Below are 106,909 nucleotides of genomic sequence, written 5' to 3' on the forward strand. Positions count from 1 at the left end.
TAAAAACAGGCTTTCTAAAATTGTACTCGCCGCTCAGATCTGGCAGCTTCAGGCTAATAAAGGCCGGGGAAAGCGAAGCAGACTGCAGCGAACCGTGCTTTTTTTCGGATGAGGGGGAAGCAAGGACGCAAACGCTGCCGCTGTGAGTCAGGCTCCCTCGTGCGAGCGAGACGGGAACACACCGCACATCCCGCAGCCTCTGGGGCCACGCTCCGAAATCGCCATCGCGGGCGAAACGTCGGCAACGCCTGAAAAGGGGCTTTTCGGCTCCGAAGGTGGCTGCCTGAAGCACACGCCACGCGGGCAGGAGCGCGGGGGCCGGGGGCGCCCGGCCGGGCAGGGGCACGGCGGCGGGTGTCAGTGCCATCTCCCGTTCGGCGTGCCGCACTGCACAGCGCGCCCGGAGCCGCGGGAAAGGCCCTATTGCATCACCCAGCCGGACTGGCCCGACCCCGCTCCCTCGCTGCGGAAAAAGCTGTAGTAACGGAGCTGCCACCCCTTCCCTGGGGAGTCTGCTCCGTATCCGGAATAGCTCTTGCCACAGCGAAGTTTTCCTCCGCTGTCGTGTTTGTGCCCACCTTTCAGATCGGACAGCACACAGAGCACGTTTATAATCCTCCGTCATTACAGAATATACTTTATTTATGGAATTTTACAAATAACTTTACACCTCACATGACATAAGTTATGTTCTTTGTTTCAACAAGTATTTCTTACAACACCTGAGTTATTAAAATACTGAGATGGAACTTGAGCTTCTAACCAGACACAGAAAAGGGAAACACAGATAAAAACCCCATACAAGCTCAATTGCTGTCACCTTCCCTTCTCATTCTCCCACCTGCTCCATCCCTTCCCCAAAGGCTGTTATGACCTGCCCGAGCTAGAGACAGGCGCTCTCTCCCGCACAGCCCTTTGGCGGAGGAAGGGTCCCCTATCCCACGAAACTCCCCTAGCAGCTGGGAGAATCCCTTCCGAGAGCTTTTGGGTATCTCTCAGCAAGGAGCCTTGTTTCTCCAAGGGACTTTGCACCCCATGAATCTCTGGGTCACAAATTTCTCAAAGTTGACTCAGTTGGCAAGAAACAGGGTTAAACTTGAAACGAGAAGAACATGGACTCACGATCTCCATGGCGTATCGAGTGGCCTGTACCAGCTCCGAGGAAGCTAGGTGTCAGTTCTTGTCACATTTTCAGCGCTCTGAAACACAGATGACCTCCCAGCCATACTCTGCAACCATGACATAGTCCCCAGGGGACAACATCAAAAGATTTCCCCCCTCGCCTCCAGTGCAAAGGTCTTCCCATCTGTGCACAGCACTGAACTGCTCCTGCCAGACATGACTTAGCCCTGGCAGTGCTAAAGCTGCCCTCTGCCCTGTGGAAAGCCGCCAGTGATACGGTGCTTTCCAAATACTTCCTTGAGAGAGAACAGGCAACACATATGCCACCCTTCAAAGGATCTAATTTTTCCACATCAAGTTAGTCAGACAGGGCTGTAGCTCTCAGCAGGGAAAGGTAGCAGCTCTCCCTTCAAACACCAGTATAGGAGGCTTGTCATCTCCTAACTCCAACCCAGAACTTGTCCTGGGAAGCTGTTGCAAAGGATGCAGCTCCTCCTGATCGATGCCTTGCCTGCATGTCTCAGCACCACAGGCCTGCAGCACCTCAAGATACTTGGCAGTCGTTTGGGAGATGCCATCAGATGATGATCCCAGCTATCTAGCTGTGAGCCTGGACACAGCAAAGAAACCCCAGGAGGGGCCAAAGGTAGAGGATTTTCTCCTGACTACCGAGGAAAACAGCATAGCAGCAACCTAAAGCGTGGGCAATGACCGTGAGGTGCTGCAGATGTGGCCGGGGTGCCCTACCAGAACAGACCACGCTGCTTTGAAGCGGACCAGCCGCACAGGGAGAAGAGTGACTTACAATAACTGTCCACATGAACAAGAGACACCACTGCACAGGATAAAGCAGAGCGCATCTCTCCTCAGAGGCGCCACGGCAGCCACGGGAGGGCAAGGGGAGGGAACGAGGCCGACTGCACCCTCCGCCGCGAGCAGGCACCTGTAGGCCATCTCTTCCCAGCAGCACCGATGGCCAGCTTGATCAGCAGAGCTACCTGAAGCTGGCATCTGCATGAGAAAGCAACTGAGTGCCTCCCTACGGAGTAGCAAGTGGTCCAAGGGCAATGCATTTCCAACTGCACCTCTGGATTGAAGGGTGCTCCCAAGAAGGCTCTAGTATTTTACCTTCTGGGTGCAGTACAAAGCCAACAGCCTCTGGGATGCCAATGGCACAAAGTCGATTACTGACCTAGCCAAAGCCACTGAGACCAGAGCTGCTGATCCCCTCCGGACTACGAGGATACTGGCAGTGCCACACTTCAACAGGCAGAGACCTAGGGACTCGGTGATGACTGTTAGGAGCACGAGAGGAACATAATCCAGCTTTTACCTAAGGCAAATTGGGAACTAAAACGAGGCACCAGCAGCCAGTGATCAAACCAGGTTACAACGCTGCTGGATGGTGCCAAGCCTGCCACGGGATATGCCTGCAGCCTCGAAGGCCGAGGTGGCTCATCTCTGCGGATACACTGGCACCTCTTCCATTTCGTCTTCCAACAAGGGTGGAAGGGAAGGTGCGGAGGGCCCCAGCCCCAACCCCTGCTCCCGCTGCAGAGCGGCACAGAGCCGAGGTGGCAGGACAGCCGTAAGCCCGTCACCTTGCAGCCACCCGCGCGGGCAGGGAACCAAGGATGACACCCAGCGATAAGCCACCCCGGACACCTCAGTAGCTCTGATCTGCAGAACTCAAAGCATTTTTCAAAGCAAGGTCAGCACCATTCCTTCATCCTAATCCGGTGCTACACCCACTAGGTTAAGCTGCCTAAGTCAGCTCCTGTTTGTCAACACAGCCACAAACTCGCCACTGCTGGGTGCAGGATAAGGTTTGGGGCAGGCAGCGGGGAAAAGGGGTGCAAGGTAACCTCAAGCGACACGGGTGGGATGGGCAACGTTATCAATATGATAATAAGTCAATTCACCTAGTGAATCTGGGGAAAGCCAGCCCAGAAGCAGAGCAGTGAAGTGCCTGTAACACCCTTCTCTAGCTACTCCCTAAGGCTGGAAACACACAACCTAAAGAGGTTCACAGTCTCTTAAAAAAAAAAAAAAAAAAAAGAAAATGAAACACACCTCCCCACCCGAACCTCTGCAACTCAGCAGCATTAGTATTTAAAAACAGATGTCTGATTGCAGGTGTCATCGTGAACTTGGTCACAGTGTAAAGATCACTTCCCTAGCTAGGGAGCCCGTGGCCGGGGCTTGCCGGCCCAGCTCTGCCCTTGCCTAGCACCGCTCTCGTGCCCTCCTCTGCAGCGGTGCCGCACGGCTGCCCCTGCGGAAGGGAGGGAAGGATTTTCTTCCTTACGGCAGCAGGGAGCCCGAGGGAGGGAACGGCATCCTGCTAGCCTTCCCCGGCAGCTGCCCGTGCCCGTCAGCCCGACCTGCTCGGGATGCAGTTTGGTCTCCTCTGCTCTGAGCGCTGCTACCCAGAACATGCTTAAAAACTCTAGGCCCAGTTCTCCCAGGGCATCGTCCAGGCCGCCAAGGCGGGGAAGAGCAGGGCAGAACCAGGGCGGTAGCAGCCGCAGCTGTGGAGACTGGTTTCTGAAGACAGCAAGGATGACGCTCAAATCACGAGCCATCTTCCCCGAGCCTCCGTCGGCTCCTCCTGCCCTGGGCCATCTGTGCTTTGAGCAGAGGTCCAAGGACCTGGCTGGGACATAGCTCTCCAAGAGGAAGGAGAGTCTGTCCTGGTCTCTGTGCTCCCGAAGGAATGATACCACCTCCCCACACAGGAGAGAAACACCAGCTCCCTGCGTGACGCCTGGGAACGCGGCAGCTCCCCGTCCCCCTTCTTTGCGGTGGTACTTTTCATGCCCTGTGCATCCACTCCGTGGTGGATGCGCAGGCAGAGGCAGCTCGCGTCCAGTGCTAGCCCTGCACCTCGCAGCCCTCGTCCTCCTCACCCTCCGCAAAGAGCCCAGGAGGACGTTGTGTCCCATCAGACCACTCCAAAAATAAGGCTAGAGGAGCTCCTATATCCCAACTCCATCCTTCCCAGGAGATGTGAGGAGAGGAGGGAAAGGATATGACACTGGAAAGAGATCCTCTGGTCAGTTCGGTCCTAGGGCAAAGGGGACTAAGCCCCCCCTCACCCTTGAATCAAGATAATATTAAGTCTATGGAATAGTTTTAAAAGCAATGCCTCTTCTGTAGTGCTTTGTGCTGTCAGTGCTTGCACAGGTACCGTCGTATGCTTGCAGCAGGAAAAGAAAAAAGAAAATCCCCCCCACCCCCCCCCAAAATGAAAAACTGGTAGAGGTCTCCGAGGCAGGCTGGTCCTACCCTATCTGGATCTGGCCAGAGTACATGGTGAGCAGCACCATGATGGTGAACCCCGTCAGCAGCCCCGCGTTCTGGATGGCGAAGGTGATCAACGCGCTGCCGTTCTGCTCGTCCTCCCGGCTGACCTCATTCATTTCGGGGAACTGGGGGAAGAGAGCAACAGCAGGGCTCAGCGGCAGCAGCAGCCTCCGTCCTCCCACCCCTGCACACCGCTTCCCGCCTGGCACCACGGCCTAGGGGGGTATCCACCACCCAGCCTGGGGTTCTCGGCCCAAACCACCGCGCTCCCAGTCCAGAAGGCAAAGCCCTGAGGCCGTTCAGCCCTTCCTCAAGTCACGAGAGACCAACGTGGCAAGGCCCCCACCGCGGGCGTGCCCAGCAGCCTCCGCCTTTGGCATTTACCATATCAGCCAGTGCAATGTACAGAAACATCCCTCCGGCCAGAGCGAAGATCCAGTTGGCAGAGAAGTGGCTGCCGGCCACGATCCCGAAGGCCAGCCCCACGTAGCAGCAGCAGGCTGAGATGAAGTTGAAGAAGAGCGCCTGGCGGATGGTCATCCCGGCATTGAGCAGGATGACAAAGTCCCCTGCATGGGTGAGAGCAGGACAGGGAAGATGAGGAGGGAGGGCACCATCACCAGGCACGCAGGGGGTTGGCAGCAACTGCTGGCAGTTGCTTCAGGACAACACCAAGGCGGTCACATTCAGCGCTTGCTTCTGCCTGAGATCAAGTTGCCCTGAGTTTTCCTGGAGACCTGGCTTGTATGTGCTGCCTTCCTCATTTAGCTTGGCGAGCATTTTAACAAGGTTAGCATGTCTGCTCTTGTTTTAAGAGGCCCGCCCCAAAACGCTGGGGTCCTAAGGAAGGAAGAGGATTCCCCATTGTCCAGCCCTGCTTATCCGCAGAGATGACCGGGGCCGTCCAGCGTGGGCTCACCTGGCCAGCGGTGCCAAGTGTTGACCGCATCGACAGCACTGCTGCCTGCCAGCAAACCGCCGGCCGTGTGTGCACCACCCTTGGCGTTCAAGCCCAAACCACCGCCCGCCTCCCCCCGCCCAAGCAGAGGAGGTGTTGGGTTTTTTTTTTTTTTTCAGATGTCTCAATCTAAATTTAAATCTCAGACATCATATTACCTCGTTATTTTTAGAGCTAAGATTACTCAGTGTAGTTTACTGCCTTGCCTTCCCCACACCACTACTCTGTTTATTCCATCTCACATTCCTCTGTCTCTCGAGAAACAACGGGTAAGTGTCAACTTTTGACACCCCGTTAGACAGGGAAAGCGGCAGAGTTAGTGTTAAGAAGGGCAGGACTGAGAACCCTTGCAGCACCAAGGGCACGTTGAAGCCTCACGTACCCAGCTCATGCGGGAACTCCTCACAGAGGATGGCCACGGAGGTGCTGATCCCTTGGAAGACAGAGACAGTGAAGGATGCCCCAATCGCGAGCCCGTCGATGAAGTTGTGGAGGCCGTCGCTCAGGGTGATCATCCACGCCAGCGTGCCGATGTCGGAGTACCGCACCTCCTTCAGCCAGTAGCACGCGCTCTGGGAGGCCTGCAGGTCCTGCCAAGGCAGCCAGACACGCGGGCGATGGGAGCTCAGCACCGTACCACTCCAGTGAGGACTATCGCTCAGCACCAGCCCAGGAACCGCTACAACTTTGCCTGCCCTTCCCAGCTCTGCCAAAAACCTTCAAGGCCCTGGGGTGCCTGGACGAGGAGGCAGAGAGCTGCTGGACCCGCGCCTTTGCTGCAAACACAGGCCTTTTTGGATTAAATCTGCACCAGGCTTGAACTGAGGGGTTTGCTGAACCAACCGGACATAATTTGCACTGCCCAAGGTGTTATTTGTCAGGCACATGCAATATAGTTTAAATCGCTGTTTCTCATTTACGGGCAGTTTTTCCATTTGCTCGGCTGTGGGTGGCCACAGAGATCTCCGACCTGCAGCCCCACAGGGCCACGCACTAACCTGGACAGACAGAGAGCCCACGACAACCTTCTCGTCCCCCGAGGGGCTCTTGCACTCCATCTCGCTGGTTACGTGAGGGATCATGCGGTCCAGGTCCCCGTTCTGCAGCTTCTCAGTGACGCCCTCCTCCTGGTCCTTCTTGGAGGGCAGGGCCTCGGGGCTGTAGTGGCTGTGCCCGTGGTGATGCTGGGGGACAGGGGGTTCACAGGGGTCAGCCGCGGGGGCAGGTGTTGCTCTTTCCCATTCAGATGCCTAGGGCACGCAGGACATGGGTACAGCGCCCCAAGCAGCCCCTCCTCGCCCCGGCTCAGCCTCACCTGGTCCTTCTGTTTCAGGAGCATCTTCAGGATCTTCTCTGTGAAAAAGAACAGGTAGAAGCCCCCAAACACCACGGCGGACTTGGAGACATAATAGTCTTCTTGGGGGTTGAATCCAAAGGCCTGCAGACAAGAGGACCAAGTGAGGGGCTCGAGAAACACACTGCAGCAGCATCCTTCCTCTGCCTTTGCCGTGGCACCTAAGGGGCGATACTGCTGCTTTCTGGCCTCCCTCTGAGCAGTGGCTGCTCCAGGGGAAGGTGCAGAAAGTACCTTCATGCACCTAATCTTCCATACTCCCCCAGGCAAGCAGCCTGTGCCCCAAGGCAACAAATCCATCGATCCGTAACGGGGCAGGGATGCTACAAACGGGCTTAAAAAGCCTCCGCTGTCTCAACACAAAGGCTACCTGCCTGCAGGGTTAAAAACGACATAAAATAGCACTTCTGTGCTTGAAGCAGACCTGAGGTCTCCCTGGTGCAAGGGAGCGATTCCCTCTGGAAGCAGGGCTCAAGGGCTGCGAAATTCCAGCTCCGATGACAGTCCCGAGGGGCTTCCAGCCACCGTACCTCACTCTCCATGCAACTGTCGCTTGCGGTTCCCCTCCGACTCCGCTGGCTCCCCCTTCTCCAGCCAGCGAGCGCCCAGAGAGAGAAACAGCCCCAGAGAGAGAAAAGGACCGACCCGCAGGTCCTCGCCATACCTCGGGAATGAGCTGGAAGAGGGCGTTGGAGTAGAGAGTTCCAATCGCCAGAGCTATGAAGTAGAGGAGCAGCCGCTTGTAAAAGGTCTTCTTCATGAAGGGCACCACGCTGGCCCCCACCAGGGAGCAGAGGGAGATGACGGTCACGCAGAGGAAACCGTAACCCCAGACTGCGGCGTGCGTGCCAAACCCACCCCGGGAAATCGGACGAGGGAGGTTGTCAGAGTGGGGAAAAAAAAGATCAACGTGGGGAAGGGGTGGGAGGGGAAGAAACGAGTCCATGCCGAAAGGAAAGAGAGAGGAGGAGGGAAGGAGGGGGGAGAGAAGAGGACATTCATTAGTGATTGCTCATTCATCTGGAATTGGTTCAAGAGGGGCAAACCTGGTGCAAAGTGGCTCTGGAACAAACTCTGCAGCCCTTTGGGAAGGGTCTGGGGGGAAACCCCACTGCCCAGCTCCCACTGAGCAAGACGCTCCCCTTTGGCACCGGCCCGGAGCCGAGCTGCGGCACCCCGGCCCCGCTCCCCGAGCCCCCAGCCGCTCCAGCAGCAGACGCCCCGCGGGGCATCGCCTTGCTGTTCCAGTGCCACAGAGCCCCGAGGTCCCCAAGCGTCCTGCACGCTCCATCCTCATCCCCCAGCGGGCCCAGAGCAGAAAGCCACGGGGAGGAACCGGCTCCGCGAGCCCTGCCGGGGCGCGCTGGTTCGGAGCGGTTCGTTTTGAGGGTGGAGCGTACATGCATCATTTCAGCTCCTGGCAGACCAGGAAATATAAGTGCTTGGTTTTTATGCTCAGTAAATAAAAGTTGCAGTTCTGGAGTTGAAAAGGAGCCTTGAAAAACATCGCCTTGTCTGGCGGGCAGGCGGCCAGAGGAGGCAAGGGGCTCTGCCCAAGAGAGAGACTCGCAGCAGGTAACGCCGTGGGGCAGGACCCGGCAGCAGCGAGGGACGTGCTGCTCAGAGGCAAGATTGCACCTTAACCGCACGGATTTGGGGCTGGCTGCTCGACAGCACGGATCCGCGCAGCTCCTCCGCCCACAGCAGCCGCAAGGGCTCTGCCCGGCCACCTGGACCGGCGGCTGGGAAGCACATGCGTTTCCACGGCGTCCAATGTGAGAGCGTGTGGATGCATTTATTCAACTCCAGAACTGTACAATTACAACACAATTAATTTGCAATGTATCTGTCAGGCCCATCAGAGCACCAGGAAACCTCACGTAAGCACAAATCCTTCTGGGAACATCGGTCTTGCAAATCAGCAAAAAAAAAAAAAAAAAAAAAAAAAAAAAAAAAAAGAGCAATCACAAACTTTAGAGAAGCCTGCTGATTCAGGAGGAAGCTGGTGTTTCTGCAGGGTGTTCTCTGCACTTCCACACTCTGACCCTTCCTCTTTCACACAGGCCTTTCCGCGCCGCTCGCACCACCGGCACCGCTGTGTCTCGGCGGCCAAGCGCCGGGCGGCTCTCTGTGCGGAGCAGAGCTCAGCGCGTCCCTCGGAGGGAGGGCGGCGAGAGGGAAAAGCTCCTTTTCGAAGCAGGGCCCACTCAAGAGCGTTTCCTGGTGCTCGGAGGGGCGCGAAAGCCCTGCGGAGCCCCTGCGCAGGGAGCCAGCATGGAGAGAGACATCCCCTCAGCCTCGGGTCCCGGAGAGAGCGGTTGGATTCGGCAGGGTGGAGGCAGAGAAGGCGCTCGGAGAGCCGCCCCCGGGGCGGGAGGGAGGCAGGGACGGTCTACCGCACCTCTGGGATGAGCTGGAAGAGCGCGTTAGAGAGCAGCGTGCCGATGGACAGCGCGATGAAAAACGTGAGGACCCGGCTGAAAAAGGCCTTCTCGGTACACGGTATGATGAAGACTCCGAGCAGGGAGGCTACGTTAATCATCGACACACTGAGAAAACCAAAGCCCCACACTGCGGAACGAGAAGAAACGAGGGCCAGACATTACCGAGGCTCTCGGCGCGGGGAGGCGGAAGGGAGACCGCTCCGGAGACCGCCAGCACGGCCTCGGCAGGCGGAAAGGGCTTGCTCCGGCACTAAGCCCCGCTGCGGAGCCGGCCATGCTGCACCAGAGCATCTCTGCCTTTGCTCTGGACACTTCATCTGCGACATAAACCAGCATTTTTGGTGCAGGGGCAGGGAGAGGGGAGGAAGTAAATCCACTGAACAGGCCTCTGAGTTACTTGAGAAAGGCTTTCGTGAGCCCACCCCGGCCTCAGGGGGTGGGAAAAGCAGATGCCGTGCTCAGGGCGGCTGATCCAAGACCTTGGGCAGCATCAGGACCTGCCTGGACACACGGAAGCTCATGTAGCATCAGCTGGTGGCCAGAGGCTGGTGGGACAGGGCCCAGTTTGCCCCGCAGGCTCCTAAACATGCCACACCACCCCCTCCCACCCAGGGGGGCTTGCAGCAAGCCCGTCATCCGGCCACCCATGGGCTACGGGAACAGCTCGGACCTTGCGCACATGCAACCAGGGCACAAACCAAGCTCCGGAGCTAGAAGCCCCGAGCCAACAGTACCTCACTGGTACGGCAACATAAACGCGCTGAGGAAAACCCGTAAGGGCTCCCAGCTGTCGTCAGAAAGCTGCCCTCTGGCAGCAGCCACGATGGCTCTCGTCTCCTTCCAGCTGCCAGACTTGGCCTGTGCCCCGGCGCCTGGAACAGGACCCAGGTGTCCTGCAGGTCCCAGGGCATTTCACATCCTCGAGCTCCGCGTCCAGGGTCCGGCAGCGCTCGCGCACCCCGGCTCGCCACTCACCTTCGGCCGAGCTGGGCCTGCTCTCCTCCGTCTGCTCGTTCTCCTCGTTTTCCAGGTTCTCCGAGGCGCACGCCCCCGACTCCAGCTGCTGCAGGATGGTGGGGCAAAACTCCCGGAACTCGCTGTGCCCCACCACGGAGCCCTCGCTCAGGTTGTGGATGGCAAAAAGCTCCACGGAGCTGAAGCACTGCGGGGGGAAGAGACGCACGGCCTGAGATTCCCAAGCGGCGCGGGACAGCCGCCGACACCGGTCCGCAAGCCAGCGCCAAGCTTTACCCGCGAGAGGTTGGCACGCTGCTGCGGCGGCTGGGAGACGTTGGCGTGTCCCACTCCCACGTCGAGGCGGTTCAGCAGGGCCTTGAGCTGCTTCAGGCTCAGGGCTTCGCTCTCGCCGTAGCGCTGCAGGAGGTCCTGCAGGAAGGAGGCTGCGGAGAGCGCCGGCGGGGCCGCGGCATCCCTGCCAGCCCACGCCCGCGGGGACGGGACGAGGCAGAGCAGCGTCAGCAGGCAGCAGCCCCGGAGGCCGGCCTTTGAGAGCATGGTGTCTCGGGGATGCTGCAAGGGAAGACACACGTTGCGGCGAGCCTCAGCATCCCAGCAGCTCCGATCGCTGCGCCACCGAAGAGCTCCTGCAGCAAAGCCCCGGCCCCACGCTTCTCCCCTTGCCCAGGACGGGTTTCCGAACGCCGAGGGCTACGGAAGGGAGGGCGGCAGGGCTCTTCTGCCCCGTGGCTCCATCAGGAGATGGCAGCAGAGGACAGCGGATTTCCTCGCCAGGGAGCCCCGGGCCAGAGGGAGGAAGCTTCCCACCGTCGGTGCCCAACGCAGCCCAGCCCCAGGGACGGACCAGCTTCCGCTCTGCGCCAGCGGGTCAAGCCCGAAGGAGCTGCGTCGCCCGCCTTCGAGGCAGGGCCGTCGCCCGCCGGCGGGTACCGAGCTGGAAGCAGCATCTCCGCACCGAGCGGGGCGAGAAGCATCGGCCGCCCTGGGCAGAGGCGGGAAGGCTGCCGCAGCGAACGGGAGCCCTGGCACACCAGCGCTGGCTGCAAAACACACGCAAGGCGTGACACAGCCCCCGGAGCAGCTCGGCCAGCCACTCTGTGCCGCTTCTCCTCCGCCCCGAGCCGAACCCCGGGCAGCACCTCCCCGCGCGTCCCCGCTCCCCTTCCCCGCCGTGGGGACTCACCGCGGCCGCGTGCCAAGGCGCGGGGAGCTGCTCGTACGCGGCTCCTGGGGGCTCCCCGGCTCCGCAGCGTCCCTGGAGGAGAGAGGCCGGTGGTTGGAAAGCAGGCAGGAGCGAGCAGCAAGCCCTGCTCCCGCCGCAGCCCCTCGCAGAGGCAGAGGGAGAGCTCTGCCCACCCGCGTGCACTGCAGAGGACGCAGGAGCCCAGGGGCCAGAGGTGGCTCGTTGAGTTACATTTTAACTATGCTAATTACAATGAACCGTGTCCTTCCAGGGCAGGACAGCAGATGCCTTTATAATATTTGCCTAGAATCAATCCTTGCCCTCTCTGCTCCTCTCATATACGCCAGGGATCAATAAAAGTGAAGCGGCAGAGATGTGGGGCGAGCGCCGGGTGCACCCGCCAACGCGCGCTGGGTGCAAAGGAAGAGGCCGCGGGAGGCCGCTCACGTCTGGCACGGAACGTTTTCCTGGAAAAACTTCCCTGGCAGGTGAACGGCAGATTCGGGATTCGCAAGGACACATGGCCTGCTGCGCAGAAAAACAGCTCTGCCCTCCCTGCTCTGCAGCGGCACTCGGCTAACCCGCCGGCGGAGCGCTCCCGACGTGGGGTCCCGGTGATCCGTGCATCTACCACGATCCCCCCGCGCTGCCGCGGCGAGCGGGAATGGCACCGGCCATGCAGAGAGGGCACAGGCTGGGGTGCAAAGCGCCCCGTGCGCACATTGCCCGGGCAGACGGGATCCTCGCTGCCCGCTGGGGTCAGGGTGCGTTGAGCGAGTTGCCAGCAAAGCCCTGGACGTGTGACGGATCCGGGGACGGCAGCACGGCTCGCACACTGCCTGGACACCGCGAACTTGGAGGCTTTCCATAGGAGGGAAAGGTTACGGCTCCGGCCTGGCGAAAACATTGCCGCGAGGCCTTATCGGGCAAATGCAGCGCGCCAGGAAAGGCGTCCGTCTCCCGGGAAGGTCAGCTGCGCCCCCGGGGCGTGTGTTTAGCCGGAGTCCAAAGCGGGTTTTGATCTGGGAGGCAGCACGTCTCGCGCCTCCAGCCGTCCCTCCTCCCACCCCGGGGCACTTCTGTGAGCAGCAGCCGAGCCCAACCGCACGCCGGCCCCCGGGGCCAGGACTGCTCGCTCCCGCGGCGGCGGAGGAGCCAGGGCCCAAACGGCACTTCCCGGCTTGCAGGAGATGGGCTTCGAGCCCCCGCTCCAGCGCAGAGCCTTTGCCGAGGAAATGGGGGGATCCCCGCCGGTGACGGAGCGGGAGCGTCAAGGAGGAGGAGGGATGCTCAGGTAGACTCAGGCACCGGGATGCACGCTGGCTCCTCGAGGGAAGCGGTTTGCAGGGGGACATCCCGGGGGGTTTCCACGCTCCGTGCCGATTGCACGGCTCCGCGGGACCAGCCCTGCCTCCAGTGCCGGGCAAATCTCAGCTCCCTGCCGCTGCGTCGGCGCCCCACCGTGCTAACAAGCCGCCCGCGCTGACGGGTTGCAGATTTCGGTCTCCTCCAAAAACAGACTCGAGACATTTTTGAACGCCAGCCAACCAATTGTTCCAAAAATAGAGCTGGCTGGTTGGCAGCACAGTCCTGCCCGGGGTGGCGAGCCCGAGCCCGAGCCCGGCAGGGCTCCTCCGTGCCCATGGCAGCAACCCCCTCCCTGGGGCCGGGGCCGGCTCCCTCCAGCAACCGCTACGGCCCCTCCGGAGGGAGCCACATTCCCGCGGGTTTTAGGAGCTTACTGCCACTTTGCCAGCTTTGTTCTCCAGGAGAGCGCCAGCCCGGGAGGGTTTAGCCTCCCCTCGCCAGGGCTTAGCCCAGATGCTTGGACTTAACCCCTCTCCTCCCAAAACGGGGGAACAAGCCCCTCTGCAGCGGGCCAGCCCGGCACACTTGGGCTCACACCCTCGCCCTGGCGCCCGCGCCCACCGGCTCTGCGCGGGTCCCCGAGGCACCTCCGCAGCATCCCCCAGCGACACCAAACACCCTCCTCCGAGGGCCTCCGAGGTCGGGAGCCCCGGGGATGCAGCACCAAACATTGCCAGGCCGGCGCAAGCGGTGCAGGAGCGTCCTGCAGCATCCGAGTTTCGCTGGCTCCGGCTCAGCCCCTCGTACTGCAAGGAAGGGACGAGCTGGAAGAGCCGCCCCTGGGGAAGGGGAGCGCGAGGCGGGAGGCACGGACGAGCTGGGACGACGCGTTTGACCTACTTTATGGCTCGCTCATCTTCCTGGCGGCGGGATGGGGCAGAGAAAACCTGCCCGGGCCCCTGGAGCGCCGTCGGACACGGGGGATCGATGCCCCAAGGAGACGCGGGGCAGTGAGAGCGCGAAGGAGGAAGAGCGAGAGCCTCCAGCTCAGCCACCGATCCACGGCTCATTTCCCCAAATTAAACCCTCCTCCCCCACCGAAGCTTCCCAAGAGCTATCGATCCCGATTGCAAAATCCTCCCGGCCGGGAAGGGGACGACGCCGGGAACAACTTGTGCAAAGGAAAAACACCAGCGAACACGCACACCGACACCTCCCTAGGCGCTTCCCGAAATCCCGCCAGCCGCCAGGGGAAGCGCGGTGGCAGCGGGACGGCCAGCGCGGCGGCATGCGCCTTCGCACCTGGAAGAGCCGGTGACGTCAGGGAACGATTCCCGTCGGGTCCGAGCGCTGTTTGCGGAGCGCCGCACGCTTTCCTCCCCAAACCGTCAGCCCGGCATCCCTCCTCCGGCCCCCTGTGTCCCGAGCAGCCGTTTGCAGCTGCTTTCACCACCGGCAGCTTGGAAAAGGCCGGGCTGAGCCTGCCTTGCAGTTCCCTTCCCCTCCTGTTTGGCCGAGGCCGTTGGCGGTCCCGGCCTCCTTCCGGAGCGGAGACGCGAAAACCTCCCCCTCCAACGGCCCGGATCCGCCGCCGGCGGGGAGGTTTCCCGTGCCCTGGGGCACGTCCGCTGCCCTGCCCCGCGCTCGCCTCCGCTCCCCCGGGCACTGCCTGGCCAACGTTACGCTTCTTTTCCTGTAGTTTTCCCAGAAAGTCTCTGGCAGGCGCCGGTCCAGCCCCCAGCGGGCAGGTGTCCAGGCGGCCAAGCGGAGGGCTGGCGGCAGCGCTGCTCTGCGCGAGCGGGACGCGGAGCGGCCGCCCGCTCTCTCCCGCGGCACTTTTCCCCTGGGAATCCCCCGGCAGCCCAGGGAGGGAGCGCAGGGAGTCCCCCCACGGCCCCCGGGGTGCTCCGGCGTCCCCCCACTCACTTTGCACCCACGGGGGGGGATCAGCTTCTCCGCCAGCCGCTCTCCCGTGCCTGGTCCCCAGCCCGGGCTGCCGGGACGTCTCCAAGCGGAGCTGCGGCACGGCTCCCGCCCGTCGGCTCCTGCTCCGCGGCTCTACGGTGGGAAGCGCCCGGGTGTCGAAGCTGGGGAGAGGGTCCCGGCGTCCTGCCGGCCCCCATGGCTCTGCCCGTCTCGGGCAACGCGGCACCCATTGCAGTGACCCCAAAGCCTGGCCCCACGGCTCCTCCATCGCCCGTCCCGGTCCTCTATGGCCAAGATCGGTCCCCATCGCCCGTCCTGGTCCCCTATGGCCAGGACTGGACCACCCTGGCCAGGACTGGACCCCATAGCTAGTACCCGACCTCATAGCTCATCCCAGTCCCCTATGGCCAGGACCAGACCCCTATAGCCAGTGCCAGACCCCATCGCCCATCCCAGTCCCCTATGGCCAGGACTGGTCCCCATAACTAATACCCAACCTTGTAACTCATCCCGGTCCCCTATGGCCAGGACCAGATCCCATAGCCCATCCCAGTCCCCTATAACTAGTACCAGACCCCATAGCCTGTCCCAGTCCCCTATAGCCTGTCCTGGTGCCCTATAACCAGTGCCAGACCCCCTAGTCCGTCCCGGTCCCCTATAGCCAGTGCCAGACTCCTATAGCCTGTCCCAGTCCCCTATAGCCAATGTCAGACTCCTATAGCCTGTCCCAGTCCCCTATAGCCAATGTCAGACTCCTATAGCCTGTCCCAGTCCCCTATAGCCAGTGCCAGACCTCATCGCTGTCCCGGTCCCCTATGGCCAGGACCAGACCCCATAGCCCATCCTAGACCCCTATAGCCAGTGCCAGACCCCCTAGCCCGTCCCGGTCCCCTGCAGCCCGTCCCGGTCCCCTGCAGCCAGCACCAACCCCTGTAGCTAGCACCAGACCCCCTCGCCGGTCCCATAGCCGGTGCCGGCCCCAGGCGCGGGCCCCGCTCCTCCATCCTTTACCCAGAGCGGCCCCACGGCCGCCGCCTCCATCCCGCTCCGGGCCCCCGCCCCGCTCCGGGCCGTACCTGCCGCTGACCGCCGCCGCCCCGGGCCCCGCTCCGGCCCCGCTCCGGGCCGTACCTGCTGCCGCCGCCGCCGCTCCCGGCCCTGCGCCCGCCGCCTCCCGGCCGCGCCAGCGCGCATGCTCAGTCGCCGGCCCGGGGAGCGCCCCATTGGCCCGCGTCACCGCCGCGCCCCGCCCCCGCCCCGCCCCCGCGGGCTGTGCAGCGCCGAGCACGTGGCGCCGGGCGGGCAGCGACCCCCCCCGAACCGGGTGCCCGGCCGGGCCCGGGCCCGCACGGAGCTCGGCACCCGGGGGCACCGCGCAGCCCCCGCACTCACCCCCCCGGGCACCCCGCAGACCCCGTACTGGCCCCCCCAGGCACCCCTCGGGGGCACAGGGTGCCCCACAGACCCCGTACTGACCCCCCCAGGCACCCCTCGGGGGCACAGGGTGCCCCACAGACCCCGTACTGACCCCCCCAGGCACCCCTCGGGGGCATGAGGCACCCTACAGCCCCCATACTGACCCCCTCGGGGGCATGAGGCACCCCACAGCCCCCATATTGACCCCCCCGGGCACCCCTCGGGGGCACAGGGTGCCCCACAGACCCCGTACTGACCCCCCCAGGCCCCGCTCGGGGGCATGAGGCACCCCACAGACCCCATACTGACCCCCTCGGGGGCATGAGGCACCCCACAGCCCCCATATTGACCCCCCCCGGGCACCCCTCAGGGGCATGGGGTGCCCCACAGACCCCATACTGGCCCCCCCAGGCACTCCTCGGGGGCACAGGGCACCCCGCAGCCCCCCGGGCACCCCCCGCCTGCGCCAGCCCGGCGCCAGTGCCGTGCGGGACATGGAGCCCGGCTCCGGTGCCGGCTGCACATCACGGCACCGCGGCGGCAGCGGCGGCTTTTGTAGCTCGCGGCCCCACTGATACCTGTCTGCGGCAAATTACAGAGCAGGGCCGGGGCCAGTGAGACAGAGTTAACTGGGGGCGCCGAGGACAAGCAGCCCTTTCTGCCCCGGCAGCGATCGCGGCGCTCTATAAAAAGCCGGCTGTTATCAGGCCGGGAGCCTCGGGAGCCGGGATAATTACAGGCGCCGGCACAGCCAGCGCAGGAACGGGCCGGGGGGACCGCAGCAGCCCCACAGCCAGCCCTCCGCCTGGCCGGGCTCCGCAGCGGCTGCCAAAGTCCATGGGGATGCAAATAAAAGGGAATAAAAGGCGCTATCGGGCGCTGACGCAGCCAGGGCGCAGCGCGAGCAATGATTAACCCGGGAGGAGGAATGCAGCAGGCGGGGGGCGAGGAGGGGTGCTCCGGCACTGAGGCCCCCATGGCCGAAGCCCCCCATCAGGTACCTGCCCGGCCCTTTCCTGGGAGCTATTGGCCTCCGACGTGGATAGGCAGCACCCCCGGGCCGCCTCTGTCTCCCTCTGAGCCCCCAAACCCATCCCCAGAGAACGGAGACGGAGAAGCTGCGGGAACAGGTTTATTAAAGTTAACGGGTGTCTGCAGTGACACCAAGAAAAAAAAAAGTGGTTTTCAACAGTTTTGCTCCAAAATGGAGCGGAGAGGCTACAGGCACAGCCCGCCCGGGAGGCTCCCGGCTGCGGTGAGTGCTGCCCGCTCGCACAAGCGGCCAGACACGCGGGGGCTTCCCCGATGCTGCTCCACTGCAAGAGCCGGGGGTTTGGGGCGCTTTGGGCAGAGCTCCGCCAGCAGCTCCCCTTTGCTCGCTGACAGTTTTCAATGCCAAGTCCTTAAACTCATCTCCTGCTGCAGAGAGGGACAAGAAAGCACACGAAACAGCCGAACCATTCGCAGAGGGCTTTTCCCTGGGGATGTTTAGTGCTGTCCTAAAATAAATAAAATAAAGACTTCTCCTTACGAAACAAGTGACTTCTTTGACTCCTCCGTGCAAGCGCCAGAGCGATCTCCGAGCAAAACAGCGGCGGGCAGAGGGAGGGCCCAGCGGCAGCGGGCCGGGGAGAGCGGCTTGCGGCGCGGCGCCGGCGGGGCGTCGCGTTTGGCGAGGGAGAAGGCGGCTGTGATTACAGGGGCCGCTTTTGTTCCCGCGCACGGAGCAGGGACGAGCGGCACCAGGCAGGAGGCAGAGCACCTCCCTCCGCCCGGAGCCCAGCGCCGCTCGCGGGCTCCTTCCCGAGCCAGCTCGCGCCTCGCGTGCCCTTTTAAAGCAACAGGGAGAGTGAACTGAAGAAACCATACGTATGCATTCATAAAAACAAACCCAAGGGAGAACAGTGCCCTTGCAGGAGACGTAACGGGGGGGCTCGGGACGCCCCTGCGCCGCTGCCCCCGGCTATAGGAAGAAGAGCTTGTCGCAGAGCTGGACGGCGGGCTCGTGGTGCAGCACCTGCCCCGCGAGGAAGGCCAGCTTGTGGGCGTACTTGCAGGGCGCCGGCGCCCGGATGGTGCCCGGCCAGTTCCAGTACAAGTGGCAGAGCTTGAAAGTCAACCTGCGAATGGCAGAAGCAGAGCGCGTTAGTGCGGCCGCCCCCCCGGGGAGCCCGGTCCCGCGCCGGCACCAGCCCCAACGCTTGGTTCTCCTGCAGCGACACCCAGCAGCGCTGGGCGATGCAGATTTTTGTTTACCAGCCTTGCAGCTATTTCTTGCCCAGAGATGAGCAAGAGGGATGCAATCCACCTCGCCTCCCTCTCCATCCACGTCAAGTCCTCCCAGATGAAGCTAACACCCCGCAGGAGCAGCACAGGCCTGCTGCAATGCTCCCTCCCAGCTCGCCTTCGAGGGAGCCGCTTTGCGATAAAACCAGCGCTGCACGACGTCGGGGAGCGCCGGGTACCCGCCGGGGCGGGGTGCTGCGGAGGGCCGGCTCTCACCTCTGCAGGTGCTCGGAGCTGAGGTTGGCCGTGTTCAGCACGCAGATGTAGCGCGTGGGGACGCTGCAGCCCTGGCGGGAGCAATGGGCCAACAAGAAGAAGTCTTTCCTGGGAGGGAGGAGAGGAAAAGGTTCGCTCGAGCTGCCCCAACGCCGACCCGGGGTCCGGCACGCGGCCGGGTGCCACTCACCACTCCAAGCTGGTGACCGTGTGGTCGATGACCGTCCCCGGCGGAGGGGCCACTAAGTTCTCCGCCACGGTCGAGTAGAAGTTGGTGCTGATCTGCTTCTGCACCACGACCACCACCACGCTGGGCTTGTAGTCCGCAAAGGTCTCGAAGCACTTCTGCAGCTGCGGGATCTCGTACTTCACCACCGTGTCGAGCTGGGTGTCGGACACGCCGTCTCTGTAAATCACGATCTTCTTGGGCAAGCAGTGATTCATCTGGGGAAGCAGAGACAGGAGGTGGCCGCTGGTTCTTCCCCGAGCCCGAGAGGATCGAGGCAGGGCACAGCCTCACTCCCCGACCGCGCTGGCAAGAGATCGGGCACGAAACGCCTGCGCCAACACCTCCTGGCTTAACTCTGCAGTACGTTGCCCGGGATGCAGAGCCAGCCAGGGCCCCGATTGCTGCTGGACCGCAAACAACGGCTGGCCTCAGGGGTGCCGAATATTTCTGGCAACATTCAGCCTGAGCAAACGCATTTCAAAGCGGGTTTCAGAGACTTTGGCAGGACAGAGAGAAGTATTTGCTCTAATCCTGCCCATGGGGGACCCAGCATAGCAAACTTCCATTTTCCAGGGTGTTTCCCTAGCATTTGCCCAGGAATAGGGAAAAATTGCAAGAGGCGACAGCATCCGTGAGCTGGCAGTGCCCGAGCAGAGCCCTGCTGCTGGCGGGTCCCAGACAAACGGAGGGGCCTGCGCGAGCCGCACGCCTACGGCCCCCACCCTGTCACACAGGCCCTGGCGTTGCTTTTCTCACGCTGGGGACGTGGGACGACAGCCCAAGGCTTAATGGCTCAAGTGGTGATACGAGCAAAGGAGTGAAGTGGCACTTGCCCCAGTGCAAACTAATTCTCAGGGCAGGTTAGCAGGTTCCCGAGATAAGAGGGAGCCTCCTGGGTCACGCTTGGGTCACTTCAGATTTTGCATCAAGTCCAAAGTCTGCAGAGTCTGTTTGCTCACTTGCACGAATTTAGGCTTTTTTTTTTTAAAGAAACGCTGAACCCCCTCAGCCTGGAGGGCTGTCGGGCAGCCGGCACCCGGCCCGCTCAGGGCTCCGCGGCTCCCGCTCCGCGGCCTCACCTCGTGGAAGCGCTGCAGGGCTTCGGCCAGGCAGAGCCGCAGGCTGTCGGCGATCTCCTGGTGCGGCATCTGGAAGACCACCCTCGAGTACCACTTGGTGAGCACCCTCGGGGCAGAGAGAGCCGGCGTTAGGCACCCGCGCTCGGGAATCAAAGTCCGGAGCGGCTGTGCAAGCGGGAACAAATTCCAGCTCGGCCTTTGCAGCCGTCTTTCCCAGCACTGCGGCACAAAGGGCGCAGCAAAGACGACGCTCGGTGCTAGCGGCAGGCAGTGCAAACATGTTTGCAGACCTTGCTGAGCGCAGCAGCCAAGGGGAAGTCACAGCCTTCTCCCCTTTCTAGGAAATGCGAGGCAGTGCCGCGCGGGGACACGGCGGCATTAGCGCAGGGAAAAGGCAGGCAAACGGCGAGGCGGGGAGAAGCGGGGCGCTCCCAGGCGGGAGCAACGTACTGGTTGGTGCTGGCGACGAAGCCGATCACGGAGCGCGCGGCCCTGCTGTGGTTGTGGTACACGTCCATGCCGATGACCATCAGGTGTTTCTGCGGCGGAGAAAGGGAGGTGGGAACACCGAGCGGGGGTTAGGCACGAGCGCAGCTCCTCGTTTCTCCGGGAGCCGCGGCCGAGGGCCCGTGGCCTGCCCAGCCCTGCTCTCCAGCTGCACGCAGAGCAGAGCCACCGTTCCCCGGCTTTGCAGACGGTTTATCTGCACTCCCCGGGGGAAGCCTGTGATCACAACACTGCATCACTCGAGGCGAGCAACCGCTCTTGCAGCCACCAGAAAGTCTAGCGCCTAACAACTGGATTTGGCCCTGCCAGCACAGAGCGGCCCGACAGCGAGGCAGGACGTTCCCCGCCGCCCTGGCCAGCATGCTAATCACTGCGCCCTCCCTTCCCCGCGCTCGCGGCCCTGCAAGGGAACAGCAGGAACCTTCCCCTGCCGGAGACTGAAGGGGAGGTTTCGGGGAGAGACTCAATGCCGCTTTCATCCGGCAAGCCTTCCCCTAACAGGGTCAGGGAACAGCCAAGCGTCTGTGCGAGCGCGTGCCAGGCAGGAGAGAGAAATGCAAGCTCAGTTTGCAGCGCACAGCTTGCAAACCCGGCATGCACGCACGCACACAAGCCCGCGCGCGCGCAGAGGCTCCCGCGGCAGGGTTCTGCACGCCTTACCAAGGGGACGTCGATCCCCCAGAGCTCCCCGCCCAGCTTGCAGTTCATCTGCAGCAGGACCTTCTGGGCGAGGCTCCTCATCTTGCTGGCGTTGCCCATGAGGGACTGCGCGTTGATGACCTGCGGCGGTGAGGGAAGAGGAAAGCGAGGGCAGGGGAGCGCGCTCGGCCTCCCCGCACCCTCCCCGGCTCCGCAGGCTGCCGCTTCCGCGGGGGAAAGCTCCCAGGCCTGGAGGGCCGGGCAAGCGCAGCGCTCACCTGCGACGGCACCGGGGACTGCACGCAGCACAGCTTCTTGATGGCTCCGTACAAGTCCTCCCTGTTGCCCGTGGTAATGCAGAGCACCATCTGCACCCGCTGCTGCAAGGAAGCGGAGCCGGGAGGGGGGTACGTGCAGGGCCGGCCTTTGCCGCAGTCCACGCGCGGGCAGAGGCTGCTCTGGCCACGGTGCAACCCGGCCCCAGCCGGAGACACCCTGCAAACTGCAGCTCGACAACCTGCCCCAGGAGATGCACCGCTGCAAGCAGCAAGCCGGCCCAGACGGGTCCCTGGGGCGCAGGGAAACCCCAGGCTCGGATAATCCGGCTACTCGAGTACAGCTTGCCCTCTGCTCAGCGAGGGCCCCGGGAGAAGCGCAGCCGCCCCGCAGCCACCCGCGTACACCCGGTACCTCGCTGGCCAGCACGCATTTGATGGTCTTGGCGTAGGTCTCGACACGGTCGTCCTTCAGCTCCACCCAGGCAGGCAGGTTCACCTGCATGCCGATGGGGCCGCACACCTTCTCCATCGTGGCCACCAGCTCTTTCGCCAGGCCCTGCAGGCGCTTTGGGTAAACCAGCACCCAGTAGCTCAGGGCGATCTAGGAGGGAGGCGAGGACAGGCCCTCGTGTTCGGAGGGAGGACCGGGCAGCGCATCCAGCACCGTCTCCTGCCTCCACCCCTGCAGCCTCCCGGCTCTCACACCGCGTTTTTACACAGCAGGAAACAGAAACGGAGACATCTAAGTGGCTCCCCAGGAGCAAAGAGCAAGCCAGCAGCCTGGGCGCGCGGATGCCCATGTACAGCACTCAGCTCCCAGCCGCAGCCTCTCCCCAGGCAGCAGAGAAGGGAAATTTGGGACAGGGAAAGCACAGGGAACCTGCTGGGCACACAGGAATATCCAACTCCTTCAGTCCAACACAGCTGAAAACCTACGGCGACTTCAGGAGGAGGTGGGAAAGCAGACGCCATGCTCGCATACCTCTAACCTCCTCAGGAGGAACAGGCCAAAACGTAAGGCCAATGTAAATAAATTGACGGTTTTAGTTAAAACACAGCTCCGTGTCCAGACAGGAACGGAGCAGTCTGGATTCCAGCACTGAGAAAACCCATCCCACTTCCAAAACAAAGGGATGTTGTTTTAACGAGTGAGCCGCGAGGGCTGCTCGCTTGCAAGGCGGCTCCTCCCGCGGCGACGGCTCACCGTGGAGATGCAGACCTCCCGCACCACCTCTTTGTTCCAGTTCAGGTCCTCAGAGGGCGTGAAGGTGCTGTGCCGCAGGTTGATTCTTTCCACGGGCAGGATTCGGCCCTGGGTCTGAACAGAGCCGAAGCTGAAAGCAATCCTGGAGCCCCCCCACGCTGCAGCGCTGCTCCCCCCGGGTGCCCCAGCCCCGCGCTCGCAGCCCAGCGGTGCAACCCACCGGCCGGCCGCTGGCACCAAGGCCGGGGGCAAGAACCGGCCACCTTTGCTCCCCCAGCAGCACCATGCAACCAACATCTGCCAGGCTTGGACAGCCGCTGAGCCCAAACGCCTTTTCTTGCGCTGAAAAGCCAGCGCTCACCCTGCAGATGTCCTTGTCCAGGCGCAGGCCCCAGCGCACCAGCTCCCGCGCGGCGTCCGGGTTCTCCTCGATCCTGCGCAGGAGGCTGCACAGGCGCGTGTAGTGCTGCTTGGGGCTGTGCGACATCTCGTACATCAGGTCCTGCGCGGCACGCAGGGGAGGAGGTGCGTTTGGGGACCCTGTATCCCCCCCGTGCCGCACCCAAAACCCTGCGTAAAGCCACAGCCCGACCTCCAGCGCCGGCTCCCTGGGACGGGAGGCGCCGGGCTGCACGTCCCGCTAGGCGAACGCAAGGGCGAAGGTTTAGCAGAGCCCGGCGCAGGCAGGCACAGCCCGAGGCCCGGCCTGGCACCAGGCCCTCTCCCAGGACTGTCTGATGCAAGCGTGCTCTGACCTTCATCGCCCGATTGTCCTTCCTCATCTTCTCAGGGATCCCCGTCATAAAAGAGAGCTCCGGCACGAGCAGTATCATGTTGAGCTGACGCTGCAGGGAAAGAGAGGCCGGTCCTGTTAGCAGCTGCAAGCCCCTGCTCTCCCAGGGACGGGCAAAATGGGGCTGGAGCTGCTGGGGGAGGGAAGACCGCGGGTTTGACCTCCCCCCTTCAGCCGCCAGCCCCCTCCTGCCTCGGCAGAGCAGGGCTCCAGAGCAGAGACCACGGGGGGGCCGGGACGCGCGGGGCTCTGCTGCGGTCCCCCTGCGGCAGGCCCTCACCTTCCCCTCCGGCGTCAGCCCCTCCTTGCGCCTGTGAACCAGCAGCGGCTGGTCCAGCTCTCTGACCGTGATCCCGTAGGTTTTGCTGGAGAAAAAGGGCAGGGAGAGGAAACTCCTTTACAAGCTTCCTGCTCCCTCACTAAAACACACAGCTCGTCAACCTCGGAAAAGGCTGCTGCACATCCGAGCCGGGTGCCAGACCCTTCCCGAAGCCAACGAAGCACGGAGGCTACCTGTAGTAGTCCACGAAGGTGATCTCCTCGCCGCTGGCCAGGGTGAAGCTGTCCTTGGGGGTCTTGTTCCAGTCGATGTCGTCGATCTGGTACGTATGGTTGTTGTAGCGGGTGAGGACCACGCTGCCGACCAGCTGCTTGGTGCACTCGTCCTGGAAGCCGCTGACGCTCTGCTGGTAGATCGCGTGCCTGCGGCGCGGAGAAGGCGAGCGGGATTTCAGCTTCCTCCTCGGACGGGAGGCACCCTCAGCCCTGCCCTCGCCACCCCACGGCGGGTTGTTCTCCTCTTACATGAAATTCAGGACAGAATCGCTGCGGATGACTTTGTGGATGACATCCACCGAGAGGAAGAGACCTCCGTCCTTCTTCCGGATGCTGACGGCGTACCCCGGCCAAACCTGCAGCCTTCGCCGAGGGAACAACCACAACAGAGCTCGCGTTAACGCCAGAGCCGGGCAGCCGTCCCACTCGCCAAAGAGCATTCAAAACACGCAGGATTCATTTCCCACCTCGCTGCCAGCTTTCAGCTAATAACCCCCGAACTGCATTGCAGAAAACAGGCACTGGGGTCACGCTAACCAGAGCTGGCCGACAGCAGGGCGAGAGCTAACCAGGCAAAGACGTCCGAGTCTCCAGCCTCAAGCTGCCGAGCTGCGACGGCAACAGAGCCGCGCGGGACAGCCCTGCTCCGTCACACAGATTGTGTGCACCGCCCAAAAAATTCATCGCGCCTGCTGCAGCCACGACTCGAGGATGCTCCTTCGGAGCCCCCCGGCCGTGCAGCCTGGCCGCGTTTCTTTAGCGGGACCTGCTGAAGGCCAGCCATGTCCCCATCCCACGCACAGCGTCGGCACACCTGCACAGCAACCGCGTCCAGCGCCCACCTGTACTGCTGCAGCACGGCGGCCCTGGTCGGGTCGAAGAAGTTTCTCCCAACAAGTTTCATGTCTAAAATCCGCATCACTCTAGAAAAGAAAAGCCAGGATTGTTTCAGGGCTCAGAAAGGCTAAAGCGGATCTCAAAGGGGCCTGCGCCTTCCCTCACCTCCTGAAAACCACGTTGTAAAACGGGATGCACAGGTCCGAACTGGGCTCCAGGACCTTGGTCAGCTGGACGGTCATACTGACCTCCCCCCCGTCCGTCCTCCTCTGGCACTTCAGAGCAACCGGCTGCGGGGAGAGGACGCTCAGCCGGGGCAGGGGGGACGCTCCCCCCCGCGCCGCCGCGCCTCACCTGCGGGAGCAGGACGGGCAGGTAGAGGATGGAGCCGTCGAAGGCGGTGACGTCCCCCGTCACCTCCTGGTGCTCCTTGAGCATGGCGAAGCGCATGCTCCGGCACTCCACGTTGGGGCTGCGGGCACGAGGCAGAACCGCTGCGATTGCAAACCCTCTGTGCTGTAACCGTCCTCCGCCCCCCGCTACAGGGCTCGGGAACCCCGGGAGGAGAAGAGCTGGGGCTGACCCGCTTACGGCAGCGGAGGGGAGGCAGGAGGGAGGCTGCTTCGCCCGCAGCAGCGCTCCGCGTCCGCGCTGCCCGCTCCATCTAGCGGCTGCTCCGACGGGCGCCGCGAGCACCGGACCCCCGGGATGCAGGTCTGCAGCCTGCCCAGGACCAACGCTCCCTTCTCGCGGGGGAAAGCTCGGCCCCCCGTCCCCCCCGCCGTGCCGCTACCTGAAGGACACGTGGTACTGGTACACGGCTTCGTTCTGGCAGTGGATCCTCACCACGTTCAGCCCCAGCGGCAGAGCGGCTCCCTTCGCTGCCGGCTTCGCCGCCGGCGCCCTGCGGGGAGACGGGCAGGGGCAGGCGGGCGCCTGGCCGGGGGCAACGCCGGGGTGGGGACAGGAGCGGCGCGGGCGCCGGGGCTGCACTTACTGCCTGCCGGGGGCCGGGGGGACGTCGGGCACGGGGGTGAGCGGCGGCGGTGGTGGTGGCAGCGAGGGCCGCGGGGTGGGCAGCAGCGGTGGTGGCATGCCCTGGGCGGGCAGGCGCGGGGCCGGGCTGCCGAGCCGGGCGCCGAACGGCACTGCTCCTCTGCCGGGGAGGCTGGGCAGCGCTTCCCTGCCGCCTCGCTGGAGGATCCTGCGTGGGAAGCGTCGCGCTGCGGCCGTGCGATGCTGCGGCCGTGCAAGAAGCCTCGCGCTGCGGCCGTGCGATGCTGCGGCCGTGCGATGCTGCGGCAAAGCCCTTCCAGGGCACCGCCAAGGGCGTGAAACCCGGCCCGACGCCGACCCGGCCTTCGGTCACCCGATCCCCGCGGCAGCCCGGCTCGGCCCCGCTCACCTGGCCCTGGCGCCGGGTGCCGCGTCCTGCTCGCCGCCCTCCGCGGCGGTGCCGGCGCGGCCGCGTGCCGTGGGCAGGGCGCGGGCCCGGGGGCCGAGGCCGGGCGTGGGCGCGTCACCGCGCTCCAGCGGGGGGCACGGGCCGAAGCCCAGGTCCCACAGCAGGGCGGACAGGGAGGCCGGGGAGGCGAGCGGCTCCTGCGGAGAGAAAGCGTCAGGGAGGCTCCGGGCCACGCACACCCTCCTCCCCTCCGGCCTCGACGCCTCCGCCCAGGATCGCGCCGGATTCCCCCCGGCCCCGGAGGAGGCACCGCGGCAGCTACCTCACGCCCAGGCTCCGGCAGGTGCTGGGCAGCGCCCGGGACCCCCGACACCCTCCCCGGGGCAGCGGCTCCGCGGGCCGGCCGGGGCCCTGGAGCAGGGCAGGGCAGGCGGAAGGGCCTGGGGCCCCGGCATAGGGGCCGCAGGGGGTCCATGGCCCGGCTGCGGAGGGCTCCACCGGCGCCCAGAGCGGGCGAGGCCTCGGCGAGGCCTACAGACAGCGCTGGGCCCGGCCCGGCCCGGGGGCGCCGGCGCTCGGCACGAGGAGGCGCTGCCGCTCCCGTGTGCAGCGCCGAGCACCCCGCGCCGCGCATGCGCGCCCGCCCCGCCCCGCCAGTGGCCGGGCGCGCCGGGAGGTACCACCGCAGGGGGCGCGGGGGGGGGCTGCCCCTGCCGGCGTGCTGCCCCCACGGAATCGCTCCTCCCGCGGGACACTCGCCCCCGTGTCCCCCCCCCCCCCCGGCCGGGAATGGCCGCGCCCGCGGCGCGCCCCCACGTGCCGCGCATCGGCGCGCCCGCGCCCCGCCGGGGCCGCTAATTGCGGCGCTCTAATTAAAAGCAGCCGTCACGTGCGCGCCGCGGCCGGGCCGTCACACCCCCGTGCAGCGCCGAGCACAGCGGGGCGCGGGGGCTGCGGGCGGGCCGGGGCCGGGGCCGGGGCCGGGGCCGGGCACAGCGGGGCCGTCAGCACCGCGGACAGCGGCGGCGGCGGGGCAGGTGCGGGGGGGCAGGTGCGAGGGTGCAATGCAACGGGGCAATTGCAGAGGGGCAATTGCAGAGGGGCAGTTGCAGAGGGGCAGTTGCAGAGGCACAAGGCAAAGGGGCAAGTTTAGAGAGGCAAGGAGGGAGCTGTGGCCTCCCTCGCCAGGCTTCCGGGCGGTCAGGGTCCTCCCCAGCCTCGCTCCGCAAGGGCAAACGGTGTTTCCCCGCCCGGCTTTCCCTCCCTGCTCCCCCAGCACCGCGGGCCTGCGGAGGCTGGGAGCAGGGGGGCTCGCAAGCAAGGCAGGGCCCGGCCCGGCTGGCTGGGTTTGCTCGGGCACGGCTGTACAACGAGACGGCACTATATTGGTGCGTATTTGCGAAGCTTGTTCAGAGATTTCAGTGTTACATCACCGCACGAGAAAATGGGGCCTGGCACATTTCTCAGTAACCACATGATGACAGATTCTCCTCTCCCTCCCCCTGCTTTAGTCAAGGTGAATTTGCAGGAGTGAAATTAAAAAGGCGTGAGACAAGATCTTTTCCCTTCACTCCCATTTAACGCGCACAGCAGAAGAGGACCCATGTTTTCTGCTTTTCAGCCCTTGAGCTCTTCCTCCCATCGGTGGTATCCAGGCCCTGAGCTATCCCTAGGGAATAAGCTGAAGGACAGGCAGTGCCTGCTGCAAGCCCTGGCCCTAGCACCGAGCCCAGCCACGAGGCATTCGGGGGGGGGGGGGGGGGCGGGGCAGCCCCAGCTCCCCGGACGTGATCGTCCTTCCTTTTTTAGGGCCCGCCGGGCTGCGGGAACGCTCTGCCAGCCAAGGTGACTGCCTGAGCCTCGGGCTGCCGCTCCATAAACCTGTCACCCGCGACAAGCTCATAAAAACAACTCGCGGCTGCTGTCTTCTCGCTGGCCACCGAGATCCAGCCCTGCATCATCCTCATCGACGGGGCAGCTCGGGGCGTCCGGGGTGACACAGCGGGTTCGGCAAAAAGCACGGGCATCGCCGAGGCTGGTGCTAGAACAGCTGCCTGCCGTGGGTTTGTGTGCCGGGGCCGGAGGAAGGGGGATGCGGGTGGGGAAACTGAGGCAGAGAGCGGGGTGCTCTGCCCCGAGGGCTGCCCAGAGGAAGAGCTCTCGCAAGCGCGCTGGGAGCGGCGGGTGAGTAAGCGGCCGAGGATTCAGCCCGCGGCTGCCGTCGTGCCAGAACAGAGCGTGCCGCGGGCAGGGGCGAGGGGACGGAGTGAAACCGGATCTCCGCGACCGGTCGGGCAGGCGGGCGCGCAGGGTGCCGGTGCCCGGCGTGGGGAGCGCGTGGAGCAGGGAGCAGCCCCAAGCGGGGGGAAGGAGACTTTTATTCTTGCTTTTCTCACCGTCCGTGAGCACGGGTGGGTGCACGGCGCAGGGCGCTGCCGGAGAGCCCAGGGGGGCCCCTGAGGGTCCCACGCGGCCCCTGAGCTAGAAATTGGTGAAAGAGGCCCTGTGCACGCAGCCACGTCACTTGTCCCACCTGCAACGGGGGCAGCGGGTCCGGGGGAGGCAGCTGGAGCCCCCGGCCCTGGCGCGGCTCCCCCCGAGGAGCAGAGGAGATGCCGGTGTCGGCGCCGCACGTCTGAGCTTGCAAAAGACGCTGCTCCGCATCCCGAAGGCACCCGGAGGGTCGGGGCACCGCACGGCCTCCCGGACGGGGAGGGCCGGCACGAAGGGCCGCTGGCGCGGGGCCGGGGACCTGCCGCTACCGGTGCCGGTGCTCCAGCAGGGCCTCGAAGTCCGGGGAGCAGACCAGCTTGTGCTTCACGTGGCCCAGCACGATCATCTCGCCCGTGCGGCTGTCGCCGATGCCGACGGACACCAGCTCCTTCGGAGAGGGGACGGAGAAGGGTCGGGGGGACAGAAAGCACAACCGTGACGGTCCCTGCAGGACCCGCCGCCCCCGTCCGAGCACCGGGGACCCCCAAACCGGACCCCGGCTCGTACCTGCAGGAAGGAGCAGGCCGTCCCCATGGTCACGTCCAGGGTCACCTTGCCCAGCACCAGCTGCACCTTTCCCGACTTGCGGATGAGCAGTTTCCCCACCTGCCCCTCCGGCAGGTCGGCCAGGGTGCAGGTGTTCTCCGCCTGCCTCGCCTCCTGCGAGCGAGGCACCGGCGTCACCGCGCTGCCGCCCCGCTGGCCCCGGCCCCGGCCCCGGCCCCCCCGCGGCCCCCGGCCCCCACCTGGCTCTTCTCCTGCTTCACCACGACCACTTGGCCCTCCTCGTTCTGCAGCTCCGTCTTGACGGGCTTGGTGTCCTGCGTGGGCGGCTGCCCGGGCAGCGTGTCGGGCAGCTGCAGGAAGAGCAGCTCCTCCTCCTGCGACAGGCTCAGCCGCTGCAGCAGCTCCGCCACCGCCACGTCCCGCGGGTACCCGGGGGGGCCCTTGGCTTGCGCCGGCCTGGCCGCCGGCAGGGCCTCCTTGGGCTCCTCGCCGTCGCACGGCTCTTCTTTCACTGGCACCGGGGCGAGAAGGTGGGCACGGGGCCGTGGCCCGGCTCCCGGCGCGAGCACCCCCGGGGGACACCCCGGCACCCCCACGCACCTTTCACCGCCGGCAAGTCCACCTCCATCTTCTCCTCCTTGGGGCCGGGGGGCCAGGGCTGGGCGTCCTCCTGCTCGGCGGCCTCCTCCTTGAAGAGCCAGCCCGAGTGGGCCAGCGGCAGCTGCACCGGCTTGTTCCGCATGTCGTTCTTCAGCCCGGGGTCGTCGAGGAACTGCGGGGCGAGGAGATGCCACATCCATCGGTGCTGCCATGGGGACATCCACCGAGGTGCCACCACCGCCGCCGCCACTCACGTCGTCCTTCTGCAGCATGCGCAGGATCTGCTTCGTCTCCTCGTCCGTCTCCCTCTTCTCCTTCTTGATGTTGATGATGTGGGAAGGGCCGAAGTCCGACATGTCCACGGTCTTGTCCCAGGAGCCGGCTGGGGGGAGGCAGCCCCGGGTGAGGACGTCGCCGGGCAGGGCAGAGCGCCGGGACGGCCGCCGCGACCCCCCCGGCTCTACCTTTCTTCTTCATCATTTCGGCCGGGCCCTGCTCGAAGATGGAGTGGGACTGGATGACCTCCGGCCTGCCCCTGCCGCGGCCGTGCCCGTCGCGCTGCCGGTCCCGCTCCCGCTCCTTCTTCTCCTTCTTGACGGAGACATCCTCGCGGGGCCTGGGGGGAGGCGGCGAGGGAGCCCGGCACCCCCAGCGCCCCTTCGGCCCCCCCCAGCCCCCCCGACCCCAAACCTTGGCGCCGCCAAGCCAAGCCCCCTCCCGACACCTCTGGAGACCGCCCGGCCCAGGGCCACGGTGATGGGCTGCTCCGGCCCCGGCGCGGACTCCCAGCTCAGCCCGACGCCCGTGAGGCCACTTACTCCTCCTTGATCTTCCTGCTAATTATGTTGGGGGTGAAGGTTTTCTGCGAGCAAGAACAGAGGGACAAGTCACCGCACGAGGCGGGAGCAAAGACGAGCAACCGAAAGCACGCGGGCAGCGCCGCAGGACACAGGACGCCGGGCGAGGGGGCTCCCGCCGTGTCCCCGTGCGGGGGACAGCCCCCGGCCCCCCCCCCGCAGGCCCTGGCTGCAATCCTGCCCCGGGGCGGCCGCGCGTACGTGTGCGCCCGGCGGAGCGGCGTGCCCGGGCATGGGACGCCGGCGCAGAACCAGTTGGGCCGCGTTGCCGTCCGCGCCCCGGCGTGTCCCACGCGGATGCGGCCGCGGAGCTGCGCCAGGGACGCCCCCGCCGCGGTGCAGCCCGGCCTCCGGGGCGGACCAGGGACCCCAGCGCGGGCTCGGCGGTGCCGGGGGCCTCCTTGCACCCCGGGGAGTGGGTGTCCGCACCACGCGGCTGCAGCGGGGGCCCTGAGGCCCTCCGAGCACCTGCCCCCCAAGCGGGGCCATGCAATGGGGCGGGACGCTGCAAAGCCCCCCGGGCACCCCCGAGGGCTGCGGCCCCCCCAGGGGCACTTGCCTTCTTGACGCCTCCCAGGGTGAGGTCGCGGGAGCGGATGGAGGGCAGGCGCCCAGGGCTGAGGGGGGCCGGCGGGCGCCTCCCGAGCAGCCCCCGCGCCCCGGGCAGACCCGGGCGGGGGCCGCCCCCCGCGCTGCCGTCGCCGCCCGAGCTCCCCTCCGCCATCCCAGTGCTCACCTGCAAGGGGGAAGGGTCGGGGCACCTGGCTCACTGCCCTGACCCCCTACCTGGGGGCTTCGGGCACCTGGGTACCCCCCACACAGCGCCCCAGGGCTCTCTGCACCCATGCACCCTCCCCAGGGTGCCCGGCACCCTGTAGCCCCCCCTCTTGGGGTCCATTTGCACCCCTCCAACAGGGGTGCTCACTCCCCCCTGCCCATGCCTGTTCACACCCCCCCCAGCCCAGGGTGCTCCGCCCCCACGCACCCCCCAGCCCAGGGTGCTCCCCCACATGCACCCCTTTCCCCAGGGTGCTCCCCCCCCATGCACCCCCCAGCCCAGGGTGCTCCCCCACATGCACCCCTTTCCCCAGGGTGCTCCCCCCCCCATGCACCCCCCAGCCCAGGGTGCTCCCCACCATGCACCTCTTTCCCCAGCCCAGGGTGCTCCCCCCCCATGCACCCCTTTCCCCAGGGTGCTCCCCCCATGCACTCCCCAGACATGCCCATCCACCCCCCCACCCCACGGTGCTCCCCCCCCAATGCATCCCTTACACCATGGTGCTCCCCCCTCCATGCACCGCCCACCCTAGGGTGCTCCCGCCCCCAAGCACCCCTTTCCCCAGGGTGCTCCCCCCCACACACCCCCCAGCCATGCCCCCCCCTCCCCCGGGTGCTCACCCCCCCGGCGCCCCCCGGCCGTGCCCTCCGCACCGCGCCGCCCCGGCCCCTTACCCAACCCGGGCACGGCCCGCGCGGCCCCTACTGCGCGTGCGTGCCGCGCGGCCCGGGCTTTCCGGAAGGACGCCGCTGCCGCCATGTTTGCTCCGGGCCCGCCGAAGCAGTGCCTAGGCGGGGCCGCCATCTTTGAGTAGGGCAGCGCCCGGCCCCATGCTGAAGGCGGCGGCGCCATCTTGGTGCCGGGCAGTGCCCGGCCAGTGCGACTGTGAGCAGTGGGACAGTGCGGGGTCAGCCACCCACCAGTGCTCCCAGTGCCCCCCCAGAGCAGCAGGGCGCCCGGCGTCCTGCCACCCCCCGCCAGCAGTGGGTCCATGCCCAGAGCAGGAAGCTGCTCTGATTCCCAGTTGCATGTTGAGGGGACATGAGTCCGCGTGTGCATGCACGCACATGCATGTGTGTGTATGCACATGTGTGTGTGTGCATGCACATGCATGTGTCTGCATGACCACGCATGTGCATGTGCATGACCACGCATGTGCGTGCATGACCATGCATGTGTGTGCGCAAACATGCACGTGTATGTGCGTGTGCATGCACACACATGCATGCCCACGAGCGGTGGGGTCGGGTGGGAGGCAGCAGGCTCTGCCGCCCACCTCCTCGCAGGCCCAGGGCCAGGCCTGCCTCCCCCGGGGCACCGGGCACCCGCGCGTCCCTCCTCCCCGCCCCGCGCGCACCCGTGGCCGCCCCCGCGGCCTCGCCTCCCGCTCCCACGGCTGTCCCCGCTCCGCTCGCAGGCAGGCGACGTGTTTGCTCATCACCTGATGCTTTGCAGCCTGACACCCGATTGGCAGAGCAGGGTTTTCCCCCCTCTCCTCCACGCTGCTTGGATTTTTTTTCCTTTTTTTTTACCCTCCTCTTTAGGGTGTTTGCTATTTCCGAGCTGGCTGGGAGGATCTGAGCAGCAGCAGTCGCAGCAGCAGCCGGCGGCAGGAGGACGAGCATCCACCGGGAATCGTGCGAGCCGCCGCGGCCCGTCGCAGCCCCCGCGGCCGAGTTCGGCCCCGGCAGCGCAGCCTGCCCTGCCGTGCCCCGCCGGCTCCCTTCGCCCCCGGCAGCCCTCCCGTGCCGCCAGGTAAGGCCGCTCGCCCGCGCCTTGCTGCCGTGCGGCTCCGGCTGCGCCCGGGGCTGCACGGACGCCCCTGCCCCTTGGCCCTGCCGGGGCTCCCTCCAAGGATGCTCGGTGGCACGAGGGAGGACGGTGCACGGGAACCGCGATCCGGCTGCAAAACCGGCGAGGGCGGCCGAGCCCCGCTTGTGGTCCCCGTGGGAACGACCGTCTCCGGCGGGAGCCTGCGGGACTGGGCTGTGCCGGGCTGCGGGAGCAGGCGCGTGCCCGGCGTGGGAGCGCGGAGACGTACACACGGGGGGGTGTGCGGGGGCACCCGTGGGCGCCCGGGTGCGGGGGACCCGTCGGCCACGGGCGTGGGTGCACACGCAGATGCCGCGTTGCGTTTGCAATGCCGCGTGGGGCTGGGGGGGGCTGCATGCCTGAACCGGCACGCGTGGGCGGCCGTGTGCACGCGTGTGCACGCGTGAGCGGCAGCGCGTGCACCCCGGCGAGGGCCGTGCGCCAGCGGGAGTGTGCCGGGGGGCTGCGGGGTGGGGGGGCAGAGCCGGGCGCTGCTCTGCTGCGGCGCATCCCCTGCTCCGTCCTCCCGGGCGCTGCCAAGGTGCCCCGAGAGACCAGACGGTCTCCCTGCACCCGCCTCCGCTGCACCCGTGCATGTGCCGGCAGGGCCCTGTCCTCCCCAGGCGCAGCCGGGTGCAACCCCCCTGTGCACGGCGGGGCTCGGTCCCTGCACCCGGGCTGCGGGTGCCCCCCCCCGCCGCCCGCCCCTGCGCGTGGGGGAGCTGCAGGCAAGTCGTGACGAAGTTGGCGCCGCGCTCCTCGGCCGCCGCGTGCTCCACGGAGCTAAAAATGGCCCGGAGCAGCCTGCGGAGCGGCGCCGGCCCGGTCAGAGCCCGCTGTGCCGCTCGGGGAGACCTTGGCGGCGCGGGAAGGACGCGGGTGCACGGGCGGCGGCTCAAAATAAAAGCAGAATTGCAGATGCACCGTTGCAGCGGGCGGGGGGGGGGGACATGCACACGAAGCCAGGGGCTGGCAGAGCTGGCTGGAGCGAACGGGGAAACTGAGGCAGGGAGCGGCGGCCGGCCCTTTGCACGCCCTCGCCCCGGCTCCCAGCGCTCCCGCCGCTCCTCCTGTTTTCCTTTCCCCACCCGGTGTTGAGCAAACCCGGGGCGGCCGCGAGAACCGCCCGCTGGCAGCGTGCCGGGGCTCCCGGCGGGGCCGAGGCGGCTCGGGGGGCTCCGGCTGCGCCCGCCGCAGCGCCTCTCTCCGCGCACGCGCCTCTCCTGGCTGCCGGCCCCTTCCCTCCCCGGTGCCATCTGCTCAGCAGCGGGGCGCGCGCGAGGGCTGGCGCCGGGCTCGCGGGGGTGGTTGCCCGCCCGCAGCCGCCGCCGCGCCGCGCTGATCCCCGCGCCCGCAGGAGCCCCGCGGCCCCGGCCATGGAGCTGCTCTCCACCCCCAAAAACATCGAGATCAACAACATCACCTGCGACTCCTTCCGCATCTCCTGGGCCATGGACAAGGGCGACCTGGAGAGGGTCACCCACTACTTCATCGACCTCAACAAGAAGGAGAACAAGAACTCCAACAAGTTCAAGCACCGGGTGAGCCGGGGACCGAGCGGTCCCCCGCGGACGCTCGGGAGGGGAGGGATGGGGAGAGCGGCGGGAGCCCGGCGGGAGCCCCGAAGGCTGGAGCCGCCGCGCGGAACCGGGACCCCGCGAGCCGGCACGCCGGAGACGCAGCCGGCCGCTTGCACTGCTATCGCTCTGGAACGGAGTCGCTAATTTGGGACTCTTTTAGCAGCATGGTTGCCACGGTGATGCTATTTAATGTTTAACATTATTTTTTTCCCCTCCCCGATAATAAGCGGGTTTTTTTCCTTCCCCGTGTCTCCCGACTTCGGCATTCGCCGTTGCCACAGAAACGGCTCTGCACTGCGGAGCTGCGCGGCGGCCTCTTGACACGGCCGCTGGCTCCGTGCGGAGGCTCGGGGAGCCCTTCGCCCCCGGTGTCGGGGCAGAGGTGCCCGGGGCCGACGCCGAGGCGTCGTTGCACGGGGCCGGCATGCAAACTGCAGTGACGGGCTGCAGAAATGCATCCTCGCTGGGGCCCAGCGCGGCCCCCGTGCCCTGCAGAGGGGAAGTGCTGGCTAGCAAAGCGTCCTGCCCACCCTGGGACACGCCGTGCCCCGTCCCTGCAGCGCCGGTGGCAGATACCGCGGTGTTTTGCGGTATTTACCCAGCGGCGTCGCAGGGATGGGCGCTGCGCGGGGGGATGCGGCGGCACCGGCCCGGCGCCGCTCCGCGCGTGCCGTGACTCTCTCCCGCTCCGAGCAGGACGTGCCCACCAAGCTGGTGGCCAAGGCGGTGCCGCTGCCCATGACGGTGCGGGGCCACTGGTTCCTGAGCCCGCGCACCGAGTACAGCGTGGCGGTGCAGACGGCCGTGAAGCAGAGCGACGGCGAGTACCTGGTGTCCGGCTGGAGCGAGACGGTGGAGTTCTGCACCGGGGGTGAGCGCTGCCAGCCGCCCCGCGCCACCGGGAAGGGGGGGGAAGGCAGGGAGCTGCCGGCGGGGGACCGGGAAGGCAGAGCGGAGCCTGCCAGCACGGGGGCCGCGGGAGGACGGGGGCGAAGCCGAGAGCTGGCGCAACCCGGTCCGGTTGGAGCGGCAGCTGGAGAGTGGGAGGCGAGAGGGGTGGGAACGGGAGCGCCGGCGGGGAAGGGCCGGGCCGCGGAGGGGAGCCAGCGTGGGAGGGAGCCGGCTGCAGCCCGGTGCCCGGGAGGCATCCGGGGGGCTCGGGAGCGGCGGGGCGCTGCCGGCCTGACCCCCCCCGTGCCCGTCCCGCGGCTGCCCAGACTACGCCAAGGAGCACCTGGCCCAGCTGCAGGAGAAGGCCGAGCTCATCGCCGGGCGCATGCTGCGCTTCTCCGTCTTCTACCGTAACCAGCACAAGGAGTATTTCCAGCACGTCAGGTACCCCCCACCCCGCTCCCCGTGGTGCCGAGCCGGCGCGGTCCTCGCCGGGCCCCCGCCGACGCGGCCCCTCTGCTCCGCGCGCGCAGGATGCACTGCGGGAACGTGATGAAGCCGTCGCTGAAGGACAACAGCGGCAGCCACGGCTCGCCCACCAGCGGCATGCTGCACGGCATCTTCTTCAGCTGCAACACCGAGTTCAACACCGGGCAGCCCCCCCAGGACTCGCCCTACGGCCGCTACCGCTTCCAGATCCCGGCGCAGCGCCTCTTCAACCCCAACACCAACCTCTACTTCGCGGACTTCTACTGCATGTACACCGCCTACCACTACGTCGTGCTGGTGCTGGCGCCCCAGGGCTCCTCGGGGGACCACTTCTGCCGGGAGCGCCTGCCCCAGCTGGACATTGCCTGCAACAAGTTCCTGACGTGCTGCGTGGAGGACGGGGAGCTGGTGTACCGCCACGCGCAGGACAGCATCCTGGAGGTCATATACACCGAGCCCGTGGACCTCGGCCTCGGCGTGCTGGGCGAGATCAGCGGCCACCAGCTCATGAGCCTCTCCACCGCCAACGCCAAAAAGGACCCGAGCTGCAAGACGTGCAACATCAGCGTGGGGCGCTAGGCGCCCAGGCCGGGGGGGACGGGGAGGGAGGCCCCCACCGCGGGCGCTTCTGCAACGGACGCGGCCGGACGCAGGACGGGGCCGGCGGGTGTAAATAGCATGTTGACTGCTCGGAGAAGGACCCCGCGGGATGCTCAGAGCAGGGACGCTAAGCCAGCAGCGCTCTGGGCCCCCGGAGAGGAAGCCTTCACCTCCTGGACTGGCTGACCAGCATCTTCCTCGCTCGTGCCCCACGTCGGCGCTGACCCCCGGGCCCCTTGCATCGCCCCGTCCCTCGCTGCGGGGCCCCCCCAGCCTCGCCCACGCCCCGCCGCAAAGCTCAGCTCCGGGGACCGAGCACCGCCGCCGGCCCTGCTCTCGTCCCCGGGCTGCGCGCTGCCCCCGGGGGGGACGGCGGAGAGGCTCCCATGCCCCCGGCCTGCCTCCGGGCCCCAGCAAAGCACAAGGGACTGCAGCCGCGCTCGACCCCGGACTCAGCCGCAGCCCGGCGATGCCGAGCGCCCCGACGCCTGCATCTCCGCGCCTCGTCCCCGGGGACCCCCGAGGATGTTGCCGCCGCCTTCGCCTGCAGAAATAGGAGCGTGCGCGTGTGCTGCTGCTCGGGCTGGGGAGCGTGGGCAGGGCCCCCCCGCGCCCTGCCGCCGGCGGTGCTTTCGGGCCGCAGCCGTGGCAGCCTCGTCCGCAGCGCGGGGGACCGCCAGCGCCCCGCCGCGTCGTGCAGCCAGCCGTGCCGTGTCCGCTGTGTGCTCTAGCCGTCGTTGTGCCGTGAGTGCCGCCGCCAGGGCTCGCTTACCACTTCCCCAGCCCCCCCGGGCACCCGGGGAGCGAGCGGGGGGCCGCGCCGGCCCCGTCCCCCCCGCATGAGCCCCGGGCGCTGCGTATCCCCTGCACGCTGTAACGCTGGAACAGAGCATCCCCGTCCCCGAGCCTCCCCGTGCTGTGCTGTGCTGGCGGTGTGTCAATAAACTGTGTGCAGTCGCCGCGGGCCATGTCGCGCTGGTCTTTGCCCCGGGGGCCCCTGCTTCGGCTGGGGGGGGGGGGGGACGGGGTGGGTGCAGACGGTGGGGCTGGGGGGGACACGCAGGGACCATCGGCTGCCAGCTGCCCTCGCCCAGCCCTGGGGCAGCCGGCAAGCCCTGAGCAGCTGGGGAGGGGGGGCTGCAAACTCCCTGGACGGAGAGCCCTCGCGTGCATTGCTCTCCAGCCTGGGCGGGCAACTCCGGGGGGTCCCTGACACCCAAAAACCTCCCCCAGCTCCAGCCAAGACAGCACTCTGCACACAGAGACCGTTGCACGCTGAAGATTTCAGAGAGCGGCTTTGAAAAGCAGCCCCCCCCGCAGCTGCGGGACCCCAGGTGCCACCAGCCCGCGAGCGGAGCGGCCGGCCGCCCTCCTCCCTCCCCGCGGGGCTCAGGCTCCCGCTGCAAGTCGGGCGAACGCAGAGCAGAGCTGCCACGCCGGAGCCCTCGTGCTGGCGTTATCCCATTATCCCCAGAACATTGCAGGAAACACGAGGAAAAGGAAACCTGGTGCCTGGGCTCTCCCTGCCAGGCAACGCGCACAGGCCACTGGGTGTGAAGCCCCCGCCACCAGCTTTGCCGGGGGGCTCGAGACACGAGGCAAAGCAGAGGGGCGCAGGGGCGAGCACCCCCTCCGTCGCGCTTACCTGCGGTGCTCAGCATCGCCCGGCGGGCTGAGCGCCTTAGCCGGAAGCTACCGCCTGCCGCGGGGCCGGGGGACCAGGGCTGCGCGGGAGCAGCCGGCTCGCTGCAGGGCAGAGCCAAGCAATGCTGCCTGCCTCCAGGAGAGGGGGCCCGGCCTCCCCCTCCTTAAGGGCCGGCGAGCGCTGCAATTAGCTGATTGCGCTGCTGCTTCAGCTGCGCCTGGGGATTGACTGACAGGTCCCGGGGGAGGCCGGCCGGCTGCGGCGTGGGCATGCTGCCGCGTGCATCCCGGGCGGCATCCCCCTCCCTGGGCTGCATCCCACCCCCTGGGCTGCATCCCACCCCCTGGGCTGCATCCCCCCAGATTGCATCCCCCAGGGACCCGAAGCGCAGGGCGAGGCCGGAGGGAGCCGGCGTGCCGTGGGCGAGCACCGCGCCGCGGGCGTGCGGAGCGGAGCAGCGCCTTGGCGGCTCCCGGCTCTGGCAGATGGCTGGCACAGGGCCGCCCGCGCGTGCCAGGGCTGACGACGCACTCGAGCCAGCGCAGGGTCCGGCCGCCACGGCCAGGCTTTGATTGCATTTCACGGATAGGTTTCGCGGGACAGCAGCCAGCTCTGCAGGCCGTCCCACCACCCGGCACCCCCCGCTTTGCGCTTGCCCTGCGTCTCCTCTCCCCCGGCGCCGGCTCCGCGCTGGCACGCGACGCCCTTGGGGAGCCGCCGGCCGCCGTGCGCTGTCCCCTTCTGCCCGGCGCCGGGCTGCTCCCCGCCGGGCCCCTTCCGTCCGCCGGACGCCTCCACCGCGGCCCCATCTGCCGCCGGCACCGCGGGGCTCGGGCAGGGCTCCCGCATGGCCCCCCCGCCCCGGCCAGGCACAGCGTCGCTGGCACCTGCAGCAGCAGGGTGATGGGCACGGCCCGCGGCCAAGCCTGGCACCGCGCGCCCTTCCTCTTCCTCCCGCGCCATCCCGGCCTTCTGCTAGGAAAGGTGCCGCGGTGCCGGCGGGCAGCACGGCGTTTCCCGCGCCGGAGGGCAGCGCGGGACGGCCATGGGGCTCTGCGCCGGGGCCCGGTGGCGGATGGGGCCGCGCGGTGCTCGCGGGGGCCGGCGCCGCGGGGGCTCTGCACAACGACCCGGCCCGTGGAGAAGGCGGCGCCGATCCGGCCGGGGAGCTGCCTCGGGGTGCGCGGCGCCTGCTGCCATCTCTCCTCGGCCGGGCTCATGGCGCCCACCGGGCCCCCGCCGGCCCCATCTCCCCGCGGGGGCCCTGTGACGTCACCGCCTGCGGGGATGATGTCATAAGTTCGCTTGCATCTTCCTCCCGGGAAGACCCAGTGCATGCGGCGGCTGGAGGGGGGGCAGCGCGGGGGGCCCTGCTGCCACCCCCCCGGCTCCGGAGCGAAGCGATCCCACGCAAGGAGGCTTCCCCGTCCAAGTACAAGGGTATTTATTACACCGTTACAAGAGAGAGACAGCACCTTCCGTGTGTGGGGCTCTTCCCGGTTACTGGTTTGTACATTCAGAGAGCTGCGACCGGCCCGGCCGGGTCGGCGAGGGAGAGCGGGGGCCGGCCGCGGCGGGGAGTGCCCGGCGGCGGAGCCCCCCTCACCCGCCCCGCTCCCGCCCGCCTGCCCGCCGGTGCCCGAGCCCCGGGGCCCCGCGCGAGCGTGTCTGAGTGCTGAGGTTGGCTGTGTGCTCCTCCGTGCAGTCCGTGCGGGGAAGCGCTCCCCGTCTTCCTCCCGGCCCTGCTCCTCCTCCTCCTCCTCCTCCTCCTCCTCCTCCTCCCGGGGCTCGGCTGCCGCGCGGGGCCGGCCGGCCGTCATTTCCTCGTGTGCAGCGTGTCCTGGAACTTGGTGCTGGTGTAGCGAAGGTGGAAACCCTTCTTGTTGATGGTGTCGTCCGAGTGGAAGCGGATCATCACCGAATCGCCGGCCGAGTAGACTTCCTCCGGCGGCTGGCGAGGGGGGGAAGCGGTCAGGGCCATGCGCCGGCCCCCTCCCGGGATGCTCGAGCGGCGGCGCCCCGCTTGCTCTGTCGCCCCACGGGGATTCGCTCCCGGGAGGGTGCAAAAGGTGCAAAATCATTGCAATACTTGCAATGCTGGGCCCCGCTTGGGGGAATTGCACCACTGCTCAGAGCCCCCCAAAACCCCCGGGGCACGCTCCCGGGTGCAGGGCTGAGCCGGCCAGGCTGCTGCGGGCAGCACCTCTTTGCACCGCTCCGGCACAACCCTGTCCAGCCCTTCCAGGCTGCAGCCGAGCTAATACGGCCCCCCCGGACCACCCCCCACCCAGGACCGGGCTGCCCCGGCCTCGGCGCTCACCCCGGACCCGCAGTATCGGCCGAGGCGGGGGGCCGTGCCGTCGTAGCCGTCGAAGAGCTCCATGTAGTCGTAGCCGCAGTCGGCCTCCTCCTCGATCTCGAAGGTCTGGAAGATGAGCTCCACGCCGTAGCCCTCCTCGGCCATGATCACCCACTCGCAGTCCGAGCCGCCCGGGTAGTTGTTGTCCCCGAACTGCGCGTGCGAATACAAGTCCTTGGTCTTCACCTCGGCGCGCATCTGGCCCCCGCACACTTGGGGAGAAGCCGACAGCGGGGCGGTTAGGAGACGCGGCGGCAGTGCCGGCTCCGCGGCCGTGCCCCAGCGCCCCGGCGGTACCTGTGGTGTGCGCGGCCTCGAAGCCCTTCTTCTGCACCGAGTTGTCCGAGACGAACCGCAGGAACATCGCGTTGCCGGAGGAGACGAGGGGCTCGGGCTCCTTGGCGCCGCAGAACCTGCCCAGCGCGGGGGCTTTGGCGTCCCGCCCGTCGTAGACCTCCAGGTGGTCGTAGGTGCACTCCTGCTGCGCCTCGATGTCCAGCTCGGCGAAGGTCTGCGGCGGCGAGAGGGGCCGGCGGGCTCAGCGGGGCGGCACGGCCGGACCCCCCCCAGCCCCTCCGCGCCGCCCCGCCGGAGGTTACCAGCTTGACGCGGTGCCCCGCGGTGGTGGCGATGGCCCAGGTGCACTCCTTCTTGCTGGGGTACTTGTCGGGCCAGTTGGGGCTGGTGATGGTGCCCGAGATGGATGTCACCTTGTGGTCGCAGCCGGCTGCGGGGACAGCGGGGTCAGGGCCGGCACGGCGGCACGGCGCGGCATGCACGGCACGGCACGGGGGGCCGGCACCCACCTTCCTTGCAGTCGTGCTTGTTGTCGTGCAGCACGAAGCCGCTGCGGCACTGGCACTCGTAGCTGCCGAAGGAGTTGAGGCACTCGTGCTGGCAGCCGCCGTTGTTCTTGGAGCACTCGTCCTTGTCTAGGAGAGAAGGGACGGGGCGCCGGTGAGCGGGGCGGCCGCGCGGGACCCCCGGGGCCGTGCCGGGTCCCCGCTCGGGCTCGATGCACCGCCGCCTCCGCCGGCCCCGGCGCGCGTCCGAGCGCAGCGACCAGCCAAGCAAGCGCCTGCGGCCAGCAGCAAGCAGCCGCGCGTCCTCGCGCCGGGGCAGCCACCGCGGCCGCGGGAGCAGGGTGGTCCTCGCCCCGGCTCGGCGCCTGCGGCCGTGACCGTCACCTGCTCGCGGCACAGACGGGGAGGCAGAGAAACACACAGTGACAACCAAAGATGCACAAGAAAGACCAGGACGCGGGAGTCCCTCTTTACTCATCGACAGGAAATGTCACAGACACGGTAAAAATCGGAAACAAGGTCAACTGGTCAAGGACAACCCGGAGAGGGCTAAAAACGACGGGAAACGGGGCGGGGGGCTTAAAACCACCCCCCCCCAAAAAAATGGCCAACAACCAGTTCTGTCAAGCAAGGGGCCGCGGGGCCGGGCGCGCGGCGGGCGCGGGGCTCCGTCCCCCGGCCGTGCTCCCGCGGCGGCGGCCAGGGCCGGGGCGTTCCTGAGAAAGAAAGAGCGGGCGGCGCGGCTCAGGAGGGGCTTCGCAGCCGCTTCTGCAGGCGGAACTTCAGGCCGGGCAGGCGGGATTTCGGGGGCTGCGGCTGCTGCTTCTTCTCTGCAACGAGACACAGAGAGGGGGGAGAGGGGGAGCGGGGTGAGCGGGGGGCCCGGCGGGGCCGGCGGCGGCGGCGCGGCGGCGGGCGAGCGCGGCGGCGGGGCATGCACAGCGGCCAGGCGCGAGCGCGGGCGCCGGGGAAGCAGGCAGGCGAGGGCCGGCGCCGCGGAGCACCCCGGGGCCCCGCGCGGTGCAGCTCTGCAGCGAGGAGGAGGAGGAGGAGGAAGGTGCGGGCGGCTCGGTGGGCTTCAAGCCTTGCCGGCGGCTCGCAGCTGCCCTGCCGGCGGCTCTGCCCAGCCCGGCTGCAGCGCGAGACCCGCCGGGGCACTGATGCTGCAGGGGCAGCCAGGGTGGAGGAGGCGTGCGGAGGCCGTCGGAGCGGGGTCCGGGCTCGCCTCGAGCGAGGAGGCCGCCCGGGTCGCCCTTACTTACCTCCGAGGTGCCGCAACCTGCCCCAGGTCGCTATCGCCGTGCCGGGGCCGCGCACCGTCGTCACGCGGGGCGGGAGCGCGCGGGAGCCCCCGCTCCGGGCCGGGCCGGGCGCGATGCTCCGGGGCCCCGGCCGGGCAGGCAGCCTGCTGCGGCCGTCTCGCCGGGCTCGGGAGCCCGCTGCCCGTCCTCGCCCGCCCGCCGGAGCGCTCGGCGCCGCCTCTCCGTCCCGGCCGGTGCGGGGAAGCCAGCGGGAAGCGCGGGGAGCAGCCCCGGCCCCTCTCCGTGCCAAGCTCGCCGCCCCCGTGCCCAGCGCCCCGCGGTGCCAAGCGGCAAGGAGGGGGCGAGGAGCAAGGAAGGGGCGATGGAGGGAGCGCCGCCTCCGGAGCCGGCGGCACGAGGCGGGAGCGGGAGTGGGCTCCGGCCGCGGCCCGGCCCCGGGGACGCGCAGGTGCCCAAGCCCCTGCTCTGAACACGCCTCTCAACCCGAGGCTGTAACCTGCTGTCTCCTAGGTCTGAGTGAGGACGCGAGGCGGAAAGGCCTGTTTTGGGATGGGAAGGGGCTTCTCGCGGGCCGGGCCGGGCCGGGCGGGATGAGAGCGGCTCCAGCAAAGGGGGAGCGAGCGCGGCATTGCCCTGCAGGAAGGACCGCGGGAGCCTGGGCGGGCGAGACAAGAGCGAGAGTTGGCAGAGGAAAGAAGCCCACGGGCATGGTGTCTTTAGCAATCCTTTATTCTATCAGCTCGTTTGTCGACCGTGCGCTTACAGTCACCCCAGCGTGCAAACTAGGGGGCTGCTCCTGCCCCGGGCCCCGCAGCCCCCGCGGCGGCACGCGACGGCCGGGGCCGCGGCGGGCTCCCGCACCCGCGCCGCACGCCGCCACGCCGCAGCCCCGCCGCCCCCCGAAAGCCCCCGCGCGCGGCGCTGCCCAAAGGCATCCGGCCGGCTCCGGGGCGCGACACGCCCGGCCGGGAAGCGGCGCTCCGGGGCCCGACGGGGAGAGCGGGCGACGTACCTGGGTGCGGGCGCCGTGGCGGGCTCCCGGGCGAACACTTCCTCGCGCGCCGGCCGAGCGCCTCCGGGCTCGCAAAGCGGCAAGCCGGCTCCTGCTGCGCTGCCGGGCGCCGCTCTCCTGCACGCCTCCGAGGAGGAGGAGGGCCAGCCCCTCTTCGCTTCGGCATCGGCGCCCCAGCAGCGGGGCCGTGCGCTTTCCCATCGCCGTGCGGATCCGAAGCGCTCGGGGCGGCGGGGAGCGAGAGCCCGGCGGCGGCGCGGAGACCCTCCGCGGCTAAAAAGGAGCCGCGCGGGCGATGCTTGGCGCGGGGCTGGCCGGGAACCGCCAGCCGGGGCCGGCGCCCCGGGGGACGGGGAGCCCCTGGTCCGGCCGAGTGCTCCGGGGCGGTGCTGCCGCCGGGAAAGCCCGGAGACCTGCGCGGAGAGAGGCAGAGGGGAGCGTGTGGCGGCCTCGGGAGCATCCCCGGCCGGGGGTCCCGGGAGAGCGGCGAGGGGGCCTGGGGAGCCGCGCGTGCCGGCGGAGGAGAGCGCAGGAGGGAGGCGCCGGGAGCGCCCTGAGCAGCCGGCGAGGAGGCACCGAGGGGGAGACTCACCCGGACGCCCCGTGGTGCCGCTGCCGCTCGGCCGCCGGGCTTTCCCCAGGTCTCTCTTTGCTGGAGGGTGCCGACTCCTGATGGCTGGGCTGGGCCAGGCTACCTTACTTGCCTTGGTTTTAATTAAAAAATAAAGCACAGATACTATACCCCCGGGGCGGCAGCCGGCTGCCCTCGGGTCTCTGCTGCTCCAGCCGGCTGCAGGGGACGGCCGGCCGGCGCCCGGGGCCGGAGCAGACCCCGAGGGCTCGCTGGGACGCCAGCTCGGGTGGCCCGTCGCAGCCTAGGGCGAGTGTCCGTGCTGCCTTCAACAGGCCTCGATGGGGGGGAAAAAACCCCGCGGGCGACGCGAGGCGCTCCGTCCTCCCGGGCCCCGCTCCGGGGCGCTTTGGAGCGCGTGAATCCATCCAGCCCGGTGCAGGCAGTGCTGTTCGTAGCTCGAAGCCGGGGGGACGGGGCTGCGGAGACCCTCTCCCACGCGCGGGTCCGGCGCCGGCCCCCGCCGCAGCCGCCCAGTCCCACGTTGGGCTCTGCCATTGCCGGCGGCGGGTTTTGCATCATATCCCCATCCCTCCCCCCTGCAAAGACCGGGCAGAAGGCGACACCATCTCCTGGCGGGGCGGCCCGGGAGGGCGGAGAGGGGCACAGAACAGACAGGAACAAGCAGGTAACGGTTTTGGGGAGCGCCGGCCGCTCTCCGCACACCTGAGACGATGCTGCGCCCCCGGTGCTCCCCCCGAGGCTCTGCCACCCCGCTCCGGCCGCGATGCCGAGCGCCCCGGGGCGAGGAGCGCGCGGTGCTTGCTGCGGACGCGGCCCGTCCCGGCGAGCGGAGGCGGCGTGGCCGTGCGGTGCGTGCCGCCGGGCCCGTGCAGCGTAGCGGGGTCGTGCAGCGCAGCCACCGGCGCAGCGAGGCAGGCACAGCGGGGACCGGCGGCGGGACGGGGCGGCGGGCACGGGGAGGCCCTCGCGAGCCGCGGGAGTGCAGTGCCCGGTCCGGGGCAGGGCTTTGGGGGTGGCAGAGCTGCTGCCCGGGGGGGCCAAGCCCGTCCCTGGCCCCGGCCCTGCTGCAAACGAGGTTTTCCTCGTGCTGAACCCGGCTGCTGCCGATGCAAGGAGCCCACACTCCCGGTTCCCACGGCCCGGGGGCGGCTCACGGGAGCATCTCAGCACCCAAAGCGGGACCCAGGTGCCCCCCGGGAAGGGGAAAAGCCTGGAGAGGCAGCAAAAAGCGGCGGAGCCAGGCCATCACCTCCGTGCAGCCTGGGGCTGGTCCGGCCGCTCAGAGACCGGGGACTGCACCCCCGGGCGCGGGCGGGCGTTAGCGGCAGGTCGGGGGTGCGGGGAGGGACGGCCATGCCACGCGGCTCTACCTGAGAAGAAATGGGCTTTGAAGCCCTTCTTGGAGACGGTGTTGTCGGACTTGAACTCGATCCGCATGTTGTTGTACTGGGAGGTGATGACGTCGGGCTTCTCGGCGCCGCAGAACTTGCCGTGCAGCTTGGAGTCGGCGGTCAGCCCGCTGCGCACCTCCACGAAGTCGTACTTGCAAACCTGCCGGGGACACGGGCAGGGCTGGGGTGGCCACCGCGGGACCCCCGGGCGCCAGCGAGCCCCCGGCCCCCCCCGCCGACAGCACTCACGTCGTTGCCCTCGGTCTCGAAGAAGTCGAACTGCAGGGAGATGCGGTACTGCGTGGGGGCCACCAGCTGCCAGATGCAGTTCTTGTTGGGGGGGTACTCCTTGGGCCACCCGGGGCTGGTGATGGAGCCGTTGAGCTTGGTGAGGAAACCTCCGCAGGCGGCTGGGGGCCGGGGGGCACAGAGCGGCGTGAGCGGCCTCCCGGGGGCACGGCACGGTGGGGGGGGTCCTGGCAGCGCCCGCGGGAGCAGCCGCTCCGGCACTCACCCTCGCAGCGGCGCTTGTCGGAGGCCAGCTCGTAGCCCGGGTCGCAGGCGCACTTGTAGCTGCCCAAGGTGTTCACGCAGCGCTGCTCGCAGCCGCCGTTGTTGGGCCGCGAGCACTCGTCCACCTCTGGGCGCGGGACGGAGAGGGCGGCGGGCTCAGCGCCACGGTGACGGCCGCCCGTCCTTCACTGCGGGACCTAGCGCGGCGGGGCCATGCGGACCCCCGCGAGGGATGCCCCCCCGTACCTTTAAAGAAGTTGACGGCGAAGCCGGCTTTGTTGATGGAGCCGTCGGAGACGAACTTCATCCAGAGCTTGTTGGAGGTGCTCTTGATGTCGTCGGGCTTGTCGTAGCCGCAGTAGCGCCCGATGAGGCTGCTCGACTCGCTGCTGCCGTCCCGGATCTCCAGGTAGTCGTAGGCGCAGCTGTCGTGGCGCTCGATCTGCGCGGGCGGTGGGGCATCAGTGGGGCGCCCCACGCCGTGCCGTGCCCGCCGGCATGCCGGTGCACGGTGTCCCCCGCGCCGCCGCTCCTCCACCCGGCCCCAGAGCCGCGCAGCGACCGCGAAGGGGTGACGTTGGCTGCTGCTGTTGCACGGGGGAAACTGAGGCACGGAGGGGGGCTCTGCGGGTGAGCGGTGCAGCCGCTGCCTTGCACGAAATGGTGCAGTCTCACTTTTAGGTAATTTTAGCTTTCTGCCCCCAGGGGGCTGGATGGGGACCGGGATGGGGATGGGGACGGGGATGGGGAATTCCCAGCCGCAGCAGAGCTGCCGCCTGCCCAGCTCCAGCCGGCAGCGCTCCAGCCTCCCCCGGCTCCGACACCGCGAGCCGCCGGCAGCCCCGGCCGGTGACTCAGGTCCCTCAGCCCAGGGATCTCCGTGGCTTTGCTGACGAAGCCCGGAGGCACGTGGCGTCCCGCGGGAGCGTGCCTCTGGCCGCGCCGTTGTGCAAGAGCGGGGATGAGCCCAGCCCCGCGCACGCACCTCGAAGGACTGGAAGGTCAGGCCCACGTGGAAGCCCTCGGAGACGGTGATCTTCCAGACGCACACCTTGCTGGGCCGGTAGTCGTCGGGGTAGTTGGGAGACTGGATGTGCCCGTTGTCCTTCTTCACTTCCCCGCCGCAGATGGCTGGAGCGGAGGCGAGGCCGGGGCAGCCTGAGCGGCCCCCAAGGAGCCGAGCCCCCAGCGCCGAGCCCCCCCGCGCTGAGCCCCCCCGCGGTACCTTCGTAGACGGCGAAGAACCCTTTGCCCACCCAGTTGCTGCTGCTGCGAAACTCGACCCAGAGGCGGCTGTCGGTGGAGACGATGGGCTCCGGCAGCTTGCTCCCGCAGAACCTGCCTGGGGACCAAGGCGCGCTCGGCTGCCCACGGGGCCGCGGCGCCGCTTGCCCGCACGCCCCGGGGACCCCCGCTCTGCCGGCCCCGCGCCCCCCACCCGGCCGAGCCCCCGCGGGGAAGCGGTGCTCCTCCCCCCCCCCCGACACTTTTCCGGCCGTTTCAGGGAAAGCGGGGGCCTCTCGGTGTGGGAGCGGCGCCAGCGCTGCTGCCGGGACCGCGGGAACGCTCAGCCCGGGGAGCGGGAATGGGACGGGAGGGAGTTCCCGGCAGGGCCCTCCCCGGGGAGCCGCTACGCGCTGGCCGGCTGAATCAGCCCCGCCGGCTTTCGTCAGGGCCGGCGAGCCGGGAGGCAGCAGCCGCCCCCGGGGCACCGCCGCGACCCACTTCCCCCCCCGGGGCCGGTGGAATGATGCAGAGCCGCGAGCCGGCGGCCGGGAGCGCCGCGGCGGGACGGGCCGTGCCGGGGGGAGCAGGGGCAGGGCCGGGGCCGGGGCGCGCCGGCCGGGCTAGGCGATGCCGGTTGGTTACCTCGCAGCGTGGCCTTTCTCCAGAACCCGTCTCTCACCTCCACGTAATCGTACCAGCACAGCCGGCTTCGGTAGAGGTCCAGGGTGGTGAAGTTCAGGATGATCTGGGAGGGCGGGCGGGAGCCTGGCGTTAGCCAGACGGCGCCGGGATGCAACGCCCCGGGATGCACCGGGGATGGGGGCACCCGCCCGGGGCGAAAGCTGGGAGCAGGGAGGGAGATGATGGGAGAGCCGGGGGCGAAGAGGAAGGCTGGAGGGCGCTGGCGCCGGCACGCGGTACCTTTTCTCCGGGGGTGACGGAGATCCTCCAGACGCAGTGCATGTGGGCAGAGTATCCGTTGGGGAACTCGGGCGAGGAGAAGTTGCCCTGGCTGTCCTGGAGCGTCTCGCCGCAGGCTGGGGACAGAGCGGGGAGGCGGGCGTCAGACCTCGCACCGAGAGACCCCCGGAGCGCGCCGGCACCGGCACCGCGCAGGACCCGCTTTGCACCCCGAGACCTTCCCGCGGCGGAGCCCCGCCAGCACCACGCGGCCCCGGCAGCCCCGGGCCCCGCTGCAGCACGGGAAAAGCCCCAAACCTCGCAAGACCCCCCGGGCCCCCCCGGCACCAGTGGCCAGCAACGCTCCCGGCCGCGTCCCCGTGCCGCGGCTCTGCCACCCCCCACGCCGGCGAGCCCGGCCAGCCTGGAGTGAGCCCAGCGCTGCCATCTGGAAGCCACATGATGCCGTGGCGAGCGGCACTCGGCTGTGCTGCGGCCAAGCGGCCCCCTGATGAAAGGTGGAACGGAGAAAGACAGAAAACCTGGGCTCGGTGCTGGCTTTCCCCCCCCTCGTTTTACAGTGGAAACAAAGGGAAAGCAGGGCTGCAGAGGAGCTTTTTTCCTTTTTTTCCCCTTTCCCGCTTGCAGCCCCGTTCCCCTGCGGCCCCCGGGGCGGCGAGTGCGAGCGCGGCACTCACCCGGGCAGCGGTAGAGCTTGCGGGCCTGGGCGATGTCCCCTTTGCTGAGACGCGTGCGCTGGCCGATGGCCGGCCGGACCCCGTTCACGTCATACTTGGGCAGGATGGTGTCGAGGAAAATGCCCCTGGGACGAGAGCAGGGAGAGGCTGAGCGGGGGCCAGGGCGAGAGACACCAGGTCCGGGACGGCCGCGTGCACCGGGGAGGGGGGAGGATGCTAAAAACGGCCCGTGTAATTAGAGTGCAGCGCCCGTGAGTCAGCCGGGCCGCAGGGCGCGGGACGCCGACGGGCCGTGTCCTCATCCCAGCCGCGGAGGTCACCGCGGGGAGAGCGTCTGCCCTGGGAAAGGGTCCCCTCCCTCCTGCCTCCTCCTCCTCCTCCTCTTCCTCCTCCTCCTCGCCCCCCCCCGGCTGTCTGGAGAGGTGATGCATGCGCCGAGGGAGAGGGCGCAGAGTTCAGCACCGGGGCTGGGTGTATCAACGCCTTGCAGAGCTGCCGCAAGGCACTTCTGCAGAGCCTTTGCCCGGGTGGGAACCAGGCTCTAAGCTGAATAAAACGGCTGAGCTGGACTGCAGGAAGCCCCTGCAGCTGAGCCTGGGCTAGAGATGGGCATCGCCTTCCCGCTGGTGACGGATGGGCACAGGGACGCCAGGGCTTGCTGGTGAAACGCGCCGGAGCATCGCCCGCGGGGAAGGACGGGAGCATCGGCGGGAGCAGAGCGGCAGGGCGCATGCGATGCCGCGGGGCTGGGTCGCTCAGAGGGCGGTGGTCCAAAGCGATCCAGGGAAGAGCACAGGGACCAGGCCCGCAGCATGAAACCGCGGCTGCCGCGACCCTCCCGGGGCGGCTGGGGCAAGGGGCAGCCCCGCTTGCGGGGACCATCCCGGCACCGCATTTGGGGCCGGGCTGCAGCGGGGATGATGCGCGGGAACCCGTTCCCTGGGGCTTCTCCTCCCTCCTGGCATCCCGCCTGGCCAAACCAGTCCTCCTGCCCGCGGCCCCACTGCCGGGAGGAGGGCGGGCGGCGCAGCGGGCGCGCACCTGGAGAAGGTGTTCCTGGCGTAGTGCATGATGCTGTCGAAATCGTACGTCTCGCCCAGCGACTCCACCTCCTCCGGCTCCATCTTCAAGAAGTTGTACTCCTGCCCTGCGGAGGCGGGCGGCGCGAGGCCGCGGTGAGGGGCTGCGGCGAGGCTCCCGGGGCCGCGGCACGGGGGAGCGGGCCGGGGCCGGCGCCCTACCTGGCTGGATGTTCTCCCGGATGATGGAGACGTGGTCGTCCCGGTCGGGGCGCGTGTGCTCGTGCCAGAAGCCGATGACGTGGCCCAGCTCGTGCACCACGATGCCGAATTTGTCGCAGTTTTTGCCGATGGAGATGGCCTGGGGCCCCCCTCCTCTGCGGCCCACGTAGGAGCAGCACCTGGGGGGGGGCACAGCGGGGTGGCACTGGCTTCGCCCCGGCACTGGGGAATTCCCGGCCCTTCCCCAGGCACCGGCGTGACTCAGGCCGCGCGCAGCAGCCTCCCTGCTCGGAGCCGACCATCTGGAAAGCATTCCCGCAGCCGCAGCGCTCGGGAAACTTGAGCCTGCCCACGTTCGGGGACCGGGCCGTACCTCGGACGGGGGCTCTGCCTGGGAACCGGGGCGGCTCGGCCCCACGCCGCAGCCCACCGCAGCTCGGGGGGGGCCGAGCAGCCAGCCCCGCCGCCGGGCAGCCCGATCCCTTCCCGGGGAAAGCCTCCCGCTGACCGCCGTCTGCTTGGCATGCTTGTGCCCCGTAGCGCGAAGGAGCCGATCCCTTCCAAACCCCTGTTTCCTTTGGCACGACCCGCGCGAGCCTCCGCCGGTGCAGAGCGGCCGCCCTCGGCCCCGAGCGCCCCGGGGGGGAGATGCGTCCCGACGCTCCGCGCACACCCGGGCCAACCTCCCTCCCCTCTCAGCGCAGAGCAAACTGCTACGTGGGCGTTTCGGTGCCAAGGCACATCAGCGGGGCTCTAACTGGCCCTAATTAGCGCTCCCACAAGCCACAGCGCTGCTTAATTGCAGCGGAGCATCTTTTGCAAGGGGAGGGCTTTGGCTCTACCGCCAGCGGCGGGATCCCGGTCTCGGCCCCGGGGGCGGCTCGCCCCGATCCGCGGGAGCCCCGCGGCACCCGCTGCAACCCGGCGTGCCGCCGCCGAGCCCCGGGCTTACCCGCAGGGCCGGTAGGTGAAGACGATGTAGCTGTCCTCGTCGTTGCGCTCCAGGAAGGTGACGCAGGTGTGCTTCTCCCAGTGCCGCATGGCCTGCCGGAAGATGGCCCGCTGGCTGCCTGCGAGGGCCGCGGGGGCCGTCAGCCGGGGAAACCGAGGCACGCCGCCGCCCGCCCGCCCCGGCGCTCACCGCTGAAGTTGCCGCTGATCACGTAGGGGATGACGCCGTCGGGCCACACGCGCTCGGGGCGGGACGTGGCGGCGCGGCGGCTCCGTGCCCGCCGGCCCCGTGTGCCGCGGCCGCTCTGCGGGGTGGCACTGCCTGCGCGGAGGAGAGCGGGTGAGGCCGGGTGCCGACCCGCCGCGGTGCCCGCGGGCAGCACCCGGTGCCGGTACCTGAGGAGTTGGCGGGCAGCCGCCGGACGGTGTGGTGCGACAGGTCCACGACGCGGTCCACCTGGAAGAGCCGCAGGTCCTCCTCGTCCAGGGCGATGTCTCCCAGGAAGGCAGCTGGGGACCGCGGGGCACAGGGTTACGGAGGATGCAGCGGTGCAACCCGCGAATTAAGCCCGACCCTCATTTCTTGCCCAAAATGAGTTGGGGGGGTGCACTGATTTTACAGCTCGGGTTTTGAACCCACGGGAGCAGAGTCGCGATGGGGAAACGCTCCGGGCTGCTGCTGCTGCAAAGGGATGTCGCTTGCAAAGCGGGTCTGCTCACTGCAGAGCTCAGCCGGAGGGACAGCGGATGGAGCCGGGACACACGGACCCCCTTGGCCTCCCCCCAGGGCAGAGCCCGCGCCAGAGCCTCGCTGTCTCCCCGTGCGCTCAGCCTCTCCCTGACCCAATGTGCACCCGAGGATGAAGGCAGGCCCTTCCTCTTCCTCCCTCGCAGCCAGGGACAGCAAGTGTGGCGCTGGCTGGAGCTGCCCCCATGCTTCCCGGCCCGCTGGAGCGTCAGCTCTCCCAGCAGCTGGGGCCAGCGCGGCGCGCACATCTGGTTCGCATAAAGCCAGGTCCGTGTCTTTTTAGGGTTTCTATTATTATTTGTATTGCAAAATTGTTTTAACCCAAAGCTGCATTTGGGAGTCCCTTCCTGCCTCCTCCCGCCACACACACCTCCCGGCGTGAACTCTGACAGCCCGCGACGCTCCAACAACCTCCGATGCATCCGCCACTGGGAATCGGAGCCATATGGGCCGGCCGCGCGCTGGCACGGAGCCGGCCCCGAGGCCACGGGGTGTCCGTCCGTCCGTCCGCCCGTCCGTGGGGCTGGGGCCGGGTGCGGGACGCTCCCCCCGGCACCACTCCACCGCGGCGGGGGGGCCCCTGGCTGCACAACCCGCCTGCTGCGGGGCTTTCGGGGCGGCGTGTTATAACGATTAGCGGCCCAAGCGCACGCTGCGGCGCTGGGACGGCATCCAGGGCCGGTCCGCGTGCTGGCAGAGAGCCGCGAGCCCCCCTGGAGCCCCTTCAAGCCAAACTCCTCATGGGCGTCTTCCCGGGGCTGCGCATGCCTGGAGGATGCGGCCCTCGGCGGGTACCACTGCGGCCGAGGCCCTTCCTCCTCCTCCTCTTCCTCCCCCCTGGTCCCTACCCATCCCGGCTCCCTGGAACCCTCCTCTGCCTCGCCGTGAGTCAATGCGTGGCCATCGGGTTTCGGGACGTGGCCGGCGGCGAGGCTCCGGGGCCGCGGCTCCCGTGGGAAGGGGATGCCGGCTGGCGCGGGGTGCAGCCGGGCTCCTCGCCGGCGTTTCGGGGCACTGGCGGCGGGCGGCTGGGTTAACGTGCAAGGGGGGGGAGCGGCGCCAAGGCCGTGCTCCGAGGCGATTAACACATGCATCCCAAAAGAGCTGCTAATTACGAAAACGCAGCAGGACAACGAGGATAACCCGGGAAATGAGAGCCGGGGGCTGGTGGGAGAGGAGCAGCCTGGCCGGGAGAGGGACGCGCAGCGGCGTGGCGAGGCCGTGCCAAGAGCCGCACGGAAAGACAAGGGAAAGTAAGCTCGCTTACAGCGGAGCAAGCGCCGCCCGAGCCAAGTGATATAGAAACCATATGTGAGGGATTTCGGAGACGTGAGAGACCCGAGCAAGCGAGCGCGGGGACGTGGGGCCGCATTCGCAGCCGGCGCGGAGCAGCCCGGCTCCCCCGTCCCACCGAGCGGCTCGGCAGCGGCCGCAAAAGCCCCCCAAAACGCCCCCGGGTGCCCCCGGGGAGGGAAGCGGCTTTCCGCCCGCGGAGGGGCCGGGGGGGAGGAGAGGAGCCGTCCTGGCAGCCGTCCCGGTAAGGACACGTTAGGGACAGCCCAAAGCGTTGCATTTAGAAACGTCCACGTCGGTTGGGGTTTCGGCTGTTTCCTCCCCTCCGCGCGGCAGCGGAGGCGGCGCGGGCCGGCGGCCGGCAGCCAGCGGCTGCCTCGCGCCCCAGGGCAGGAGCAGCGCTCGCCCCTGGCTCCTTCCTTTTCCCAAAAGCAACACTCGCACCCCCAGCTCCTTTTTTTCCAAGGGCAGCGGCAACGTCCCGGCAGCTATAGCACCGGGGGGGCACCGGGCTCCACGTGCGCGAGCACGACGGTGACGGCTCCGGCTGCTCCGGTGATAGGAGGTGAAGCGGGGCGGAGGGTGGGAATCCGCTTGCCAAAATTCCCGAGACACTGCGAATTTCCCTGAGGATACTGGCGGTAGCTGCTCCCGCGCTGCCGGGACTTGCTCATCTCCCGCGAGCGTCGGGGCTGGCGGCGGCGGTGCTCCATAGCAGCCGAGCGCATCCCGCGACCCCGCGGGCACTGGGGCCCCGACGGTGCCAGCTCCGGAATTGCAACGCCGGCTGCCACGACGGCGCAGGGCCGCAGGGAACTGGGGCGAGCGGGTTTCTCACGGCGGGGCCAGGCGCCCCCCTCCCCCTGCCACAGCGGCTTAATGAAGCTTTCTAATGAGGGGAGCGGGCAGTGGGCGGGCGGGCGGGCAGGGGCGGGCAGAGCCGCCGGTCGCCCCGCGCTCCGCAAACACGGCGCCGGCCCCGGCGGCCAATGTCAGCGTGTCCCGGCCAGCGCCAGGCTGGCCCAGGTGGGATGCAAAAGCGAAGAGCAAAAGCAAACAGAAAACACCCTGCGCAGGGTCCCCCGAGCATCCCCGTCCCAGTTTTGCCCCCCCCGAGCCGCGGTCTCCCCACCCGACGTCCCGCAGCCATCCCGAGCCGGGGGAGGTGGCATTTGCCCCCGTGCCACAGCCAGCTGGCCCCCAGACCCCGCGTGCGGGCCCGAGGTCGGTGCCGGGTGCCTGCAGGGACGGGGACGGGTGCTGCCACCGGTGATGCCGCGAGCACCCCGCGCACCCCGGGTCCAGCTGGGTGGCCAGGAGAGAGCTCAGCCCTCCGCTGTTGTTTGACTTTTTCTGCTCTGTTTTTTCTTGCGGGTTCTCGGAACAATGATGTAATCCCGGGGCTGAATATTTAGACAAACAAGGTTTTTATTCGGACGCAGGCCAGCCCCTGAAGCACCTCGTCCCGGCGCTGCAGGCACGCTCCCAGGCTCGGCTGCTGTCCTGCCATCTCACGGGTCCCCCCGTGTCCCCGGCCCCGGGCCCCAGCCTTGGCCTGCCGGGATGCGGGAGGTGCTCAGCATCCCTCACAGACCCAGCCAGGGCAAGCGGAGGAGAGGAACGTCTGCCGAAGGCCCGGCTTCTCCCGCACCACCGAGATTTCCGGCTGAGCCTGACCTCAGAGCCCGTCAAGGTTGGGAACCGCGTTGCAGGAAAACAACGGGAGGGAAAGGGCCCGGAGCCCACGGCCGAACGCGATGTTCCGGCGAGCGGGCGAAAGCAAACAGATCGCCGGGAGAAGCCTTGGCAGAGGAGGGCGGCAGATAACCGGGAGGGATCAGGTTTCAGGTCAGTCTGGGCCAGAGGAACCTCGGTGCCGGAGGAGGACGGACCGCGCCTGCCCGGCTCCCCGCGCGCCCGGAGCAGGAGCAGGAGCAGGGCTGGGGAGCCGGTGCCTCGGGTGCCGAGCGGGAGCGTGGGAGCGGGACGGGGAGCCGGGGTGCACGCTCGCCCGTTCCAGCACCTCCTGAACTGGGATTTGCACCTGGGGCTGGGTTTAACGGCCCTCGGTGGGGCTTTTCTGCATGAATTCATCCAACCTGAAACCACGCAGACGCTCGGCCCGTGGGGTCCTGTGGCACCCAGGTGCTGCGTGGGAAGCCCCCCCTGCCCTCGCTGCTTTGCAGCTCCTGCCCGGCACCGGCATCGCCGAGCCCTCGAGTGATCCCCAGCCATGTGCATCGCTCCCCGTGTGAGCTGGGGCCGGTTTCGAGGCGTGCAGGAGGAAAGGGAAGGAGCTGCTCTGCCCGGGCCGGAGGTGCAGCCAGGCAGGACGGAGCAGAGCCGGTTCGAAGGTGCATCCAGGCCTCGGCCGAGCTGCCGGGTAATAAAGCCCCGGAGTCAACAGGGCAGCATCCTACTGGCTTCGGCGAGCCGTTAGCTATGCGAGGAATGCTCCTCGCGCCTCCCCCTCGCCGCACGCGCCAGCCCAGCTGCGCCCGCAACAGGCCGCGGGAGAGGAGCCGGTGCAACGCCGCGGCCGGAGCCAGGGCCGGAGCCGGAGTGTGCCCGGGAAGCGCCCGCTGCGGGAACGGGAAAAGCCGCCGAGGGCTGCCGCCTCCTGCCAAGGCTCCTGCACCGGCCTCGTCCTGCTCCCGCAGCCCGCGGACAAGCCAGCTCCCTTCCCCGGGATGCCGGCGCGGCGCTGCGGAGACCCCCGGGCCGGGGGGGACGGGACGCGGAGGCGAAGCAGCGGCGAGCCCGGCCCTCTGCTCCCCGCGCGGCCGCGTCGCGCAGCCCCTCTCCCGGTGCCCCTCGCCGGCAGCCGCAGCGAGGGAGCAGATGGCCTGTAAACGCCAGGCGAGGAATATTTGCTTTCCCAGAGCACCTTCCGACGAGCGTGGCCGACACAATACCGGAATTCAGGCGCAGCGGCCGCGCCGGGAGGCAGACCAGCTCGCGGCCCTGCGGGAAACTGAGGCACGGGAGGGACGATGCCAGGCAGCACTGGGGAAACCCCCCACAAGCCCTTTCCTGGGGCTCCCGCGTGCAAACACCCAGCCCTGTGCCGGCCTCAGCCGATGCCACCGGCCTGGGAGCGGGTTGGGCCGGGGGGGCGCGGGACGGGGCCCCGAGCACGGTGCTCCCGCAGAGGCACCGGTGCCCGGCTGCAGCCCGCTCCGGGCCGCGCGCCCCCTTTCATTCCTGAGCCGGCTTCGGCCTTTAAATAGTCCCATTTTGCTCCCCGCCGCCTGCTCCCTGCAGCGCATTCCCGGCGTGCCGGCACAGCCCCGGCCCGGCCTCCTTGCCCCCCGGCACGGCGAGCGCGCCAGCCTGCTCCCCGGCCCCGGGACCCCCTGCATTGGCCGGGCATCTGCTCAGTGTCCGGCGCAGCGACGGCTCCCGGGGCTCGGGCTGACGCCTGGCACGGCGTCGCCGCTCGGCATTTCCAGCCGCTCACCACCTTCGGCCTCTTGGCTCGCTCGGGCAGCCGGTAATTAGCGATTCGCGTGCTCCGGCCGCTGCTGATCGCAGCGCGGGGCCCTGCCGCGCCGGAGCGCTCTGTCGGCGCAGGATGCGGCCCCGGCGGGACGGCTCGGCGGCAGGGCCCCGGCACCAGCCCCCACGCGCGTCCTTGGCGCTCGGTGCTGCACCCGCTCCAAGGCCTCCCGGGAGCTCTGCACATCTGCTCCGCCGCCCGGCATCCCCCCCGCGCGCCCTCCGTGCTCAGTCCGCTCACCGCCACCCCGTGCCCAGGCCCCCGCGCGAACCAGCGGCCGGAGGATTTCCCAGGCTGCCGGGAGACGCGCGGAGACGCCCGGGCAGGGCAGGCGGCCCCGCAGCCCCCCGGCACGCCGCCGCGCCGAACGGCTGACTACACAAAGATAAAGCAGGGCCCGGGCCCCGGCGGGACTTTACGAGCTCTCCGCGCCGCCCCGAGCCCCGAACCGCAGCCTCCTGCCGGCCCCGGCTCTGCGGGCGGATTTTACCCGGCATGAATAAGTGACATATAACGGCTGGAAAATATTTTTGGGCAGCTTGACAAGTGTGACTGCAAGCAGTAGCCTCCGCTGACTACGCCTGGAAAGTGTAATCTAGGTGAAACCCGGGCGGCCGGAGCCAAAGCGCTCCGGGCACGGCTGGGAAGCGGGGCCGGCCGGCGGGGGGGTCGGGCCCCCCGGACGAGGAGCAGCGCGGCGGCCTCTGGCTCGCCCCTGCCCCGTTTGCTGCATCCCGCAGGGCCGGGGGGCTGCGGGGGTCCGGGCAGCCCGGGCGGTGGAGCTCGGGGGCAGCCGGCAGCTCCCGCTGCTCTCCCAGGACAAGGCAAGTGCAAACACTCCGGCTGGACGTGTTTGGTTAGGGCTTGCGCAGGCTCCGCAAACAGAAAGCGCTGTGCAAACGCTCTCGGGGCTGTTTTCCCACTGCAGCGCGCGGGGCGGATGGGAACGGCGCTGGCTGCCTTTCCCAGCCCGGCGCCCCGGGGAGCGGCGCGGGGAGGGCTGCGGTGGGACCTGGCCTGCCCGCCGCTCCGCTCGCCGCCGGGCACGGGGACTGGGATATCCCGCTGGCCTAGCGAGGGCAAACGAGGGCCACGGCGGATTCCTGCCTCCCCGACGCCTGGGGACCGATCCAGAGGCCGGAGCTCCAGCCAGGTCCCGCGGGGGCCCTTTAGGTGCCGGGGCAGCTGCCCGGGATGGACGGGGAGGCCGAGCCGATTGCACGGCCGGCTCTTTCCGTCCCGGCCGCTGGCACCGGAGCAGGGCTGGCGGCATCGCCCGGGGCAGCCGGCAGCGCTCGCGGCCCGCGGGCAGCCGTCCTGCCTGGGCGGGCGGCCTCAGGATACCTCTGGCATGAGCTGTGCAGAGAAAACCAAATTCCCTCCCCGGCTCGTCCCCTCCCGCCGCCTCCTCTCCCCGCAGCCTTGATGGGAGCCGCGGCGGCGAGGCCTCAGCGCTCAGCTGTTTCCGGCGCTGCCCGAGTCCCAGGGAACCTCGCTGCCCCGCTCGCCTCCAAACAAAAACAACTCCCCGCGCGGGCGAAGGGAGAGCCCGGCGGGCGCCGTCGCTGCCAAGACGAGCCGTGCCACGCCGTGCCGTGCCGTGCCGTGCCGGCCCCCGCCGCGCCGCCCCCGCCGTGCCCCTCGCGCGTGGCGTCCCGGCTCCTCCCCGGCACCCCGGTGCCACGCGGGGAACCCGGCCAGGGGCAAATCCCCTGCTCGTGCGGCATTGCACAGGGCCTGATCCCCCACCGGGGCCTCCGGGCATAAGTACAGTAATTGAGTTAGTCACATAAGGATCTGGTAAAGGCAGGCGGGAGAAGGAGGGGAAAGCAGCCGCCTCGCCGGTCCCGGGAGCAGGAATCGACAGGATCTTGGCTCGCGCGGGACCGGGGAGATAAGGGGGCCTTCCCCTTCTGGCAGTGTCATCCCCAATTAGTTCAGCTCATCAACAAGCAACGTCCCAGCTCTGCCGTGCGACTTGATGAAGCACAAGCGGAGCCGAGCCTCCAGCCGGCTCTGCCCGGACAGTTTTGCAAGCCTAGCTGTTTCAGCCCGGGAGGGCAGGAAGGGGAGGATTTTTGGCCAGAAAAAACCCTCATGTAGACAGAGTTATATCAACAGACACCTTCCAGCGCAGACAATGCCATTAAAGAGAAACGTGATCCTCCAGCCAGGACGCAAGACCATCCTGCGAGACCCGAGCCCTCGCCTCTGCTCTCCGCCCCGGGCGCTCTCCCGTGCCTCAGTTTCCCCTCCTGCCCTTCCATCCCCTTTATCCTGCTCGCGGGCTCTCGGAGATAGGGGCTGTCTCCCCGGCGCCTAGCCCGCTCTCAGCTGGGGCCTCCGGACGCGTCCAAAACATGAATAACAGCTCAGCAATCCCCTGCCCCGGCTCGCCCGGCAGCCCGCAGATAAACTCGGCACAGCCGGACCGGCGGCGCCCGGCCACAGCAAACGCCGCCCGAAGCCCGGCTCCGTGCCGTCCCGGCGGCCCCGGACGGGACGAGCTTTCCCTCGCTGCGGTTTGCAAGCGAACAAAAACGCCGAGCGCCCGGGCAGCTCCGGCACCGATCCGGCCCGTGCCGCGCTGGCCCCGCCGCTGACAGCGCCCGGCCGGCAGCATCCCGGGGGCGGCATCCCCCGGGGGCGGCGCGGGGGTGGGGGCGGCGGGGCCGGGCGGGCCCCCGCGGCCGGGGGGCAGCGGCGCGCAGCCCGCGGGCACCCGCACCGGCGCGCGCCCCCGCCGCCCCCCCCCGCGCGCGCTCCCGCCGCCCCAGCGCTCCCCTTTGTCTGCGCATCGCCGCCGCGGGGCCCGGCCCGGCCCTACCGGCTTTGCAGGGGTCCTTGTAGTCCAGGGGCTCGGCGTCCTCCTCCTCCTCCAGCACGTAGGAGTAGTCGGGGAAGTGCACGGCGCGGGCCAGCAGCAGGCACAGGAGCAGCCCGCAGCTCCGCAGCCCGGCCATGGCTCTGCGGGCAGGCGGGCAGCAGCGAGGCCGGGAGGGCGGGCGGCTTTTTTTTTTCTTCCCCTCTTTCCTTCCCTTCTTCGCTCCCTCTTTTTTTTTTTTTTTTTTTTTTTTTTTTTTTTTTAGGGAAATGAGATCTGGCGGGGGCGGGTTCAAGCGCGGAGCTCGGCCCCTGCAGCCCGCCGGGCCCGGGCGCAGGGCTGGGAGCGGGGCCAGCGCCGGGGGGGGCGGCGGGGCCGCTCCGGGCTCCGGGGCACTGCGGCCCGCAGCCCCCGGCCCGGCCCGCAGCCCCGGTCCCGCACCCCGCAACCCCTGGTCCTGCACATTGCAACCGCCAGCTCCGGTCCCGCACCCCGAAACCCCCAGTTCTGCACCCTGTGACCCCCAGTCCCCTGTCCCGCAACCCCCCAGTCCTGCACTGCAACCGCCAGCCCCCGTCCTGCACCCCACAACCCCCAGTTCTGCACCCTGCAACCCCCAGTTCTGCACCCTGCGACCCCGAGTCCCATGTCCCTCAATGCCCGGTCCTGCACCCTGCAACCCCCAGTTCTGCACCCTGCAACCCCCAGTCCACACCCTGCAGCCCCCGGGTCCATCCCTGCACCCCCTTCTGCAGCCGCTTCCCGCAGCCGGGCACCCCAGTCTGCACCCCCCAGCCCCAGGTCCTGCGCCCTGCTCTGCGCTGCACAGCCCTTGGCCTGCAGCCCCGGTCCCACACCCCGCACCCCCCGGCCAAGCCTGCAGCCCCCAGGCCCAGCCTCGCACCCCTTTCTGCACCCCGCTTCCCTGATTGCGCCTCCCCCAGTGCCCCTCCTGCATGCCCGGTCCCACATCCCTGGCTCCGCACCCCGTATCTCCCACTCTGTGCCCACGTCTCCCCAGTCCCGCACCCCCGTCCTGCCTCCCGCATCCCGCATCCCTCATCCCTGCTCCAGCACCCCATATTCCCTGCTCCTGCGTCCTGCATCCCCCGCGTCCTGCAGCCCACAAGCGCCTGCCTCGTCCCAGGGTGCTCAGCCTGCCGGGGGGGCAGCCCAGGCCCCCCGAGGTCTGGGTGCAGCTAGGAGCCTCCCGTCACCCAGGGGCGCCGCGGGAGCGTGGGGACCATGTCCCAGCTGCCTGCCCTCCCGTCTCCCCGGGACAGCCCTGCGCGCGGAGGTGCCAGCCCACGCGCCGGTCTCAGGGGTGCCGAGAGCAGGGAGAGCGCCCTGGGGGGGGCAAGGCCGGGGCGCCCGCCGGGCCGCGTGGGCCTGCGCGTGTGCATGCGTGTGCATGCGTGTGCATGCGTGTGCACGCGTGTGCGCCGAGGTCTGTGAGTGACACCTGCCGTCAGGGCTCTGCCACTTCAGCCTGCAGCAGCCACGCGAGGTCCGCAAGGCCACCCGGCCCGGCACGGCCCTGGCTCCCCGGGCACCGGGGGCTGGCGGGGGCTGTGTCGGGCAAGGGATCCGCCGAGGCCGAGCGCGGCGAGGTCGGACGGTGCTGGGGGACTTTGGGGAACGGTGTCATGGTCCGTGTCGCTGCCGTGTCCCGGAGCAAGGGCACGCTTCCCGGGAGCACCTGCGCCTCGGCCCTGTGCGGCAAGGGCGAGCGAGGCTGGTGGCTGGCGGGCGAGGACGGGGGGCACCGGGGCGAGGACGTGCCCGGGGGCAGGAGGAGGAGGACGGACGCCCGGCGGTGGGGAAGGCTGGTCTCGCCGATGCTGCGGGCGGGAGCTCATGGCGTCCCGGAGGTTGCAGGCTGCCCGCTCCGGGGAGCGGCACGGGGGCTCAGGGCTGCTGCATCCCACCCGGGCCGGGGGGCAGGTGCCCCCAGCCCCAGGGAGGGACGCGAGGTCCAGCCGCCCGCTCGCCACTAGATAGAGCTCCAAGTTCAGCGTTGCCGGCCCGGCCGCTCCGGGCAGCGGGACCCCGGTGCCCCGGCCTCCCTCCTGCCTTAGTCACAAAGCCGCCTTGTCCTCCGCCTGTCCCCGCGCGGGACAGCCGCAGCGCAAAGCGTGCCAGAGCGGGGGCGAAGGGCCGAGCAGAGCCCAGCCCCAAGGCGGGCACGTTTGGGGAGCGATGGGGACAACCCCTCAGCTGCCCTGGTGCCATGAGCCGGAGGGGGGGTGGCCCTGGGGACGGTGGCGAGGGAGGCCCGGCAGGTCGGTGGCGGGAGCAGGAGGGACGCCAGGGCTCCGGCATCCCGCCCAGCACCATATGGCGGAGCCGGAGCTGGCTGAACAGATGCGAGGGAAATTAATGGCTTTGCTGCTCGAATGCAGCTGCCGGTGCACGAATGCGCGCGGCTTCCCAAGGTGACCCGGGGGGAAGAGCCCAGGCGAGGTAGCGAGGGCCGGCGTCCCCAGGCTGTCCCGGCCGCTGCTGACCTCCCCGGCAGCGACACTGCCTGCGTGCCGTTCATCTCGCTGCTTCGTCCCCCAAATCCCCAAATCTTTCCCTTTTGCTTGCAGGGACCTCCTGCATTCAGGCCTGACTCATCCCAGTCCCAGTCATGGCTGCTCATGGGGAAAGTCTCTGCTTCATTCCTTATCTCAAGCTGTTATTTTGCTTTCCCAACAGCAGATAATCTTGGGATATGTTTTGCTAGTTAGCCTGATATTGCAAAACGTACACTGCAACGCCATGACATCCAATAAACTTTTCCCCTTAAAGCAAATAAATAAATCTCTGAAAACTGGTCTTGCTCTACTTCCCCACGCCGTCCTCAGCCCACACATCGCTGCGTACAGTCAGGCGATGGGAACTTGCGGAGCACTGCCTGACTCCTCTCCAATGTCTATCTATCTCCTGAGTAAACAAACAGATCCCCCGTGAAAAACAAGCCGGGCTTTAACATACTTTCCGTTTCCATCGCTGCGTTTTGCCAGTGCTGGGAAGGATGGTCGATGGCTGAATCCCCGGATGATGTAAAGCCGCTATGTCAGGACCTGGCTGCCGTTTCCTACTGGGTTGCTGCCCCTTTCCGGAGCAGTTTTCCTGGCAACCTGGGGCCCTCGGTGGATATTTCCCCCACCTCCCTCCACACAAGCTCGTGTTTCTCACGCTGGCTTTGTTTCCTGGGAGCTGGCTCCCCGGGCAGGCACACTTTTCCAAGGCCCATGGAGGTCTTCCTTGGCCATGGATGGTCTCGTCCCGCAGATCGCCCCGCACGGAGCGTCCCATGCCTTTCCCGGGAATGGGGAAAGCAGGGGCGACGCGGCCGGAGCCCGTGGGACGTCAGCCCGCTCCTGCGTGGGCTCAGCCCGGGGAGGCCAGGAGCCCCGGCCCTGCTGCGGCGCAGCTCCCCCTGACGTATCTGACATATGATGTTTTTTTGAGCTGTGGAATAAATAAACCTCCAAACGCACATCCTCCCAAGCAGGCAGCCAACTCCTCCAGCCTGCGGTCAGCTGCACCGGCCAGCATTCATCTGCCTCTGTGCATCTTGGATGCGGCTCCCGGGACCCCCCTCACCGGCGCCGGGACGGGAGAGGTAGGAGCGTGGGTTCCTCGTGCCGGAGAGCCCCCGCCCTGGGGAGGCTGCAGGTGGCTTGTCGCCGTGCCGCGGGCTCGGCTCCGTCCCAGGGTCCTGCCGTTGCTTTTCGTTCATCGCTTTGCTAATTCCGAAAGGCGTCGGGGCTTCGAGCACCTTCTCCCCTCCCTTGCTCCTGCCACGCAGCCGGGGCACGGCGCAGGCTGCGTCCAGGCCAGGTCGGCAGGTAGCCTGGCCCGGCGGCTGCGGGCGGCAGGACTCCCGGGTCCCGTCCCCGGCACGCTCCGGTCGCTCCGTGCCGCTCCCCCAGCTCCCGAATGGCAGGAGCGAGCGCTGCGGAGCATTTTGAGAGCCCTTGAAAAATATCCGCAGCTAGTAAAGCTGCAGCCCTGAAGGCAGAGCTGGGTGGGCAGTGGGCTGCGTTGGCGTCTTCACAGCTCCGGTGATGAGCGCAAAACACATCCCAAAGACCAGCCAGGAGAGGTTTTGCTCCCCTATGGATTCAGCACCCATGTGTCCTTACTCGTGCTGTCCCCGAGTCCCTCCCCAGCCAGATTGCAGATCATTGCATAAGGCGCAGCAGCGCGGGGAGCTAAAGGCACCCAGCGGCGTCTGCAAACAGCCCCACGGCCAGGCAGGATGAGGCCAGCCCTGGCTGGGCTCGGACGGCCGCCCCGGCCCCTCGGCTGGGCTGCGCTCCAGGTGTTACCGTCAGCGGTGATGGACGGGGAGCCGGAGCTAGCTCCAGCCCTGCGCTCACACCTCGCACCCGCCGGCTCAGGGCGCAGAGGAGCTGCTTGCCCGCCCGGCCGCGCACCGGGGCCATGGGGCTGCGCAGAGCCTGGATCCCCGCGGCTCTGCTCCTCCTCGGAGCCGCAGCGGCCCGGAGCCAGGAGGCGGGTGAGTGAGGACGTCCCCGCGTGCAGCCATCCCGGGGGGCCGTGATGCCGCGGAGGGGTCCTGCCGTGGGGTATACCGTCCCCATGGGGCTGGGGGAGCAGGTCCGTGCCCGCGGAAGGGCATGGGGACTCACTGGCAGAGAAGCTGCGGGGCCGCGCTGGGTCCCAGCCCCTGGGTGCAGCAGCGACTGTGTGGATGCAGTGCCCTGAACTTGCATCGCCCCGAGGGATCGCGGCGCATCCCAAAGCCGCGCTGCACCGCGGGATCCTCGCGGGAGCCCTGCAGGGATCCCTGCTCGGGGGCCGGGCGGAGGCGGGGGCAGGCAGGGGCCGGCTGGGTCTCCACGCTTTGCCCGGCAGGCCCGTGCGCCCTCCACGTGCTGGCGGCCCTGGACGTCACCGACTACCAGCAGTCCAACCTGCACGGCTACCTGGAGCGCCTGCTGCGGGCCGTGGCCTCGCTGGAGCGCCTCTCCTGCGGCCCGCTGAGCCCCGGCCTCAGCCTGCAGAGCGCCCGGCCGGACGGCGAGACCCTCTTCCAGGACTGGCTGCACGAGCCCTGGGCAGAGACGCTGCGGGCGCTGGCGCAGGCTCACGCCTTCCAGCGCACCTACCTCACCCAGCCCGCCCTGCAGAGCTTCCTGGGTGCCCTGGCGCGCCGGGCGGCCGACGCCAAGGTAGGACCCCCCCCCCGCGCCGCTCCGGGGGTGCCCGGCATCCCGGGCGGCTGCAGAGCGCCGGACCCTCCTCGCCCAGGTGCTGCTGGTCTTCACGGACGGGCTGGACGACGACGCGGGGAAGCTGAGGGAGACGGCGATGTCCGCCGCGCTGCAAGGTGCGGCACGGGGCGCCCGGCGGGGCGAGCGCCGTGGTTGCACCCCCGGGCCGTCGCCGGAGCGGGTTTGCATGCGACGGGGTGACCACGCGCTGTGCCAGCCCCGCTCCTGGCGAGCGGGGAAACCGAGGCGGGAGGCCCACGGCATCCTGCCCCCGCCCAGGCCAGGCTGACATGCTGCTGACGGTGGCGGTGAACAACGCCAGCGGGCTGCAGGACCTGCAGCTGGTGGAGTTCGGGCGCCCGCCGGGGCAGGGCCCGCAGCTCGCCGTGGACATGCCCGAGGTCGGCGGGCACCTGGCGCAGGAGCTGGTGAGGCCATGCCGGGGCCGGGCCGGGTGGTGGGGCGCCCGGGCGGGCTCGGCGCCGCTGCATCGCCCTCTCCCCGCAGCTGGCCCTGGCCGAGCGGACGTGCTGCCGCCCCTGTCCCTGCACCTGCGTGGGGCTGCCGGGCCCGCGGGGCCCCGGGGGCCGCCGGGGCACCAAGGTAACGCGGCCGGGGCGGCGGGGCTGCGCGGGCGCGATGCCTCGGGCCGTGCCGGCACGTGGGGCCGCGGCCGAGCCGCATGCCTGACGCGCTAAGTCAGCGGTGCGGGAGGCTGGGGCCCGTCCAGCTGTGCGCACATCTGGCTCCGCACTGCTCCAAATGGGCACCGGGGGATTCGCTTTCTCTGTTTGTTTTCCTTGTGTCTGAGCACAGTTTAGACCCTTCCCTTCCCAGCCGGGTGGGACAGGTCTCCCCGGGCCCCCGGGCTGTGTCTGCAGGAGGAGAGTGGTCCCCAGTCTGGCCCGGTGCGGGGCCATCCCTCCTGCCCCCTCCGCCGCGCGCAGGGGCTGTGCACCACCGACCTGGTCCCAGTCTTGAGACTGAGTCGGGTCTGCCCTGCCTGGACCCCGGTATCCCGGCAGCTGCTTCTGTCCGCGAGTGTCCAAGCTCTGAGCAAAGCGGGGCTTTGGCCTGGGGAAAAGCGAGGCTGGGGGGCTGGCGGGCTTCGGGGAGCTCGCCCGGGGGAATTGCACCCCGTGCTGCGTACGTGGAGCCCCACACCCCCTTCCCAGGGCAAAGCGGGGCCCTGGGAGCTTGGATTAGCTCCATCCCTCGCCCCAAGCTGGGGTGAGGGAAAGGCCATGCTGTCCCAAGGCGAGAGCTCCTCGCTCCGTCCGCGGTCCTCTCCCTTTCCTCCCCCGGCTGGGCATGGAGCCCAGCTGCCTGGCTCCCGGCCCGGGGGTCCGTCCCCGGGCCGGGGGTCGCGGCTGCCTCTCCCAGGGCCGGTCTCTGTCCTAGGGGCTGAGAGGCAGCAAGGGACGCGCCGGAGACGAGGGCGACCACGGGCACGGCGTGAGTTGGCGGTGGGACCCCGTGGGCGGGGGAGAGGGTGGTCCCGGGGCATGCGGCACGGGAAATCGGAGCCCGGCAAGGCCGGAGAGCCGGTGTCTCTGACGGCCTCCCCTTTCCTCCGCACCAGGGGGAGCAGGGCCCGCGCGGCCTCCCGGGAAGCCGCGGGATGCAGGGATGCCCGGGCCAGTGGGGACCGAAGGTGAGAGGCCAGCGCGGCCTGACGTGTGCCGGGTGCGGTGCCCGCGGCTGCCCCTCTCTCACCCTCCGTCTCGTTGCAGGGCCTGATGGGTCACCCCGGGGACCAGGTACGTCCCTTCGGCGATGGCAGCCACGGCCACGGCAACCTGGCAGCACCGGGGACGCCTCGAGGAGGAGGATGGGCAGGGAAGAGACGGGGCAGGGCAGGGAAGGATGCTGGGGCATGACGGACCGCGGTGCCAGGGGAAACGGGACAAACCCGAGAGGCGGCTCTCCGATACCGTGCTTTCTGGTGTCGGACGGTGCTGCTCGCCTTGCAGGGATCGCCTGGAGAAGCCGGCGACGACGGCGTGGACGGGGAGCAGGTGAGCTGCCGCCCTCTCCGCTCCTCACCCCCAATCCACCCCGTGGCCGCCCTGGCAAGCCGGGACCTGCCGGCCGTGCGGGCTCAGCTGCCGGAGCTTTCTCCTTCCCAGGGTGAAGCCGGAGCCCTCGGCCGCCCCGGCGGGAAGGGAGCCCGGGGCAGGCAGGTGAGAGGCTGCGAGCGCTGAGCCCCGGGCGAGCGCCGCCCCCTTGGCCGGTTGCTAAATCCCTTCCTGCTGCCTTCCCTAGGGACGGAAAGGCTCCCGGGGCGCGCGGGGGGAGCCGGGGCTCCCAGGCCCTCCCGGCGAGGCGGTGAGTAGGGGCCGGCGGGCGCGAGCGGGGCACCGCGGGTGCGACACGGGCTCGCTGACCCCCCTCTCTGCTCCCCAGGGACCGCCCGGGAGGAGCAGCCCCCAGCCCGGCATCCCGGGGTGGAGAGGAGACGGGGGCCCCCAGGTAAGGGTGCCTGGGGCCCAGGACCCCGTGGGGGGATGCTGGGTGGCAGCAGTGCAGGGAGCGCAGGCGGCCAGCGGGACCGTTTCGGGGACAAGAAACGCGGGATGGGCAGCCAGAAGCTCTGCTTCTCCCTGAGTTGTTGGTGCTTTCCAGGGAGACCCCGGTAAGGACGGGCCCCCCGGGCCACCGGGGCCACCGGGCCCCACGGCACATCCAGTAGGTACCGCGAGAAGGGCAGCCGGCTCCTGTGCCTTCCCGGGCCGTGGACGGGCGTTGCAAGCCGGCTCGGTGCCCCCGCGCTGCGCATCCCCACGTGCTGGTGCAGGCGGCTGCCGTGCGGGTCGGGGGGTCCTCTCCCCCCGCGGCATGGGGTCTGTGTTGGACGTGGTGACCAGCGGCGTTTCCCTCCGCAGAGCTCGTGCCAGAAGGGGCAGAAGGGCGTGCAGGTAAGGCAGCATCGCTGCCCCCCGACCGGCTCCGTCCCAGGTCCCGGCTCCAGCCCGGCAAACGGCGCTTTGGTCCCGGCTCGCACGCGGCAGCTCGGCTCCCGCCTCGCCTCTCCGGGACGGGGCAGAGGACCCGGCACCCGCTTCCCGCCCCACCGGCTCTCCTGCCCGGCGGGAGCAAGCCGGGAGCCTGAGCCGTGCGTGTTCCGCAGGGCAGGAAGGGGAACCGCGGCAGCCCGGGCCCCCAGGGCGAGGAGGGCTACGGCGGCGCCCAGGTGAGGCCGTAGCCCCGCGGCCCCGCGGCCCCGGCCGGGCGGCCCCGCTGCCTCCGCCGCTCTCCCTTTGCAGGGGCTGCCGGGGCTGCGAGGGCCGGCGGGTGTCACCGGCCACCCGGGGAGCAGAGGACTTCAGGTGCCGTCCCCACGCCCTGCGCCGGGACCCCCGCTTCCCTCCCCGAGCCAGCGGCCGTGCCGGGGGCGGCAAGTGCCATCCCACGGGCATCCTTAATGCACCTTTGCCTTTCGCTCAGGGCCCCCCCGGAGCTGCCGGCTCCCCAGGAGCAGCTGGACCAGCTGGGCCCAAAGGGGAGAAGGTGGGCGGCGGCACGGGCGGCGTGGCGCGGCCCCCCCGGTGCACCCCAGCCAGCAGCCCCTCTCTCCTCCAGGGCCAGGCGGGAGCCGGAGGCAGGAAGGGGAGCGCGGGACCGCGGGGCCCCAAGGGAGCCCTGGTAAGGCCGGGCAGGGAGCACCCAGCCGGGCTCGAAGCAGCCCCCGGCCCCGTTTGGGAATGCAGCATCCTCCGCGGAAGCTGCCCTGCGCCTGGGCAAGGAGGTGCTCGGACAAGGAGAGGGTCTGCGTGGGTCCTGCAGGCTGCTTTGGGATTTTGTACCCTCTTAGGGCGAGAACGGCTGCGACACGAGAGGAGCTCCCGGGAGGAAGGGTGCCAAGGTGACGAGAGCCGCTCGCTACCGCAGCCGGGCAGTCGCCACCCCGGGTCTCCTCCCCTCTCCCAGCTGCGCTGCTGCCCGCCAAGCCTCGCCGGCTCTGCCCTGAGCCCCCGGGGCATACGAGCCGCGCGGCACCCCCAGCCGCTTGCCCCCGGCCGGCTGCGTTTTGGTGCTGGGGGCCCCACGGCGCGGGGGGCTGCGCTTGCGGCGGGTGCATGGGGCTGGGCTCGCGCCGTGCTCACCTGCGCTGCTCCCCCAGGGCTCGCCGGGAGTGCCGGGACACCCCGGGGCTCAGGTGAGTTTGGGGGCTGGCGGGGGGAGAGGGGTCCGTGTGGCAGTGGGGGGGGGGACGGGGGCACCCAGGATTGCCCCGTGCAGGGGGGTGCTGGGGCTGCTGGCGAGGACGGGGCCGGCTCCCACTGAGTTTCCCTCCCAGGGTGAACGGGGCGAGAGAGGCGAAGAGGGGGACAAGGGCGCCCGAGGACTGCCCGGGCGCAGGGTGAGTACGGCACGGCTACCCCGTCCTGGCAGCGCCCTGCTTGTCCCCCCATCCCCTGCCCCCCTCACCCGGGCGTCTGGGCGCTCATCTTTTCCATCAGGGCATCCCTGGCAGCAGAGGCGAAACGGGCATCCGCGGCAGCATGGGGCCTCCAGGAGAGATGGTGATTCCCTGCAAATTCCCTGCTTCCTGCAAAGATCCCCGTTTCCCGCAGAGACCCGGGAAACCTCCGTGCGGGGGGATTTGTTCCTCCTGCCCGACCGCAGCACTAACGTTGCCTCTCCTTGTCTCTCCCCTCCGGCTGCCCCCAGGGCCCCCAGGGCTTGCCGGGCGTCCCCACTGCCACGGTAAGGGCTGGCTGGGGACCGCACCGCGCTGGGGATGGGGACCCGGCCTCGCTGCGAGGCAGGTCACAGCCGGGGGGCTCTCGGGGGGCCGGGGCCCTGCTGGGAATAGCTGGGATATAGGAGACGGGCGGGAGAGCTGGAACTGACCCTGCTTTGTGCTTCGCTCCAGCCCTGCGAGCTCAAGGCCTTCATCCGCCAGAGCTGCGGTGAGTGCCAGGCTGGTGGCAGGGGACGGGCACCGACTCGGCAGGGACTGTGGCTGGGCCGGCAGCCGCGGGGACACGGGGACGGCCAGGCGCAGAGCCGAGGGGGAGGCGGCTGGGTGCACGCCCAGAGGATGCAGGGGCGGAGGCGGTGCGGATAAGCTGAAAGGCACAGGCTGCATCCCGGGGCCGCTCCGGAGATGCTCCCTGTGCCCTCCCAGCCTCCGTCGCCCCCTCCTGCCCCCTCTTCCCCATGGAGCTGGTGCTGGTGCTGGAGATGTCGGCCACCGTGTCGCCCGCCCTCTTCTCCCGCATGAAGGACGTCCTGGCCTTCCTGCTGCGCGAGCTGCACGTCTCGCCGGGGGGCTGCCCGGCGGGGGCCCGCGTGGCCCTGCTCTCCTACGCGGCGGCCCCCAGCTACCTGCTGCGGCCGGGCGCCGCGCCGAGCCGCGCCGCGCTGCTGCGGCACCTCGGGGGGCTGTCGCCCACGCGCTCGTCGCAGCGGGGCCGCCTGGCCGCCGCCGTGCGCTTCGTGGGGCGCCACGCGCTCAAGCGGGTCCGGCGGGCCGCCCTGGGCACCAAGGTGGCCCTGTTCGTCACCAGCGGGCAGGGCCAGGCGCTGGAGGGCATCGGGGCGGCCGCGCTGGAGTGCGAAGCCCGGGGCGTCCTGCCCGTGGTGCTCACCTTCAGCCCGCTGCCCGAGGTGGAGCGGGCGTTTCAGGTGAGCCGCGGCGCCGGGCGCCGGTGCCAGCCCCGCCGCCCGCCCGGCCGTCACCGCCGCCTCTCCCGCAGGTGAACAGCCGCTTCCAGGTGGTGCAGCTGCGGGCGGCGGAGCCGGACGGGGACGCGGCGGCGCTGCGGGAAGCCGTGCTGCCCTGCGCCCTCTGCTTCGGTACGCAGCCCGCGGGGCGGCCCCGGGGGTGCCGCGGCCGGAGCCGCCCGGCCCAGCCCGGCTCACGCGCCCTCCCCGGCCCTCCGCAGACGTGTGCCGCCCCGAGAGCTGCCCCGTCGCCTCGCCGCCCCTGGGCGCCGACACGGACCTGGCCCTCGTGGTGGACAACGCGGCGCCGGGGCTGTCGGCGGAGACGCTGGAGCAACTCGGCGGCCTCTTCGGCAGCATCCTGGGGCGGCTGCGGACGGAGCCGGTGCCGGCGCAGCACGGGGCCCGGTTCGCCCTGGTGCTCACGGGCCCCTCCGCGCCCGGGCAGGGCTTGGCGGAGCTCCCGCTGGGGCAGCCCGGCTCCCCGGAGCGGCTGCGGGAGCTGCTGCGGCGCGCGCTGGTGCCCCGGGCGTCCGCGGCGTCCGCCGGCGGAGCGGTGGCCTGGGCGCTGGGGAAGGCCTTCCCGCAGGGCTCCCGTGGCCGCCGCCGGGCGCTGCTGGTGGTGGGCACGGGGGCGGCGGAGCTGTGGGACGCGGAGGCGCGGCGGGCGCTGGCCCGCTTCGCCCGGTGCGGCCGCTTCGGCGTGCTGGCGCTGGCGCTGGGCCGCCGCGGGACGGAGCGGCTGGAGGCGGCACTGCCCGAGGCGCTGGCGCGGCCGGCGTGGCGGTACCACGCGCTGCGCCTGGGCTCGGTCCACGCGCCCGAGCTGGACTACGCGGAGAGGACGGTGCTGGGCTTCCTCCGGCGGCTGCAGGGTGAGCGCGGCCCCAGCGTCCCCACCAGCATCCCCGACACCGCTTGGCCGCGACCCCCATCACGCCTCTCCCATTGCTCCCGCCTCGCAGCCGAGACCAGCGCCCTGGACGATGCTCAGTGCCCGCCGGAGCTGCCCGTCTCCGGCCCCGGGGGTGCCGGGCTGCCCCCCGGCAGCGCTGCGCCGTGAGTGAGCGGCTGCCGGTCCCCCCGCTCCCGGGGACGGCTCCCACCGCGTTCCCGCGCCCCTGCCGCCGCCGGGTGCCTGCATCCGCTCTGATCCCCGCTCCTCCCGCAGCGCCCCGACGGCCCCCCCGGCCCGGGGGGATGCGGCAGCCCCCAGCCCCAGCAAGGGCCGCCGGGCCGCCGGCATCCCCGGGCTGTGCGCCCTGGAGTGGGACCCCGGCACCGCCTGCGCCAACTTCTCCCTGATGTGGTACCACCGGCTGGAGACGGGGGCCTGCGAGCGCTTCTGGTACGGCGGCTGCGGCGGCAACGCCAACCGCTTCGGCAGCGAGCGGGACTGCGCCCGGGCGTGCGGCGGCCCAGGTAGGAGAGGCCGGGGGTCCCGCCGGGGGGGACGGGTGTCGCGCGGCCGCTCGGCTGACGCTGTGCCGCTGTGGCAGGTCCCGAGGGAGCCGGCGCGGGCGAGGGGAACCTGACGCAGGGTAAGGAGCCGGCGGCAGGGGAGGACGGGGCGATGCTCGAGCGGAGGGCGGCCGGGTGGGAGGTGCAGGGCGGGAGGCCTCTGAGGGCCCGGTAGCCGGGGCATCTCCCCCGCGGGGCTCGGCGCGGGCGAGAGCGTGCCGCGGCGCCTGTCTTGCAGCGGCCTGCCTGGAGGAGCGGGACGCGGGGCCCTGCCGCTCCTACTCGCCCAAGTGGTTCTTCGAGGGCCGCCGTGCCGGCCGCTGCTCGCTCTTCTGGTACGGGGGCTGCGGCGGGAGCCGCAACCGCTTCGAGAGCCGGGAGCAGTGCGAGGCCGCCTGCCTGCCCCGCGGCGGCGGGACCCCCGGCTCCCCCGGCTCCCCCGGCCCCGCGGCCACCAACGCCTCTGCCTGCGCCCCGGGGCCCGGCTGCGAGGGCTGAGACCCGGCCCCCCGCCGCCCCCCGGCACCGGCTCCCGAGCCCAGTTATCCCGGAAATCCCCGGCGCTGCCGGCACGCCCGGAGAGCCGGCACGAGGATGCGGAGCGCTCGCCCTCTGCAGACCCGCTCCCTCCGCTCCTCGCCTCCCCCAGCCTGCGCAGATGGGAAGAACAAGGACACTCGAGTTGTTGCACAAGGGCCGTGTGGTCGGACGCGCCAGGTTTCTGACAGCTCCTCACAGTCAGCTGCTCGGTGATGAAGGGGAGGTTTGGAGGCGGCGGCGGGGCGCTGAGCCCTTGCAAAACTCTGCACCCCCCCCCGCCTCCGCTGCCGTCCGCCTCCTCCGGGCAGACCCCGGTGCCGAGGCCCTGGCTCCGGTCAGTACGGGTGCGTCCGAAATAAAAAGCAAGCCACGTTCGCCCTCGCTGGTGCAGCTGGGCTGGGGCAGGGCGAGGGTTCGGGGGGCCCCCCCAAACCTGCAGGAGCCCCTGGGAAGGCCGTCGCCGTCCCCGGCCAGCCGCAGCTGCGGCCGTCCCTGCCGGCAGGCCGTTTCCCTGGCTACGGCGCGGCGCAGGGAGCTGGTGCTGGAGCCGGCGCGGCGGAGGCGGGATGCTCGGGAGCGCAGCCGCGGCGGGAGGCAGCTGTGCCGCTGGCGGGTGCCGGGTCCCGGGGGCTCCGGCCGCGATGCTCCCTGCTCCCACCCTCTGCCCCGGCTCCTCTGTCGCCTGCCCCCCGTGTCCCCGCGCCGGGGCAGACCGGGGGACGGGCTGGAGCCCCGCGAGGGGCAGCGGGGAGGTGGCAGGATGCCTGGGCCCCACCTCTGCAGCCCCTGCCCAAGGCCCAGCCCAGGGTCCCCCGCTGGCTGGGGACGCATGCGGTGGCCGTGACCGCCTTCCGCACAGGCTGCCACCGGGAATAGCTCCGAGACCTAATTCCTCCAGCGATCCTTTATTCCGTGCTGCAGGGGCGGGAGGGACAGATGCATTTTTCAGGGCGGCTTTGGCTCCGGCCTCGCCAGGGCTGTCGAGGGGAGGTGGTGGCTCGGGTGGGTCCCTCTCCCGTGTCCCGGGGGCTGGGGCCGGGGCCGAGCGATGCTCGAGGAGGTACCAGGAGCCGGGACACCCGGGCGAGACCCCCGGCCCCGGCTCTGAGTCCTGCAGCTGCGGCAGGATTTCAGCTCCCACTCTAATGATGCTAAAAGCCCTTAGATACACTTTCAAGGCAAAAGAAGCCCTAAATTGCCAGAAGTTGGGCAAGCAGGGAGTAAAGAACTAGAACAGAGAATCTTGTTTCTTTAAATGTCTTTTTTTTGTTAAGCTTATTTTTGCACTTGGTTTTGGCAAAGCTGAGAAGACTAAGTGACAAACCAGCTGTCCCCTGGCACAGCCTGCAGCTCGGCGTCAGCAGCACGAAACGGTCGCCCAAGCAAACGCCCACCACCTCCGCCGTCACCCAAGAAGCGCGTTCGCAGCAGGGATCCGCAGTGGGGCCTTGCAGGGTCGCCGAGCCCCCCCGCGCCCCCCCCGGGCCCCCGCCGAGCCCGTGGGCCCCCGCTCAGCTGCAGAGCGCGGCGCGCCAGGGCATCGCTGCCGGGAGATGTTGGCACTGCTGCGGGCACGACTCCGAGGCGACGCTGCCGATGGGGCCGGGTCCTCCGGGGATGCTGCAATGCAAACGCGGGGCTGTGGGAGCGCCCCGGTCCCCGGGGGGGGGACATCCTGCTGCGCACAGACATGCCGCCGGCTCCTGCCAGCTTGCACGGCGTCCCGCGCTCCCGCTGGGTGGGTGCGGGTCCCCACTCCGTTGCAAGCCCCCTGCTCCCCCCAGCCAGCTGATCCGCACAGTGGGACCTGTTTGCACCGCCTGTGTGCCCGGCCGGCGCGGGTGGCCGTGCCACGGGGCGGGGGACACTCACCCAGCCGGGCTAGGCCCAGTAGACGGGGACGACGCTGCAGAGGACGTTGGCTGCGGTGCTCAGGAGGGAGCGATCGGCCAGGGGCACGGGGGGCCTCTCCTCAGCCTGGCGGGGAGACATGGAGAAGCACGGTGTGCCACCCCCAAAGGCAGGAACGGGGGGGGGGGGTGCACCCCCTGCCCCGGGGCTTCAGCACTGGCCGGGGTTTTGCCACGGAAAGGCCCCTGGGGCCGGGCTGCGGGTCTCCCCGGCCCATTTCTGCCCGGCGCGTGCTGAGCAGCGCTGCCCAGCGCTCACCTGCCGCTGCCGGAAGGCCGCGGTGACGGCGTCCAGCCCCTGGATGTTGTCCTCGTCCATGCGGGTGACGTAGCAGCCTTGGTGCAGCCAGGATCTGTAGCCGATCAGCAGCTGTTGGCAGACAGATCGCGTTGGCTCGGGCCCCTGTGCATCCCGCCCGCGCGCGGTCCTCACCGCCCCTGCTCCATCCTCCTGCCCGGACGCAGCGCGGGGCTGCAGCCCAGCCGGCCCCGCCGGCGAGGTCCCTCCCTGCTCACGTTCTTGTAGTCGTAGAGGACCGTGGCTGGGCTTCCGGCTCCTCCGTCTACGTAGAAAGTCGCTGCCTCCTCTTCCCCGCCGGCGGGAAGCCACGGCCAGACAGCTCCCCTCTCCAGCCCCTCCACGGTCACCTGCGGGGGACGTGCGGGGAGGTCACTGCCGGGCCGCGGTGTCCCCCCCGGGGCCGCGGGGCCGTACTTACGGCGTCGGCGCGCTGCCGGGCCGCGTGCAGCCACATCAGCAGGGCGCCCGCGATGATGACCACCAGCAGCACCACCACCACCACCACGATGAGGAGGCACTTGAGGTGGTGGCAGCTGAGGAGCTTGCGGGGCAGGTAGCAGAGCAGGCGAGGCACGAAGCAGAGGCTGCGCTTGAGGCAGCCGCCGCAGCCGTGGCAGCCGTGGCAGCCGCAGCCGCCGCACCGCCGCAGGCACTTGGGGCAGCAGGCAGTGCAGCCGGGCAGGCAGCAGCAGCCGGGCTTGCAGCAGCGCATCTCGGCGTCCTGGGGACCGAGCAGAGGCGGCAGCGGGGTGAGCGGCGGGCACGGAGACGGGGAGCCCGGACACGAGGCGGAGGCTGGGACGGGGCTTGCTCTGGGGGCAGCTCCTGTCCCCTTTCCCCTGAGGTTTGGGGACGCGGCGAGTCAGACGCCAGCACCCCACGAGGTCCCGCTCCATCACGCACGTGCCGGCACCTCGCTGGGGGGCCCGGGATCAGCACCGGGTGCTGGGAGCCCACGGGAAGGGGCCGGCGGGTGCTTCCTGGGCAGAGGACCCAGCCGCCATGGGGCCCGGCCCCACAGCAACCCGACCCCGCCAGGGACCCCTGTAGTGACCTGTGCCCAGAGGGAGCAAGCGGGGAAACCTCTCGGTGCCAAGCGGCTCTGCCAGGCTTGCTGGGGACAGGGATGCTCCAAGTGTGTCCCGTGCCAGGGACTCACCAGTGGCTCTTCAACCACAACCTGCTTCATGCTGCTCTCTATGCCTGCCTCTGCCTCCGCCTCCTCCTCTTCCTCCTCCTCCTCCACCTCCTCCTCCTCCTCTTCCTGGCCCAGGCTTGCTCGGCAGCATCCAAGGACAGGGGCTTTATACGGGGGTGCTGGGGGTGGAGAAGGGGACGGCCCATGGGAACGGCCTCGTGGCCGTGGGCGAGGTGTGCAATTCACTTCACTTCTGTTTGCCAACTGCCTTTCCTGGAGCTGGTTTCCCCTGGGAACCTGCCGATCAAGAGGCTCTGAGGACACTTGTCCCCGGGCACGGAGGGCTCTCTGCTCCTCGCGAGCGGGGCCTCGGGCCAAAGTAAACCCTCCGGCGGGGGCGAGCGCTGCCCTCCAGCGTGGAGTGTCCGGCGAGGGGCCCCGCTGGCTCCCTGCCCGCGTCCCCGCGCCAGCTCCGGCACCTGGAGGTGCTCGAGATGGGCAGAGCGCAGACCAGACATCAAAGGGTCCCCGCAAGCGGCGAGGCTGGGGCAGGAGCGGGGCCCCACGGCCGGGGGTTGTGTCCCCAGAGCCCTGCCAGGCCGGCAGCTCCGTGGCTCGGTCACGAGGGTGCTGGGAGCAGCCAGTCCCGGGGTTTGGGGGCTGGTGGCTGCACCCACAGGATGGATCAGCTCGGGGAACAAGGGGTCACCGAATCGCCGCTCTGGCCCGTCGCCCTGGGCGCTGGGCTGGGCAGGGCAGGGCGCACGGCTCGCGGGGTCCCTGGCACCCCGAGGGCCATCAGCCACGCGGGGCTCGGGGCGGCTGAACCGACATCTCTGATGCCTTAGGGATGAGTCCCTGCTCCGGGCAGGACCCCTCCAGCCTCCCTGCTCCCGCGGCCGTGATGCAGCTCCGGCAGACCCCGGGGCCAAGCCCCAGCGGCAGGCGCTCGCAGGCAGGTTGTGTGTGTGTGTGCGTGTGCGTGCGTGTGCATGCGTGTGCGTGCGTGTGCGTGCGTGTGCGTGCACGCCGCCTCCTTTCCCAGGGCGCCGAGGAGCACCGGAGCCCCTCGAGCGGCTCCCGGCTGTTTGCTCTCAGCATCACGTGCAGGAGAGGCCGCGGGAGCCTTCCTCTGTGGCACACACCCTCCTCACCGGGGTGACGCAGGGTCAGGACCCCACCGGGATGCCAAGGACCGGAGTGCCCTGGCCCATGTCGGCATCTGGGGCACGCGTTTCCCAGCCAAGCGCCAGTCCCGCGGGCGCCGGGACCCTCCTCGCCGGGCTGGGCACGGGGCCCCTCAGCCGGTCCCCAGCCTGCCCTGTTGATTCCCAGTTTCCCAGTGCCGCGCTCGGAGGTGCACCCCAAGGACGGTGGTGCACCCGGCCGCTTTGGGCTCGGGCATGTGGGGGCCAGGGGACAGCGGAGCTGCCGAGGGGCCCGGGGCTGGTGGAGGACGGGGAACGTGGCCCCCCGGGTGTGCTGCGCTCAGCCCTGGCCGGGCTCCTGCGGGGACGTGGCCCCGCGGTCACTGCATGCCACCTGCCCGGGGAAGGGGGACGGGACGGGGGGACGGGACACTCTCCAGGAGGCCGGCCCAGGGCCCGCAGCGGGGGTCAGCTCTGGCTGGACGCGCAGCCCGTGCCTGGGAACTGCTCCCGCCAGCCCCACGGCCGCCGGACGCCTCGGTTCGCACGGGACCACGGTGTGCCAGGGCGGCGGGGCGGGCTGGGGACGAGCGGGAAGGAAGAGCCGCACTCGGAGGCAGGGGAGAGACTTGACTCTGCAGACAGAAGCGTGCAACTCAAAGCAAAACCCGCTCATTTATTGCAAGTGCTGCCAAAAGCCCGCGGTGCCGAAGCGCTGCCGAGCGCGCGGCATTGCCGAGCCAGCCGCGCCGCCGCCGCGCACGGGACGGGGCCGTGGAGGAGCAGAGAAGTCCGGGCGCTGTCTTGCCGCGTCCCACCTGGAAGGCAAAGCACGGGGTGTGGGGAGCACCCGCCGTTCGGGGCTCTGTCCATCCTGTCCCCCGGGCAGCGGGGAGAAGGGTCCTGGGGGCCCCGTGGTGCGACCCCCCGCCGCCCGGGGCCATGGGAACGGGCTCCGCGTGCCGGCCGCATCCGCGAGGGGCAGCTGGAGAGACCCAAGGGCGAGGGAAGGGTCTGGGGGCGGCGAGGGGCCCCGGCCCGCGCGCGGCCCTCGCTGCTGGCTCACCCACCTGCGCTAGGCCCAGTAGACGGGGACGGTGCTGCAGAGGACGTTGACGGTGGTACCCAGGACGGAGCGGTCGGCCAGGGGCTCGGCAGTGGCCCTGGCCTCCTGCCTCTCAGCCTGCCGGAGGGAGAAGCCGGGGCTGCCATCCTCGCCCACCGGCAGCACCGCTGCAAGCCCGCGTTACCCCAGCCCAGCGCTCACCTGCCGCCGCCGGAAGGCCGCGGTGACGGCGTCCAGCCCCTGGATGTTGTCCTTGTCCATGCGGGTGACGTAGCAGGCTTGCTGCAGCCAGGATCTGTAGCTGATCAGCAGCTGTTGGCAGACAGACCCGCGTCGGCTTGGCCCCAGGGCAGTGGCCCCCGCCCGCCGCGGCTGCCCGCCCCGTCCCGTCCCGTCCCGTCCCCTCCGCCCCGCCGAGCTCTTCGCCGCGCACCTTGCTGTAGTCGTAGATGACCATGGCGGAGGAGTTCAGCCCGTCCTTCACCGCGAACGTCCCGATCCTTTCTTTCTTGCTCATGGCGAGGTGCTGGGGGGGCCCGTCTCCATCCAGGCCTTGGATGGTCATTCGCAAAACCTGCGGGGCGGAGGGAGGCTCAGGGCGGAGGAGCGGGGGGGGGGCCAGCCGGGGCAGAGCGCGTCGCAGGCGGGGAAGGGAGCTCCTCCGAGCCCGGCGCACGCAGCGTCGCTGCGACAGCGCCCGGTGCAACAGCCGTGCTGGGTCTAAACCCCGTCCCGGCAAAGCGCCTGCAGCCGGCCGAGCTTCGGCTCGTCCCCCCGCCCCCGGCGGCACCGGGGGGGCCTCACCGTCTCGGCGTGCGTCTCGGTGATGTGCAGCCCCAGCAGGAGGAAGCCGACGACAACCACCACCAGCAGCACGACCACCACCACCACGATGAGGAGGCACTTGAGCTGGTGGGGGATGCAGGGCAGGCGGGGGGACGCCGTGTACCTCTGCGGAGACAGGGGAGCCCCGGCGGCAGCCGCGGGTCCGGGGTGGCTTTGTGACCGGGGGGAGCCGCCCTGAGCCCGCGCTCAGCCCCGCACCGGCTCCCCGGGCGGCTGGGCTGGGGCACCGGTGCTCCTTACCGGAGGGGCCTCCTCCATCAGCGCCTCCTTGGAGCTGTCGTCCATCTCGTCCTCGCTCGCGGGTCCTGTCCCTCCGCCAGCCGGAGCCGAGGGATTTATAGGGGCAGTGGAGCGGGGAAGAGGCTTGGGAAGCTTCGGCTGCCAAGGTGCCACTCATGCTCTGTTTGCCGAGCGCGGCCAAGAGCCGGGCGGGGGATGAAAGCCTCCAAGGGCCCTCGGCCGGCTGCACGGGGGCCAAGGCAAACAGCGGGGCGGCAGGGCACTGCCCTCCGTCCCCCGGCGACTAGCCACTGCTTCGCACCTCCAAAGCCAGCGCCTCTGCGCAGGGCTGCGGGGACCAGGAGCAGCCGCGCACGCTGCTGCGCCGGGGGAGCGATGCGCCCCGGGGACAGCACCGAGGCTGGGGCCAGACCACCGCGGAGACGTGCGCGCCTAACCCCGGGGTCAGTCCTGCCGCCACCAGCTCCCGGAGCTCGCTCCTGCCTTGCACCGCGGCCCCGGCCCCCTTGGCAGCTGGGGCCCCCCCGCGCCGGCGGAGGCCGGGCTCCGCGCAGCTGGCTGGGCGCATTGTTGGCCGGCGGCGCGGTGCCTGGGACGGGGCCGGGCGCCCAGCGCCAGCCGGCAGCGATGAGCTCAGCACCGCGCCGGCACGCTGCGAGGCCGGGATGGGAGGGCCAGGGTGTTGTCACCCCCGCAAAGCCCTGGGCCGGCCCCTGCCCGAGCCCCCCAGCCCCATCGCCCGCCCCACGGCCGGCGGCCGCCCCTCGGCGCGCATCCCCCTGCTCGCACGCCTGCCTGCTGGCAGGACCCGCGTCCCCGAGGCCCAGGCACGGATGCCCGTGCTGTCACTCAGCCGCATCCCTCCCTCCCTCCCTCCGTCCCTCCTCCCCGCAGCACAGCAGCATGGGGCTCTGCAGAGCGGCGGGTCGGACGCCGGCAGCCTCCGCCGCCACCATCGCTCCCCCTGAGCACTAACGGCTCCGGGGAAAGGGGAGCGGAAGGGCTCCGCTGCGGCTGCCGGGCTGCGGGGCAGGATTGCACAGCACGATCTGCAGGGCGCAGGGGGGAAGGAGGAGGGCTCGGCCGGTGCGATGGGGCTGCACCGGGGAACAAGGGCGCCCAGGGGCCGAGGCTGTGCTTTCCTCCTGCTCCTAGCCTTGGCCTGCCTCTGGCTGCCCACAGATGGCCGGCGGCCCCCCCGGCCGCCCCCCTGCCCCCCGAGCTGCTCCTGCACCCGCGACACAGCCTTCTGCGTGGACTCCAAGGCCATCCCCAGAAACCTGCCCCCCGAGGTCATCTCGCTGTGAGTACCCCGGTGGCACGGGGACAGGGACGGGGAGCAGGTCACATCCCTGGGGTGGCAGGGCCAGCCCGGTGCTTTGTGCTGCATTGGGGGCACACGGTGGGCGCCGTGGGGTGCGGCCGCATGCGGGACCTGCTGCAGGGAGCAGAGCTCCGAGCAGGGTGGGGACGCCGCGGGCTCATGCCCCCCCGTCCGGCCGTCCCACGGCGGTGGCAGGTCTCCTTCCTCCCGCAGCCATTCATCAGCGACAGATGGAGCAGGGCTGCAGCCTCACCCGGCTGCCGTGACCTTGGGGACCGGCGCCCCAAGGGGAGGAGGCTGGCAGGCACCAATGCAGTCCCTGGGGACACAAGGGCACAGCGGAGTGAGAGTGTGTACGTGTGCGTGTGCAGGTGCGTGTGCACGGCTGCGGGTGCGTGTGTGCGTGTGCATCTGCATGTGTGCGTGTGCATCTGCATGTGTGCGTGCATGCACGCGTGCCTGTGCCTGCGTGGACGTGTGTGTGTGTGCACTCGGGTGCGGACGTGCCGCAGCCCAGGAGCGGGGTTTGCCTGCTGCGTCCGGGGAAGTGCGTGCACCCCGGCAGCCGTGTGCTCGTGCCGGGCGGGATCCTGCTGCTGGGGGTTTTCGCAGCGCTGCCGCAGGTCCCGGGCAGGCACGGGGTGCGTGCAGATCCCTGTGCCAGCCCTGGCGGCCTGGTGCGGATCCAGGCGCCTCATCCCCTCCGTGCCAGCCCCGGCACGCAGCATCGCTCGGGCAGGCGCAGAGCGGAGCCCTTCTCCCCGGGGCTGCACGCTGCGTCCTGCCCCGCGCGGCATCCTCTCCCGAAACAGCCTGGGGCGCTCCGGCGGCCAGCACGTCAGCGGGCTGTGGGGACGGCGTGAAGGGCACCGCGTCGGCAAGGACGACCCCCCCGGCCCCGTGGCCCTGAGGTCCCGTCTCGCCCGCAGGACCATGGTGAACGCAGCCTTCACGGAGATCCGCGAGGCAGCCTTCGCTCACATCCCCTCGCTGCAGTTCCTGTAGGTCTCCGCACCGCCACCGCGGTGTCCCCCGGCACCCCGCGCCCCTCGCGCCCCTCGCGCCCTGGCCGGCCGCGGTGCTGACGGCTCCCCCCTCTCTCCGCAGCCTGCTGAACTCCAACAAGCTCACGCTCATCGGGGACAGCGCCTTCGCCGGGCTCTCGCACCTGCAGTACCTGTGCGTGGCTGGCCGCCCTCGCCGCTTCGGGGGGCACGGGGTGGGCGGTGGCGGCGGGGGCTGCTCAGGGGATGCACCGGGGATGCCGAGGGCCGGGGCGCCCGTGCCAGCATCTCCTCCCGCCCCCAGGTTCATCGAGAACAACGACATCCAGGCGCTGGCCAAGGGCACCTTCCGCGGGCTCAAGTCCCTGACCCACCTGTGAGTAGCGGGGGTCCCGCGCTCCCCGCTCCCCGGCCCGGCCCCGCTTTGCAGGCGCGTCCCCCGCCGCAGCCGGGCTGGCTCTCCGCCACGGCCCCTCTCCTCTCCCCTAGGTCTCTGGCCAACAACAACCTGCAGACGCTGCCCAGGGACCTCTTCAAGCCGCTGGACATCCTGAGCGACCTGTAAGGCCCCCGAGCCTGGTGTCACCGGCCCTGGGCATGGCTGGGCACCGGGCTGGGAGGGTGAAGGGGCACCAAGCCCCAGCGGCTGGGCTGGGCTGGACCCCTGCGCTCCCCCCTCGGCTGGCGGCCACCCTTCCCTCTCCCCCGCGACGCGGCTCAGCCCTGGCTCAGGGCGTCCTTGAGCGCCCGGCTCGGGGTTCAGGCACGCTCCTCCGCTTGCTCGGGGCTGCTCGGGGCAGGGGTGGGGGGTGACGCCGTGCCGTCTCGCGTGCCCCCCGCCAGGGACCTCCGGGGCAACGCGCTGGCCTGCGACTGCAAGATCAAGTGGCTGGTGGAGTGGATGGAGAGCACCAACACCACGGTCCCCCCCGTCTTCTGCAGCAGCCCCGGGCAGCGGCAGGGCCAGCGCATCCGCGACCTGGCGCTCAGCGACTTCGAGTGCATCACCACGGGTAAGGGGCCGCGGGCCGGCGCGCCGCCGGGGCCTGGGGACGCCGGGGCCCTCACGCCCGCCTCTGCCCGCAGACTTCGTGGTGCACCAGGTCCTGCCCTTCCAGGCGGTGTCGGCCGAGCCCTTCACCTACGCCAGCGACCTCTACGTGGCCCTGGCCCAGCCCGGCGCCAGCAGCTGCGCCGTCCTCAAGTGGGACTACGTGGAGCGCAAGCTGCGCGACTTCGACCGCATCCCCGGTAAGGCGCCCGGGGGATCCCGGGAGCTCCCTCCCCGCTGCGGGTCCCCGTCCCCCGCGATTCGGGGAGGGCCCGGCCCCGCGCGTGACGTCCCCCCGCCCGGCAGCTCACTCGGCGGTGCACTGCAAGCCCATCGTGGCCCAGGGCCAGCTCTACGTGGTGGTGGCACAGCTCTTCGGGGGCTCCTACATCTACCGCTGGGACACCACCGTGGACAAGTTCATCAAGATCCAGGACATCGACAGCCAGAAGACCCGCAAGCCCAACGACATCGAGGCCTTCCAGATCGACGGCGACTGGTACTTCGTCATCGCCGACAGCTCCAAGGCGGGCTCCACCAGCCTCTACCGCCTCAGCCAGAACGGCTTCTACTCCCACCAGGCCCTGCACGCCTGGCACCGCGACACCGACGTGGAGTACGTGGAGAACGAGGGCAAGCCCCGGCTCATCATCTCCAGCAGCTCCCAGGCGCCCGTCATCTACCAGTGGAACCGCTCGCAGAAGCAGTTCAGCCCGCAGGGCGAGGTGGGCGAGATGCTGGACGTGCAGATGGTCAAGCACTTCAGGGTCAAGAGGGACCAATTCCTCTGCCTCAGCCGCTACATCGGCGACTCCAAGGTGGTGCGCTGGGAAGGGCCGCGCTTCGTGGAGCTGCAGACGCTGCCCTCCCGCGGCTCCATGGTCATGCAGCCCTTCTCCGTGGAGCAGCGCCAGTACATGGCCCTGGGCAGTGACTTCTCCTTCACCCACGTCTACCTGTGGGAAGAGGAGAAGCAGAAGTTTGTCAAGTTCCAGGAGCTGTCGGTGCAGGCGCCCCGGGCTTTCCGCTACGTGCCCGCCTCCGACGTGCAGCTCCTGCTGGCGCCCAGCTTCAAGGCCAACACGCTGGTCTACCGGCACGTGGTGGTGGACCTCAGCCTGTAGTGGGGGGAGACCCAGGGGCCCCATGCTGCCCTGCCGGGGCTCTGCCCTGGCTCTCACACGGGCGCCGGCCCCGGCCCCTTCCTCCAGAGACCTGCTGCCGCCCGCGGCGGGGCTGCACCAGCCCACCAGCCCCTTCCCTCCTGCCTGCGCGGACCCTGCCCGGTGACACGGCCTGGTGTGAGCGCCCGCCGCCTGCTCCTACACCCGTCCCGGCCCCTGTAGTCACCCGCCTAAACCGCCTGCCCTGCTGAGCCACCGCGGGGCAGGGCCGAGCCCCCGTGCCTGGCTGCGGGAGGGGGGGAGGCAGCCACGGGCCTCGGTTTCCCTGGGAGGGACAGCAGCCCTGCGGCATTGCCAGGGCCCCCATTCACCGTGTCCGCCCCACCCGGGAGCCCGTGGGACGCTGGAGGACGGGGCCAGGACAGCCCTCGCTCTGCACCCCGATGCCCTCGGGGGACTGCGGTGCTGGCAGGGCAGGCGAGGGGGAGCGGGGGCCCGTGGCTCTGCCTGCCCTGGCCTGGGGCAGGAGCTGGAGGCTTGTGGCAGGCTGCTGCGCTGGGTCTGGGGGCACAGCTGGGGGGCGAGGAGCCGGGTACTGAGGCTGGTGGGATGCTCCGGGCTGCTGGGGTGCTCCCGGGCTCGTGGGGTGCCCCCAGGCTGGCGGGGTGCTCTGAGGCGGATAGGATGCTCCAAGGCCAGTGGGATGCTCCGAGGCGGATAGGATGCTCCAAGGCCAGTGGGATGCTCCAAGGCCAGTGGGATGCTCCGAGGCAGATAGGATGCTCTGAGGCAGATAGGATGCTCCGAGGCGGATAGGATGCTCCGAGGCAGCGCTGCCACCCGCAGCAGTGGGGCTCGGCCCGGCCGCCCTGCTCCCGGCCCCTCTCCCCGCACGTGCAGCAGCCCCCCACCCCGCTCCCGGGCGGGGGCTGCCGTGCCCCCCGCAGCCGAGGTGTACGCGCCCTGCAGAAACGCTCCCACAATAAACACACTGTGACCCCCTGCCGCGTCTGCCCGCGGGGGCTGGCGTCGCCGTCCCGGGCGCCGCGGTCCGGGAGCCCAGCTGAGGCCGGGAGGGGACACGCTGCCCTCCCAGGGTCCTCCAGGCCTTGCGTGCTGCTTCACGGGGGGCTGGAGGCAGGTGGGGCTGGGGCAGGAGGTGGGATGGGAGACAGGGGCTGGGGGGGCAGCGACCGGCGCCAGGGCCGCGCTGCCCCTGCTCTGCGCCCTCTCCTTACACCGAGGGTGCTCTGCGCTGTCCCGTGCGTGCGGGAGCGGCCAGCGAGGCGCCTCCGGAGCTGTGCCGTGTCCCGGGGAAGGGCGGATTCGGGGCGGCCCCGGAGGGGAGAGCGGGGCCGTCCCAGCCGGCGCAGGGCAGGGCTGCCCCCCCGGGCTGCGTCACCCCTCCTGCTCAGCCACCCGGCAGGTTCTCCGGAGCCATATCCATGTCCCGTGGGGATATAAATATGCATGTGAAAAACCACCAATTAAGCACACAAATGAAGAGCTTCTCAAAGGCAACCGGCGCCCCAGGGCGCAGCGGGCCTTGGGAAGGCGGCTGTCCTGGCCGGTCGCAGGGCCTGAGCGCCGTGCCCTCCCCGGGCAGCCGCAGTGCTGCCAGGTTCAGCAGCGAGGACCCGGAGTCCTGCTCCGGTCCCAAGCAGGGGGAAGAGCTTCTGTTTTCTCCGGAGCATCTTGCAATGATCCACGCCTGCTCCAGAGTCCCGGCCCCGGCTCAGCCGCACGCCTGAGTCGTTGCTGGAGGTCGAGCGCACGCGCAAGCCCGGCTGCGGAGCACCGGGGAGTGCATCTCCCTGGCACCCGATCGGGAGCGGCTGAGGCTAAACACCACTGAATCAGCACGGTCAGGGCGGCGCCTGCACGGCCACATCTGCTCCCGGCCTGACTTCCTTGACGTGACCCGAAAACACCCTCATCTCCACCCCGGCCCCCGGCTCCCGGAGTCCTGGGATCCCTGGAGGCCGGGCCTGGCCCTTTTGACCCCATTACCCCAGCGGGCTGTGCCAGCCCACGCGCACCGCGGCCCTGCAGCGTGCACGTGCCACGGGGCATGCACCCCGCGTGGGTGTCACGAAAACACCCACCCGAACATGCTTTACTACAAAAAGAATTCCCCACGGCAGGTCACCCGAGGGGCACCTGGGTCCTTCCCTGCCTTTCTTGTGCACTTGATGCTTTTAAAATGAGAAAGCAGCCATTTCGAGGGGCACGGGCACGGGCACGGGCACGGGCACGGGCACGGGCACGGGCACGGGCACGGGCACGGGCACGGGCACGGGCACGGGCAGCCTGGGCCCACCTCTCCGCTCTCCGGGCGCTACCCCTTTAAGAGCCGGCGTGGCCCTTTTAAGAGCGGCGGCGCGGGCCCGGCGCGGCCGTTGGGGCGCATGCGCGGTCCGCGGGGGCGGCGCGGCGCTGGAACGTTGCAACATTCAAGTTGTTACATTCGCTTCCGGCCGCCGCCGCGGGGGGTCCGGGGGGTCCCGGCGGGTCCCGGCGCCGCCCCCCCCCCCGCCGCTCCCCGCCTCCAGGCGGCCCCCGCAGCGCCCCGGCCGTGCCGCCCCCCTCCCCCGGGGGAGGGGGGGCCCGGGCGCTCCCTGCCGCCCGTCTCCGCCCGGTGGCGGGGGGCTCCGGCCGCCGCCGGAGGCAGCGAGGCGGGAGCCCCCTCCGCCGGCACCATGGTGTCCTGGATGCTCAGCCGCGTGGTCGTGTGAGTAGGGCTGCCCCGGGGGATTGGGGGGGGGTCCCGCCGCCGCCCGCCGCCGCGATGCCCATACAAGTCCAGGCAGCGGGTCCCCCCCCCGCGGGGCCGCCTGCCGCTGGCGGGCGGTGCCCGGGCCCCCGCGGGCGGGGCGGCCCTTGGGATCGGCTCCCCCCGTCCCCCGAGGGCGGTTCCCGGCCGGGGTCCCGGGCTCCCCCCCGAGGGCGAGCGGCGGGGCAGCGCGCCCCGGCCCAGGTAGCCGCGAGGACTTTGGCTCGGCTGCCGGAGCTCGTGACCGTCACGCTGCCGAGGGGCTCGGCCGGGGCGGGGGGCTGAGCTGCCTCCCCGGGGGAGATGCTAAAGGGCAGGCCGGCGTTCTGAAGAGCTCTTGCCTCTGGATCTCTTCTGCTTTGCTAAATATTTAGATTAGAGGTGACAGCTGAGCAGCGTCTTCAGCACGGTGCGTTTCGTGGGAGCCCGTCTGGGGCTGCCCCATGTGGTCTCCGCCACCCTTGGCAGAAGTAACCCGTGCTGGCACGTGGCCACGGTTCCCCCCGGTGCCCTGTGCCGAAAAACGGGCCGGATTCCTGCCTCGCTGTGGCTTTCCTCTCCTTCCTGGCAGGACGGCTCCCCTCGGCGCTGGGCAGGCCTTGCCGCGCATCTGCAGGCAGCGGCACGCTTGCTCGTCCCGGCTGGCGGGTGCCCCGGGAGCGCCCGGCGCTGCTCCACGCGGGCCCGGGTGCGTAGCCTCCCGGCAGCTTCCTGGGGGCTGCACGCTTCAGCACGTGCTGCCGCCTCTGACGCAGAGAGAAACGGGCCGCAGCTTGCTGAGATGGGGGCCACGGGGCTGGCTGGGCTGGGGTGGCATCTGAGCAGCGGTGTTTTGGGGGAGAGAAGCAGGCTCTCGTTGCCTGCGAGAGCCCCGTGGGCAAGTGAACGGAGCCGTGGGCCCGCTGCCGTCCCTGCCGGGCGCTGGGGGAGGCTCTCTGCCGACCCCGGGGCAGACCTGGGCACGCGGAGGTCAGCGGGGGACTTGTGCGGACGTCTGCCCGGGTGGACGGCTTTGATCCGGCCTGGAGCTGGGCGTGGAAGGAGTTGGCGTGGAGGGAGCTGCTGGCAGAGGGCCTGGGCTGCGTTTGCCTGGGGGCAACCCGGAGACCTTTTAGAAATGCAGGAGTGTCCTGAAAGCATCCTGAGCCCTTGGGTTTAGGGCTCCGCTTCCTGCACTTCCAGGAGGAGAGCCAGCCTGCCCGGGGCTCTGCTGAGCCTGCTGGGTCTCTGCTGTCGGTGTTGCTGGCGGGGGGCTGTAACTCTGCAGGACCGTTTGCTCCCTGGCGAGTCCCCGGCTCTGCGGGAAGAGCTGGGTGAGCTGTGGCCAGCTGGGCTGAGCGGCAGGAGCCGAGCGTGCCGGAGGAATTCCCCGAGGGGAGAGGGAGTCCTCGCAGCCCCCAGGCTGGGCGGCGGGGCGGGTGGCACGTAGGCTTGGAGAGTGGCGCAGGCACCTCTGGTGTCCTCCAAAGTCGGGGTCTGGGGGGACCCTGGGCCCGGCGCAGCCCCTTCTGCCCGTGCGAGGCTGTGCGGTGGTTTGGTGGCTTCCCTGGTGGTTTGGTGACTTTCCTGTACGTGCCTGCCACCAGGGCGGGAGCGGCTGAGTCACCGGCCGCACGGAGCGTGTTTACGGGTGGTGTGTGTCCTGGGGAGGGGGTGTGCTCCGGGGACAGCTGGGCACCGCGTGCGGGGGGGGGGGGGGGATCAGCTGTGTTTGGCCATGCCAGGGTGCTGCTCTGGCACTGATGGTGCCCGTGGGGCCGATGTCCCCTTTAGAAGGGGCTGAGCCCCCCCCCGGCAAGCTGGGGGCCGGGGAAGGCTTGGAGGGCTGTTGCCTGCACACTGCCTGCAGCCGAGCAGGAGCTGAGCCTGCGCCGCGGTTCCTGCCGTGCTGCCGCTGCTGCTCCGACAGGTTGGGCCGGTCCCGGCGGAGGTGGGAGGTGGGCCCGCCCGGGCGAGCTCGCGGGGGCGACGGCATGCTGGCGGGCCACCGGCCGGCTCTGCGCCGCGGCTCCACGCTGGCGCCGTCCCTTGTCCCCGCGGCTCTGAGGTCCGACCCGCTGGCCAGCATGGTGCTGGAGGGGATCAAGGCCAAGCTGTGGAGACGGGGCAGGCAGCTGTGCTACTCCCTGCTGGTGCTGCTCTACATGTGGTGGCCCGCGTGCCTCACGCCCCCCCTCCGTTACAGGCTGGTCTTCGGCATGCTGTATCCTGCCTATGCTTCCTACAAGGCCGTGAAGACCAAAAACATCCGGGAATACGTGAGTATGAGGGACGTGGTGCCCGCGCAGCCGGGTCCTTCTGCTCCTTCCCGGGGCTGACGGGCCTGCCTGCTTCCCGCAGGTGCGCTGGATGATGTACTGGATCGTGTTTGCGATCTTCATGGCCACGGAGACCTTCACTGACATATTTATTTCCTGGTAAGGTTGGCGCGTGGTCGCTGCAGCGCCGGCGCTCCGGAGAGTGGTGGGAGCGGGTCTGGGAGGATCCCTGTGTCCTGGGGTCACCTGTGCTGTGGGGCAGGCGGCTGCCTGCCTCCTGCGTGCTGGGAGAGGAGCACAGACTCCCTCGGGTGCCTGCCCAGCACCTGGGTCTGTGCCAGCCCCCACAGCCTGCCGCGGGGTCGCCAGGCCTGATGCTGCAGTGAGAGGCACCATCCCCCTGGCACGAGAGCAGCAGGTGCCTTTGGAGCCCCTGGCACCTTCTCACCACCGTGTCCTCCCCTCTCTGGCAGGTTTCCCTTCTACTACGAGATCAAGATGGCCTTCGTCATCTGGCTGCTCTCCCCCTACACCAGAGGAGCCAGCCTGCTGTACCGCAAAATCGTGCACCCCACGCTGTCCCGCAAAGAGCAGGTAATGGGTGCCTGGCTCTCCTGGGCCCTGCACGCCGCGGGGAGGGGGCCGGGGGGCAGCGAGGAGCTCGGCTCGCTGGGCAGGACCCCCGGCTCAGAGCTGTGTGCTGGGGGAGCCGTGGGGCAGGGCCGGCCGTGGGTCGCGGGGCCGGATTCGTCCCTGAGGCTGTGCGCGCTTAGCACCGCGGCGGTTGTCTCGGCAGGAGATCGACACGTACATCGTCCAGGCCAAGGAGCGCACCTACGCGACCATGGTGCGCTTTGGCAAGAAGGGCCTCAACATAGCAGCCACGGCCGCGGTGCAGGCGGCCGCCAAGGTACCGGGCGCGTGGGGCTGAGCTGGGACCGGGCGCGCAGGGCCGAGCTGCGGGGGCAGATCTGGTTTTCTGTGGGTGCTTCAGCCCCGGGGATCCCGGCAGGAAACTGCTGCCCCATGTCGTTCAAGGCTGCTCTTCTGCTCGCCTTTCCTGTTCTCCCGGTGTGTCGGCCCGGCCTCCCACCTGGGGCCCTGCCCCGCGGGACTGCGTCGCCCTGGGCCGCCGGCACCCGGTCCTGCGTGCGGGCACCCCAGGGCCTTGGGTCTGTCCCCGTGGCTCGTTTCCATCCTTTCTGCGCCTCCTGCACTGTCTCTTCTCCCCGGACAGAGCCAGGGCGCCCTGGCCGGGCGGCTGCGCAGCTTCAGCATGCAGGACCTGCGATCCATCCCGGACGAGGCCCCCGTGCATTACCGGGACCCCCTGTACCTGGAGGAGCCAGAGGGCCAGGGGCAGCCGCTGGGTGAGCGAGGAGGGTGGCCCGGGGGGGCTGGGATCGGCGTGCTCCCACGGAGCCGGTCCTTGGCCGGCTCCGACCTGGCTTGGGTCAGCAGGAGGCTCGAGCGAGGCCCCGTGGGGAGGGATAGGGGCAGCTATGGCCACGGGGCAGGGGCTGCCGTGCCAGGAGCCGTCCCGTGACCCCTGTCCCTCAGGCTACCGCGTGGCTGCGGCTGCCCGGCAGTGCGAGAGTGACACGGACGAGGAGGAGTGCTGGTCGGACTCGCCGGTCTTGCCCAAGGCCGTGTCCCACGGCAGGGACCCCAAGCCGCTCTCCAGGAGCCAGAGCCTGCGCACGGTGAAGAAGAAGCCGCAGAGCAAAGAGGTAACGGCCGGGGGCCGCGGGACTGTCGGCGTGGGGCCACCCCAATATTGAGCGGGACGTGAGCCCCTCTCTCTCCCCGTGCAGGGCTCCTCCCGCCTGCTGCGTGCCCGGATCAGGAGGAAGGCAGCTCAGCAGGACCAGGACAGTTAGTGCCCTTGGGGCGGCCCTTTGCCAGGAGTCTTAACCTGAGTTTGCTGCTGCAGCACGAGGAGGGAGCCACGGTTTGTGCGTCCTTGGGCCCCGCGGCCGCTCCCTCCCGCGTGCCTCACGCTGGGCGGCCGGGGAGGGGGTTCCCTGCCACTTTACACTGTAAATATCTCGTTGTTTGCCCTTTGCCTCTTCCTGGCTGCTCTGTACATCCAGGGAGTTATCTGGCTGCTAATCGAGCCCAGCTGCTTTGCAGAGGGAGGGCAGGTCTGTCCTGAAACTTTCTGACCCTGACGTGGCCCCGAGGCCCTTCCCAGCTGTGCCCCCTCCCCGAGCATTGCTGCTGCGGGCCGGCACCGGCGCCTCTCCCGCTGCGCCCTGGGCTGGCTCGTGTGCCGGGGGAGCGGTGCCACGCGGGGAGTGATGCCACGCAGGGTCCCAGCCCTCACCCTCTCCTCCGCCCTGGTGAACACTAAGGGCTCTGCTGGGAAGCCGTGTCCTTGTCTCGGTGTCCCTTTGGGGCCCTGCTCTCCTGCCACTGTGTTGCCTTACTCCCTGTGTCCCTCTCCTCCGGAGAGACGTGCCTTGTCCCATCTGTCCTCTGTGAAGCCAAAGGCGCAGCCCGCGCTGTCCTGGCCGTGCCGGCAGCCCCGGCTGCCCTGCGTCCTCCTCACTTGAAAGCGGAGCACCAGTGCTGCCCGCGGGCTGCCCGCACCACGCGGCTCTCCACCTTTTCCTCTCCCAGACAGGAGTTTTGTACATGGACAATAAACCTTATTTCAGACTTTCAGACACGGGCATTGCTTCGGTGCTGCGCCCCTCGCCTGGGAGCTGGGGCTGCACGGGGGGCTGGCGCAGGGCATGTGGGCAGCGTGGCCGTGGGATGCGAGGGGCAGAGCGAGCGCTCGATCCAGGCTGGGGTGTGGGGACTGCGGCTGGGGGCCATGTCTCGGCCTCTCGCTGCAGTACCACCATTCCCATGGCGTGGCAGCAGCAGGGCTGCTGACAGCGAGGTCCCCGTCCTGGCTGCCAGCCCCGGCTTGTCCTCGTGGCCTGGCCGGGACCGGCAGCCCTCTCCCTGCCGGGACTCCCCCCGGGCACCGCACTCCTCTTGCTCCTCTCCCTCAGGGCCTTCAGCCCTGCCTGAGTGGGGACATGGGACAGCAAAGCCGCCCGGGGCTGGAGCAGGGTGGCATGAGGTGACCAGCTTGTGTTATATCTCGTGCCCCCGGGAGCCCTCCTGTCCCCCCGTGCCCTGCTCCGCAGCATCAGTCCCCTCGCTCCCAATCCTTCCTGCCTCACCCTTCGGGCCAATGTTATTTTTAAACCCTGGCGGCTCTCTGTGTTCCTGGGGCTCTGTGCGCGGGGCGGAGGGTTTCCGTCCTTCCCCGGAGCCCATGTCCGCGCCCCAGGTGGGGGGCGGCCGCGTGGGGCCGGAGCCAGGGCTGGGGGGTTGCCGCGGGGCAGGCAGGGGAGCTGGGGCAGATTAGGCGGAGGTGGCTGGATTAGCTGTGTAAAACTGTCTCAGAGACGATTACTTAAAGCAGCAGAGAAGGAAGGCTGGGTGGGGCCAGGGGAAGGGCCGGGGGTTGCCCGTAATCCTGCTAAAGCCGCTTAGGCAGCATGGTTCCTCCGAGGATACAGCCCGGCGCGGGATGCGGGGCCGGCTGCCCTGGGCGGGGTGCAGACCCCCATGGGTGCGGGACAGGGCTGCGGAGCTGGGTGCTGGGTTGTCATGGGGTCCCAGGCTGCCCGGGGGGAGCACAGGGCCCCCCTGGTGCCTGACTCCTCTTAGGGCAAGCGTTGTGCTCCCGCTGCGGGGGAAACCCAGGAGGTGCTGGAGCTGCTCCTTTGGCGGCTGCATCCCAGGCGGGCGGCTGCCCCGGGGCTGCCGCGACCCGCCGTGCTCCCGAGGGCAGCGCAGCCCCTCCGGTGCCAGCCGCCGATCCCAGCTGTGTCAGCGCGGGCCTGTGCCAGGTTGCAGTCAGCAAAGCCGTAATCTCCCTCCGCTGGCAGGGCCCCAGCGGTGCAATTATGTGGCTGACCTGAGCTCGCCCGTCCGCTGCCAAGGGCCTCGCCGGCCCGCAGCCCGCGCCGGGCCCAGGGGATGCGGGGCTGGGCGGCAACGCAGCGTGCCCCCCGCCTTGCTGCGGTGCAGGTCGCTCTGCCCCGGGGCAGTGTGCAGGGACCCCGGCCCGGGGGCAGCCGGAGGAGCCCAGCGCCACGCACTCCCCGCACCGGGGTCGCGGGAGGCCACGTAAGCCGGGCAGCCGGGGCCGCTCGCCTCCCCCTAATCAGCTTCGCCGCGCGCTCGCCGAGGCACCGCATTAGCGGGAGCCGGGTCAGGGCACCGGCCTCGGGCTCGCCTGCTCCCGCGGCCCCCGGCTGCCCCGCGCGCCACTCCTGCGGCTTCCCTGCCCTCCTGGCTGTCGGTGCGGGATTGCAGGGCGGGCGGCAGCCCGGAGCGCCGCGAGCCCTTCCGTTGGCACCGGCAAACGTCAGGGCTCGGGCGGGCGTGCGGCGGGGGCTGCCGGGCCGGCACGGCCGAGGGCGCGGGGGCTGCCTGTGCCTTTGGCTCTGCCAGCATCAGTGCCGGTCCCCGGGCTGGCCCGCGTGCCAGGGCGCTGCAGGGGCAGGTGAGGAGCTTGTCGTTAACCGCCTCTGCCGGCCGGACCTCCGCGGGCGCTGGGCATGGGAGGTGACAGCGGTGCTGTCCCGTGCACCCCGGGGGCACCCAGACTTGGCAGCCTCCTCCCTGCGCATCCCGCTGCGCTGCCGGGCACCGGCTGAGCCCCACGGCACGGGCTCCCCTCCGCCGGGTGCCGTACAGCCCCGGCGAGCACCGAGCAGGCTGCTTTGAGGGTCCCCCCCCCCGCGGCCCCCGGGAGCCTCGGCCCTGCCCCTCACCGTGGCGGTTGGGCCTCCCCCGCGCCGCGGCCCCCCTCCCGCTGGGGCGCCTGAGTCAGCTGCTGCCGCCCGGAGCCATGTGAGGCCGCGCACACATGGCTCCCGGCGCTGCGCGCGGCTGTATTTTTAGCAGACGGTATCAAAAGCATAATTATGTCTGTTGTTTAAACGCAGCCTCTTTTCTGGCAGCCCCGAGAGTTTTCAGCTGCCTCCCGACGCAGAGGGCAAGGAGGCACCATGCAACGCGCCGGCCCCCGCTGCCGGGGGCTGCCCGGGGGCTCGGCGGGGCCGGGGCTGAGCCCCGGTGCCCGGCAGGTAAGGGTTCGCCCCTCGCTGCCTGGCAGAGCCCCTCGCCTCGTCCCCTTTGACCGCCACAAGCGAGCCCTGCCCTGGGGCTGGCACCCCCGCAGGCGAGGAGGAGGAGGGTGGGGGGCGAAGGCGCGGGAGCAGGCGTCTCGCTGCCGTGGGCGATGCTGCCCGGCACGCGGGGGTGCTGGGGGCCGTGGCCAGGCAGTCGCTGGGCCCCCGGGAGCGCGGCGGGCGCAGGAGGGAGGCCCCGGCGGAGGGTGCGAGATCCTGGTCACTCCCAGGTAGGTGCTGGCTGGTCCCCCCCCCCCCCGGCACCCCCCCCGGCACCGGGCTGAGCCTTCGGCCCCGGGATGAGCTTTTAATTACATCCAGGTGCTTGAAGCCGGTTGCTGCCGCTCAGCTCCGTGAGCAGGAGTCCCTGGCAGGCAGGCGCGTTGCGGGGGGAGGGAGGGGGTGGCACGGGAGCCGGGCGAGGAGGGGGGCTGCCCACGCAGCCGTGCCCCCGCGCACAGGGCACTCCGGGACGCCCAGCCTCGGGCACCCACCCCTGCCGCTGCCCTTCCCCGGTGTGGGCCGGGGGAAGCAAGGATGCAGGGAAGGGGGGATGCAGGGAAAGAGAGATGCAGGGAAAGGGAGATGTGGGGGGGATGCAGGGAGGGGGAGATGCAGGGCGGGGATGCCGGTCCCTTTGGATGGGGACGAGCTGCTTTGCACACCACAGTGCTCTGCCCTTTCCCAGCCTCGACCTTCAGGGCACGCAGCATCCGAGCGCTGCCCGGGGAAGGCAGAGGAAAGGGGTGAGACCTGCGGCCGTGCCCGCTGCAGGGAGGCAGCGAGGTCGGGAGGAGCAAGCCGGGACTCCTGGGTCCTGCGGGTTCGTGGTTAGGGCAGGGAGGGGCGGTTCTGCCGGGACTCCCAGTGCTGCGAGGGTGCAACCCCGGCGCGCCCTGCTTGGAGCCTGGGTGCCAGGACGCCTGGGTCCCTGCTGCTGGGAAGCGACCAGCGCGTGGGAGCCGCGGGGCGCATGGGGGGAGCGCGGCACGGCACGGCACGGCACGGCATGGGGGTCAGCGCAGCAGCCGGGACGCCCCGGGCTCCCTGGGTGGCCGTGGGAACCGCCGGCGCAGAGCGGGATCAGCGGCGCTCACTCACCTCCCGGGGGCCGGGGGCGATGGGGGCCGGGGGCCGCGGGGCGCGGGAGCGTGCGGGCCGGCTCCCGGAGCGGCTGCCCAGGCCGCGGCGCGCAGGGGCCGGGGCCGGGGCCGGAGGGGAGCGCAGGCTGCCAGCGCAGTTGGGCTGTGGCCCTAATTCCCAGAAAGCTACTCGTGTGGGAGTGAGTGTCCTCCCGTGCCCTCCGCGCCGCGGCAGCCTCCAGACTCCTGAAGGTTTGACGTTTTTAAGCACCGGGTGCAGATTAGCGAAAGCTCTCTCGGCCATCTCGCCCGGTGCGGGGCGGGGGGAGCGGGCCGCCTTCCTCGCCGGCACCCTCGCCTTCCTCACCTGCGCCCGGCCGCCTTCCTGCAGCGGCGGCAGGTAGGTGCACGCCGGCTGCGCAGGGCTCCGTGCCGGGGCTGGAGCTGCTGGCAGGGCTGGGAGGAATCCGGAGCTGGCAGGAGGAGGAGGAGGAGGAGGAGGAGGAAGGGCAGGGGCTCCAGGGAGGCAGGGGCAGAGGGAGCCGGAGGGGCTCTGGGCCAGCCGGGGAGGGGGCATGTCGAGTCTGTTTTGCATGAGAAAAAGGCTGGATTTCGGCTGCTTTTCCAGCCGGAGGCAGGCTGCTGGCAGGTCCTGGGGCGGGGGGGCCGTGCCGCAGGGCGCCGCGGGGCCCCCGGGGGCTCAGTGCCAGCCCGGGCAGGGCAGAGCCGGTGGGGCAGGGGACGGGGGTGCCGGGCAGGTCCGGTCGGGCTCCTCGGCGGCTGGGGCTGCCCCGGCGTCAGCGGGCAGAGCGGGTGGTGGGACGCCAGCGAGCCTTTGCACGAGGCCCCCCCTCCGTCCCGGTCCCCCAGCAGTGCTGGGGAGTCGCTGTCCCCCCGCCTGCCGCGGCCTCCCTGTCCATGAACCGGGGACCGTGCGGGGACGGTGCCCCTCGGCCCCGCGTCCTCGCAGCGTCGCCCCATCCTCCAGCGCCGAGCGGGGCAGCAATGCCAAGGTTTCTAATTCGGGCGCTTCCGGCCTCCCGCTGCGCGCTGCTGGCCGGCGTTTGGCTCGTGGCTGTGCGGAGTTCCTCCGCTCGTCCGAGGGGAAGGCCGGGAAGCCCGGAGCGGGCCTGGGGCAGGCCGTGCCAAGCCGCCAAGGCAGCCCCCCCCTCGGGGGTTCTCCCTGAATGGAGCCCGAGCTGGCAGGATTCGAGCTGGTCCTGGATGGATCCCAGCGCCGGGGCTGGATCCCCCCGCAGCACCTGGGGGATCCTCTCCGGGGTCATCCCGGGATGCTGGCGCCCGGCGGGACCCCAGCCAGAGCCAGCCAGACACGGGGCACGGAGGCCGCGGAGGGGCCCAGTGCTCCGGGAGCCGTCTGCCCCCGCGGGAGACGGCAGGGAGAGGGGAAGAGCGAGCTGCTCTTTCAGCACCTTCTCATCCCGGGAAGGAAGGGCTCGCCCATGCCGCCAGCCCTGTCTGCTCCCCTCCCTGTTCCCTGGCACCCACGAGCCCCGCGCCGGCTGGGAGCCAGGTGCCAGCAGCGGCCCCGGAGCTGAGCCGCTGGCATGGGGGCAAAACCGCCTCGCTCGGGGAGCAACGGGTCCCGCACAGACCCGCGCGTGCCCCAGCGGGAGCATTGCTTCGCTGCAATAAATGCCACGAGGCCATGGGCGATTGCAAAGGGACCTCGCTGTCGTCCCGCTCCGTCCCGCGCGGCAGCACCGGCAAGGGTTAACCCGCAGCTCCCGCTCGCGACGGGGCCAGACCGCGCGGCAGCTGCCGAGCTGTAACGGAGCCCGTGGTCTGATGTTAATCACGCTGCCGGGCTCACGCGGCCGCGGCCTGCCGTCACCCCGCGCGGCCCGATGCCCCGCGGGCTGCCCGGCGCGGTGGGCGTGCGTGCGTGCCTGCGCGGCGCAGCGGGGCCGGGGAGGCTGTGCGGCGCGGTGCGGGTTTATGTAACGCGGGAGCGGGGTGCTCCCGGGACACGCACGCACACGTGCGTTATGTAAAGCCGGCCGGCGCCTCCGGCAGCAGCCCCGCGGCTCCCCAGCGGAGGTGCCAGCCCCGGCGCTCGGCCTGTGGGGCTCTGGCGTGGCGGTGCTGGGGGGGGGGGGGGTCCGCCCGACCTGCTGCCTCCCGGCCTGGCCGCAGCCGAAGCAGCTCCCTGGGGATCGGGTGTAAGCTGTAGCCGCTCGCGGGGGAGCGGAGGCCTTGTGCATATGGATGTGCGCCGGTGCGTCTTGCTGCTCGGAGGTATCCGGGTTGGGGAGCTGGGGGCTGCGGCCGGGGGGGACAGCTAGCGCGTGGGTGCAGTGTGGGGGGCATTGCAGTGGGCATCGGCTGGCGGGGGGTCCCGCCTGCGCCGGGGTGGTAGGTGCTGGCTCTCGCCTGGCGGGCTGCAGGGCACGATCTGGCCGTGTGTGCAAGCTGGTGGCATGGGGGAACCAGCCCCGGACACCCCCAGCCCTGCAACACCCGTGCCCCCCTCTCCCTCGCCAGCAGCATCCTCCTCCCGCACGGCTTCCCTCGGCGCTTGGCGAGCCAGCAGCACCCGGCCGCCCGCCGTGCCGGCCTCGAGCCCTGCGCTAAGCCCGCGGCAGCCGCAGCATCCCGTCCACGGCGCCCTGCCTCCCCTTGCGGGCTCCGGAGCCGGAGGAGACCGTCTGCCCGGAGAGGCAGAGGAGCTCTGCCTTCCTCCCGGGCGGCTGTGAGAGCAGCAACTGGGGCGGGGGCTTTTGCACGGCAAAGCAGCAATGGGGACGGTGACCCGGTGCTTATGAACTACCCGGCGTCTGGGCAGAGCTGGTGGGGTTGCGTCCTGCTGGCTCGAGGCGGAGGATGAGCTGGGGCTGGTGGCTTTGCCCGCCGTCGGGACGAGCTCTCGGCCGCGGTCCCGCCGGAGACGGCGCGGCACTCTGCGTCGGGCACGCCGCCGCCCGTCCCCCCGGCGCTTGGCCCCTCTCCAGGCGGCATTTCTCCCGCTCCGGTTTCGCACGCGGCACGCGGCCGAGGCCGGGCGCAGCCGGCGTCTTTCGTCGGGAGCGGGGCGGCTCGGCCGCGCCGGGAAACAAAGGGCGCTTTCTTGGCGCGGCGGCGGGGGAGCACACCTGCCCGCCTTGGCACGGCTGCCCCACGCGCGGTGCCCCCGGGGCTGGGCGGCCCGCCGGCGTCGGCGTCACCAACCGGGGCTGCCGCCGCTGCCGTGCCAGTCGCTGCGGGAGCCCTCGGCAGCCGGGCGCAGAGCCGCTCGCCGCGTGCCGCCGCCGCCGAAGGGGCTCGCTGCCGGTGCCGGCACCGTTCCCGCGGGTCGCTCTCCCCCTCCGCCCGAGCGCGGCGCGGGACCCCCCGCTCCGAGGACGCTAGGGAGGAGCACGGACATCCCCAGGCCAATGGATCAGAAAACCCAGCTGCAGAGTTCGGAGAAGAACATCCCACGGGCGACGCGGGCGGCTTTCTGCCTCCTCCAGATCCCGGAGCCCGACCCCTTCAGCCTGTGGGTCTAGGTGCTCCCCGCCGCCCGGCTTCGCCTCTCCGGGCCCCGGTGCTGGTGCGGAGCCGCCCCGCGCGGAGCTGCTCCTCCGCCCAGCTGCGCTGAGCCTGCCGCGGAGCGCGCCGGGGGCCGGATGGAGCGACCCTGAGCCGCCCCAGGTAGAGAGCTCGGTGGGGACGGGGGACGCCGCGGGCTGCGTGTCGGGGGCTCCTCGACGGCATTTCGAGCATCCTGCACCCCAGGGTGCCCCCGACAGCTCTGCTCCACGCCCCAGCAGGGAGCAGGGAACGGGGACGCGGCCATCGCCGGTGCCAGCAGCCGGGTCTGGAGCGGGTGCCATGCTCCCTCCCCGGCGGGCAGCCAGGACCTTGATGTCCTGCGGCCGCGGGAGGTGACGGGGCCATGCGCCAGGCTCGGTACCCAGCCCGGGCACAGCCTCCCGCCCGGCCTCGCGCGCCCCTGTCCCGCCCCGTCCTGCTTTTGCAGCCGCGGCTCGGTGCCTGCTCCCTCCTTGCCTTGCCCCCGGCCCGTCCGGCCGTGCCAGCCTTCGCGCCACGGGAAGGGGGTCCGGAGGGCAGGGGTTGCTTTTGCTGTGTGAGCGCGGGATGCAGCCGCCGGCCTCCGGGAAGCGGCTCCGGAGCGTGCGCGCGTGTGGCCCGGGTCCCGGGGGAGCGCTAATCCGGCAAATCTCCCCAGGCATCCCTCCCGGGAGGGGCCTCTCGGCAGCGGGGAGCCGCGCTCCCCCCGCGCAGCCAGCCCGCCTGGGAAGCGGCGCCCGGCCCTGGCCGGAGGCGAATGCCTGCGCGGGGCACGGCCGCGCCACGCCGGGTGCCAGCGGCGGGCGCGGGGCCAGGCTGGGTGTGGAGGTGTGCCGCGGCCGCCGGCCCCGCGGGGCTGGGCGCAGGGGGCCCGGCCGGCGTGGGAGCCGCTCTGCGGCCACGTGCCCGCCCCGATGGTGCTCGCCGGGAGCCGGGTGCCTCCTCCTCGGGGCACCGCGGTCTCCCACCGAGCATGGGAGGATGGAGCTGGGGGGGGGGGGCAGCAGCCCCCCATGCTCACGTGCCCCGGTTTCCCCCTTCGGAAACCGCGTGGGGCTGGCTCCGGGCACCAGCAGCATGGGAACGGCACCGAGTGCCCCCCACCCTGCCCGGGGTCCGTGTCCCCTCACGCCGTGCTCTCTGCCCCCAGGGTCGGGCCTGCCCGGGGCGGTGCTGAGCACCCCATGAGCGGCGCAGAGGCATGGCCAGCGACGCCGGCATGGGGGAGGCCCTGCTGCGCTGGAGGAGACCCCAGGACGCCGGCCAGGACGCCCGGGTGATGGAGAGCAGCGGGGAGCTGGGACTTGTGGCCCCGGGCTACGGCCCCGGGCTGGAGGCGGAGACGGGGCACCCCTGGAGGGGCTCCGAGGGGGGCCCGGAGCCCGGCGGCAGGCTGGGCTGCCCCTACCCGCCGGCGTGCGCGCGGGACGCCCTGTGCCGCCCGCCCCGCGGCCCCAAGGACGGCACCGAGCTGCAGCCACGGCCGGAGCCCCGTGACGGCGAGCCCCGGGCGGGCTGGGCCGAGCCGGGCAAGGAGCGCCGGGGGCCGCGGTGGCCCGAGGCCGTGCTGGCCACGCCGCTGGCCCTCTACAGCCACGCGTACCGCCGCTACCCGCTGCACTTCGCCGGGCCGGAGAGCCAGCGCCCCGGCAAGCCCCGGTGCCTCGCCGAGCCCGCCGGTGCCGCAGGGGACGGCGACCCCCCGGCTTTCCGTCACTGCCCCTTCCTCGTGGAAGCCCAGCTGGCCGAGCATGGCCCCTTCCTCGTGTCCCCGCTGCTGCCGGTGGAGCCGGTGTACGGCGGTGGGCTGGGCGGCGCGGTGCCAGACAGCACCGGGGCACTGGGCGCCGGGGGCTACCCCGCTGCCGACTGGCACCTGGGGCCCTACGTGCCGTCCTGGGGGCCGCCGCTCTACCTGAGCCCCCCGCCGCGGCGCAAGGCCGCCCCGGCCCCCTTCGACAGCCCCTCCAGCTCAGGGAACACGGTGAGCGCCGGCGCCGGGGCGCGGAGCATCCTCCGGGCCGCGGGAACGCAGGCGGCGCGGCTGCCGGGCGCTGCGGGAAGCGGGGACAGCGGGCTCTGCTCCCTCCCGGGTGGCGCGGGGGGAAACTGAGGCAGCCCCGGGGGCCCCCCCACCTCGTGATGGTGCTGTGGGAGGCGCGACGGGGTCCCCGCGGAGGGCAGCGGCCGGGATGGCGCCTGCGCCTGGGTGATGCCGGCTTTAACAGCCCCCTCTCCTCCCCTCCAGGAGTTTTACCCGAAAAAAGACCCCGGGTTGCACCTCCTGGCCGAGGACCACGTGCAATCGCAGCTGCTCGGCAGGGGGACGATGGGGCAGGACGGCGACGGGGAGCCGCCGGGCGCCGCGTGGAGGGATGGCAGAGCCAGTGCCTGCCCGGCGGCACCCGATCCCGATGCCCCTGCCGGCACCGGCCACGCGGGACCCCCGCTCTTCTCGCTGCAGCCCAGCGTGCCGGGGGGCTCCTGGGCCGGCCCGCGGCCCCCCGCCGCGGATTTCCCCCCGGAGCCGGCGCCGGGCAGGCCCTCCAAGCCCCGAGCCGAGAGCCTCCCGTACCAAAGCCTGGCGCCCGGCTCGCCGGCGGGCCCGCGGGAGCCCGACCCGTCGCCTCTGCTCAGCGCCGGGCCCTACCCGCCGGCCCTTTCCACCGCGGAGCCGCCGCCGGCGTGCCTCTGCGCTGCGCCGGGCCGCCAGCGGTGCCCGGGCCGCCGGGCGTTCGGCCCCTCGGCCACCCCGGCCGCGGCAGCACCGGGGCCGGACGGCGAGGCGGCTCTGGGCGCCCCGGGGTGCCGCTTCCCCGGCCCGCCCAGCCACCCGGCCAAGCTGAAGCAGACGTGGCTGACGCGCCACTCGGAGCAGTGCTCGCCGCGCGGCAAGGCGCTCCGGAGGGAGGCTCCCGAGGCGCCCGCCGACGGCAAGCGCTCGGCCAAGCGGCCGCACGGCGACGGGCCCCGGGGTGCCGGTGACGGTGCCGGCGCTGCCAAGCGGGGGGCGAAGGCTGCGGACCGTGCGGGCGCTGCGTGCGCCCCGGAGAGCCCGCCGGTCCCGGAGGAGAGGAAGACAGAGCTGGGGGAGGCAGGTAAGGCCACCCCGGCAGTGCCGGTGGCAGCGTGGGAAGATTTGCGTCCCGGTTCCCGTGCCGCCCGGTGGGAGGGGGCACGTGAGAGCGCGGGGGGGGGCCGGGGGGGCTCGGGGCTGAGCTGGCCGAGCGCTCCTCGGGGAGGTGCCGCACGTCGGACGTGACCCCCGGAGATCTCCCAGCCCTACTTTCCAGCCCTACTTTCTGGCCTAGTTTCTGGATCTGTCGCGGTCCTCACGGGCCGGGTGGGCAGCGCGCGCCTGCACCGGGCCAGGCACCCACCCCTGCCTCCCGCCCTCCCCAGGAGCGCGGGGCCGCGCGGGCCCCCGGGGGCGGCGGCGCCTGCAGAGCGTGCCCTGCACGGCCCTGCCCGCCGGCATCCCGCGGTGCTGCGCCTGCGCCGCCCGCGCCCAGCCCGGCCCCGGGGCCCACGGCGAGGACGACGACCCCCCCGAGAGCGCCTGCAGGCTGCTGCACTTCCGCAGGTGAGCGGGCGGGCACCGGGGGCGGCGGGGGCTCGTTTGGCCGCGAATAAAGCTGATCGCGCTGTCGGAGAAGGGCTCGGACCCGGCTAGCTAAGGGCCCGTTGGCAGCCAGCCTTGGCACGATGCTCTGTGTCGGCCGCGGGCACAGGCACAGCCAGGCTGAGCACGAGCAAAGCTCGTGACAGTGGTTGCCCCCGCTTTTGGCCAGGACCGGCGTTTTGGCTCGGTGCTGCTTAGGGGGAAGGTGCTGCCAGGCTGTGCTGTGCCCAGGGTGGGCCCTGGCCGCGTCCCGGGGCTCTGCAGCCCCCTCCAAGAGCGTGCACGCAGCACCCTGCTCTGCAGCCCTGCTCGGAGCCTGCAGTCCCGCCGCCAGTGCGCCCCGTCGGTCCCGCGCCCGGCTGAAGCGCCCGTCCCCTGCGCAGGTTCGCCTTCGGGGCCGGCGGGGAGCTGAGCGTGGATGGCTTTTGCACCCTGGACGACGCGGAGGGGGAGATGCTGCACCTGGAGGTCGCCGGCCGGGAGAGACGGAGCGAGAGCGCCGGCAGCAGCCTCTGCCTGGCCAAGTACCTGCTGTCGGTGCTGGGCGACCCTTTCTGCGAGGCTGTGCGGCGAGACAGGGAGGCTTGGCCGGGAACCCGCGGGGGCCACGAGCGTGAGTGGGGACGGGGGGGCCGCGCTCGGATCCGGGGGGCACTGGGGGCTGTGGGGACGGGATGGTTCCTGACGCCCCTCCTCGCCCGCTCCGGACCGCGCGCCTCGGACGTCTGCGTTCCCGGAGGGACGCCCGGGCTGCGGGCTCGGAGGCGGAGGGCAGGCTGACGGCTGGCTCTGCCGCAGGGGTGACGGCCTGGCGGCGCGGGGAAGGAGCCCCCCAGCTCTGCGACGCCTGCCAGCGCGGCCTCTTCAACTCCCACTGGAGCTGCGCCAGATGTGGGTTCCAGCTGTGCCCCGACTGCCACCGCGGCAGGAGGCAGGAGGCCGGCCAAGGTAGGAGCCGGGGGTCCCGGGGGGCCTGCAAGCCCCAGCGCCCCAGCTGAGCCCCGTCGGGGTGCTCGGAGGGGCACAGAGACCCCGGAGGGCTCCGGGAGGCAGGCGGTGGTGCCGGGGGGTGCAAACCCCCTGGGCTTTGCTTTTAGTGAAAGCACCCTCTCTGTGTTGCAGAGGATGCGGCACGGCCGGCCGAGTGCATCCCTGGGCAAGACCACGACGCCGGCTCCCTCGTCCCCACGCAGTTCGTCCCCACCCACGGTGAGCGCCCCGGCCCCCGCTCGCCACCCCCCCACCCCGCGGGGCGGCCGCCGAGCGGGGCGCTGAGCCGCCTCTCGCCGTCCCCAGTGCTCGCCGAGCTCTGGAGGCTGCTGCACGAGGTCCGGGCCAGGTTCGACATCAAGTCGCGCTGCCCCTGCGGGATGGGCGCCGCGGACGGGGGGCCGGCGGAGGCGGCGGGGGGCAGGCAGGTACGAGGGGCCGTGCCGCGGGCAGCGGGGCTCCGGCAGAGCCCGCCGGCGGGTGCCCGGGAGCGAAAGCCTGGGGAGAGGGATGCGGAGGGGAGGGCTCGGACCCACGCGGGATGCCCGCCTGGACCGCTGGCTTGGGGTGTTTCAGGAGAAGCTGGGGGAGGAGATGCCGCCTCTCCAGCCCAGCAGCAACGGCGAAGCGGATGCATCCAGGCCCATCAAGGAAGGTAGGGCCGGCGGCTCCGGGGATGCTGCGCCACGTGTCCTGGCGATGCCGGGCATGGAGGGCAGCCCCGAGCCGCCTCTCCGCCCTCGCCTCCGAGCAGAGAGCCCCGAGCCGGGGCCGCGCTCACCGGGGGGGCCGGCGCCGCGGGGGCCCGTGCAGACCGCCACGCTCTGCGACCTCCTCACCTCCACCGCCGTCAAGCTGTGCCTGGGGCACGCCGGCGTGCGCATGGCCTTCGCGCCCGTCTCGCCCGCCCTGCCCAGCGTGAGTACCGCGCTCGGCGCGCCCCGCGGCACCCGCCGGGACCGGGACCGGGCCAGGCTGACCGGGTGCCCTCGTCCGCAGGACGCCCACCTCACCAGCATCCTGGACAGCATCATCGCCCGCGTGGTGGAGAGGAAGATCCAGGAGCGGCGGGCGGGCGGCGAGCCGAGCGGCCCCGGCATCGCCGAGCCCCCGCCCTCCCACTGCCTGCTGGCGCCCGGCGGGCTGCTCTGGCTGCTCGACCCCAACCACGCCACCAACTACCGCCTCTTCCAGGAGCACTGGCGGCAGGGCCAGGTGAGCCCCGGGGCCGCGGCCCCCCCGCCTGCCCACCTGCGCCGAGCCGCGCCGTGACCCCCCCGGCTGCCCCGGCAGCCCGTGCTGGTCTCAGGGCTGCAGAAGACGCTGGACGGGCGCCTGTGGGGGCCGGAGTCGCTCCGGGCGGCCGGCGGCGAGCAGGAGCTGGAGGCAGTGGACCTGCGGGCACAGCCGGGCCGCGTGAGGATCAGCAGCAAGGCGTTTTGGGACGGCTTCGCCGCCAGTGCCGGTAAGCAGCCGAGCGCCGGCTGGAGGGTCAGCATCCTGGGGCCGGGGGGGTGAGCATCCCAGGGCCGGAGGGTCAGCATCCTGGGGCTGGTGGGGGGAGACTGCATGATGCTCAGTGCCCGGCATGCAATGAGTCTTCCGGGCTGCAGAGCCAGCTCAACACCTAGCATGCAACGAGTTTGCCGGGTCTCAGCCCCATCTCAGTGCCGAGCACGCCGAAATTGCATCTGGCCCCTGTCTGGCTCAGCCTCTCCTGCCAGCCAGGCTGCCCCGCCGGAGGGTCTGGCCTCTCTGTGCTGCGAGGAATAACCCCCCACGGGTGTCGGTGGAGTGGGCGCCAGGGGCCCGAGCTCCTGCACATCGCCTGCCCCGAGCACGAGGGGCCGGGGAGGCTTGGGGCCGGCCCTGGGCGCGGGGCCGTGCAGTGAGACCGCTCTCCTCCCCGCAGCCTGCCCCGAGCCGGAGCGCGGCGGCGACCTGCTGAAGCTGGAGCGCGGCTTCGGCGACATGCAGCTGTGCCGGTGGGTGCCGGCGGGGGGGCCGCGGCGTGCCGGGGCCGCGCGCCCGGGGCCGCGCCGGTGCCAGCGCCCCGTGTGTCCCGCAGGGCCGCCAACCTGCGCGCCAGCCTGCCGCTGCTCGAGTACTGCGGGCCGCACGGCCGCCTCAACCTGGCCTCCTACCTGCGGGGCGAGCGGGGCCGCCGCTGGCTGCATCCCCGCATCTGCGTGGCCTACGGTGAGCCCGGCCCCCGGGTGCCGCCGGGGGGGTGGGGGGGTCCGGCTTGCCCCCCCCCCCGCAGCAACCCCCTGCTCCCTCTGCGCAGGCGTGCGCCCCGAGGACAGGACCATCGGGACCAAAAACCTGACGGTGGAGGCGGCCGACTCCGTCAGCGTGCTGGTGCACGCCGGGGCATCGCCGCCCGACCGGCCGGGTAGGGCTGGTGGGGGGCCGGGGGCTGCCGGCACGGTCCCCCCGCCCCGGCCCGCTCACTGCCGCTGCGCCCGCAGGGCTGCTGCTGCGAGCCGCGGAGGACGGCGTGGCCGTGCCGCTGCAGGAGCGCCTCGGGGACGCCCGCAGCCGCCCCGGCGCCCTGTGGCACATCTTCCGCGCCGAGGACGCCGGCCGCATCCGCGACTTCTTGCAAAAGGTGGGTGCTGCCGTTGTCATCGTGCCCGCCGCGGCCCCCCGCCGCCCCCGGCCCCGCTCACCGCGGCCCCCCCAGGCCTGCCGGGAGCAGCAGCGGGACGGGGCGGCCCAGGCGGAGCCCGGCGCCCGCCGCAGCCGCTACCTGGACCTCTCGCTGCGGAGGCGGCTGCGCGAGGAGTGCGGCGTCAGCGGCTGGACGCTCCTGCAGTTCCTCGGCGACGCCGTGCTGGTGCCCGCGGGGGCTCCCCACCAGGTAGGACGCTGCTCTGCACCTCGTCGCGGGGTGCCGGGGGTCCCGGTGCTGCCCGGGGGGCCGGGGGGGGGGGGCGTTTATTGGGGTTACAGTGACTGGGAATGGTGCAATGCTGGAAAACCCAGATGTGCCCGCCTGGGGAAGCTTGCACGAGGGATGCATGACCTCGCATGAGGGATGCGTGACCTCACATGAGGGATGCATGACTTCGCACGAGGGATGCATGACCTCGCATGAGGGATATGTGCCCTCGCACAAGGGATGCCGCCCCTTCCCGGTCGTGCCACGGGCCGGGGAGGTCCCGGCATCGCCGTCCCCGCGTGCCGCCGTCCCCACGGGCTGCTGACGCCGGCGGCGCTCGGGGCAGGTGCAGACCCTCACCGGCACCGTCAGCGTGGAGCAGCGGTTCCTCTCGCCGGAGAACGCCGCCCGCCTCAGGGACCACAGCACCGGCCCCGCCGGGGCCGCACGCCGCCTCCGGGCGCAGGTGGGGGGCTAGCGCCCGCGGGGACGGGGACGGGGACGGGGACGGGGACGGGGGCGCGGCGGGGCTGAGCCCGGCTTTGCTCCCCTTGCAGATGGACGGCATGATCTTCTCGGCGGTGCGCGAGGCCGTGGGCGTCCTGCAAGGCTGCAAGTAGGCGGCTGGAGCCGGCCGCGGCGGGGAGCGCGGTGCAGCGCGGCGCGGCGTGGCACGGTGCCCGGCGCTGCCGCCGGCCGGCCGGGGGGCCCGGGGCGCCGCGCCGGGGAAATAAACGTGTCTGCAGCGTGCCCGGAGCCACGGGCCCACGTGCCGCCTCGCCGTCCCGCACCGCCCTGGCCTCTCCCTGCCCCGGACATGGCGGGGGGGCTCGGACACGGGGTCCCTTCAGCCGGCTGGGGAGGGCAGCGAGGGTGGTTCATGCGGGGAGAGGGTGCATGGGGGGAGGGCACGAGGCTCTCGCAGCCCTGGGCACCAGTCATCAGTGAAATGAGTCTGGCACGGTCTCAGGCCG

The 106,909-nt window shown here is 70.3% G+C and overlaps 11 protein-coding genes and 2 long non-coding RNA genes across 20 annotated transcripts; 7 read left to right on the plus strand and 6 right to left on the minus strand.

Moving 5' to 3' along the window:
- Positions 1-621: 621 nt before the first annotated feature.
- On the minus strand, positions 622-16,831 carry SLC39A14 (solute carrier family 39 member 14). 5 transcript variants are annotated; one of them, XM_064497832.1, is made up of 11 exons: positions 15,656-15,784; positions 14,580-14,711; positions 11,346-11,417; positions 10,436-10,714; positions 10,160-10,346; positions 7,405-7,574; positions 6,702-6,824; positions 6,385-6,570; positions 5,769-5,976; positions 4,813-4,997; positions 622-4,553 (listed from the first exon to the last, which is right to left on the minus strand). In XM_064497832.1, exons 4-11 carry the CDS (start codon positions 10,697-10,699, stop codon positions 4,407-4,409), a joined length of 1,470 nt encoding a protein of 489 aa, XP_064353902.1. In that variant the 5' UTR covers positions 10,700-10,714; positions 11,346-11,417; positions 14,580-14,711; positions 15,656-15,784; the 3' UTR covers positions 622-4,406. The 5 variants fall into 5 exon arrangements, with proteins under 5 accessions (XP_064353902.1, XP_064353904.1, XP_064353901.1 ...); XM_064497834.1 differs by lacking the exons at positions 14,580-14,711; positions 15,656-15,784 and adding an exon at positions 16,574-16,831; XM_064497831.1 differs by lacking the exon at positions 14,580-14,711 and having other exon boundaries at positions 15,656-15,783.
- A 283-nt stretch (positions 16,832-17,114) lies between these two features.
- On the minus strand, positions 17,115-25,818 carry PIWIL2 (piwi like RNA-mediated gene silencing 2). Its single transcript, XM_064497830.1, has 19 exons — positions 25,616-25,818; positions 25,412-25,522; positions 24,973-25,090; positions 24,784-24,908; positions 24,624-24,704; positions 24,031-24,144; positions 23,740-23,928; positions 23,507-23,591; positions 23,189-23,278; positions 22,795-22,935; positions 22,434-22,547; positions 21,642-21,830; positions 21,230-21,331; positions 20,973-21,092; positions 20,256-20,344; positions 19,806-19,911; positions 18,688-18,941; positions 18,498-18,605; positions 17,115-18,115 (listed from the first exon to the last, which is right to left on the minus strand). Exons 1-19 carry the CDS (start codon positions 25,711-25,713, stop codon positions 17,959-17,961), a joined length of 2,391 nt encoding a protein of 796 aa, XP_064353900.1. The 5' UTR covers positions 25,714-25,818; the 3' UTR covers positions 17,115-17,958.
- A 2,565-nt stretch (positions 25,819-28,383) lies between these two features.
- On the minus strand, positions 28,384-32,048 carry POLR3D (RNA polymerase III subunit D). 2 transcript variants are annotated; one of them, XM_064497687.1, is made up of 9 exons: positions 31,933-32,048; positions 31,040-31,216; positions 30,442-30,485; positions 30,088-30,239; positions 29,878-30,005; positions 29,624-29,795; positions 29,263-29,534; positions 29,024-29,176; positions 28,384-28,904 (listed from the first exon to the last, which is right to left on the minus strand). In XM_064497687.1, the coding sequence occupies exons 2-9, from the start codon at positions 31,202-31,204 to the stop codon at positions 28,782-28,784; spliced, it is 1,209 nt and encodes a 402-aa protein (XP_064353757.1). In that variant the 5' UTR covers positions 31,205-31,216; positions 31,933-32,048; the 3' UTR covers positions 28,384-28,781. The 2 variants fall into 2 exon arrangements, with proteins under 2 accessions (XP_064353757.1, XP_064353758.1); XM_064497688.1 differs by lacking the exon at positions 31,933-32,048 and adding an exon at positions 31,879-31,911.
- A 579-nt stretch (positions 32,049-32,627) lies between these two features.
- Positions 32,628-37,594, plus strand: PHYHIP (phytanoyl-CoA 2-hydroxylase interacting protein). 2 transcript variants are annotated; one of them, XM_026122407.2, is made up of 5 exons: positions 32,628-33,013; positions 34,428-34,611; positions 35,347-35,521; positions 35,868-35,985; positions 36,075-37,594. In XM_026122407.2, exons 1-5 carry the CDS (start codon positions 32,703-32,705, stop codon positions 36,607-36,609), a joined length of 1,323 nt encoding a protein of 440 aa, XP_025978192.2. In that variant the 5' UTR covers positions 32,628-32,702; the 3' UTR covers positions 36,610-37,594. The 2 variants fall into 2 exon arrangements, with proteins under 2 accessions (XP_025978192.2, XP_064353756.1); XM_064497686.1 differs by lacking the exon at positions 32,628-33,013 and having other exon boundaries at positions 34,305-34,611.
- A 2,108-nt stretch (positions 37,595-39,702) lies between these two features.
- On the minus strand, positions 39,703-59,849 carry BMP1 (bone morphogenetic protein 1). The gene is made up of 20 exons (XM_064497902.1): positions 59,595-59,849; positions 51,624-51,737; positions 51,418-51,549; positions 51,229-51,346; positions 50,277-50,455; positions 50,077-50,182; positions 49,036-49,160; positions 48,359-48,474; positions 48,080-48,182; positions 47,436-47,552; positions 47,196-47,341; positions 46,457-46,652; positions 46,212-46,337; positions 45,947-46,107; positions 45,677-45,857; positions 41,441-41,566; positions 41,234-41,361; positions 40,932-41,145; positions 40,596-40,846; positions 39,703-40,226 (listed from the first exon to the last, which is right to left on the minus strand). Exons 1-20 carry the CDS (start codon positions 59,728-59,730, stop codon positions 40,092-40,094), a joined length of 2,910 nt encoding a protein of 969 aa, XP_064353972.1. The 5' UTR covers positions 59,731-59,849; the 3' UTR covers positions 39,703-40,091.
- A 9,055-nt stretch (positions 59,850-68,904) lies between these two features.
- Positions 68,905-69,349, plus strand: LOC135323683 (uncharacterized). The gene is made up of 3 exons (XR_010385162.1): positions 68,905-68,981; positions 69,123-69,185; positions 69,286-69,349. It is a non-coding gene; the product is annotated as an uncharacterized LOC135323683 (long non-coding RNA).
- A 146-nt stretch (positions 69,350-69,495) lies between these two features.
- Positions 69,496-70,133, plus strand: LOC135323670 (uncharacterized). The gene is made up of 3 exons (XR_010385146.1): positions 69,496-69,532; positions 69,702-69,738; positions 69,957-70,133. It is a non-coding gene; the product is annotated as an uncharacterized LOC135323670 (long non-coding RNA).
- Positions 70,134-71,674: 1,541 nt separating this feature from the next.
- Positions 71,675-72,852, plus strand: LOC135323688 (kunitz-type U19-barytoxin-Tl1a-like). Its single transcript, XM_064497807.1, has 3 exons — positions 71,675-71,917; positions 71,995-72,036; positions 72,195-72,852. Exons 1-3 carry the CDS (start codon positions 71,800-71,802, stop codon positions 72,452-72,454), a joined length of 420 nt encoding a protein of 139 aa, XP_064353877.1. The 5' UTR covers positions 71,675-71,799; the 3' UTR covers positions 72,455-72,852.
- An 887-nt stretch (positions 72,853-73,739) lies between these two features.
- LOC112996691 (uncharacterized) lies at positions 73,740-77,059 on the minus strand. Its single transcript, XM_026122335.2, has 7 exons — positions 77,027-77,059; positions 75,867-76,142; positions 75,126-75,428; positions 74,923-75,054; positions 74,666-74,776; positions 74,369-74,473; positions 73,740-74,116 (listed from the first exon to the last, which is right to left on the minus strand). Exons 1-6 carry the CDS (start codon positions 77,057-77,059, stop codon positions 74,378-74,380), a joined length of 951 nt encoding a protein of 316 aa, XP_025978120.2. The 3' UTR covers positions 73,740-74,116; positions 74,369-74,377.
- Positions 77,060-77,643: 584 nt separating this feature from the next.
- Positions 77,644-79,464, minus strand: SFTPC (surfactant protein C). The gene is made up of 6 exons (XM_026122406.2): positions 79,146-79,464; positions 78,864-79,010; positions 78,493-78,633; positions 78,261-78,371; positions 78,064-78,176; positions 77,644-77,811 (listed from the first exon to the last, which is right to left on the minus strand). The coding sequence occupies exons 1-5, from the start codon at positions 79,188-79,190 to the stop codon at positions 78,069-78,071; spliced, it is 552 nt and encodes a 183-aa protein (XP_025978191.2). The 5' UTR covers positions 79,191-79,464; the 3' UTR covers positions 77,644-77,811; positions 78,064-78,068.
- Positions 79,465-80,104: 640 nt separating this feature from the next.
- On the plus strand, positions 80,105-84,644 carry LGI3 (leucine rich repeat LGI family member 3). The gene is made up of 8 exons (XM_026122405.2): positions 80,105-80,448; positions 81,399-81,470; positions 81,577-81,648; positions 81,778-81,849; positions 81,963-82,034; positions 82,317-82,486; positions 82,560-82,724; positions 82,831-84,644. Exons 1-8 carry the CDS (start codon positions 80,237-80,239, stop codon positions 83,646-83,648), a joined length of 1,653 nt encoding a protein of 550 aa, XP_025978190.2. The 5' UTR covers positions 80,105-80,236; the 3' UTR covers positions 83,649-84,644.
- Positions 84,645-86,051: 1,407 nt separating this feature from the next.
- On the plus strand, positions 86,052-91,346 carry REEP4 (receptor accessory protein 4). 2 transcript variants are annotated; one of them, XM_064497705.1, is made up of 8 exons: positions 86,052-86,379; positions 88,607-88,679; positions 88,762-88,838; positions 89,153-89,273; positions 89,476-89,589; positions 89,917-90,049; positions 90,240-90,409; positions 90,494-91,346. In XM_064497705.1, exons 1-8 carry the CDS (start codon positions 86,057-86,059, stop codon positions 90,557-90,559), a joined length of 1,077 nt encoding a protein of 358 aa, XP_064353775.1. In that variant the 5' UTR covers positions 86,052-86,056; the 3' UTR covers positions 90,560-91,346. The 2 variants fall into 2 exon arrangements, with proteins under 2 accessions (XP_064353775.1, XP_064353776.1); XM_064497706.1 differs by lacking the exon at positions 86,052-86,379 and adding an exon at positions 86,739-87,109.
- An 8,230-nt stretch (positions 91,347-99,576) lies between these two features.
- On the plus strand, positions 99,577-106,634 carry HR (HR lysine demethylase and nuclear receptor corepressor). Its single transcript, XM_064497798.1, has 18 exons — positions 99,577-100,423; positions 100,688-101,537; positions 101,842-102,022; positions 102,445-102,674; positions 102,860-103,009; positions 103,184-103,270; positions 103,358-103,491; positions 103,643-103,706; positions 103,806-103,969; positions 104,051-104,266; positions 104,345-104,516; positions 104,964-105,036; positions 105,120-105,250; positions 105,339-105,446; positions 105,523-105,662; positions 105,738-105,914; positions 106,282-106,401; positions 106,493-106,634. Exons 1-18 carry the CDS (start codon positions 99,641-99,643, stop codon positions 106,553-106,555), a joined length of 3,843 nt encoding a protein of 1,280 aa, XP_064353868.1. The 5' UTR covers positions 99,577-99,640; the 3' UTR covers positions 106,556-106,634.
- The last annotated feature ends 275 nt before the right edge of the window (positions 106,635-106,909 follow it).

The sequence above is a fragment of the Dromaius novaehollandiae genome, chromosome 26 (genome assembly GCF_036370855.1).
Source record: "Dromaius novaehollandiae isolate bDroNov1 chromosome 26, bDroNov1.hap1, whole genome shotgun sequence".
In the NCBI taxonomy this organism is placed as follows: domain Eukaryota; kingdom Metazoa; phylum Chordata; class Aves; order Casuariiformes; family Dromaiidae; genus Dromaius; species Dromaius novaehollandiae.

Excerpts from the sequence above, each read along its gene's own strand:
- SLC39A14 (XM_064497834.1), bottom strand. The coding sequence starts at position 10,699 with ATGCTCTCAAAGGCCGGCCTCCGGGGCTGCTGCCTGCTGACGCTGCTC. Across the intron at positions 5,977-6,384 it reads TGGGCTCTCTGTCTGTCCAG|GACCTGCAGGCCTCCCAGAG; the intron begins GTTAGTGCGTGG and ends CTGCCTTGGCAG. Across the intron at positions 4,554-4,812 it reads ACATTGCACTGGCTGATATG|TTCCCCGAAATGAATGAGGT; the intron begins GTAAATGCCAAA and ends CTCTTCCCCCAG.
- PIWIL2 (XM_064497830.1), bottom strand. The coding sequence starts at position 25,713 with ATGCCACCACCGCTGCTGCCCACCCCGCGGCCCTCGCTGCCACCACCA. Across the intron at positions 22,936-23,188 it reads AGGACAATCGGGCGATGAAG|GACCTGATGTACGAGATGTC; the intron begins GTCAGAGCACGC and ends CGTGCCGCGCAG. Across the intron at positions 21,332-21,641 it reads AATGCGTGCTGGCCAGCGAG|CAGCGGGTGCAGATGGTGCT; the intron begins GTACCGGGTGTA and ends GCTTCCTTGCAG.
- POLR3D (XM_064497687.1), bottom strand. The coding sequence starts at position 31,204 with ATGGCGGAGGGGAGCTCGGGCGGCGACGGCAGCGCGGGGGGCGGCCCC. Across the intron at positions 30,486-31,039 it reads CCCTGGGAGGCGTCAAGAAG|AAAACCTTCACCCCCAACAT; the intron begins GCAAGTGCCCCT and ends TCTTGCTCGCAG. Across the intron at positions 29,796-29,877 it reads GCATGCTGCAGAAGGACGAC|TTCCTCGACGACCCCGGGCT; the intron begins GTGAGTGGCGGC and ends CTCGCCCCGCAG.
- PHYHIP (XM_026122407.2), top strand. The coding sequence starts at position 32,703 with ATGCTTTGCAGCCTGACACCCGATTGGCAGAGCAGGGTTTTCCCCCCT. Across the intron at positions 34,612-35,346 it reads CCAACAAGTTCAAGCACCGG|GACGTGCCCACCAAGCTGGT; the intron begins GTGAGCCGGGGA and ends CGCTCCGAGCAG. Across the intron at positions 35,986-36,074 it reads GAGTATTTCCAGCACGTCAG|GATGCACTGCGGGAACGTGA; the intron begins GTACCCCCCACC and ends CCGCGCGCGCAG.
- BMP1 (XM_064497902.1), bottom strand. The coding sequence starts at position 59,730 with ATGGCCGGGCTGCGGAGCTGCGGGCTGCTCCTGTGCCTGCTGCTGGCC. Across the intron at positions 46,338-46,456 it reads CGCCGTCAACTTCTTTAAAG|AGGTGGACGAGTGCTCGCGG; the intron begins GTACGGGGGGGC and ends TCCCGCGCCCAG. Across the intron at positions 46,108-46,211 it reads CGACAAGCGCCGCTGCGAGG|CCGCCTGCGGAGGTTTCCTC; the intron begins GTGAGTGCCGGA and ends CCCGGCCCCCAG.
- LOC135323688 (XM_064497807.1), top strand. The coding sequence starts at position 71,800 with ATGTGGTACCACCGGCTGGAGACGGGGGCCTGCGAGCGCTTCTGGTAC. Across the intron at positions 71,918-71,994 it reads CCGGGCGTGCGGCGGCCCAG|GTCCCGAGGGAGCCGGCGCG; the intron begins GTAGGAGAGGCC and ends CCGCTGTGGCAG. Across the intron at positions 72,037-72,194 it reads CGAGGGGAACCTGACGCAGG|CGGCCTGCCTGGAGGAGCGG; the intron begins GTAAGGAGCCGG and ends CCTGTCTTGCAG.
- LOC112996691 (XM_026122335.2), bottom strand. The coding sequence starts at position 77,059 with ATGGGCCAGGGCACTCCGGTCCTTGGCATCCCG. Across the intron at positions 76,143-77,026 it reads CTCCGGTCCTTGGCATCCCG|GTTCCCAGGGGAAACCAGCT; the intron begins GTGGGGTCCTGA and ends CTTGATCGGCAG. Across the intron at positions 74,474-74,665 it reads CGGCCTTCCGGCAGCGGCAG|GCTGAGGAGAGGCCCCCCGT; the intron begins GTGAGCGCTGGG and ends TCTCCCCGCCAG.
- SFTPC (XM_026122406.2), bottom strand. The coding sequence starts at position 79,190 with ATGGACGACAGCTCCAAGGAGGCGCTGATGGAGGAGGCCCCTCCG. Across the intron at positions 79,011-79,145 it reads TGATGGAGGAGGCCCCTCCG|AGGTACACGGCGTCCCCCCG; the intron begins GTAAGGAGCACC and ends CTGTCTCCGCAG. Across the intron at positions 78,177-78,260 it reads CGGCCTTCCGGCGGCGGCAG|GCTGAGAGGCAGGAGGCCAG; the intron begins GTGAGCGCTGGG and ends TCCCTCCGGCAG.
- LGI3 (XM_026122405.2), top strand. The coding sequence starts at position 80,237 with ATGGGGCTGCACCGGGGAACAAGGGCGCCCAGGGGCCGAGGCTGTGCT. Across the intron at positions 80,449-81,398 it reads CCCCCCGAGGTCATCTCGCT|GACCATGGTGAACGCAGCCT; the intron begins GTGAGTACCCCG and ends TCTCGCCCGCAG. Across the intron at positions 82,487-82,559 it reads CTTCGAGTGCATCACCACGG|ACTTCGTGGTGCACCAGGTC; the intron begins GTAAGGGGCCGC and ends CTCTGCCCGCAG.
- REEP4 (XM_064497705.1), top strand. The coding sequence starts at position 86,057 with ATGCGCGGTCCGCGGGGGCGGCGCGGCGCTGGAACGTTGCAACATTCA. Across the intron at positions 86,380-88,606 it reads ATGCTCAGCCGCGTGGTCGT|GCTGGTCTTCGGCATGCTGT; the intron begins GTGAGTAGGGCT and ends CCTCCGTTACAG. Across the intron at positions 90,050-90,239 it reads GGGCCAGGGGCAGCCGCTGG|GCTACCGCGTGGCTGCGGCT; the intron begins GTGAGCGAGGAG and ends CCTGTCCCTCAG.
- HR (XM_064497798.1), top strand. The coding sequence starts at position 99,641 with ATGGCCAGCGACGCCGGCATGGGGGAGGCCCTGCTGCGCTGGAGGAGA. Across the intron at positions 103,271-103,357 it reads GCAGTTCGTCCCCACCCACG|TGCTCGCCGAGCTCTGGAGG; the intron begins GTGAGCGCCCCG and ends CGCCGTCCCCAG. Across the intron at positions 104,517-104,963 it reads CGGCTTCGCCGCCAGTGCCG|CCTGCCCCGAGCCGGAGCGC; the intron begins GTAAGCAGCCGA and ends TCCTCCCCGCAG.